The sequence below is a fragment of the Staurois parvus genome, unplaced genomic scaffold (genome assembly GCF_062004578.1).
Source record: "Staurois parvus isolate SC_StPar_1 unplaced genomic scaffold, SC_StPar_1.0 ptg000882l, whole genome shotgun sequence".
In the NCBI taxonomy this organism is placed as follows: domain Eukaryota; kingdom Metazoa; phylum Chordata; class Amphibia; order Anura; family Ranidae; genus Staurois; species Staurois parvus.
Window position 1 is genome coordinate 2,078,941 of NW_028318678.1, and position 144,179 is coordinate 2,223,119.

At 44.6% G+C, this 144,179-nt stretch overlaps 1 protein-coding gene across 4 annotated transcripts; it reads left to right on the forward strand.

Moving 5' to 3' along the window:
• The first annotated feature begins 32,282 nt into the window (after window positions 1-32,282).
• On the forward strand, window positions 32,283-95,724 carry C1QTNF8 (C1q and TNF related 8). 4 transcript variants are annotated; one of them, XM_089656033.1, is made up of 4 exons: window positions 32,283-32,372; window positions 45,210-45,270; window positions 91,727-91,966; window positions 95,003-95,724. In XM_089656033.1, the coding sequence occupies exons 3-4, from the start codon at window positions 91,747-91,749 to the stop codon at window positions 95,548-95,550; spliced, it is 768 nt and encodes a 255-aa protein (XP_089512159.1). In that variant the 5' UTR covers window positions 32,283-32,372; window positions 45,210-45,270; window positions 91,727-91,746; the 3' UTR covers window positions 95,551-95,724. The 4 variants fall into 4 exon arrangements, with proteins under 4 accessions (XP_089512159.1, XP_089512160.1, XP_089512158.1 ...); XM_089656034.1 differs by lacking the exon at window positions 32,283-32,372 and adding an exon at window positions 44,848-45,050; XM_089656032.1 differs by lacking the exons at window positions 32,283-32,372; window positions 45,210-45,270 and adding an exon at window positions 45,775-45,894.
• Window positions 95,725-144,179: the final 48,455 nt, after the last annotated feature.

Sequence of the window (144,179 nt, forward strand, 5' to 3'; positions counted from 1 at the left end):
CTTAAACCAATGTTTTTCTCACGAAGGACAATCTCCGCCACTTCCCCTTCTTCCCCCAGTCTTCTGAGAATAACATATTCAATGTGTAGATGAATTATTTTTCACTGTAAGTGCCTTGTGGTGCATGAATGCTGACACGACTCGTACAATGCTGTAATAACATGCACAATGGATGAAGCTGTACAAAGGAATCTCATTTTGGTTCCTGCTGAGATTACTATCAGGAAAGAGAAATGAGGCCACATTAAATTCTCTGTCATATGGAAAAGCAATACTGAACTGCCATACCTGCTGTGGATACGCTTGCATTTGAGCTGAGGTTTCAAATAATGTTATCCCCCCCCCCTCTGCTTTTCAGTGGGAAGAACAGCTATCAAAGTTGATCAAAGAGTTCCCCCTGTCTGTACACAGTGGATGGAGCTATTTTTTAGCTTGGACATTATGAAGGTAGGCATTTTTGTAGGTAGATCATAGACTGAATGCATCATATCAATCAATAGTTCATATTCAATCTCCAGACTATGACTTAAAGTATTTACATATTTATAACAAGCAAAGAAAAAGCCCCCACTGACCTCTGTAGCTGCAGGCACTGCAGAGTTATTCACCCTCAAAATCCTTCCAGAGACTCTAGTTTCAGCAAGTTTCTAACAGCTTACAGCACTTGCTGTTTGTTTGTGTTAGAAGGCTGGCAGGTTGTGAAGTTCATGATGCCAGATAAAATAAGGGGAGATGAACTGCAATTGAAAGTGTTACTAAACCCCAGACCCTGCACTCACTATATCTGATCTCCCTGGACCCTGCATTCACTATATCTGGTCTCCCAGGACCCTGCATTCACTATATCTGGTCTCCCCGGACCCTGCATTCACTATATCTGGTCTCCCCGGACCCTGCACTCACTATATCTGGTCTCCCAGGACCCTGCATTCACTATATCTGGTCTCCCAGGACCCTGCATTCACTATATCTGGTCTCCCCGGACCCTGCATTCACTATATCTGGTCTCCCCGGACCCTGCACTCACTATATCTGGTCTCCCAGGACCCTGCATTCACTATATCTGGTCTCCCCGGACCCTGCATTCACTATATCTGGTCTCCCCGAACCCTGCATTCACTATATCGGGCTCCCTGGACCCTGCATTCACTGTATCTGGTCTCCCCGGACCCTGCATTCACTATATCTGGTCTCCCACAGTACACAGAACAAGGAAATGCAATTATTTTAGTAAATATAAACTGCTAAATACCTTGTGTGACTTCTATCAGTGTCAAGCAGAGCACTGGTTAAACCTTGAAGGAGTTTTCTTTCTGCTCTGGGAAGATGCAGACCAAATTGTCCAAAATGTCTTGGTATGCTGATGCCTTAAAGTGTTACTAAACCCCGGACCCTGCATTCACTATATCTGGTCTTCCCTGACCCTGCATTCACTATATCTGGTCCCCTGGACCCTGCATTCACTATATCTGGTCTCCCCGAACCCTGCATTCACTATATCTGGTTTCTCCAGACCCTGCATTCACTATACCTGGTCCCCCTGACCCTGCACTCACTATATCCGCTCTCCCCGGACCCTGCATTCACTATATCCGCTCTCCCTGGACCCTGCATTCACTATACCTGGTTTGCCCAGACCCTGCATTCACTATATCCAGTCTCCCTGGACCCCGCATTCACTATATCTGGTCTCCCCGGACCCTGCATTCACTATATCTGGTCTCCCCGGGCCCTGCATTCACTATATCCGGTCTCCCCGGACCCTGCATTCACTATATCTGGTCTACCCTGACCCTGCATTCACTATATCTGGTCTACCCTGACCCTGCATTCACTATATCTGGTCTACCCTGACCCTGCATTCACTATATCTGGTCTCCCCGCACCCTGCATTCACTATATCCGCTCTCCCTGGACCCTGCATTCACTATACCTGGTTTCCCCAGACCCTGCATTCACTATATCCGGTCTCCCCGGACCCTGCATTCACTATATCTGGTCTCCCCGGACCCTGCATTCACTATATCCGCTCTCCCCGGACTCTGCATTCACTATAGCTGGTCTCCCCGGACCCTGCATTCACTATATCCGGTCTCCCCGGACCCTGCATTCCCTATATCTGGTCTCCCTGGACCCTGCATTCACTATATCCGGTCTCCCACAGTACACACAACATGGAAGTGCAATTATTTTAGTAAATATAAAGCTAAATCCCTTTTCTCATTAGCAGTATAGAGCAGTCTTGTGACTTCTATCAGTGTCCAGCAGAGCACTGGTTAAAGTTTGAAGGAGGAATTTTCTTTCTGCTCTGGGAAAATGCAGACCCCTGACCTCTATCTGGACAGTGCTGATTGGCCCTTTGCTGATCATATGCACTCTCCCAAGAAAAAAAACCTCTCTAGCAATACACACTAAATTGAGCATGTGCAGAGTGTCTCCACACGATATGTCTTATCAGGAGATAAGAGGGGGACACTGAAAGAAGGGGAAGATCAGAGAAGTCAGGATCAAACAGCATTTTTAAACAATGCAGAGGAGTAACCCTTTAGGTTCCACAGTGAGTATAACAAGCATGCTTTACTGCATCTACAGACTGATTGTACTGTTGTGGGTTTAATAACACTTTAAGAGTTCCCTTTACTGGAACTAGGGGGCCATGCCCAACCCCTAAAAAACAACCCCACACCATAATCTCCCCTCCACCAAACTTTGCACTTGACGCAAAACAGTCAGGCAAGTATTGTTCTCCTGGCAACCGCCAAACCCAGACACGTCCATCGGGTTGCCAGACAGAGAAGCGTGAAAAAAAAAAAGAAAACCTCTCTAGCAATACACACTAAAGTGAACATGTGCAGAATGACTACGGTTCAGTCTGTCTTATCAGGAGATAACACGTGGACATTTGAACAAGAGGAGGAGCAGAGAAGTCAGGATCAAACAGCTTTTTTTACACAATGCATGGATTAACAAGCATGCTTTTCTGCATATACAGACTGATTTTACTGTTGTGGGTTTAGTAACACTTTAAGGCAGTTATTAAACCCAAAAGCAAATATTTATTATATTTCTTAGATGTGATAACTGCATTCATTTTCTTTTTTTTTTTTTTAGCTTTCTTTCTACTATTTTCATCTGGTGATCTAGTCAGTAAGTCTGTTGTTTTTTCAAAAGCTCTCCAGCAAATGTATCCATTACATTGATGAGACAAACTATTTATTACTGCCAGGGTTGCTTACAAGCAGCTTTTATTTATTTACGTAAAACCTTTATACCAAAAAGGAAGATAAATTGGTGTAACTGCTTATACAGTTTTAGCTGGAGTTTGGGTTAAATTTGTTAGTGTATCTAAATCTATTAGTACATCTACTTCTCTTTCCCCAGACTGATAATACTGCTGTCCAAAGGTGCCCCCTGTGCTCTTTCATCCAGAATGGAGACACTCAAATACAGAAGGTGTTTTACTAGTCAGATCACCATAAACAACAGTAACGAATTTCAACGAATCTGAAATAAATTATAACAAATCGAATTATCCGAATTGGAAATTGAAAATGAATTTAAATTTGAATTAGAAAATGAATTCAAACTCCAAATGGAAACAGTTTGCAATAAATACAGTAAGGTATAAAAGTGAAACACGATGATGATTCCTACTTAGACTGCTAAATAGAATAGTATACAATAAAACAGAATCGAGTATATAGGAATATAGTAGAATAAAACAGAATATAATTTAAAAGAATTTAAAAAAATAGAAAAAGAGTAGAATAGAAAGTATAATAAAAGAATAGAATAAAACAGAATAGAAAATAAAAAATCAGATAAAATAGAATAGAAAAAAAAAATTACAATAGCATTGAATAAAATAGAATGAACATAGCGATCTTCTGAAATCTGAATTTCACAAATTGGAATTTCGAATGTGAATTTCAAATTGATTTTGAAAATAGCAAATATACTAAACGAATCCGAATATACGAAACAAATTAAAAAAATGAATCATTATAACATAATGAATATAACGAAGCAAACTTAATGAACGAATCTGAAATGAAAGAAAGAGAATGTTTGCGCCATGCTCATTTCTAAGGGGCAACATCAAAGAAAGGCTAACAAGCCAACAAAAAAAGTAAGGGTAAAAAAGGTGGCTCTGGGGAGCCTGAAGGACCTTAAAATGGAATCCAGCATCAAAAATAAACGAAAATATACGGTATCACCTTCGCTGATTATGTACAAAATCCCTTAACGCATATATTAACACTTTCACCCCAAAAGTGTAATAACCTGTGGATAGTAATATGCTGACTAAAAGGAATCAGATAGTGCAAATAATAATATAAATGAATCAAATAGTGCAAAAATATCCAAAAATACAAAATAAGTGAATAATGTCCTTCAAAAAATTATAGTCACTCAATAAAAAATTATAAATATAAAAAATAGTGAGCGCTCTCATAAATGTCAGCAGCTGGAACACTTTAGGCAACCATAATGCTTCAAACATAAACAATCAATCTCAAAACAACAGAGTGCAGCGCTTAAAAAGATGAAAAGTCAATAAGGTGATAATCTAGTATCCACAATGGTACACTGTAGAAATACGGATTCCCACGGCCACCACTCTGTCAAAATAACAGAAATGCGCACTCACCGGAAACGCATGGGTTATGCGCATGTGTGATCATGCATCACAGGCGATGGGTACATCAGAAACCAGGCAGCCAGGCATCTCCCTCACGGTGGGTCATCACAGACTCCTAAGACAGGTCCAGGGGGTCCCCTTAAGGTCAGCCAGGTGCTTCAGGAAAAAACCTCCTCTCAGGATGGCAAAGTGCTTTCTCTATGGGAGTGAAAGCTCCAGACAGGAGCCCCAGAAAACAGATGCCCAAGATAGTGTAGTATGTCCAAAAAATGAATGTTTATTTATACATCATGTGAAAAACAAATACAGCAGTACTGACCCCAGTGATGATGGCCGCCGGGCCTCCTCGTGGCTCCGGCGGTGGAATGACGTCACGCTCTGCACAGTTCCTCCTATTTTTTGAAATAAAAAATTATAGTCACTCAGTAAAATATTCAAAGGAAAATCTTTGTTTTGAAACCTTCCAAAATGACTCCTGAGCAGGGGCGGACTGACAAACTCAAAAAAGCCTATGAAAAAGGTACCAGGGGCATCTCATGGGGCCCCCTACTGACCCTGGGCCCTCAGGCAGTGCCCGAGTTTCCAAATGGTCAGTCCGCCCCTGCTTCTGTGGCCAATGGAAACCTCAAAAGAAAAGAAAATTCACATAGTGCATTATTCTTAACCATTTCAATACTGTGCAATTTTACACCTTCCTGCCCAGGCCATTTTTCACTTTTCAGCGCTCTCACACTTTGAATGACAATTGCGCGGTCATACAACATTGTACCCAAACTAAAATTTTATCATTTTCTTCACACAACTAGAGCTTTCTTTTGGTGGTATTTAATCACTGCTGGGGTTTTTATTTTTTGGTAAATTAACAAAAAAATCTGAAAAGTTTGAAAAAAACCCCACGTTTTTCTTTGTTTCTGTTATAAAAGTTTACAAATAAATAATTGTTCTTCATAAATTTAGGCCGAGATGTATTCTGCTACATGTCTTTGGTGAAAATAACCCAAATTAGGAGGTATTATTTAGTTTGTAGGAAAGTTATAGAGTTCACAAACTATGGTATAGATCTGAATATTGATCAATCCTGAAGTACTGACAGCCAATCTAATTTCTTGAGGTCCAAGAATGTCAGAATAGTACAGATATCCCCCAAATGACCCCTTTTTGCAGAGTAGACAGTCCGACGTACTTCATAAGAGGCATGGCGAGTTTTTTGAAGTTGTATTTTTTTTGTCATAATTTTTCGGAAAATGAAAAAATGAAAAAAATTATTTTCACAATTTTTTTTTTACATACTGTCACCAGTGCAGTACAGCGTCATCCTATAACTGGCATGGCGGTGAACAGGGACACTGACTGGTGACAGTATGAAAATATATATATATATATATATTTTATTTGTTTTAATTTTTTTATTATTTTTAATTTTTTATTACATTTTTTTTTTTAAAGATTTTTTTTCATATTTTTATATGACCAAAGTAGTACAATGTTACCATAGTAACATTGTACTACTTTGAGGAAGTGATCATTATTTTTTTTTTTTTACACAATTTGCTTATAGCAAAGAATTACTTTGCTATAAGCAAGCATTTACCTGAATGACATCGATTCATTCAGGGTTTTTTTTTTTTTTTGTGCTTAGCTGTGATTTGGCCACAGCTAATCACATGACATGTGCATGTGACCTGCTGTGACCATTCACAGCTAGACACTAGTATACAATGGATGGCATGAATGAAGCCATCCATTGTATACAACTGTCATGTGACCTGCTGTGATTGGTCACAGCAGGTCACATGGTACCGATACCGGCAACAGGGGCCGGTACTCAGATCTGTCATCGGCCGTGTCCGAGGTACACGGCCGGTGACAGATAGCGCCGCTGCGCGGCTCTGCAAGCGCGCGAACTGCGCACGTGCGGGAGGACGCCAAATGGCGTACACCCCGGAAAGCTTGAGCATTTTTGCGGCCGCCAAACGGCTATAGGCCGAGCGGCTAATGGTTAACAACTTGAATATTATACACTGAATAAACAAATGTGATTTAAACGCAAAAACCACATGTGATCACTGATAGTGCAAAAGTGAATGACTGTAAAACGTGACAGTGAAGCAATCTAGTGAAAAACCAATACAGCAACAAAAACTGTGAGAAAAACTGTGAGAAAAAAATCCAGCATCAGCTGAGGACTGAACATCCACCTGGTAAAACTTAAAGTATATGTATATATGTAAACCCTCACCTTGTCAATCAACTCATTCAGTTGCAGTGGTGGAGGTGTCTGGGCAGGTCTGACCATTGGAGGAGAGTAGGCTGAGTTCCCAGCACAGCTAAAGAACTGACTGTGCTGCTCTGTCATGCCTAATGTGGTCAGTTTTTAATAGGAAAGCAGAGGGACTGGCAGGACCGCCAGGGATTTCACACAAAGAAAGCAATACAAAGAGAATAGGATATTTTTTCATACAAGTACATGGTACAGCAGGCACAAATCAGGAATATGAAATGTTGGGTTTACAAATTCTTTAACAAATGCGTGAACAGAAGACCAAGTGGCATTCTTGCAAATCTGCGAAACAGATGCCTGATGCTGAAAAGCTTGTGAGGCACTATCTGATCTAGTGAAGTACGCTTTGACCAGGAAAGAGGCAACCTTGCCCTTGAGGTCATAAGCTTGAATGATGAGCTGTCAAATCCACCTACAGATAGTGAAAGGAGAAGTCGACTGTCTAAACCTTCAGGAATAACAATCAGAAAGTCTGACTGTGGAAAAGGAGCAGTAGCTGGGAGATAATCTCAAAACCAAATTCCAGACAATGGAGATAAATCTCCTTAGGATATTCAGGAGAAGGACAGAGAGATGATAGAACAAGGTGCTGGTTAGGGTGCAACTAAGAAACTACGGTGTCCTTTTATGACACAGAGAATAGTTGTGATTCAGAGGATCACAGCTATTCTCTGGTCTTTCACAGTTTATAACACTCAGGAGAACATGTTCAGCCCTTCACTGGAGATCTGTGTTCTCCTTCCAGATTCTCCAGCCCAGAGTTGGAGAATCGGAGGGACCGCAAACTAAGCAGAGATAATTTACCTCTGTTTAGTAAACTGATCTTTTACTGTAATCTCGCGAGATTATAGTAAAATCAGCCATTTTCCAGCGTTTGTAGACCGTTCTCCCTTCGTTTGGAGAACTGATCTAGATATGCTTCATAAACGGCATTCACAGGAGAACTGTGTTCTCCGAGAATGCCGGAGAACTGAGCAGCGATCTATTACTGCTGGTTCATAAACGGACACATATCTTGGGAATAAGGTGTCCTTTTATGAAACAGATCAGCGGTGATCCTGAGGATTGTTGCTGATCTCCGGTCATTAGTGGTTTAGGAAACAGAGATGATTGGTGGAGAACATGTTCTCGGCTGATCATCTCAGCACACAGATGGCCAGTGTATGAAGGAGCGATGTCAGCCCTTCACTGGAGATCTGTGTTCTCCCTCCAGATTCTCCAGCCCAGAGCTGGAGAATCGGAGGAACCGCAAACGAAGCAGAGATAATTTACCTCTGTTTAGTAAACGGTGTTTGACTGATCTCTTACTGTAATCTCGCAAGATAATAGTAAAAGCAGCCGTTTTCCAGTGTTTGTAGATCGTTCTCCCTTCATTCGGAGAACTGATCTACACCGCTTCATAAAAAGGCATTCACAGGAGAACTGTGTTCTCTGAGAATGCCGGAGAACTGAGCAGCGATCATTTACCACTGCATGATAAAAGGACACCTATAAGAGGCCCTGGGTATCAAAACAACGTTGTCCTTGTGTAGAAGAAGGAAGAAGAATTGTTAGGGTAGAAACCCATCTTGTAAAATAAAGGCGACAAGAAGGACAGCTTTGCGTATAAGGATAGACAGAGGAATATCCCTAATACGTTTAAAGAGTGGGCTTTAAAGAGCCAACAAAACCAGGTTGGAGTCACTAGAAAGTGGTACAGAAAGAACAACGTGGGAGACACCCTGTACAAAGACCTTCACTAAGGAGCTAAAGATGAGCAGCATCTGAAACAGAACAACCAAGCCTGAGATTTGAGCCTTGATAAAAGCCAAATACTGATCCAGACCAACTGGAGAAAAGACAGGATTTGTCCCAAGAGAGGACTACCTGGAATGGAACTTCTTTCCCTCCCACTATGATAAATATACAGGTTAATTCCAAGTGCAATGGTAGACTTCGTGAGTTTTGCAATGACTGAATTTAGTACCTGGGGTTCAACAGCCAAGCTGTTAAAGCCAGTGAATGAGAAGCAGGGTGGTAAGTTTTCCCTTGGGATAGAGGATCTAGATGGTCTAGGAGGGTCCACAGAGTGGCTTTTGAAAATCTGACAAGGTCTGAGTACCACGTCCTCACGGGCCAGTTTTGCGTGATATGAAAGACGACTTTGCTCTCCATCTTGATGAAGCATAGTAGGGGAGAAAGGAGCTTAGATCAGATTGAACTGAAATAAGTTATTATTATTATACAGGATTTATATAGCGCCAACAGTTTGCTCAGCGCTTTACAGTATAACGGGAGACAATACAGCAACAATACAGTTCAATACAAGAGGTTTAGGAGGGCCTCGGAGCTTACAATCTAAGACCAGAACATCCACTGGCTAGTGGATCCCTGGATCTGGAGACAATCCTGCTGAGATTACTTTTGAACCTAGAAGCCAGGAGGTCCATGTCCAGTGCCCTCCACCTGTGTCAGAGGTCTTGAAACACCTCAGGGTCAAAAGACTATTCTCCAGAGTCCAGACGTTGTTGTCAGAGGGATGTTGCATAGCAGAGCCATAGAAAGCAGTGTGCTTACAGTGAAACACACAGACAGCCCCCATAGTAAAACAGCACACAGATAATCCTTTGTACTTGAGTACAGTGTCAGTGCTTTTTATTAGCACTGATCGCTGTATTGGTGTCACTGGGGATGTCAGTGACACCAAGTCAGTTCCCCCCAGTGCAGGGGCGGACTGACAACTCATGGGGCCCCCGGGCAATAGGGGATCATGGGGCCCCTGTGTCCTCGCCCACACCCAAAAAAGCCTATGAAAAAGCCAATGAAAGGTACCAGGGACATCTCATGGGGCCCCCTACTGACCCCGGGCCCTTGGGCAGTGCCTGAGGGCTCCAATGGTCAGTCCGCCCCTGCCCCAGTGTCAGAATGCCTGCTGCAGTCCCGTAATAAGTCGCTAATCGCCGCCATTACTATTAAAAAAAATCCAGTATATATACCGCCATTTGTAGATGCTATAAATTCACGTAAACCATTTAATTTAAACATTTTGGGATCTTTTTTTTAGCAAAGACATGTCGCAGAATACATTTTGTCTTAAATTTATAACGCAGTTAGATTTTTTTACTGAACATGTTTAATAGCAAAAAGGCATAAATATTGTTTTTTTTCTCAAAATTGTTGTTTATAGCGCAAAAAATATAAAAACGCACAGGCGATCAAATACCACCGAAAGAAAGCTCTATTTGTGGGATGTAAATTTCATTTGGGTGCAGCGTTGCATGACTGCGCAATTGTCGGTTAAAGTAACGCAGCGTCGTGCCGCAAAAAATAGCCTGGCCAGGAAGGGGGGGGGGGGTAAATCCTCTGGAGGGTAAGGGGTTAAACTGGCGATTGTGTATCAGCGTCACGGCTCCTGTCGGCTGCACAAGGGTAACAAGATTTCACAGCTCAGTATGTGTTTTCTTACATGGCAGCCACTGATATTCATCTGCATAATCACCACTAAAGGTGAGAGGGGTGTTGCTGCCTCGGAAGGTGTCATATAAACATGTGATTATCCTATCGAGCTGCATTCAGATGTGAACACACGGCAGATTTTTTTTTTTAGAAATATACTCAGTTGCATTAGATCTTTACTAAACTTCGGATTTTAACTTTTTAATATGTCGGAAGATCTGCACACATCTACTTTGAATTCTGTGAGCAGGCACCGCTGTGTCTGAACTACAGAGGTGCTGAGAGGAGGAGCTTCAGGAGGCGGAGTCAGTACAGGAATCACTGTTGCTGGCAGCAAGGTACCATGGGATATGTAGTCCTTAGAAATGGAAAATAAACAGCAGAGGAGAAGCTGCAAAGCATGCTGGGAATACAGGAGGTTAGGGAAAGAGGTGACCAATAGACAGGCAGCGCTCACAACATGAAAGGAGATTTTTCACGTAAACTTATATTGGATTGTCAAATATAAATATTGTTATTACGAAGCTGTGCCCATAGATGTCCTATGTAAAGGTGCACCAGCATAAAAAAACTATTGTCCACACCAGGGGCGGACTGACAACTCATGGGGCCCCCGGGCAATAGGGGATCATGGGGCCCAAACTCAAAAAAACCGGTGAAAAAGGTACCAGGGGCATCTCATGGGGCCCCCTACTGACCCCGGGCCCTCAGGCAGTGCCCGAGTTTCCAAATGGTCAGTCTGCCCCTGGTCCACACATTCACAAGATGATGGTCTCCTGGGTTATTAAAAAAAATGCACATTACATGTCACCCATAATCCCTGAGGTTATAGGCATTACCTAGTTTCCTGTACCAGCATTAACCACTTGAGCTTCAGAAGATTTTACCCCCATCCCGACCAGGACATTTTTTGCTATACCGCACTGTGCTACTTTATTTGGTAATTGTGCAATTTTTTCACACAAATAGAGCTTTCTTTTGGTGGTATTTGACCACCTCTGGGGTTTTTATTTTTGTGATTTAAACAAAAAAAGACAGAAAAAATGCCATTTTTTGCTATACTGCACTGTGCTACTTTATTTGGTATTTGTGCAGTCATGCAACACTGAAAGAACATTTAAATAATTTTTTTCACATAAATAGAGCTTTCTTTTGGTGGTGTTTGACCAACACTGCGGATTTTATTTTGCGATATAAATGAAAAAAGACCGAAAAAAGGTAATTTTTGTTATACCGCACTGCACTACTTTATTTGGTAATTGTGCAGTCCTGCACAGGGACGGACTGACAACTCATGGGGATCCTGGGCAATAGGGGATCATGGGGCCCCTGTGTCCTTGCCCACACTCAGAAAAGCCTATAAAAAAGGTACCAGGGGCATTTCATGGGGCCCCCTACTGACCCCGGTCTCTCGGGCAGTGCCCGAGTGCTCGAATGGTCAGTCCGCCCCTGATCATGCAACACGGAAAGGAAATTTATATAATTTTTTTCACACAAATAGAGCTTTCTTTTGGTGGTATTTGACCAACACTGGGGTTTTTATTTTTGTGATATAAACAAAAAGATGACAAGAAAAGGAAATTTTTTGCTATACTGCACTGTGCTACTTTATTTGGTAATGGCACAGTCATGCAACACTTTAAGGACATTTATATAATTTTTTTCACACAGATGGTGGTATTTGACTACTTTTGCAGACGCCATTTTTTTGTTTTCTGTTATTTTGAAAGTGTAAATGATGGAAATAAAATCTAACTTTTGTTGACATATTATAAGAATGTCTAATCTGTAATTTGATGCCTTTTGGAGATTTTTCCATCTTTCCTTGGCTTCTTTATGCACATTAATACAAATTTTTACTTGGGGTGCCCAAACATTCGATCCCCACTGTATATATATATATATATATATATATATATATACACATGATTTTGCGCAGTTGTGCCACCCTGCCACAGTATTGCTGCTATAGGGCGGCGGGCAAGTGGTTAAGAATAGTTAGATTTAGCCTTTTCTTCCATTTTAACCACTTAATGACCACTGGCCCAAAATGCACTGCAGATGGGTGGCCGCTGTAGGAAAAACTACACAGTCATACGTCACTGTGATTGTACACAGCAAGAGCCTGTCAGCAAATCCCAGCCAATGATTCACGGTCAGGACCTGCTAATTGGCTGTGCCCAATCACAAGGTGCTTACAAGGTAAAACAGCACACAGTTAACCCTTTGATCGCCCCAGATGTTAACCCCTTCTTGCCCGCTGCCATTAATACAGTGTCAGTGCTTTTTATTAGCACTGATTACTGTATTGGTGGCACTGGGGATGTCTTTGACACCAAGTCAGTTTCCCCCCAGTGTCAGAGTGCCTGCCGCAGTCCCGCTATAAGTCGCTGATCGCCTCCATTACTAGTATAAAAAAAAATTCCAGTATCTATACCGCCATTTGCAAACACTCCAGTTAACTCTCCAGTGTTTGCAATTAGGAAGGACAAGCAGAGCCTATCTTCTCTCCACCCATCCAGCATCCTGTCACCTCACTCCCAGTGGCAGATGGGGTCCCGCTGTGCAGCTAGCACAGACCTCATGTGGGCACCTTAACTCTTCCTCTTCCATACCCACGGCCAGGCCAAGGACCTCTGCTGCGCTGATCTGCTTACATTGCTTTGGGAGATAGACTTCTTGGAGAGGGGTCCCCAGAAGCATCCCCCTATCTGCTACAGGACACCCCACCTGTCAAAGGCTGCTTGTACTGATTACTAGACTTCCATTACTCGTGGCAATGCCTGACCAATAACTCTTGCAGAGGCTGTCTTCATAACCCAGTGTACTTAAGTGACCCAAGCTACAGATGACTGTGTGATGTGCCGGTTACGTATTCCCCCTTTGAATAACTTTGGACGAGGCATAAAAACATTTCAGTGCTTAACTAGCAAAAATTCAGCATAGCAGTACAAGAGAGCAAACAGTTCTATCTAACTGAACCTAAAACTGTGGCTGCCCCAGCATACCTGCACAGACAGGAATCCATTCTTGGCAGTCCATGGTGGCAGAATCCAGATACTGGTGTCTTTAGCGGCTGCCTTGGCCAAGGTGGAGAACAGACAAACCCCGGAGGAGGACGAACGAGCCCGTCAAGAAACTCAGAGAGTGACAGCAAAAAGAGTTAACCCCTTCCCTCCCGCTGGGACAGCCATACTAGCTGACTTCCTCAGGCAACCTGCCTGCACATTGAAAACACATGCAAAACACATGGAAATGCAAATGTGGAAATGCATCAAAAATGCACAGTTTCTGGTGTGAACAGGTCCTAAATGTCTGATTCAAACATCAAATAGAAGAATGTGAAAATCAAAATCTTCATAAGGACAACACCAGCTATATGGGCACATGGTATTGATGTATGAACATCAGATTTCTGCCAGAAAATTCTTACATAAAAACACGAGGATGGGCTGTATAATAGATGGTTAGCACTTCCGCTAGGCAGTACGAGGGTCGTTTGTTCAAATCCCAAACACGGCACCACCTGCCTGGAGTTTTCATATTCTCCTTGTGCCTGTGTGGGTTTCCTCTGGGTACTCTGGTTTCCTCCCACACTCCAAAGACATGCTGGAAGGTTAATTGGCTCCTGTCTAAATTTGCCCTAATATGTTTATATATGAATGTGAGTTAGGGACCTTAGATTGTACACCCCTTGAGGGTTAGGGACCTTAGATTGTACGCCCCTTGAGGGTTAGGGACCTTAGATTGTACACCCCTTGAGGGTTAGGGACCTTAGATTGTACGCCCCTTGTGGGTTAGGGACCTTAGATTGTACACCCCTTGAGGGTTTGGGACCTTAGATTGTACGCCCCTTGAGGGTTAGGGACCTTAGATTGTACGCCCCTTGAGGGTTAGGGACCTTAGATTGTACACCTGTTGAGGGTTAGGGACCTTAGATTGTACGCCCCTTGGGGGTTAGGGACCTTAGATTGCACGCCCCTTGAGGGTTAGGGACCTTAGATTGTACACCCCTTGAGGGTTAGGGACCTTTAGATTGTAAGCCCCTTGAGGGTTAGGGACCTTAGATTGTACACCCCTTGAGGGTTAGGGACCTTAGATTGTACGCTCCTTGAGGGTTAGGGACCTTAGATTGTACACCCCTTGAGGGTTAGGGACCTTAGATTGTACGCCCCTTGAGAGTTAGGGACCATTAGATTGTACGCCCCTTGAGGGTTAGGGACCTTAGATTGTACGCCCCTTGAGGGTTAGGGACCTTAGATTGTACGCCCCTTGAGGGTTAGGGACCTTAGATTGTACGCCCCTTGAGGGTTAGGGGCCTCAGACTGTATGCCCCTTGAGGGTTAGGGACTGATGTGAATGTAATATATATATATATATGTAAAGTGCTGCATAAGTTGACGGCAATATATAAGTACCTGTAATAAATAAATGATAAACTTCCTCTAGCTTTTCGTAGGTTGTGTTGTATGCGCGTATATGCGCGTATTTTGCATGTTTATGCATGTGCGCCTGTAAAATACAGTGCAGCGATGTAGAATTTTGTTTTACATGCCTGTGTCTACAGGTTCATTAAAAACACCGGGCTGCATTCAGTTTAGTTAAAAAAAAAACACCTCAATGCCTAAAAAGATGGTGTTTTTAGGCATTCACGTGCAAGAGGCCTAGGGAATAAATCCAATTATTCAATATAGATGATGTGTCCAGTTCTCCGCTGTGCGCTCTTCCACCACTGTCTGTACTATTTGTACTCTTACTCTGAAGGGTACATTGGGAGCTTTTCTTAGAAAACCACTTCAGAGCCCGGTGCTCAGTCTTCCTACATAAATGGCATACATCAAGGTTCATTCGATGGTAATCCGATTGTATAACTGCTGAAAATAGCCCTCTAGGAACAATCGCTCAAAGAAAAAGTTTTGGCTTTAATGATACTTTAGTCCCCTGGCTCATTCTGGATTGTTGGGCAGTCGAAATCTGAAAGCCGATGTCCCATAACATCTGTCTGACAGCGCTCACTTTTCCATAACACACTTGTATGGCTGCATATAAAACCAGCCCTGGTGTCACACTCCGCTATCCTAATGTGATTCTTTCTGCGGAAATCCTTTATGATGGAATTACTGGCAGCTCGCTGCTGTGGCTGGTTTGTCAGGGAGCCAACTATAACAGAGAGACGAATGAGACACTGAAGTCAAATAGCAGGAATATAAACTGAGGACTGTGTGGAAAAATGTTGTACAGTGGACAGAGTGCACATAATATGAAATGTGTCTGGTATTAAAGGGTCACTACACCCCAAAATAACTGCAACCAGCAGCAGATACACTCTATACTAATCCTGTCTGAATACCATTTAATTTGCATCTGCTCTTTTGTTCAGTGTACATCATTCTTATGGGGTATTTATGAGGACCCCAAAACAAGTTGGCTCCATCCTTTATCCCAATTCCCAATATTGGAGTTAATAGATACTGGACCATTCATTCCTGGTGTGCCACTTTAATCTTAGAGCCACTTTAAAATAATACGAGGGACGTTCAAGTCAAACCGGAACTTTTAAAGCGGAGTTCCATCCAAAAGGGGAAGTTCCACTTTAAAGATTGGTCCCCCACTTCCCATTAAGGATTGGCTCCTTTGGGAAGTTCCACCCAAAAAGGGAAGTTACGCTTTAAAAATTGGTCCCCAGCTCCCCAATAAGGATTGGCACTTTTGGGGAGTTCCACCCAAAAGGGGAAGTTCCACTTTAAAGATTGGTCCCCCGCTCCCCATTAAGGATTGGCACCTTTGGGAAGTTACACCCAAAAGGGGAAGCTCCGCTTTAAAAATTGGTCCCCAGCTCCCCATTAAGGATTGGCTCTTTTGGGGAGTTCCACCCAAAAGGGGAAGTTCCAATTTAAAGGTTGGTCCCCCGCTCTCCATTAAGGATTGGCACCTTTGGGGAGCTGGAAAATTGACAGGTGCTCGCTCCCACTTCCGCTGTGATCGCCTAGGCGATCGGGAGCGGAAGTTGTCCTCCTACCCTCCCTCCCCAAAATCTTGTGGGACATGTGACAGGTCCCAGAAGACGACAGGGCCATTCAGAAAGTGCAGCGCTACTTGCGCATGCGCAGTGGGCACCCGTCTGTAAAGCCGGAAGCTGCCACAGCCGGGTGCCCACACTGAAGATGCCGGTGCCTAGAATACAGGACGGCCGGTGAAACGGGCTGCGGGGAGGACACCGCGGGATCGTAGGACAGGCGAGTGGCTGTTTTTTTAAAAGTCAGCAGCTATAGTTTCTGTAGCTGCTGACTTTTATTTTTTTACAGAGTGAGTGGAACTCCGCTTTAATTTTAAGGGTATAAAAAGGGATGCTAGCGTGGCAGTACTACACGTGGTAGTGAGTGGCAAGTGTGTCCTATTACTGATAGGTGGCGCAGATGTGGTGGGCCAGTCCAGACCGTTAATCAAAATGGCAGACAACAGTGTTAGTGCGTGCATGGAACAGCGTGTGCTGATGAAGTTTCTTGTGAATGAAGGTGTAAAATATATCTACAGATGACTTCAAGCACAGTACAGTGATGAGACGCTCAGTCACAATAAGACATTTGAATGGTGTAAACATTTCAAAAATGTCCGTCAGTGACAATCCCGGCCATGGTGGTTCCCAGCCCACAGCAGTCATTCCTGGGAACATTCAGCGTGTGGAACACCTGGTCCTGGATAATCGGTGCATAATCTGTAGTGAAACTGCACAACAGACAAATCCTTCTGTGGGAATGGTGAATGAATGATGACGAAGTGAAGCAGGCTGTCTTCGGATGGTTCAGGCGTACTAACAAATCTTTCTATGCCAAAGCTTTCCAGGCATTAGTTAAATGCTGGGATAAGTGTATAAATGTAGAAGGGGAGTATGTCGGAAAATAAATGGAGTTTCCACTCCTTGAAATTTGTTCTTTTATTATATAAACTCAGAAGTCCCGGTTTGACTTGAATGCCCCTCATATGTCAGAGTAGAGTGCAGTAGAAAGTAGATTAGGATAGAGTAGAGATTTCACACTTGAGATTGAACTTCTTCAAATGTTTTGGAGCATTTCTTATCAGTCATTTTCAGGCTTGAGCATTTTTGTTTTAGCTAGTGAAAAGCTAACTACTAAGAGACGAGACAAGAAATTGCATAAAACCATGCAGGTTTTCAGTTGTTCAGGCACACCGAAGTTGTTTAAGCACTCCATAGGGTCAAAAACACGTGACTGCCCTGGAAAGCTCATGTACTTTTTTTGAATTTTGAGCTACAAGCTTCAAGTGGCATGATGCTTGGCGCTCAGGTGTAAAGTGGCACCAAGGGATATAATCAGAATCTTGATGTCAAGCGATGAAGTGCTTTGGGAAACTTTCTTTAAATCGCTCAGGTATGAATAGGGCCTAAAGGGTAGAGCAGAGTAGAGCAAAATGGAGTAGAGAAGAGTAAAGTTGATGTAGCACCACCTGACCCCAAAGGCTTGTGGGACCCCTAAGGACTTGATGGGCTCGCATTTCACCTCAGGGTGTAGTCAACAGCATGAGGAAAGAAAAAACAGAGGGCGCACAGGCCTAGTGCATTACCATAAAAAATGTTTAATAAAAAATAAAGTAGGTGTTGTACTCACAAATGACAATATAGTTAAGGCACATCATAAATAACAGCTGGGTCAACACTGCGCTGAGTAACAGTCCGCAATAGGGAGTGTAGACATCCAATAGGCTGACGCATTTCGGGGACTTGCCTCTTCCTCAACAGTCAACAGCAATAGTGGAGCAATGTATACAGATGGGTGCCAGTCACTTTTAGATGAAAAACAAAAGAAATTGATTGACTCTCACTCAAAACTCCAGGGAGAGTGGGTAGTTGTACAAGACACCCATGGATTACCAGACTCCAGAAAAGGGAAACAATAGTGCTTGCAGTCTTCAAATATGGAGAACCTTTAAGTTCATGACTGTAAGGCACTTGTGAGTTCAACTGCCAACAACCAGCAAATACGACAAAATACTTCAGTGAGGTCCAAGTTTCCAATCCAACCTTGTCCCTTAGGACATCTGGAGTTCCTGCATGACTCCTCAACCCCCAGGTTACACAAGATAGGTCTTAGTCCAGCCACATTGTCACTCTTTCAGGCAGCAGGCCTAAGAGGATTCAACAAACAAACATATCCCTCCTCTAGGCAGGAGGCCCAGGGAAGAAATTACTTCCCAAGGTCATTCCCTAAATATTTATACCCTCTCCAAGCATGCACTGCTGTCAATAAACCTCCAGTGGTTGGCCAGGGATAGATAAAACTTCAGCTCTGACTCCTAGCAGCTCTCATACTATTGCTAGAAGCACCAGGAACATCTATTGGCAGCAGACAGAAACTAATAATAAATGGAGTCGAGGAGAAACCTATAACAGCTGAACTACCACTTCCACTTAGCACCACTTCATAGAGTAGAGAGGCTAGAGTAGAGGGAAGAGTAAGGTAGAATAGAATAGAGCAGAGTAGAGTGTTGAAAATAGATTAAAGTAGAGCCAGTATGACTTTCCAGCTTCCTATATTCCTCCTGGTCTCTGGCAGTAGGTTCCCCTGACCTGTCCCCAGCTTCATCCACCTGATAGAATTTCACACTCACTGTTTCGGTCTTACAAATATGAAGAACGCAATAGAAGTCAGCACAGTTGGGGGACACAGAAGGGAGAGCTTCTGAAATCAGCCCAGCAGCATCCACCTGTATCTGAATAATCACCTGTGAGTGTACTGCCCCTTTTAATACCCTAAGGCCCTCTTCACCAAGAGCTTGTTTATTCTGGGTTAAGATCTTGAACAAAGTGGACTTTATATACTAGAGAGACAACACAATAAAGTATAGCCAAAGACCCTGTCACTTTTTTTTGCTCTTTGTCCCACTAGGTAGAGTTTTCTTCACTTTCTGTTCCAGAAACACAACAGGAAATGAAAGAAAATCTCTTTATAATTAGGAAAAATCAACAGGTCTCCTCTATTCCTGTTCCATTGTTAACTGTAAACTTTTGGATTTCCCATCAATTTCAGACTTAGTAAAAAAAAAAGGTTGGGGGAGAAATCTCCCTAGAGAGGCAATTAACTATACTACTGCCCATGTATTGAGTATTCGCCGGTAGTAAAATATTGAAACTCATTTTAAGATAAATTCACATGTAATTGACATGCCAAGGCAGAAGTTAAGATATAGCTAAAGGCAATACTTTTTTTTTTTAGTTTTGGACAGAGTTGAGATTTTCTTGTTAGGTTGAATTGGACTTTTAATTTTCCTGACTGACACTGTCACGGGGAATGAATGACACAATGCTGCAAGGTGGCAAGAAGAGAATGGGCTCTAAACATGGACCTGAACTCAAAAAGTAAAGATTTGCTGTGTTATAGAGACGATTTTCCTAGGCAGTACTCTGAAAATTCTCTGGAATGTCTCCTGAAAAACAGCATTCTACTCCCTGTTATATGAGGGTGTCTAGGCAGTCCTGTCCCTACATCCCATTCTACTCCCTGGTATGTGAGGGTGTCTAGGCTGTCCTGTCCCTACATCCTATTCTACTCTCCCTGGTATGTGAGGGTCTCTAAGCACTCCTGTCCCTACATCCCATTCTACTCCCTGGTATGTGAGGGTCTCTAAGCACTCCTGTCCCTACATCCCATTCTACTCCCTGGTATGTGAGGGTGTCTAGGCACTCCTGTCCCTACATCCCATTCTACTCCCTGGTATGTGAGGGTGTCTAGGCACTACTCCTATCCCTACATCCCATTCTACTCCCTGGTATGTGAGGGTGTCTAGGCACTCCTGTCCCTACATCCCATTCTACTCCCTGGTATGTGAGGGTGTCTAGGCACTACTCCTATCCCTACATCCCATTCTACTCCCTGGTATGTGAGGGTGTCTAGGCACTCCTGTCCCTACATCCCATTCTACTCCCTGGTATGTGAGGGTGTCTAGGCACTACTCCTATCCCTACATCCCATTCTACTCCCTGGTATGTGAGGGTGTCTAGGCACTCCTGTCCCTACATCCCATTCTACTCCCTGGTATGTGAGGGTGTCTAGGCACTCCTGTCCCTACATCCCACTCTACACCCTGGTATGTGAGGGTGTCTAGGCACTACTGTCCCTACATCCCATTTTACTCCTTGGTATGTGAGGGTGCCTAGGCACTCCTGTCCCTACATCCCATTTTACTCCTTGGTATGTGAGGGTGCCTAGACACTCCTGTCCCTACATCCCATTCTACTCCCTGGTATGTGAGGGTGTCTAGGCACTCCTGTCCCTACATCCCATTCTACTCCCTGGTATGTGAGGGTATCTAGGCTGTCCTGTCCCTACATTCTCATAATTGTATTGTAAAAATTACCAGTTACAGTGGATCCACTTCTGAAATGCAAATGAAAGTATCACTAGAACCAAAGGTGAAGGAACATTTTCAAATGAGGACACTTCTTGTGGTGACAACTGTCTAAGAGGGGAGTCTTGCACATGTTAAACTTGCGTATTTAGCTAATAACAACACAAAGAAAATCTGGAATTTAAGTTCATTAAGTTCATTCTGTTCACAGTCACCATGCTGTTCATCTAAAAGAACTTGGATATAAGAGGTTTCGCCTTTATATGGTTCACCGCAAAACTATGCTTTGGCTACTCAATACCAGAGCTCTGTTATAGAAGAATCCCTGGACTGCTTACCATGATACCATGTATAATTATTGTGCCTCAAATCATCCCCTTTTACTCTGTTCACCATGCTGTCAGTCTTTGTTTTTTTTTTTTATCATTGTGACCCATACTATGGAGCTGATGAGATGGAGCTTGTATTAATCCTCACCATATGGCAAGATTCTTGACGCATTCCTGAATTCTGTGTGCTGACAAATAGAATACAGATCTGCATTAGATCACAATAGTGAATGTGAACACAAGCAATCCCCCTAACAGGGCAAATTCTAGTACAAAATACACATGGCCAAATGGAGAATGTTCAATCGGATACCCAAAAGGTCTTGCCTAAATCACTGGCCATTGTTGAGGCCCTTTAAAGTAGAATTCCTGGATAGACTAACTAATCTGAAAATTGCTGTTTAAGGAAGATGTATATACACCTATTTTCAGGCCTCTAGTCTGGTCACCTGCTCCATGATTGTTGAAGATGGATGGGCCATAGGAGCCTATGGGCAGGGGCGGACTGACAACTCATGGGGCCCCCGGGCAATAGGGGATCATGGGGCCCCCGTGTCCTTACCCAAGCTCAAAAAAGCCTATGAAAAAAGTTCCAGGGGCAACTCATGGGGCCCCCTACTGACCCCGGGCCCTCGGGCAGTGCCCAGGTTTCCAAATGGTCAGTCCGCCCCTGCCTATGGGTGATGTTACCGCTCCCAGGCATTTCAGCCTTTTTGAGCAATCTCTCCTCTCTCATGCAGCCGGCCCTGGCTGACACGGGAGATTGCATGATAGGACCGGAGCAGCCCGAGAATAAGTAAGTATATACATTTTCCTACACAGGTTACTCAGCATAGGTGTTAGGAGAGGGGAGGGAACATTTTTAAGATTAGTTAGGGTCATCCTAAAATTCTACTGTTACTCTGTTGGTGGAGCGCTCACTTATTTGTAAGTCCACTGGTCATAAATTGAACTTAGCAGTCCCTTTAGGCAAGCTCCAATGGCGGCAGCAACACTTTAGCAAACAGCATCCAATAAACCCACATAGGCTTCTCACCATGCTAAAGCTCTTTTCAACCTGTACCAGTGGTGTATTTAGGTTTTGTGTTGCCCTAGGCAACACAAAAATTGGCGTCCCCCCAAGAACCAAGAACACCCCTGTCCTTCCCCCAAGCCTTCACCTACAGTGGTTGTTGAAGCCACCATCCCCCATGGTGAGAGAGAGAGAAAGACACTCACCTTCACAACTCCGGACATCCCCAGGAATGAGAGTCGGGCTGTGCATACATCGTCATGAAACCCACAGCATCTCTCGGAACCCACCAGTTCCCCATGCCGCGTGTGTCCCTTCTTCAGTCCCTTCTTCCAAGGAGCAGTGCTGCCCCCCGTGAAAAATGCCACCCTAGGCAAATGCCTTGTTTGCCTTGTGGTAAATACACCCCTGGCCTGCACACTCCTATTTGTAGCACAGACCCCTGGCAGGCCCTGCAGATTTTCCCCAGGTTCTCTTCCAGGTTCTCTTCCCAATTGATTGCAAAGCAGCCTGGCACACAGCTGCTCCCTCAGTCTCACAATAACCAGGCAGTGAGTGCCTTTTTTAGGGTTTAATTCTCGCTGAACTTGGCTGGGGTGCAAGGTAAACTTTGGGATACTGCAAACTGAGTACGCAAAGTAGCAGAGGACACTCTCTGGCTTAAGTAGACTCTTCAGGATAACTCCCTTCTGGACCAGCAATAGGCAAAACACACAACTCAGAGGACTCCAAACACAGGAGCAGTCCTAAGTCAGCAACTCTGGAGAACACGCTCTGATGGTTAAGCAGCAACAGTCACTAGGATCTCTCACTCTCGCCTATACTTATAATGTCCCTGTATACTTGAATGCCTCCGTCTAATACCAGCCAGACACTTCTCCTGTGAGACTCCAGTCCAGATCCTCAGTGAACCCCCTCTGAAATTGCTCCAGCTCCACTCAGAAAACAGGCCCCCCCGCTCTCCCTGAACCAGGACCTTGATGAACTACTGCAGACTTCAGGTAATCTGCCCGGAAGGGCAGCAACCCTTTCAGCTGGGTCTTCTCCTCCAGGACAAGAACCCTGCTGTTCCAGGCCCCAAACTATTTATGCACCTCTCAGCCACCTACTGGGCATTTCTATCCCAGGGTTTTGGCTGAGATCACATGAATATTCGGGCACAGGGTCTGCCTCTTCCAGCCCACTACATTCTGGAATCCACTAGAAGGCAGGGGAAAGTAGTTGAGCCAGCAAGACTTAAAACAGCCAAAATAATCACACTGCTCCACTGATTACAGAAGCACTAATAAAACAAAATTTACTTAAACCAGTCTAGCAATCTATTCTAGGATGGTGCTACATATAGGGAGGATGGATGCAGATGAAGAGTAGGTTGCAACTTCTGGGTGAGGTAAGGCAAAAGGCCGCAGAGCCTCCCACTCAAGTCTGCACCTCTTTGGAAACCTCTTCTTGTGGCTCTGTCCTGTATTGCTTTGCCACTGTAGATCTCTGCAACCAGTCTCTGGATGGACCACAGCACAGCTCTTGGTTCACAGATCTGCAGCATCCACGTGGTCTCTGCAGCTTGATCCTCTGTGCTGCAACAGTTCAGCACATGGCACTTGACTCTTGGCTCACCCAGACCAGGCACAATACACAATAGCTTGTTTGCAGCCTTCTCTCTCTCTCTGTCTCCTGTGGGGGCCTCCAGTCCCTCTGCCCATCACAGAGCACAAAGCAGAAGCAGCCCGCAGAAGCCCAAGCTTCTGCTTGGAATTAATTGTTTACCTGCCATGAAAAGAAGAAGAGTTAGTATAGAGCAATGGTCTCTAAACTGCAGCCTGCAGGCCGAATGTTGCCCATTGCTTATCTATAGCCAGTTCTTGGGGCACCATTTCATCCATTGACATCAATGATGGGGCACCATTCAATCCACTTACACCGGTGACAGGGCACCATTCCATCCACTGACACCAATGGTGGAGCACCGTTTCTCCCACTGACAGCAATGATGAGCACTATTCACCCCACTGACACCAATGAAGAGTACCATTCCTCCCACTGACACCAATGATGGGGCACTATTCTTCCCACTGATGCCAATGATGGGGCATTGATTACTCCTACTGACACCAGGACATTTTTTACTCCAATTGATCACAGTCTGGCCCCCACCCCACCCCACAGTCCAAAGTCTGGCCCCTGGCTCTCCACCATTCCATCCACACCAAAGATGGAGCACCATTCCATCCACTGACACCAATGATGGAGCACTATTTCATCCACTGACACCAATGATGGAGCACTATTTCATCCACTGATACCAATGATAGAGCACCATTCCTTCCACTGACACCAATAATGGGCACTATCCCCCCCAATGATACAATGGGTCACTATTCCTCCCATTAAAACCAATGATGGGGCATTGTTTATTACTCCCACTGGCCAAAGTCCAGCCCCTCTAATGTCTGAAGGATGGAAAACTGGCTCTTTGTTTAGAAGGTTTGGAGACCCCTTCTATAGAGAAAGAGTTACTCTACCAACAAGTGAAATTTAACAACCTATATAAGTTAATAAACAAATGATGCATTACTTATATATTACACTTTATTCCTCTACCCCTAGACCTAACAAGCATTTTCTGTTCAGCTTTAACATATAAATATATAGTATAATGCCAGCATATTCACTATATTATATGTTTGACGTCAATTCTTTGGATGTCTTCAGTCTCCTCTGTGGTCCATACTGAGTGTGTTTAAGCAGACGTTTCCAAGAAAAGACTGCTCATTGTTTTCCTCTCCCCGGTTGTCACGTTTGAACCTCCTTAGAACTTGTGGCAGACAAGACCCGAGCCCAGGAACTGGGAGTCGGAGATTTACCTGTTTGATGTACATAATGCATTGTTTTTTTATTCTCTCTTTGTGTTTTTTTTATTTCACAGCAGAATCACACTCGACATCTTGTCTTCTTCTACAGATGTGAATTACATTGTGGCTTCCACTTTTATCAGTGCGGTCTTTGTGAACCGAGTGCTCTTCCTCGTCTGTTTATGCATCGCTGTGTGTTCTTGCCTGTCTTGTGGTGAAGACTATTGTTCCCGATGAATAGGATAGTGTGCTTTTCTGGAAAAAAAATATGTAAAAGATATATAATGTAGATGTTAAACTCAGTTGTTAAAATCTCCTATGAGCTTTAACACATTATTGTCATTTCAAAAGTTGTTTTCAATTTTAAAATCAGCAGCTCTCATAACAAGCATACCTAACAAACCTGCCATTGAGGTCCCTTTTCAGGAACTTCTTGTTATAGGGTGACAACGCTCTGTCCCTGTTGTTTAATTGTGTTCCCACGTTGTCAACCTGTCACATGCTCAGCCAGGGGCGGACTGACAACTCATGGGGCCCCGGGGCAATAGGGGATCATGGGGCCCCTGTGTCCTTGCCCACACTTAAAAAAGCCTATGAAAAAGGTACCAGGGACATCTCATGGGGCCCCCTACTGACCCTGGGCCCTCGGGCAGTGCCCGAGTTTCCAAATGGTCAGTCCGCCCCTGTGCTCACCTAATGGACACTACAAGTGTTCACAATGTGAGTTTGCATGCTCTCCCTATTTTTTCATAGGTTCCCTGTTTGTATTTTGTATCCTCCCACGCTTTAAACACCTGCTGATAGTTCGTTGGCTTATGTCTAAACTGGTCCTATTATGTGTGTGTATGCATCTGAGATAAGGATGTGCAGCATGGTGTGGGCAGTAGATGCTGTAAACTTGAAACTTGTATTGAGTAGAATGCCAATGTTACAAACACCCTAGCAGGAGAGGGCCACGAGGGAAATAACCTACAGTTCAATTCAGTAAAAGATGTAGCTAAGGAGAGATGCCGACAGAGTCTGTTTCAGAGGATGAAGTGCAGCTTGGCCGGTCCAGTCCCAGGAGGGGAGTCTCCTTTCCATGACAGCGAATTCTTAGCCTGTCCCTTCTCATCTGGAACCTTTCCCTACCGCTAATTACTTTCCCTAACAAGCAGAGTCTCTCCCCCTACACTAGCCACTCGCAAAATGTGCACAAAAACCTAGGGGCAGGGGCTTAAATAGACCCTGCTGACCCAAGATGGCTGCCAAGAGTAACATGGCCACAGCATAGCCATCCGGAATGCTGCTCCATTGTCCCGGGAAACCATGGTGTTGTGACAGACCCAACTGAGACAGGGTCTTTTGGAGGAGACTGCAGGTTAACCACTTGCCTACTATCGGCCCTGGCGTGTGAAGGGGCTCTATTCTTTAGGAGGTGTGTGCCTGGGGGACCTTTTGGAATAGTTTTACTGTAGATTCAAGTCCATGTCCCCGCAAAACACACAGACTCTGAGAACTGGAGGATCCAGATACAAATTTGGGGTCTCTGTGCCCAAACTAGCATTGACTGCTTCAACCCCCTCCTAGACTCAGAGACTCTAAGAAGATGTTAATATAATCAGCTCAAAACAACCTGATGCTGAAGTCTCTTGCTGTAATCTGTTTATTCGGGTGTGACCTGTTTACCATTGTGTAGCACTACCCCCTTAGGAGTTGCTAGGAGATTTGGGTCCCCCTATACTTCTGCAAATCCAGGCATCACACATCTTCACAAGAGCTTGCATCCAGAGGCAGAAATCAGTCCTTGAGCTTTGGTTTGGTTGTTTTTGAGCTGGAATAGAGTTAGGGGTGTACAAGATGCCTAAGTGTATTGATACACTGAAAACAACTTCCTGGAACTGTTTACAAGCCTTCTCTGCAGTACAGTCTCTGTTAGAGAGCTAGCCAGAATCTCCTTAGTGTACCACCCCAAACCCTAGATGAACTTTTCCTCTTTACTCAAAAATCTTGAGGTATCCCTGAGCAGGGAATCCGGTTCCTGTCACTTTAAGAGTTGAACAGTCACTGGTAGGTGGCTAATCCAGTTTTCCACCAGAGTGCCCCTTCCCTTATCCACCCAGGGGGTGTAGGTGTACTCACTTAGATCCTCTCCTGTACTGCTTGTGGTTTGATGGCTGCTACCTGACCTATCAGCTGGGCCGCTCCTTCCTTTCCATACAGGTGGTCCTCTCTCAGGGGGCCGGTGAGCTCTGAGATTTCCTCCTTTCCAGCTCCAGGCCTGCAGGTAGGCTCCATCCCACTGGGCCTCCTCGCAACCTCCTTCCTTCAGCCTCACATCTTCCTCCATTTCACACAAACTCTCCTGCAGCTGAGCAGGCTATAACACTTTTAAGGTTGTCCAGCCCCTTGCCAATCTCCTGTTGGGGCATGGCTAGGACCCCTCAAGAGTGCAACCAGCCACTCCTCACATCCATCCACTTCCTCTAGAGCAGCGGTTCTCAACCTGGGGGTCGAACGACACTTTCCCAGGGGTCGCCTAAGACCATCGGAAAACACATATTTCCGATGGCCTTAGGAACCGAGACACCACTCCTTGATCCGTCTGCAGGTGTGGGCGGGATGACATGCCGTCCCTGTCATCTGGACACACCCCCGGGATCAATCCTTCCTCGTCGGTGATTGGCCGCCAGAACTGTAGCTCAAGAGAGGCACACAGGCGGCCAATCACCGGCAAGGAGGTGGAGCTTGGAAAGGAGGAGCCGAGCGGCACCGCGAAGCACGAGCGAGTGAAGAGGAGGAAAGCGGCCGGAGAAGGAAGCCATCTGACCGGTAAGTGTTTGTACCATGGGAGAGGGAGGGAGCGAGCGAGCCCAGGCTGGAGCAGGGGTCAGCAAGGTAAGTATCATTGGTGTCAGTGGGAGGAATAGTGCCCAATCATTGGTGTCACTATTACCAATGATGGGGCACTATTCCTCCCCCCACTGACACCAACGATGGGGCACTATTCCTCCCACTGACACCAACGATGGGGCACTATTCCTCCCACTGACACCAACGATGGGGCACTATTCCTCCCACTGACACCAACGATGGGGCACTATTCCTCCCACTGACACCAACGATGGGGCACTATACTTCCCTCTGATACCAACGATGGGGCACTATTCCTCCCACTGACACCAATGTTGGGGCACTACTGCTCCCCCTGATGCCAACGATGGGGCACTATTCCTCCCACTGACACCAATGATGGGGGCACTATTCCTCCCACTGATACCAATGATGGGGCACTATTCCTCCCACTGACACCAATGATGGGGCACTATTCCTCCCACTGACACCAATAATGGGGCCGTATTCCCCCCACTGACACCAATGATGGGGCAATATTCCTCCCACTGACACCAGTGATGGGGCACTATTCCTCCCACTGATACCAATGATGGGGCACCTTTCCTCCCACTGACACCAGTGATGGGACACTATTCCTCCCACTGACACCAGTGATGGGGCACTATTCCTTCCACTGACACCAATGATGGGGCACTATTCCCCCCACTGACACCAATGATGGGGCACTATTCCCCCCACTGACACCAATGATGGGGCACTATTCCCCCCACTGACACCAATGATGGGGCACTATTCCCCCCACTGACACCTACGATGGGGCACTATTCCTCCCATTGACACCAACGATGGGGCACTATTCCTCCCCCCACTGACACCAACGATGGGGCACTATTCCTCCCACTGACACCAATGATGGGGCACTATTCCTCCCACTGACACCAATGATGGGGCACTATTCCCCCCACTGACACCTATGATGGGGCACTATTCCTACCACTGGCACCAATGATGGGGCACTATTCCTACCACTGACACCAATGATGGGGGCACTATTCCTACCACTGATACCAATGATGGGGCACTATTCCTCCCATTGACATCAGTGATGGGACACTATTCCTCCCACTGACACCAATGACGTGGCACTATTCCTCCCACTGACACCAATGATGGGGCACTATTCCTCCCACTGACACCAATGATGGGGCACTATTCCCCCCACTGACACCTATGATGGGGCACTATTCCTACCACTGACACCAATGATGGGGCACTATTCCTACCACTGACACCAATGATGGGGCACTATTCCTACCACTGATACCAATGATGGGGCACTATTCCTCCCATTGACATCAGTGATGGGGCACTATTCCTCCCACTGACACCAATGATGAGGCACTATTCCTCCCACTGACACCAATGACGTGGCACTATTCCTCCCACTGACACCAATGACGTGGCACTATTCCTCCCACTGACACCAGTGACGTGGCACTACTCCTCCCACTGCAAAATTACAGTTATGAAGTAGCAACGAAAATAATTTTATGGTTGGGGGTCACCACAACATGAGGAACTGTATTAAGGGGTCGCGGCATTAGAAAGGTTGAGAACCACTGCTCTAGAGCCTTCCTCCAATAGCTCAAGGGCAGGGAGAAATTTCAGAGGGACTGGCCTGCAGGGCTTCTCCACTCCTCTGAGGGGTGTACAGAATGGCCATGGGCACTGATAAACTGAGAACAGGTTCCTGGAACTATTTACAAGCTTTCTCTGCAGTACCGTCTCTGTTGGAGAGCTAGCCAGCATCTCCTTAGTGTACCACCCCAGACGCTAGATGAACTTCTCCTCTTCACCCAAGATTTGACCATCTGGCTATTACACCCAGGCTGCTACTCAGTCTTCTTTACTGACAATTAAGACTCTAGCACCCCTAGATAAACTAGGAAGGTGTTACAATTGTGTATTTGTTCCAATGTTAATTAAGTCATCTATTGTTTCTGTCTGTTGGCTTTTCCTTCTGGAGGTTCCTACATGATGGGATTAGTCTGGTGTCAACTTTACCTCGATATCAAATCACTGTAGGATGTTTATCTCAGTGTGTAATGTTTGTTTTTATTGTTCATGTAGGAACTGCCCCTATTTCTGAAGTGTATAAAAATCTGTATTTCTGTTCAATAAACAGTTCCAGTTTGCACCTAAGCTAATGTTGTCTAGTTCTTGTTTGCAATGCCAAGCTATAATACCTTTTTTCCTGTGTTCCAGCAGCAAGGAAGCAGTTATCTGATGGAAGCACCCAGGCAGGGGGCCAGCCGGTCCATCACAGGTGCTTCACTTGGACATCCTCTCCAGACTGTGGTACCACTCAGATTAACCACATGCCGCCCAGCCACTATACATATACGGTGGCAGGGCGGCACTCACAAGCAAAACCACGTTTTAAAACGTGTGTTTTTTGTAAACAAATAGGGGGCGCACGCGAGGCGCGCTGACGCCCTATTTGTCCTGCGGATCACCGCCGCAGATGTCAGTCGCCGGGTCACAGCCGCTCCTTAGCGGCTATGTCCCGGCGATCGGCGGTAAACAGTGACAGACAGCACAGCTGCAGTAGCTGTGCTGTCTGTCACTTCGCTGTCAGCTCGAGGATGAGCTGATCAAGAAAGAATAGTTTCTCTCTCTCGATCAGCCTTGTCCCGCCCAGCACACACCCCCTCCCCCTAGTAAAATACTCCCCTCACTCCTATAACCCTTCCCTGCAAAATAAAGTTAACCCCTTCCTCCCCAGTGCCATTAGTACAGTGTCAGGTTTTTTTTTTTTTTGCACTGATCACTGTATTAGTGTTTTTGGGGATGTCAGTGACCCCAAGTCAGTACCCCCCAATGTCAGAATGTCCGCCGCAGTCCCGCAGTCCCGCAGTCCCGCCATAAGTCGCTGGTCACTGCCATAAGTCCCTGATCACTGCCATAATTAGTATAAAAAAATCCCTAAAAATCCCAGTATTTCCCGCCATTTGTAAACGCTATAACTTTCACGTAAACCAATTAATTTACACGTATTGGTTTTTTTTTTTAGCAAAGACATGTCGCAGAATGCATTTTGGCAGAAATTTATGACTAAATTTGATTTTTGCATTTTTTTTTTACTGGGCATGTTTTATAGCAAAAAGTCCAAAATATTGCTTTTTTTCCCTCAAAATTGTCAACCTTTTTTTTTTTATAAATAAAAATAAATAAATAAATAAAAACCGCACAGGCGATCAAATACCACCGAAAGAAAGCTCAATTTGTGGGGAAAAAAAGATGTAAATTTAATTTATGTACCGTATTGCATGACCGCGCAATTGTCCGTTAAACTAGCGCAGCGCTGTATAGCAGACAAATGGCGTAAATTGCAGTATCTATACCATAGTTTGTAGACGCTATAACTTCCACACAAAGCAATCAATATACACTTATCGGGATTTTTTTACCAAAAACATGGAGCAGAATACATTTTGGCCTAAATTTATAACCAACTTTGAGTTTACTATATATTTTTATAGCTGAAAATAAAAAATATTGTTTTTCTTCAAAATTTTTGGCCTTTTTTTGTTTATAGCATGAAAAATAAAAAGCGCACAGGTGATCAAATACCGAAAGAAAGCTCTATTTGTGTGAAAAAAAGGACAGAAATTTCGTTTAGGTGCAGCATTGCATAACTGCGCAATTATCAGTTGAATTAGTGCAGCGCCGAGTAGCAAAAAGAGGCCTGGTCATTAAGGGGGGTAAATCCTCAGGAGCTCAAGTGGTTAACCCTTTGAGGACCGTAAGATTACGGAACGCCAAAAGAATCAATTTTTTTGTTTTTAAAGTTCGTACACTTCAGTTGCTGTAACTAAGCCATTTCATGAAATAATTGGCAAAAAGCTAGATCCATTTGTTGATAAGAACTAATATTTTGACCCAAACCAAAAAAAAAAAGTATTTTAAGTTCTTAATCAGATGATACACGCAATTAAAAACATGGGACAAATACGTCCCTTGGTCCTCAAAGGGTTAAGCTCCATCTACAGTGGAGAAAACAGACTACAGCCGTCTACAAGGACCTTAGATTGCAAGCGCCTTAAGGACAAGAACTGACCTGCATGTACAATTTGTAAAGTGCTTGTTCAGCACTGTAGAAGTGGAAGTAGATGGTGACTTTGGATGATGTCTGAACAAAGATGGCTCCATCCTTCTATAGAGAAAAGCAGATGAAGGCTTTGTCAGAGGCAGTGATGTGATCTCTGTGAGAGGCAATAAATACCTGGAAATGTTACATAGTACTTAGTATGCACCCATCCTGGAAAATATCTAATGCTAGGGGCACTTTATATGGTGATTACGTATCTGCCGGAGTTCAGATTCAACACAAAGCCTTCTCTTGCTGAAACTTCCTTTTCCGAAGAAAATGACATCAGGCTCGGAATGTGATAGCGCTGGGCTATTTATATCACAGGGAACAACAAGGGGCCATCCGGGGTGTCCCAAGTAACCTCAGGAAGACGCCTCCTCTGCCTTCATCCGCTGTGGGATATGGGAAGTGCAGGACGGCTGCATGTAGGACGAGGCTGGGGACAGGCTGAGGACAGATTTCTCCACTCAGGTGAGGGTGACATCATGCACTGACGCAGGGAACGCACCACACCAACAGATAACAGGACAGTCCTATTCCTATGGACTGGAGAATCATGAGGATTCTAAAGGGACACCACTGATCAGCAAGTAAAAGTACTAAGGGGACAACAAGTCTAGAATCCTTCGCCTACCTCAAACCTACTCCCTTCCCCTAGGGCAGTGGTTCTCAACCTTCCTAATGCCGTGACCCTTTAATACAGTTCCTCATGTTGTGGTGACCCCCAACCATAAAATTATTTACCCAGTAATTATAATTCATGAGTGTCGTTTTACCTCCAATACTGCTGCTTTCAACACAGTAGCTGCTTTTAACAGAGTAGCTGCTTTCAACACAGCAGCTGCTTTCTACACAGTAGCTGCTTTTAACAGAGTAGCTGCTTTCAACACAGCAGCTGTTTTCTACACAGTAGCTGCTCTTTACACATCAGAAATATGTGTTTTCTGATGGTCTTAGGGGACCCCTGTGAAAGGGTCGTTCGACCCCCAAAGGGGTCGCGACCCACAGGTTGAGAACCACTGCCCTAGGGCTTATGTACCCCATAGCACATAATGGGTGCCACACTGCAATGCATGTTTTTTATGTAGTGCATTGTGTTTCTTAAACTTTTTTTTCTTTTCTTATTATTATTAGGCTCCATGTACACGGTGTGTTTGGAGAACTCTTCTGAACCCTGGAAATTGACAGCAGGAAAACGCAGTTTAAAAAACTGTCAGTTTTGCCGCGTTTGCATACCGTGTTTATGCGCTTTTAGCTGCGTTTATGAGTGTTTGCGTTCAGAAGCATTTTTTTAACCAATTCAATACCGAACAATTTTACACCTTCCTGCCCAGGCCCGTTTTCAGGTTTCAGCGTTCTCACACTTTGAATGACAATTGCGCGGTCATACAACACTGTACCCAAACTAAAATTTTACCATTTTCTTCACACAACTAGAGCTTTCTTTTGGTGGTATTTAATCACCGCTGGGGTGTTTATTTTTTGCTAAATTAACAAAAAAAGACCAAAAATTTTGAAAAAAACACATTTATCTTTGTTTCTGTTATAAAAGTTTGCAAATAAATAATTGTTATTCATAAATTTAGGCCGAGATGTATTCTGCTACATGTCTTTGGTGAAAATAACCCAAATTAGGATGTATTATTTAGTTTGTAGAAAAGTTATAGAGTTCACAAACTATGGTATAGATCTGAATATTGATCAATCCTGAAGTACTGAAAGCCAATCTAATTTCTCGAGGTCCAAGAATGTCAGAACAGTTCAGATATCCCCCAAATGACCCCTTTTTGCAAAGTAGACAGTCCGCCGTACTTCATAAGAGGCATGGCGAGTATTTTAAAGTTGTATTTTTTTTGTCATAATTTTTCGGAAAATTAAAAAATTTAAAAAATTAGTTTCACTATTTTTTTTTTTACATACTGTCACCAGTGCAGTACAGCGTCATCATATAACTGGCATGGCGGTGATCAGGGACACTGACTGGTGACAGTATGAAAAAAAAATATATATATATTTCTTTTTATTTTTTTTTATTATTTTGTATTAGTTTTTTTTTCTGTTTTTTAAGATTTTTTTTTCATATTTCACTATGTCCAAAGTAGTACAATGTTACCATAGTAACATTGTACTACTTTGGGGAAGTGATCAGCATTTTTTTTTTTTACACAATTTGCTTATAGCAAAGAATTACTTTGCTATAAGCAAGCATTTACCTGAATGACATCGATTCATTCAGGGTTTTTTTTTTTTGTGCTTAGCTGTGATTTGGCCACAGCTAATCACATGACATGTGCATGTGATCGCTGTGACCATTCACAGCTAGACACTAGTATACAATGGATGGCATAAATAAAGCCATCCATTGTATACAACTGTCATGTGACCTGCTGTGATTGGTCACAGCAGGTCACATGGTACCGGCAACGGGGCCGATACTCAGATCTGTCATCGGCCGTGTCCGAGGTACACGGCCGGTGACAGATCGCGCCACTGCGCGGCTCTGCAGGAGCGCAATCTGTGCATGTGTGGGAAGACACCATATGGCATCCACCCGGAACGCTGATGACATTTGCCAGCCGCCATTCGGCCATAGGGTGGGCGGCAAATGGTTAAAGACAAGCTCAGGAGAACCTCCCAAATGCCCAGAATGCACTAAAAAATGGTAAATGAAGTGTTCTTGCATAGCAAGACCACTTACTGTTATCTCACATATATAGTCTTATCATTATAGCCAAATTTACCACCCTAACTCCTCCCACAGTTTTTACACTATATAGACAGTAATACACGGAAACGTGCGGATTGTTCCCGATTGGTGTGCTATTACTTTGTGGAACGTTTCACCGAATGGTTCACGAAATATCGGCGTTTTTGTGGTGAAATTGGTCCCATAGGAATGAATGGAGGAATGTTCAAAACTAGTTACTCTGCCCAGTCCAACCTTTTCACAGTTACTCCAGCCACTCCAACCACACAATAGTTACTCCACCCACTCCACCCAGTTACTCCGCCCACTCCAGTTGTAGACTACTGGTGGAGGCAAGAACACTTCACACAATTTCCCCAGAAATTGTAGCTTTTCTAGTTATTAACTACTGTATTTCAGTCTGTTTGAGAGAAATAGAGAGAGCAGAAGCAGACAGAGCAGTATTTGTTGAGATTAGCTGTCTTTTTTTTTTTTTGTGGTGTTTGGATGTTCCGGCTCATTTCTGTGCAGAAATTATCGCGGCAGTGTATAACATATTATCTTTCATGCGAAACTTCAAAGTACGGTGTACCGGGTCCATTTGTTTAACGGGAAAACGCTTTGCATGCATTTTTCATGATGAAAAAAGGCTCTGGACTGCATCTGAAAATGAAAGAGTTAAAAAATATTTGCAAACGCTTATAAACGAGGTTAACCGCATTTACACGCGTTTACAAGGGTTTGGCATTTGAAACGCTAATAAAATCTACTCCTGAACGCAAGTTTGGTGCGTTCAAAAAAACGACTGTAAACTCCACTGCCTGTAAATGATGATGTGTATATGGACATATAGGAAAACATTAGGGAGAGTTCAGGGGCTGCTGCAAAAAACGAAGAAAAGCTCCTAAACGTCAGTTTATCAGCTATTGTGTACAATGAGCCTTAACCCCTTGACGCCGACGGCACACAAATATGCTGCCTCACAGAACTGGGCTTTTTTCCGTGGGGCCGCATATTTGCGTACCTGTCTTTGTGCTGGGCGCGCGCCCAGCACAGAGACCGCAGTGTCACTGAGAGCCCTGGGTCCCATTCTAATGATCAGGCCCCAGGACTCCCGATTCCAGGTTACGTGATCACTGTGATAGCCTCTGATTGGCTATCACAGTGATCAGTCACTGATTTCTCTCTCTCTATGAATGGAGAAGAGAGATACATTGTATCTCTCTAACTCCTGACATGTTTGTAAAAAAAAGAAAAAAAGAAAAATAAATATAAAAAAAAAAAAGAAAAATACCTAGATCAAGGTTTGATCTAGTTCAGGTTCAGTTCTAGTACCAGGGTTAGTTGTTGGGTCAAGATCAGGGTCAAAGGTCAAGGTCAAAGGTCAGGATTTAAAAAAATGGTATCAGTGTCAGTTAGCGTTAATGTCAGAGTCAGTGTGTTTTAGGAAAAAAAAAAAAAAAGACAAAAACAAAATGCGCAATATTGTTTCTGGGCTGTACTTCGGGTACAAGCAACATATAACATACACATATATGGTATCGCTGCGATCGTCAAGAGCTGGAGAATTTATTTTGGGTTGTTCTATGGAGGTAGGTTATGGTCGTAACAAGAAACACAGCTAAATAAAAAAAAACGATTTTTTTTTACTATTTTGGGCCAGTTTTCCTTTGATAATAAAAAAAAATTAGGAGCTATCCATTACCATTTACCACCAAATGAAAGCCCAATTTGTCCTGAAAAAAACGCGGTATAATCCACCTGGATGTACAAAGTGGTTGTGATGATATGGACGGTTTTACTAACACATGTCAACGTTGCAAAATTGTGCTTATGCATTTAGATTTGTTTTACCCTTAGGCATGAAGGGGTTAATCTTATTATTTCTATTACTGCATTCTATTTAATTGCTCTGCATCGCTTTGCAAATTATATAGCATGTCAGAATCGCGGAGGGAAAATGCTGCATGTCCAAGTTTTTCAGTGCACACGAAGAATATCCATAGATTATTCATTTTTTTGTTTATCACACATGAGAGGTGGATGGTGGAATCCTCCTCGCTGTGTGAGTGTATTCTGACTACATGGACTCCTCCGCTATCATCAGAATACAATGATCAGCACTGCAGCTGCCTGGGAAAAATATCTCCAACGTTACTGTTTGACAGAAGTTGATCATTAGATTGACTTCTGTTGAGGGGGGAATGGTCATAGATGGATCAAAATTTGACTGGTCCCTGCTGAACTGGAGGAATTCCTATCCATCTATGGGCAGCTTAACAGAACTTGCAGGACATAAGCCAAATTGCCTTGTTCTTGCGTTGGGATGGTGTTGAGCAACAAAGCCTAACATTAGTGGTGTGAATGGACCCTCAGTGTTCTCTTCTATTGCTTTTTTACCTCTCTACCAGGGGCAGATTGACCATTTGGAAACTCGGGCACTGCCCGAGGGCCCGGGGTCAGTAGGGGGCCCCATGAGATGTCCCTGGTACCTTTTTCATAGGCTTTTTTGAGTTTGGGCAAGGACACAGGGGCCCCATGATCACCTATTGCCCGGGGGCCCCATGAGTTGTCAGTCCGCCCCTGCTCTCTACTATCAAGGATGAAGAAATGGGAAGGAGAAACCCTTTAATTATAAAGTATTAGGCCTCAATCACATTGGCAAAAAGGTCTGTAGTCCCTAATGGACTGCATGTTTATGCAGGTGTAGCTGCCTGTGCGCGGGTCCGACTTGCCCGGTGCACATGGGGCCTTTTGGTCTCTTACTCTTCTCCTCCTTCCGTAGTCTCTGGTGTACACGCTCACTAATGCCTGGGACTAGGTGGGGTTGTGTTCATGCGATACCAACATTATGGCGGTACCTCAACTTAGAAGCAAGTTGTATGCCCTGGTGTCTCTGGATCATAACCTGAAGGTGTCATACAGGTGCCTCCTGGTCCCATGATACATACACCTGCATAAGATGCAACATTTTGAAGGGGACACCACAGAGCAGTATCCAGGTCCACCAGTCCAGCTTGACACCTATCTCCCAGTGACAGAACAGGTCCCACCAAGGACCAGCACGGGCCCCATCCTTATACATAATTAACTGTTTTCTCTTTTGTACCATACTTCTAGGTCCTTAGGGTCTCCACCAAATTGGTCCGGTCCCAGTTGCAGGGGCACCGACCACTCGGGAGATTGGCTATGAATCTCTTCACTCACTATACATGAGACCTTAAGAGTGGAGGCAAACATTGGAGAGGAAGATGAAACAGGAAGGTATTTCTAAGTGCAATATTCCAAGGCCAATTTTTAATAAAAGCGGTTAAAAACACTTACAGTGTAGCAAGTAGCAGTACAAACAGGCTCATAAGTAATCCGTCAATTGCAGGGCATTTCCTCAAAGCAATGGAGCCACTGTGCCGGCCAGCAGCTGCAGGGGGAGCTTGAAAAGAGGTGTCAAAGATGACCGCTGCTCTATCCGGACTTCTGGAACGCACGCTGTCTTCAAGACCCAATCAGAATCGGTCTTGAAGAAGGAGCTCTGCACATGCTCCGAAACGCATCACCGCTCCATGCTCAAGTCACGTCCCGTCCATGGACAGCAGTCTGGTTAGAGCGGTGGCCATCCGTTGCATGGAGTCAACCAACTTCTGGCACCTGTGAACAGGTATTCCAGCCCAGGATGATTGGACTACATTCCACAGTTCTTCTCTATTTCTTGGTTTTGCATCAGAAACTGCATTTTTGATGTCACCCCACGAGTTTTCTATTGGATTAAGATCTGGGGATTGGGCTGGCCACTCCATAACGTCAATCTTGTTGGTCTGGAACCAAGATGTTACACGTTTACTGGTGTGTTTGTGGTCGTTGTCTTGTTGGAACACCCATTTCAAGGGCATTTCCTCTTCAGCATAAGGCAGCATGACCTCTTCAAGTATTCTGATGTATTCAAACTGATCCATGATCCCTGGTATGCGATAAATAGGCCCAACACCGTAGTATGAGAAACATCCCCATATCATGATGCTTGCACCACCATGCTTCACTGTCTTCACAGTGTACTGTGGCTTGAATTCAGTGTTTGGGGGTCGTCTGACAAACTGTCTCCGGCCACTAGATCCAAAAAGAACAATCTTACTTTCATCAGTCCACAAAATGTTGCGCCATTTCTCTTTAGGCCAGTCAATGTGCTCTTTGGCAAATTGTAACCTCTTCAGCACGTCTTTTTTCCAACAGTGGGACTTTGAGGGGACTTCTTGCAGATAGCTTGGCTTCACATAGGGGTCTTCTAATTGTAACAGTCCTCACAGGGAACTTTACACCTTCTTTCATCTTCCTGGAGCTGATTGTTGGCTGAGTCCGCGCCATTTTGGCTATTCTATCCATTCGAATGGTAGTTTTTCACTTTCTTCCACCTCTTTCAGGTTTTGGTTGCCATTTTAAAGCATTTGCGATCATTTTAGCTGAGCAGCCTATCATTTTCTGCACTTCTTTATATGTTTTCCTCTCTATAAATCAACTTTTTAATCAAGGTACACTGTTCTTCTGAACAATGTCTGGAACGACCCATTTTCCTCAGAATTTCAGAGAGAAATGCACTGTAACCAGCATGTACAACATTTGCTGCCTTCCTTCCTTAAATAAGGGCAATAATTGCCACCTGTTTTTCAAAGAATGAATGACCTCACTAATAGAACTCCCCACTGCTATTATTTTGAACATGCCCCTTTCAATGAGTGATTCAATTACACAGAATCAGCAGCATGCATGTCATGACTGTTGGGTCTGTTGGATTTCTATTACTCTACTACACCTGCTAGGAAATTATTTGCCATGTAGAAATATCATTTCTACCAAAAACAGTGATTGATCCGGTTAGTGATGTCTGACTGCTATTATTTTGAACACAACTGTGTATGTATATATATATATATATATATATATATATATATATATATATATATATTCTCTCTCTCTGGTTTTAAAAAGTAGTTGCATGCACTATTTTTTTGTGCATTGCAGTGCAATTTGCGGTCCATTCAGATGAGTGGGCTGCTAAACTGCACTGCAAGGGATCACACAGGAATCAAACAGTACTGCGTTCCTGTGCATTTCTGTTGTGAACTGGCCCTGAGTCCACCTATAACAAAGTTTTATTTTTTTTCCACTTCTTGTAACAGGCCAAGCTAGCCAACAAAATAGCAGTTGCAGGGGATGGAGCAAGCCATATAAGGTTACATTCACATAGGCTTTTGGCTATGGTGAGAATGGCAGTGGCAGGAATCTACTGATTCCTGGTGCTGTTTTTGACAGGTGTTTATTCATAACTTTTTTTTTGGGGGGGGGTGAGGGGGGCCATGTCAGGTTGGCTGTATGGGGCCTTGTGGTTTCTGACAGCAGCTGTGACTGCGAACAGCCACGAGTAGCTCTGCCCACTGTAAAACTGTCATTAAAGTGTACAGACTCAGCTTCCACAGCTAGCCACTAACACCTGTCCACAACAGCACCAGGAATCAGTAGATACCTGTCACTACCATTCACCTTCATGGCTTAATGCCACATCCTAACAATGCCCTGGGAGGCTTCAGGTCAGTCTTCAAGAGGTGCATCAATGGCCTACACCTATAGTAAGGGCGTTATTCAACTTTTGTCAAAACTGCACAGATTGTTTTCATCTGCAGGCATCCCCTGTTGCATAGTCATTTTTTGGTAAAGGTGAACTAACCATTTGCCAGCCCAAGATGTCCAGCAAAAATAACAGAGGGCTGCGACAAACAATTTAACACTGAAAGGGGTGCTTACAATGGTCAGCTTTTGTGTTTGCATTTGTGATTGGCCATTACAGTGATCACAAGGTACAGAACCACTCTGATTGGATCACAGGTAGTCTGTGTGCCTATTGTGTAGTAGCAATTTTGGAAAACCAGAGAACTTCAGACACGGACTTGAGGAAAACAAATGATTTATTAAAAACAGCGCTGTTTTGACCCAGCAGACGGCTCTCATCTGCTAAGGGAGTTATAGAAAACTTCCAAGCGTATATACCAACAAATACATCACAATGCATACATTCCTCTCTCACTTTCTATATTGTCAACAGGCTTTCTAAACTCTGCAAAATAACCTTGGACAGCAGATGCAGATAAGGGTCCCAGCTACGAGCTGGTACATAATAGTCACAGGAAATAAGGGAGGGGGAGTGAGCTGAAAACTTTGCTTTACAAGCAGAGGTTGCTAGAAATGTTACAGTTTTAAAGGGGAACTCTACAATATCTGGGTGCTACCACAATTGTGTGTGGGATCCTGTGATCCTCTGACACTCTTTATAAACCTAGACCAGTGTTTCTCAACTGGGGTGCCGCAAAGAGGTCCCAGGGGTGCGGCGGCAAAAAGACAAAAATCTGGCTGTGTGTTAACTCCAGTATACAGAGAGAGAGAGAGCACAGCCTGCAACTTCACCCACTTCTCTCCTCCTCTCTGCCACTATCTATACTCCTGTTCTCAATACAGAATGCAGTCCGAGTCACCCGCCAGTTTCCTACCAACTGATGACCTCCTCGGTTGCTCAGGACAGGCCGGGCGGCTTGCACAACTTTCTGTATTGCCCACAGGAGTATAGATAGCAGCAGAGAGGAGGAGAGAGCAGGGCGGAGGTGTTGCGGGCTGTACATTCTCTCTTTCTGTATACTGTAGTGAGAAACATTGCCTGGAGCCATCTAATATGCAGTCTGACTCAGAGCAGGAACAAGGTAAAGCCAAATGAGTGGAGACATCAAACACTCATCCAGAAGAGCTATGCAAAGCAGCAAAATAAAGCAGCTAGCAAATACGCAAAGCCTGCAAAGATCACACTGTATAGGATGTGATTACGGCCCCCTGGTACCTCCCCAGACTGCTGGAGGGGGGAGAGAACACAGCTCACATCTTCCCCCTGCTCTCTCCGCTTTTGTGTTAGAATGGGACTTTTGGAGAGGGGAGGTGGGACATATTTTGTGCTGAGGGGGGGACTGGTGCTAGCAGAGGGGATTGCGGGGGTTGTGCTAGGAAAGGGGATTTAGAGGGGGGATTGTGCTAAGAGAAGGATTGGGGGAGGGGGGTTGTACTAGGAGAGGGGATTTGGGGGAGGGGGGAATGGGCTAGGACAGGGGATGGGGGGGTTTGTTCTAGAAGAGGGGATTTGGGGGGAATTGAGCTCGAAAAAGGGATGGGGGGAATTTTTGCTATAAGATAGGTTTGGGGGGGGGGGTTGGTGATAGGAGATGGGATTTGGGGGGAGGGGCATTTGTGCTAGAAGAGGGGATTGGGGGGGGGGATTTGTGCTAGGTGAGGGGATTGGGGGGGTAGTCATCCTAGGTGAGGGGATTGGGGGGTAGTTGTGCTAGTAGAGGAGATTTGGGGGGGGGGATTTGTGCTAGGTGAGGGGATTGGAGGGTTAGTTGTGCAAAGAGAGGAGATTTGGGGGAAGATTTGTGCTAGTTGAGGGGATTGGGGGGTTAGTTGTGCTAGGTGACCGGATTGGGGGGTAGTTGTGCTAGGAAAGGGGATTGGGGGGGGGGATTTGTGCTAGGAGAGGGGATTTGGGGGGGGATTTGTGCTAGGTGAGGGGATTGGCGAGGTACTTGTGCTAGGAGAGGGGATTTGGGGGGGGGGAATTTGTGCTAGGTGAAGGGATTGGGGGGGTAGTCATCCTAGGTGAGGGGATTGGGGGGTAGTTGTGCTAGGAGAGAAGATTGGGGGGGGATTTGTGCTAGGTGAGGGGATTGGAGGGTTAGTTGTGCAAGGAGAGGAGATTTGGGGGAAGATTTGTGCTAGGTGAGGGGATTGGGGGGTTAGTTGTGCTAGGTAAGTGGATTAGGGGGGTAGTTGTGCTAGGAGAGGGGATTGGGGGGGCATTTGTGCTAGGAGAGGGGATTGGGGGGGGGGGATTTGTGCTAGGTGAGGGGATTGGCGGGGTACTTGTGCTAGGAGAGGGGATTTGGGGGGGGGGGGGTATTTGTGCTAGGTGAGGAGATTGGCAGGTACTTGTGCTAGGAGAGGGGATTGGGGGGGTATTTGTGCTATGTGAGGGGATTTGGGGGGTAATTGTTCTAAGTGAGGGGATTAGCGGGTAATTGTGCTAGGAGAGGGATTTGGGGGGGTGTATTTGTGCTAGGTGAGGGGATTTGGAGGGTGGTTGTTCTAGATGAGGGGATTGGCGGGGTGATTGTTCTAGGTGAGGGGATTAGCGGGGTAATTGTGCTAGGAGAGGGGATTTGGGGGGGATTTGTGCTAGGTGAGGGTATTTGGGGGGTAGCTGTTCTAGGTGAGGGGATTGGGGTGGTAGTTGTGCTAGGAGAGGGGATTTGGGGGGGATTTGTGCTAGGTGAGGGGATTGGGGGGGTAGTTGTGCTAGGTGATGGGATGGGGGGGGGTAGTTGTGCTATGAGAGGGGATTTGAGGGGGGGGGATTTGTGCTAGGTGAGGGGATTGGGGGGGTAGTCGTGCTAGGAGAGGGGGTGGGGGGGGATTTGTGCTAGGTGAGGGGATTGGGGGGGTAGTCATGCTAGGAGAGGGGATGGGGGGGATTTGTGCTAGGAGAGGGGATTTGGGTGGATTTGTGCTAACAGGGGGGATAAGGGGGGCAGGGATTTATAAACTCTGCCTTACAAACTACATTTTAGGGCTTGTTCACAAAAGGTGCAGTAACGCATGCATCATCACATGTTTTCCCACACCACACAAAAATGTCCTGCCTTTTGAAGTCTTAATGGCACCTCCATGTATCTACAAAATGTGTACAAATCGTTTTGGTGCAGAGTGACTTTAAGTCACCAGTCACACCGCTGCCATTTAAAATCACTTGATTTGTGTGCGATTTCAGCACGATTTCAGGTGCGATTTCTGAAGACTTTACTGGGACTTTGCAGCGATTTGTTGCTATTTGCGTTATATTCTATGTATGTGAAGTCCCAATAACGGCATAAAATGTAAGGCAGATACTTTGGAAATCACACTGCAGCAAATCGCACATGTTAAGACATTGCCATTGACATTCATTAGATTCGATTTCAGGTGCGATTTCAATTCTCAAAATATGCACCGTTATGACCGGGCAATAAAAATCATGCCAGCAACTTTTTTTGCCTGTTTCATGCAAATAGGGCCTGACCGTGTTGACAGCGGTGCTTACAATGGGCAGGTTTTGTGTTTGCATTTGTCCTCTTTGTGATTGGCCAGAATGCAAGTATACAATCCAAACGCACACGTTCCTGCGTTCAAAATGGCTGTGTGTATACGTAGGTGCTGCAGCGACCGTTGGCTGGAACCAAACAGAATCAGGGGAGAATGTCACCAGCAGGGGCAGACTGACAACTCATGGGGCCCCCGGGCAATAGGGGATCATGGGGCCCCTGTGTCCTTGCCCAAACTCAAAAAAGCCTATGAAAAAGGTACCAGGGGCATCTCGTGGGGCCCCCTACTGACCCCGGGCCCTCGGGCTGTGCCCGAGTTTCCAAATGGTCAGTCTGCCCCTGATTGGAATCCATGTTAACTTCTGTCCATGCGTTTTTGATGCAGATTAAAAATGCACTGAACTGCATGTACACATTTAGAAGTTGAGTTTATGACCACTTTAAAGTAAATCATTTCCAAATGGTCAGTCCGCCCCTGCCCCCTACTGACCCCAGGGCCCTTGGGCAGTGCCCGAGTTTCCAAATGGTCAGTCCGCCCCTGCCCCCTACTGACCCCAGGGCCCTTGGGCAGTGCCCGAGTTTCCAAATGGTCAGTCCGCCCCTGCCCCCTACTGACCCCGGGGCCCTCGGGCAGTGCCCGAGTTTCCAAATGGTCAGCCCGCCCCTGGTCACCAGCACACCGAGGATCACCAATATGGGTCCAAAAGTTTTAATGAGCGATCACATAGTTACAGCAAGGCAACATTTCGGAGTCCCCTTCATCAGGCATGTGTGATTGGCCATCACTGTGATCACAAGGCACAGAGCCCCTCTGATTGGTTTACAGGTAGCCTGTGTGTGTGTGGGCACCTGTGATCCCCCGGCACTCAGGTTGAGAATGACTGCTATGCAGTATGTGTGATAAATGATAAAAGGTATCTACATATATATACCCCCCCCAGAAAATGAGGTCATTGTAAATTGTCGCAGTTTTGCCAGCGGGCGATGAACAAGATGGCGCATGCAGTAACAAGTGTGTCTGCGGCAACAGACTCGTGTTTTCCTTTCCGCCATACATTGGAGTGAATGTTTGTTCCAGTGTTTGCCTGCAGGTCTGTGATCACCGCAGAGCAAAGAATAGGATACCCGGCCAGCTTGAAAAGTCACAAGCAGGAGCCAAATGTAACACTCCAACCTTCCAGGAGGACTCGGCAGCCTCTGATTTACTGAAAAAAGCCTCAGGAGAGGACACAGAGCAGCAGCGGTGAGCCCCGGAGACCAGCCAGGGGTGGGGGGGACTTTCTCTAAGAAAAACAGCCCGCAGAGGTGAGTCCACAGTGTCTGGGGAAAAGCTGACTATCCTGCCTGGCTGGCTGAGGAAATTGGACAGTCGGCTCTCAAACTGTCTTTTTTTTTTTTTTTTTCTTTCTTTCTTCTAACCACCAGCAAGGGTGGAGTCTCTAAATATGACAATATCTTTTGTAGGAAAAGGACAAAGAGCAGACCGGCGTTCTGGGAATGCGAAAAAGTTGATGTTTTCAGAGTGGTGAGTACTTTTTTGGTTTATTAAGCACATGAGCGTGCACACGAGTTCCCGTATAACCGGCATTTGTGCTTTTGCAGAGTTTTTGCTTTCTCTCGCTCTTTCTTTTTTTTTGATGTTACTGTGTGCAGCAAGTCGTGGCCAGCTGTGCCTGATTACGTGTTCAGATTTTTATTGCTGAGCTGAATTATGTCATGCTGAGCATGCTTCTTCCTGCAGATCCAACCTTCAAGGTATTAGTTTACTTCTGATGCCTTTTTTATACATTAATCTAGACCCTTAAGCAGAACACATATTAAGCAATTTTCTTTCCTACAACCACGGCTTGAAGGAAAGGAAATTGCTTGACACCGAATGTGCTGATGGGGGACTCCCTCCCGTTGCTCTATTGTATTTTGACTCCAGGAGCTTTCTCTGCCGCCATCAGAATACAATGATCACTGCTGCTAGCAGGGGCGTATTTATCACAAGGCAAACAAGGCATTTGTCTAGGGCGGTATTTTTTTAGGGGGCAGCACTGCCCCCTGGAAGAATGCAGCATGGGGATAAGGTGGGATCTGAGAGGGGCTGCTTGATGGTGTATGCAGAGCCCAACTGTTATTCCTGGGGATGTCCAGAGCTGTAAAGGTGAGTGTCTTCCTCTCTGTCACCGGGGAGGGGGTGGGTGTTAGTGAAATTCTCTCTCAGGTGGGGGGGATGATGGGGCAGGGGTGTTGTTGGTCACTGTCAGGCTCTCTCTGCGGGGGTACTGGTGTTGGTCGGTGTCAAGCTCTCTACGCCAGGGAGGAGGGGTTCTGGTGTTGGTTGGTGTCAGGCTCTCCGCAGGGGGTTCTGGTGTTGGTCGGTGTCAAGCTTTCTCCACAGGGGTGAGGGGTTCTGGTGTTTGTTGGTGTCAGACTCTCTCCGCAGGTGGTTCTGGTGTTGGTCGGTGTCAGGCTCTCTATGCTGGGGAGGAGGGGTTCTGGTGTTGGTTGGTGTCAGGCTCTCTACACTGGGGAGGAGGGGTTCTGGTGTTGGTTGGTGTCAGGCTCTCTACACGGGAGGAGGGGTTCTGGTGTTGGTTGGTGTCAGGCTCTCTACGCCGGGAAGGAGGGGTTCTGGTGTTAGGCTCTCTCTGCGGGGGGGTTCTGGTGTTGCTCGGTGTCAAGCTTTCTCCGCAGGGGTGAGGGGTTCTGGTGTTTGTTGGTGTCAGACTCTCTCCGCAGGTGGTTCTGGTGTTGGTCGGTGTCAGGCTCTCTACACTGGGGAGGAAGGGTTCTGGTGTTGGTTGGTGTCAGGCTCTCTACGCCGGGGAGGAGGGGTTCTGGTATCGGTTGGTGTCAGGCTCTCTCCGCAGGGGGGAAGGGTTCTGGTGTTGGTTGGTGTCAGGCTCTCTATGCTGGGGAGGAGGGTTTCTGGTGTTGGTTGGTGTCAGGCTCTCTATGCCGGGGAGGAGGGGTTCTGGTGTTGGTTGGTTTCAGGCTCTCTACACCGGGGAGGAGGGGTTCTGCTGTTGGTTGGTGTCAGGCTCTCTACGCCGGGGAGGAGGGGTTCTGCTGTTAGTTGGTGTCAGGCTCTCTCCGCAGGTGGTTCTGGTGTTGGTTGGTGTCAGGCTCTCTCCGCAGGGGGAAGGGTTCTGGTGTTGGTTGGTTTCAGGCTCTCTACGCTGGGGAGGAGGGGTTCTGGTGTTGGTTGGTGTCAGGCTCTCTACGCTGGGGAGGAGGGGTTCTGGTGTTGGTTGGTGTCAGGCTCTCTACGCCAGGAAGGAGGGGTTCTGGTGTTAGTTGATGTCAGGCTGTCCCCGGGGGGGGGTTCTGGTGTTGGTTGGTGTCAGGCTCTCTCCGCAGGGGGGTTCTGGTGTTGGTTGGTGTCAGGCTCTCTACGCTGGGGAGGAGGGGTTCTGGTGTTAGTTGATGTCAGGCTGTCCCCGGGGGGGGGTTCTGGTGTTGGTTGGTGTCAGGCTCTCTCCGCAGGGGGGTTCTGGTGTTGGTTGGTGTCAGGCTCTCTACGCCAGGAAGGAGGGGTTCTGGTGTTAGTTGGTGTCACGCTGTCTGCACGGGGGGTTCTGGTGTTAGTTGGTGTTAGGCTCTCTCCACAGGGGGGAGGGGTTCTGGTGTTGGTTGGTGTCAGGCTCTCTCCGCAGGGGGGTTCTTGTGTTGGTTGGTGTCAGGATCTCTACGCTGGGGAGGAGGGGGCGCCCGATTTGTGTGTTGCCTAGGGCAGCACAAAACCTAGATACACCACTGGCTGCCAGCTATACCCGCTGGCAGTGACCAAACAGAAAAGCCTGACAGGCTGGTTGCTCTGAAGCCAATCAAAGGACTGACTTCAGCACAACCAGCCTACTCATAGATGGATCGAAATGTGCCCAGTTCTGCAGGAATAGGCCGAATTTCGGTCCATCCATGACCGGTTTTAGCAGTGGTTTGCTTTTCAGAGGCCTGTTTTAACCCTCAAAATGCTGCACCACCACACCAAGGCAGGACGCGGCCCCATTCATTTCAATGGATCACATTCAGCAATGGTACCGCATTCAAAAGCAACAGGCTGTAAAATTTTTGCTGCAGCTGTGGGATATGTACTGTGATGAGTGGCTGCACGCCCTTGTTCAGGTGAGTGGTAAAATCATGGGTCAGCTGCCTTATACCACCCCCTGGACGAACCCTTACTGAATAACAATGACTTTGCCTATTATTTATTACAGGTATTTACTGTATATAGCTCTGACAATTTATGCAGTATTTTATATATTGTTTATGCACATCAGCCCTTGCCCTCAACAAGACTACAATCTAAGGCCCCTATCTCACATACTAGCAGGGCTGCTGTTAGAAACCACGGGGCCCCATACAACCAACCTGACAGGGCCTCCTCAAAGAAAAACAACACCGTTTACTATGCTTCACTTATAAATGAACACATTGAATGATTGGGTACCGAGCATTCATTGTGTTCATTCAGGAAGGAGGTGGTAAATGTGACATATTTACTGAACCCTTCCCCCACTCTCCATCCTGAAGGATCCTATAGAGCAACTGCAGTTGCCGGAGGAAAGGAGAGGAGGGAAGCTAGCAGCACTGCAGGGTGGGGTCACACTTGGGAACCTGGGCAGCAGAGGGAAATGTATGGTGCACAGAGAGGATGATGGGTGTGTTGGGGGGTGGTAATTACTGGAACCGATCCCTTGTATGGCTCTCTCTGCAGCAGCTGAAAGCCAGCAGGAGGAGGAGGAGGAGGAGAAGAAGCCGGCTTTCATCTACTGCAGAGAGAGACATACAGGGTATTGGTTCCAGTAACTGCCCCCCCGCCATGCCGATCACCCTCTCTGCCCACATCTGATTCACCCAGCTGCCTGGGCCCCCCTGCTGCCCTGGGCCCCGTACAGGAGGACAGGTGGTACCCCCTTATCCACGGCTTTGCATACTAGGGCCAATTTATGCTGGACCTAGGCTTTGAAATTCAGCCTGTTCAGCAGGGACTGAACAAATTTCAATCCATGTGTAGTGCACCCGCTAAGGAGCCACTGGGGAATTTGGTCCTATTTCCCCCTTAGAGCACACAGAGCCAGGGCAAAGCATTTTCTGCACTCTTCCAATGGCTCTTAAGAATAGTTTGTGTTTCTTTTTGGGCTGTTATTGGGAAAAATGAACTTGGATAGGGATAGACCATTTATAGGCTCTGTCACCACCTTCTTGGCACACCTCCCCAGGGATAGGCTGGAGTCCCATAAATATTCAAGATGCCCACTCTGTACTTCCTCCTCTTATGCTTCTAGAATCCTCTAGGAGACGGTGAAGTAACAGAACCTGTAAAACACTGAGCAGCCTCAAATAATCAACCCCTTGCTCCTCTGATTACAGAAGGGCCAAACAAAAGAGCAGCCTACTCTACACTAGGAAGGTGCTACAAGTGTATGACAATTCCCACTCAGCAAACGTCAATTTAACCCCTCGCCTACCAGGCACTTATACCCCCTTCTTTACCAGGCCAATTTTCAGCTTTCAGCACTGTTGCACTTTGATTGACAATTGCGCGGTCATGCAAGATTGTACCCATATGAAATTTTTATCATTTTTTTCTCACATATAGAGCTTTCTTTTGTGGGAATTTAATCGCTGCTGGGTGCTTTACTTTTTGCGCTATAAACAAAAAAATTGCCAAAAAATTTGAAAAAAAAAAGTTTCTTTGTTTCTATTATAAAATTTTTCAAACAGGTAATTTTTCTCTTTCAGTGATGTGCGTTGATGAGGCAGCACTGATGGGCACTGATAGGCACTTATAGGCAGCACTGAAGGGCACTGATAGGCAGCACTAACGAGGTGGCACGGATAGGCGACACTGATGATGGTTACTGATAGACAGCACTGATAGGTGGCATCACTGCTGGGCACTGACTGGCGGCACTGCTGGGCACTGACTGGCAGCACTGCTGGGCACTGACTGGCACAACCGCTGGGCACTGACTGGTGCCACTGACTGGCAGCACTGCTGGGCTGCACTGATGGGCACTGGTGGGCACAGGTGGGTGGCACTAGTGGGCACAGGTGGGTGGGCACAGGTGGGTGGCACTGCTGGGCACAGGTAGGTGGCACTTCTGGGCACACTTGTGTGACACTGGTGGGTGGCACAGGTGGGTGCACTGCTGGGCACAGGTTGATGCACTGCTGGGCACAGATGGGCGGAGCTAGTGGGCGCACAGGTGGGCGCAGTTAGTGGGCGCACTGCTGGGCACAGGTGGGCGCACAGGTGGGCGCAGTTAGTGGGCGCGCTGCTGGGCACAGGTGGGCGGAACTTGTGGGTGGCACTGCTGGGCACCGATCATCAGGGCACTGATCATCAGTGCCCTGATGATGAGTGCCGATCCACGCTCTAACAACTGCCGGTTCTCGGCAGTACTTTCCTCACGATCTGACAGCGTGAGGAAAGTGCAGCCGAGAACCGGCAATTGCATTTCCCGGTGATCAGCGTGTCATTGGACATGGCTGATCACGTGGTAAAAGGCCGCTGTGATTGGCCTTTTACCACATCACGCGATCAGCTGTGTCCGTAGGACACAGCGATCACGGAGATCGCCGGGTTCACGCCCCCGGGGGGCGTAGGAGAGCGCGTTCTGGTAGGACGTCATATGACGCCCACCCAGAACTGGCCGGCCGCAGTGCAGCCGTCATTCGGCTATCTGCGGTCGGCAAGTAGTTAATGGCCAATTTTTGTTAAACAGGAATGTTGGAAATTTGTCATTTGATCAGCAGATGCAGCCAATAGGCTGCAGTGCTGATCAGTGTATTCTGACAGCAGGGGAGATCTTTGCAGCACTGTAGAAGTGATACCTTTCACCAATCAGCTGATTGCAGCCATGATCTTGGTATAACCTCTGGCTGATATTTTTATACGTATAGAAGGCAGAAAGTGGCTACTCTATCCAAAACTGAAAAGAAAACTGTTGGCAGTAGAGACACTTTAAATGGAAACTTTAAAATAGATTTATGCATTACGTAATGATAATTCTAGAATTCCAGCTTACGTTGGCTATACAAGCCCCGGAGAGATGTATGTATGGATTCTTCCTCTTTCATGTAAGAGTATAAAGCAGGGTGAGACACGGGTGATATGACTCAACTGCCAACTACAGATTTTCAACAGTGGAAAGCTAATCCTGTATATGAAGCCATTGACCCTCCGGCTTAGTCTCCAGCCTGCAGCTCCTGGCAATCAGACATTTCTTGGGTGACCAGTTACATAGCAACATAGAAAAGTGACAGTAGAAAAAAGAAAGACCAAGTGGGCTACCAAGTCTGTCCCATTTAAAATTATTATTTTTTTATTATTTAAATTGTTTGACTATTTTGTCTGAATATACAGGGGTTGGACAAAAATATGGAAACGCTACATAATTTGCAGGTGTGAAAGTGACTACATGTTTCGCGTTGAAAGTGATGTAACATGTGAGACACCTGGCTAATAGGGGAGAAGCCTCACTTTTGTCATTCACTGCCTGCTCTGCTACTATTATGGAGTCATGTCAGAGCTTACTGAGCTTCAAAGAGGGCAAATTGTTGGTGCCGCTTAGCTGGTGCCTCTGTGACCAGGGGCGGACTGACAACTTATGGGGTCCCTGGGCAATAGGAGATCATTGGGCCCCTGTGTCCTTGCCCACACCCAAAAATGCCTATGAAAAGTCAATGAAAGGTACCAGGGGCATCTCATGGGGCCCCTTACTGACCCCGGGCCTTCAGGCAGTGCCCGAGTGCACGAATGGTCAGTGTGCCCCTGTCTGTGACTGAAGTTGCTAATTTTTTGCTGTTTAGCAAGGTACAGTATCAAAGGTTATGACGGCACATACAGTTTCCGGGAAAACATCTTCTGATAAGCAGCGCGGTTGACTTGGTCAACTAACCGAAAGAGAAGAAAGGATATTAGGCAGGATCGTGTCCCGGAAGAGGAAAACAACTGCTGCAAACGTGGCTGCAGAGCTCAATCCCAGTCATCCAAAGCCCATGTTCACAAAAACTGTGCAATTGGAACTCCAAAAGCAAAACATTCACAGGTGAGCTGCAACTGCCAAACCACTAGTGACCGATATTAATGCTCAGAAGAGGAGAAAGTGGTGCAACACCCATAAATCGTGGACTATTAATCAATGGAAGACTGTGATATGATCTGATAATTTGAGCTTCACACTTTTTCCGTCCACGGATGTGTTTATGTGTGGCAAACACAGTCCCAAGCTTACGACAGGACTGTTTTATGGCGATGGTGAAGCATGGTGGCGGTTCAATCATGGTTTGTGCAGCCATATCTTTGTATTCTGCCAGCCCCATCATCACCTTAAAAGGTAGAAGAGACCAGGGGCGGACTGATCGTTTGGAAACTCGGTCAGTAGGGGGCCCCATGAGTTGCCCCTGGTACCTTTTTCATAGGCTTTTTTGAGTTTGGGCAAGGACACAGGGGCCCCATGATCTCCTATTGCCCGGGGGCCCCATGAGTTGTCAGTCCGCCCCTGGTAGAGACTATGTACAAATTTTGGCAAACCATGTGCACCCCATGGTACAGACATTGTTTCCCAAAAACAGCACCATTTACCAAGACGATAATGCTCCAATTCATACAACTGCTGTTGTCAAATTGCGGTTTGACGTGCATTCTGACGAAGTCTCGCACCTTCCATGGGTCTCTCAGTTGCTGGACCTCAATATCATAGATCCACTATGGTCATTTTAGGAGAACAAGGTTTAGGTTCTTTTTCCGCCTCTGGCATCTCTGCGTGAATTTGAAGGATTTTTGCATGAAGAGTGGTATCAGATACCATTATCCACCATCCAAGACTTATATTTGTCAATTCCCCTGAAAATTAAGGCCATCTTGGATGCCAAAGGTGGTTCAACACCATGTCGGATAACAATTTTGTCCTTTTACCTGGTGTTTTTATCATTTTGTCCATTGATCTATGTTTTTTCCAAGCATGTTTGAATCCAATTACTGCTGGAACTCTATGAGGGTCCATTCACACCAGATGCAATGGGAATGCATTGGGCGACTATTTCAGCACAGTCCCACCACAAGATAAGGCAAAATGCCTTGTCTCCTATGTGCCCAGTTCACACCACTGCGTTGCTGTGATGTGTACAGAAAAAAAGTATGGCAGACCATACTTTTTTTCTAGCACATCAAAGTGCAAGGCTGGGATGCCCAGGCAACGCATCAGCACTGCAGTTATCCAGCCGGATCACACTGCATTGTAACCCCTTACTATGTTTCCTTGTAAGCTGTAAAGCAACTATGTCCAACTAGTATTTTAACTACTTTAAAATGAATCTGTGCCCAGACTATATATATTAAAGCTGAACTCCTGGTGTGATCTGTATTGCCTACTTACTTTCATCCAGCCTGGTACAATGTAAGTATGCACATCTCACACCTGATAGATTGCTGAGAACTATGGAAATGACTGTGGTAGCCAGTGCCTCTACACTGATAACCAAGTTTATCTGAGTCCTGCACAGGTTCTATACAAGCAGCTGCCCCACTCCACACTGACAACTGAGGGTCGCTCACTCAGCACAGCTGCATTTTTTTAATTATTATAAGGCATTCTCTGATTGGATGAGATTTTTACATCACCGGCTCTTCTTTCCACACTGTTCAATCAGGACAGCAGTCCACACGTGACCACGCTTTCCCTGCCTGTGGGACAACTGCAGCATTGTGAGAGACCACAGTCCCCACATGTCCAGTCTTATTTTACCCATGGGAACACTCCGGCATTCTTAGGAGCAATGGACCCCAAATTACCACTCTCCCTTGCCTTCAGGACAGCTCCAGCATTCTCAGTGACAGCAATCCCCCCTTGACCACTCTTCCTCTGCCTTTGGGCCCCTCCAGCATTGTGAGAGAGCACAGTCTCCACATGGCCACTCTTCCTCTGCCTGCGGGACAGGTCCAGCATTATGAGACGCCTTGGTCTCCACATGACCACTCTTCCTCTACCTGCGGGACAGGTCCAGCATTGTGAGACGCCTTGGTCTCCACATGACCACTCTTCCTCTGCCTGCGGGACAGGTCCAGCATTGTTGGACGCCTTGGTCTCCACATGACCACTCTTCCTCTGCCTGCGGGACAGGTCCAGCATTGTGAGACGCCTTGGTCTCCACATGACCACTCTTCCTCTGCCTGCGGGACAGGTCCAGCATTGTGAGAGGCCTTGGTCTCCAAATGACCACTCTTCCTCTGCCTGCGGGACAGGGCCAGCATTTTGAGACGCCTTGGTCTCCACATGACCACTCTTCCTCTGCCTGTGGGACAGGTCCAGCATTGTGAGAGGCCTTGGTCTCCACATGACCTCTCTTCCTCTGCCTGCAGGACAGGGCCAGCATTTTGAGACGCCTTGGTCTCCACATGACCACTCTTCCTCTGCCTGTGGGACAGGTCCAGCATTGTGAGAGGCCTTGGCACTTTTCCTCTGACTGCAGAACAGGTCCAGCATTGTGAGAGACCATGATCTTCACATGACCACACTTCCTCAACCTGTGGGACAGCTCAAGCATTGTGGAGACTACAGTCTCCATATGACCACTCTTCTTAAGCCTGAACAATGTGAGAGACCGTGGTCCCCAAATGAAACACACTTCCTCTATTTGCAGGGTGGCTGCAGCATTGGAGTGACAGCGGGCCCCACTTGACTACTCTGCCTGCAGGGCAGCTCCAGGATTGTAAGTGACAGCTGTCCCCATGTGACTACTCTCTCTCTTACTGCAGGACAACTGCAGCATTGTGAATGACCACAGTCTCCAAATGTTTACTCTTCCTCTACCTGTAAGAGACAGCATTGTGAGAAACAACAGTCCTCAAATGACCACTCTTCCTTGCCTGCGGGGCAGCTCTAGCATTGTTAGTGGCAGCAGTCCCATTTGACCACTCTTCCTCCACCTGCAGGACAGCTGCAACATATTAAGTGGCTACGATCCCCAAATGACCACTTTTCCTATTGAACAGCTTGAGCAGTCCTCATGTGACCATTTTTCATCTGCCTGCCAATGGGATCCTTGTAGCCATGGGGATAAAAAAAGCAAACATCCTGCTATGACATATTGAGCATATGTCATGTAGTGATCTCTGCCCCACTAACAGACATTGAGGTGCGCAGGCAAGGAAAAAGTCACATGACCGATGCATAATAACTTTTAAATAAAGGTATTAGGGATGACTAAAATACTAATATCTATGGCTAGCTATTCTTAATTTGTTATCAAATGCTTATATTCAGAAAGTGGGTTTATTGGGTTTACAGTTGCAAGAAAAAGTATGTGAACCCCTTGGGAGTTTTGCATGAATTGGGCATAAAATGTGCTCTGAACGTCATCTAAGTCACAACAATAGAAGAACACAGTCTGCTGAACATAATACTAAACAAACATTAGATGTTGCCATGGTTTAATTGCACATAACATGTAAACATTCACAGTGCAGGGAGGAAAAAGTATGTGAGGCCCTAGCTTAATGACTTCTCCCAGAGCTAATTGAAGCCAGGAGTGAGCCAACCTTGACTCCAATCAGTGTGATGATATTGGATGTGTTGCTGACAGCTGTCCTGCCCTTAAAAAACACACACCTGTTTTGGGTTTACTGGTTTCAAGAAGCACTGTCTGATGTGAACCATGCCTCACAGAAAAGAGCTCTCAGAAGACCTACGATCAAGAATTGTTGACTTGCATAAAGCTGGAAAGGGTTACAAAAGTATCTCCAAAAGCCTTGATGTTCATGTGTCCACGGTAAGACAGACGATCTACAAATGGAGAAAGTTTAGCACTGTTGCTACTCTCCCTAGGCCTGGTTGTCCTGTAAAAGTGACTGCAAGAGCACAGCGCAGAATGCTGCATGAGGTAAAGAAGAATCCCAGAGTGTCAGCTAAAGACCTACAGAAATCTCTGGCACATGCTAACATTTTTGTTGACACATCTACAATAAGGAAAACATTAAACAAGAATGGAGTACATGGGAGGACACCACGGAGGAAGCCATTGCTGTCTAAAAAGAATATTGCAGCACGTTTGAAGTTTGCAAAAGAGCACCTGGATGTTCCACAGCACTACTGGCAAAATATACTGTGGACAGATGAAACCAAGATTGAGCTGTTTGGGAAGAACACACAACACTATGTGTGGAGAAAAAAAGGCACAGCACACCAACATCAAAACCTCATCCCCACTGTGAAACATGGCGGAGGGAGCATCATGGTTTGGGGCTGCTTTGCTGCCTCAGGGCCTGGACGGATAGTTGTCATTGATACGAAAATGAATTCCAGAGTTTATCAAGACATTTTGCAGGAAAACGTACGACCATCTGTCCCCCAACTGAAGCTCCGCAGAGGATGGGTGATGCAACAGGACAATGACCCAAAGCATACAAGTAATTCAACAAAACAATGGCAGCAACAGCACAGAATACGCCTTCTGGAGTGGCCCAGTCAGAGTCCTGACCTCAACCCGATTGAAATGCTGTGGCATGACCTTAAGAGAGCGATTCACACCAGACATCCCAAGAATATTGCTACACTGAAACAGTTTTGTGAAGAGGAGTGGTGCAAAATTACTCCAGATCGTTGTGCAGGTCTGATCTGCAACTACAGGAAACGTTTGGTTGAGGTTATTGCTGCCAAAGGAGGGTCAACCAGTTATTAAGTCCAAAGATTCACATACTTTTTCCTCCCTGCACTGTGAATGTTTACATGTTATGTGCAATTAAACCATGGCAACATCTAATGTTTGTGTAGTATTATGTTCAGCAGACTGTGTTCTTCTATTGTTGTGACTTAGATGACGTTCAGAGCACATTTTATGCCCAATTCATGCAAAACTCCACGTAATCCCAAGGGGTTCACATACTTTTTCTTGCAACTGTACATTCACTTTAACATTTCTGTATAAACTAGGGCAGCGTTTTTCAACCACTGTGCCGCGGCACACTAGTGTGCCATGAGATATTGTCTGGTGTGCCGTGGGAAAAATTGCCTCGGCTCACAAATAGACGGGCAAACTACGGCCCGCGGGCCGTATACGGCCCGGCGGACCTTTTAATCCGGCCCACGGAGCGTGATACTGTCAGGATGATCTGTCCCCCTCGACGTATCTGCGCATGTGCCGGAGATTGCCGATCGGCTGCTAATGCCTGAAACTGGCACATGCGCAGATACGTCGAGGGGGACAGATCCTCATAGGAGACCTACACCGGAACGGCGAGAGGAACGCGCGGCGCAAAGGTAAGTGAATTGACACGGGGGGCTTGGGGACTTAATATGGGGGATGAATTAATATGGGGAATGAATTACTATAGGGGGGATGAATTACTATATGGGGGATGTATTACTATGGGGGATGAATTACTATATGGGGGATGAATTACTATATGGGGGGTGAATTACTATATGGGGGGTGAATTACTATGGGGGATGAATTACTATATGGGGGATGAATTACTATGGGGGATGAATTGCTATAGGGGGGATGAATTACTATGGGGGATGAATTACTATGGGGGATGAATTACTATATGGGGGATGAATTACTATGGGGGATGAATTACTATGGGGGATGAATTACTATATGGGGGATGAATTACTATATGGGGGATGAATTACTATATGGGGGCTGAATTACTATATGGGGGATGAATTACTATGGGGGATGAATTACTATGGGGGATGAATTACTATGGTGGATGAATTACTATATGGGGGATTAATTACTATGCTTACTATGGGGGAATATTACTATACTTACTATGGATGACACATACACATCATTCATCTACTCTTGGTCCGGCCCCCGGGTCCAATTATAAAATACTTTATTATTTCATAATAAAGTAATTATAAAATAATTTCTTTGTGTTTGATTCCTATTCAAGAGAATTACTTTATATATAGTCAATATAGGCACAGAGGTAAATTTTTTTAACATTTTCTAATGGTGGTGTGCCTCGTGATTTTTTTCATGAAAAAAGTGTGCCTTTGCACAAAAAAGGTTGAAAAACACTGAACTAGGGCATGTACAATTAACTCCCAACACTTGCCATGTCCCAACATTAAAGCAAAGTGGGATCGTGGGACAGCTGAGTGGCTGTTTTTTTAAAAGTCAGCAGCTACAGTTTTTGTAGCTGCTGACTTTTATTTTTTTACAGAGTGAGCGGAACTCCGCTTTAAGAGCCCCTCTCACTAGGGCTCAGTCATTAAAACAAGCCATCAATGACCTTTCTAGCTGCATGTACTGTGAAGTGCTTCAACCTCAAAGATCACATCAAAGACTATTGAAGTCAGTTCCATTTGGTCAGCTAAATACATTTAAAATACCTGTATATGGGAAGTTTGTGTACCTGCCAAAATATTTGCATATCTGTCAAGCTAGTCCAGTGATTTACACAGTCCAGCCAGACATCACAGCCAGGTTGGTGGCCTGACTCTCTACTCCAGCTGAACAATACAGCTTGGTCACCGTCCGACCATTATAATTTATAATTCTGGGAAGCACAGAGTTTTAAGATTATACTCGTGATGCCAAGACAATTCAACTTAAACAACTTCTGTTATCTTCTGTTTCCACTTGCCATTGAGTTTGCAATACACAAGGTATGAAGGCATTCATTCCTTTTGTCGAAATGTATTCTCTTACTGATTTTATACTCAATTTCTACCCAGTGGCCACTCCCTGCAACCAGCCTGTGATTGGATGAGCACACTGGTGAGCTCATCCTTGTACTCTCTTCTTTCCTCCACATGTTCATGGTGAGTACATGTGCATGCAGCACACCCGATTGGTTACCAGTGTTGGCCCTCCCTCTTTCCAGACAAGTTGCTATGTAGGGGATTTTAGAAATCTGATTCATTTTCTGAGACAAACAAGTAATAACACACAGGTTATTGTTATTTTAATGAATATATAACTACACTTAATTATGTTTTTGTTGAAGGACATTGGAGTTTTGATGAGGGTTCAGAAGCAGCCAATAAGTGATTAAAAATATGGAGAATCTTATTAAATAGTAAAAGATTAGAAAAGCTACGTAATTTCGATTTGGTGAAAAGATGCTTCAGAGGTGGTTTCATTAACATTTAAATATATCCACGGTATCTAAGGCCAGTATAAAGACTTTGAAAATTAATATATTATCCCAAAGACTGTACAGACAGTTGCATGGAAAAAAGAACATTTTCCTTCACAAGAGTAGAGGGGTTTTTAAGGACGAGGACAAGACTGGAATTGGAAAATGGACTGGATGACATTCTTGCAATTAACAAAAATCCAAAATTATAATTTCTAAAGGTTTAGATAGAAATATTTTAATGGTAGGGGAGAGCAGGATAGATTAGGATGCAAAGAGAATAGTCCCACTGGTAATACTCCTGGAGGTCATGTACTGGGCACTGAGAGTATAGGGAGCTCTTTAGTTGCTGATTTTCCCCTGGGATCTGGGGAAAAAGACCTGTTGTAATACCCCAGGGCCATCGCAAATGTAAAGTTCAGAAAACTGAAAGTGTAGGGAACCCTTTAGTTGTCAGCCCTCTCTTGGTTTCTGGGGAATAGCGCCATGTCTGTGGGTAGTGCCCAGCGGGGTCAGTTATAAAAGGTTAAGATAGTTTTGTTACCAGTTGTTGGCTGCTGGGTTGTGTTGCGCTCACCCCCTTAAAGGCCACTAAATTTGATGGGTCCCTCTAAACTCTGCATGGCCAGGCAACGCGCAATTTCTACAGCTTCACATACAGTATCAATAAAACAGTCCTTGAGCTTGTTTTTGTTGTTTTTATTTGGGATTAACAACTTATATGGGATTTAGGGGTATATGGGATGTCCAAGGAACTTCAAAACTTGAGGACAACTTCTCAGCAACCACTGCACACTGTACAAAAATGCGGACCTAAAAGTAGAAACTCTCTCTTTAAGGAGCACTGATATCCCTTTGGTGTACCTCTTCAGACCCCAGATAAATCCTTTCTCTTTCTTCTGGCTGTCTTGAGGGTATCCCTGGGCAAGGGATTCAAAGATCTGCAAATAGGTAGTCCTGGACGAGAACTAGTTAGATATTGCACCTGACCGTCCTCTCCATTCTCTGGCCCAGGGGGTGTAGAAGTACTCACACTGTCCTGTCCTGTAGTTAGATGGGTTGCAGCTGCTTTCAGGCCTTATACTGGGCTGCCTCCTTCCCTACTGACACGATGTGCTCCCTAGGAGACTTGTGGCACAGTGGAGATCCTTCCATCTAGCATAACCCTGTAGGTAGGCCCCCCTCCCTGGGGCCCCCTTCAAGGCTCCACACTCCAGCACCTTCTCTCAGTCCATCTTCCACTGGACTCCCTCACTACTCAGGCTCTGTCCCATTTAAGGGTTGCTCTTAGCCACCATGTTGTTCCCTTAAACATGCAAATCTGGGCCTCCTCCTCTCCTCCACTCTCCTTCCAGAAAGTTACTCCAGTTTTTAGAAGGATGGCAGGGCTCTGGAAGCCCTGACCTGTACAGCCTCCCAGCCTATACTGAGGTGACCTCTCTACCTCAATACCAGGCTGACTCATCCCAGGCTTCTAGCAAGCCTCTGACTCACAGCATAAAAAACAAATCCTATCTAGCTAAATCTAGACGGCGCACCATCTGATCGATGGAAAGTCCCCTGTGAGGGGACTCTATTCTCTGGAGTAAGAGCTCCTGGGCTTTCCCCTTAGGGAAGAAAGCAAATGGACTTTTTTCCTAAAGACAATATAGACTGTAGCATTCCTCAGCCGGAGGAATGCAGGGACTAGGTTTCAACCCAGGTCTCGGTTCTGCTCTCCATTTACTACTCTCATTCAGACGCTATTGCAGTTGGAGACTTTCCTAATCTTACTCAAGCTATGTGCCACCATATGTGCTATGGTCCTTTGTATTCTTTTTTAGTTTTCTAGTAAAGAGGGAAGAACTGTTATACGCTGGGCATGGAAACAGCGGGGCAGGCACCATATTGGGCAGGAACAGGCAAGAGATGGAACTCTACTCCAGCCATGCCAATCTGGGTTACTCCCATGGTCCCTTAAGGAGTGTAGTCTGTTTGTGTGATAGGGACTATGGTAGGGACTCGGGGGGGAGGGGTGCTACGCTTCCAAGGACTATTAGTTACCATGTGTTGGGTCTGTGAAACTGAAGAAAGGGTTAAAGCTACTGCCTGTGCACCCTCCTACACTCCAATGTATGAATAAATACAGAGCTGCTTCTAAAGCTTACATTATTTTGCAGTTGAGCAGTTTAGAAAATATGTTGTGTACCCTCAGGATTAAAGTTTTGCCAGCTTTAATATTTATTTACTACACCAATGGCTAAACATTTAAAAGCTGTATATTATTTTTCATTAATATGCCAGTTAATCCCCTGCCTTATAAAATAAAGCAAAGGGCTAAGCAAGATGACAATGCACTATCCCCTTACTCTATAGTTAAAAAATAATGGAAATATTCAAGAAAAATATTGACGATCCTAAGCACATTGCCAAAGATCCTAAAAAGTTATTGCACCACCGCCCCTTCCAGCCATTCTTATGTTTAAAAAAAACATTTATTGGCACCACTGTATATTATTATAGTGCGGCAGTAGCGGGATACAAATAAACTATAATTATTTTTTTTCAGACAGACTTTATAATAGATAAATAAAGATTCAGGCAGCTTTAAAGCCATCCAAAGAGTTCTATGAGGCAGGAAAAAAGGCTGCCTCCCAAACACCCCCAGATGTTTGCCAGGTTCACCTATTTCCTTTTGGGAGCCCATGACTTTTGAAACCGGCATCAAGACCAGCATTTCTGGGTTAAAAGCTGTCAAATCCCAACCAGTGAAGTTGGGAAAAGAGAAAATTGGGCACTCTGCTTCCCTGATTTGTTTATGCACAACAGACAAAAAGGCATTAGGGGTCTAATAGACCCCTGATGTCTCCATATAGAAAATCTGTCACTGCCTATTTACTATCAATGGGGGCTTGTCAGCACCCTTCTGATAGTAGTAAAGGAAAAGTGTATGCACAGAAAAAACTTTTATTTTGGATGAAGTAGGAAAGCCTTAAAACCCCTGCCAGAATTTTTTTTGCTACTTGCCTACCATCATGAAAAATTTCCTTCCCATCTAATACAGTTGCCCTCAGGGGCATGTGAAAAAATATATAATATGGACACATTTAACAAAATGTAGAACTTTTGGAGGAACTTAGGGTTGACTTATGAGGACAGTGCTACCTCTCAGGATACATAGACTCCAGAATGCAAACAATACCCAACAAGACACTGATTGTATTACTCATTTTTGTTTTTTATTGTTTAATTACCCCATAGATAATGTCTATGCATGTAAGGAAATCTCTGCTGTACATGTTTATTTTCTTCTGTAATATTACTTTGCTTTCAATAAACAGAGTTGCAAGCTTTCTGGACCTTCTTCATGCCCCATTCCTAAATTGTATCATGCCTGAGGAAGGGACATAAGGAAGGTCCTAAAAGTTTGTATCTTTAGTAACTTAAGTTAGCTCAGGGGCGGACTGACCATTTGGAAACTCCGGCACTTCCCGAGGGCTCGGGGTTAGTAGGGGGCCCCATGAGATGCCCCTGGTACCTTTTTCATAGGCTTTTTTGAGTTTGGGCAAGGACACAGGGACCCCATGATCCCCTATTGCCCGGGAGCCCCATGAGTTGCCAGTCCGCCCCTGGTTGCCCTCTCCCCGGAAATGATGTCCCCATTAGAATATTTTCCATGCACAACTTGTTCTGATGATGTATCTAACATTTTGGGTTTCTCCTCACCTCTTTTCTTTTTTGGTGACAATGGTCACAGAGGGCTGAACCTCCTTAATGGGACAAAACAATAAAACCTTAACAGAGGGTATGAGTTGCCAGTCCGCCCCTGGTTGCCCTCTCCCCGGAAAGGATGTCCCTATTAGAATATGTTCCACGCACAACTTGTTCTGATGATGTATCTAACATTTTGGGTTTCTCTTCACCTCTTTTCTTTCTTGGTGACAATGGTCACAGAGGGCTGAACCTCCGTAATGGGACAAAACAATAAAACCTTAACAGAGGGTATGACCCTCCCTGGCTCTATCCAAAACTAAAAAAAAGGTTTGCCTAGAGATACAGTACACTTTAAGTGAAAAAAAAGGTATTAAATATATAATAAAAAGTATGAAATAGCAAAAAAGTTTTAAAGGACCTCCTGACCTTGCACACGTATGCGTACCAAAGTAAATTCCGACGGCTTATATTTTCCTGCCAAGTGAGATGGGACTATGATCTTGCTTCGTTACTTCTGCCACTGGCATCCGATGCTTTGAGATGCGTCAGATAGCATTTCCCACACTGTGGATCCACCCGCCATCTGCTGTGTCAATACAGGTCACATCTGTAAATGTTGGATACCAGCAGAGACCATAATTCTGCAAAAGGGTAGAGATTGGCGTTGCCTCCTAACAGACAAGTTGTAGTAATCTTCTTTTTATATTGTTCAGAAGTTTGTGTGCCCTAGTGACAGGTCACTTTAAATTATTACAGGGGTTGGAAGATGGAGCTGCCTTTGACTGGCATATGGGACAGGGGCTACCTCTGGTAATAAAAACCTTGACAAGCTAAATCCTCCCAGATCTGCTCACTCACCTCTTGTGAAATCTATCGACCTCTTTCGATTTTTTTGTCAAAATGCCAGAACATTCAGCAGGTATCTAGGCAATGGGAACATTTTGTTTGTATATGTCTGATATAGCCGGTAAATGTTCCCCGAACACAAAAAGTATATTTGTATGGAAACTAGGATATAAGTAATTTTTGAGGTTATAGAATAGCAAAATATTGTTTTTTCCTCCAAAGTATCAGTCCATTGAAAACTGATTTTTCATTATTTGGTGGGTGCTGGAGAGTTAAAGAACTTTAGTGTTTCCTTTATCTGTGTGCCAAGCTCCTGGGTCACCTGTTGTGCCTATTGTGAAGGGTTCCCACCATTCCTGTTGCATGTATTATGTATTTTATATTATAGAGAATGTAACAGGAGGAGCTGGAACACACAAAGGTAGGACACCTAACCAGGGGCGGACTGACCATTTGGAAACTCGGGCACTGCCCGAGGGCTTGGGGTCAGTAGGGGGCCCCATAAGATGCCCCTGGTACCTTTTTCATAGGCTTTTTTGAGTTTGGGCAAGGACACAGGGGCCCCATGATCCCCTATTGCCCGGGGGCCCCATGAGTTGTCAGTCCGCCCCTGCACCTAACTCTCCCAGATGAACAGGGTTAGAGTCGGGAATCATGACAGGGAGATCTCAAAGTTGGAGTATCAAAGATGTTCCTTCTTAGCCAGGGCCTGACTAAGCATACCATGCTCCACCTATATAAAAGTACTAATTTTACAAGAACTTACGCTTTGAATGGAAATTCTAGCCAAACAGCTATTTAAACACATACAAAGGATTTTTTCTAAATGGTCAGCAGTGTATAAAGTCATTTTGTATAGTTTTGACCTCCTGTACTCCATGGCAGCAAAGCCTTCCCTCATTGCACCAATCACTAATGAACATGAGTATCAAATAATAATAGTAAAATAAGTGAGCGCTAGAGCAATTACAAGCAGCCAAAGCACCAAAAAACCTCCAAAATAATCAAAGACGGAAAAGGTGCTGCGCTAAAACAACAAATATTAGAGTTCCAATATATATGCAAACATGAATTGCACTAAATCACATATAGAAAAAAGTGACAAAAGTGCAAATGCGCAAACCTAAAAGGTGATAATGGTGAGCACTGAATAGTGCTGGATATCAATACACATACACAGTCCTAAAAAGCAGTTCATAAAGTGCTTAAAAGTGATGATCCATCTCAAAGGATCTCAAGTAAGTGCTCTTTAGGTCATCCAGGTGATGTGTTAGGAATACGCACTCACCAGATGTGCAACCGTTATGCGCATATATGTACTGTATATCTCAAGATGTCTGCCAGAGATCTCCTTCAGGACAGGATCAGCCAGGTCTGGTTACAAACCGATATGTATCTCCTTCCCCTGGGCAGTTTACAGCACCTTAGGCCTTACTCCAGAATGGGCTCTGTAGTTATCTGATAAATGTGCACCGTGTGGAAGATAGTAGCATGTTTTGCAGACCGTGACGTCACCGTCTGAGTGCAGTGCGCATGTTGCCGGTGACGTCACGGTTTGAAAAACATGCTACTATCTCCTAAACAGTGCACATTTATCAGATAACTACAGAGCCCATTCCGGAGTAAGGCCTAAGGTGCTGCAAACTGCCCAGGGGAAGGGGATACATATCGGTTTGTGACAGACCAGGCTGATCTTGTCCTGAAGGAGATCTCCGGCAGACATCTTGAGATATAAATATATGCGCATAACGGTTGCGCATCTGGTGAGTGCGTATTCCTAACATATTCACGGCACATCACCTGGTTGACCTAAAGAGCACTTACTTGAGATCCTTTCAGATGGATCATCACTTTTAAGCGCTTTATGAACTGCTTTTTAGGACTGTGTATGTGTATTGATATCCAGCACTATTCAGTGCTCACCATTATCACCTTTTAGGTTTGCGCATTTGCACTTTTGTCACTTTTTTCTATATGTGATTTAGTGCAATTCATGTATGCATATATATTGGAACTCCAATATTTGTTGTTTTAGCGCCGCACCTTTTCTGTCTTTGACTAATGAACATGACCTCACCAGTGGTGCCGTGTGTGCCTCTCTCAATCCTCCCATCAACCTACAGAGGCAACATTTGCACTGGAAGCCCAACTTCAGCATTCAGATGTCTGGAATGGTAAACAATGTTAGCACTAGGGGTGAGTAAAATTTAGAGTTTTCGCTTCTCCAAATGTTCTGAACATTGGGGACATTACCATTTTGGGGAAATGCATTGATGTTAGTGAGAAAAAGGAAATTAAATGGTATCCAAAACCAAAATGTCTTTTGGTTTTCATAGAGTGGTGAGTAGATCTCCTGTTGGGTTTCTATTACTGTCTGTGTTACCGTGAGGGAGGGTCAGCCTCTTTATATGTCCTGGTGACTATTGAAAGTGAAGGAAGAATCCCCAATTTGAGATGTCAACTGATATTCCTGTGACAACCAAGAGGGGATTTGACTCCATTTTCCAGCAATTTTCTTTTGCTTCCTGTTGTGTCTAAAGGACAGCAAGTCAGGGTAAATCTCCTCATTGGGACATTTTTAAGAATGTAATGGGATTTAACTAGCTCATCGATTAAAGAAGTCTCCTTAAACTATCTTGGACCTGTTTTTTTGTGGCAGAAAGTGTCCTGATTAGTTGGGATAATGACTTTAGGTATGAGGGAAAAAAGGAGTCCTGACCTATTATGTGATTGTCATGGCATCACTGACATAGAGTTTACATGGCTTTGTTACAGGGGCGGACTGACAACTCATGGGGCCCCCGGGCAATAGGGGACCATGGGGCCCCTGTGTCCTTGCCCAAACTCAAAAAAGCCATGACTCCACCGCAGTGGAGTCATGATCATCAGAGAAAGGAAAAAGCACCGCTTAACGACTCAGCGCATGAACATGTGGATGAGTGCGGCCTCAGCCAGTGCCGCTCCAGCCAGGACAACAGGGACACAAACGAGAGAAAAAAAACTGGTAGAGGTTCTACAATCTCATGTTTAAAGGAGAAGTATGGGAATAAAACAAAAATAAAAAAAATTCATACTCACCTCCTCCTCCACCTCCTCCTGCTGCAGCTGTCCCATATCAGCTCTAAGGTTGAGAAGGGAGCATTCACATGACCACTGTCAATCACCGCTCTCTACTCTGCCCCCCAGGGGCAGACTGACAACTCATGGGGCCCCCGGGCAATAGCCAGCAGGGATCCTCCCCTACTTTATGCACTTCGCAAATGCGCCAACAGCAGTGAGACAGTGCTATTTACAGGACTAGCATTGCCCTCACTAAAGATGGCCACAGAGGTCAGCCAGGGAAGGCGTGTCCAATTGGACCACTGCTCCGCTGAAGACACCTACGGAGGCTTCAGATCAGGGGCGGACTGACAACTCATGGGGCCCCCGGGCAATAGGGGATCATGGGGCCCCTGTGTCCTTGCCCAGACTCAAAAACGCCTATGAAAAAGGTACCAGGGGCATCTCATGGGGCCCCCTACTGACCCCGGGGGCAATAGGGGATCATGGGGCCCCTGTGTCCTTGCCCAAACTTAAAAACGCCTATGAAAAAGGTACCAGGGGCATCTCATGGGGCCCCCTACTGACCCCGGGCCCTCGGGCAGTGCCCGAGTTTCCAAATGGTCAGTCCGCCCTTGCTTTGTTATAAAACAAAGTCATGTTACTTCTTCTTTTCTTTTTAATTTTAAGCAAATATCACCTAAACAGGCTATGTGGTGAAATTTGAAGCTTTCTATTCAGAATGCGAACCAAAATGATCTAATTTGGAGTGACTGTTTGTCTTCTGGACCCCTGTCTCTCTTTCCTCCTCAATGGTCCTTCTTTTTTTGATCTGATACATAGACCTCTATAAAAAAAAAACATACTGATTTACTATCAAAAGTGTTAGAATGCACAAAACCTTTTTTTTCAATCCAACCTCGAAATGACTGAATTTATGATATCAGTATAAAAGAAATGTAGTGGGGGAAAAAAAATAACTTTTGAGTACCACTAATAATTTTGTAACATTTTCCTTGTCGGTGTAAATGGGGACATGGCAGGATTGCTTTCTTTGGCACAAAACATTTTTGATGCTAGATATATCTCTTTCCCATGTCGGAAAGTTGGGAACTATGAGTGAGAGAACTAGAAAGTGAATGAAAGCGCGTTTTTATGTTTTTGCCTGGCTGTGTTTCAATTTGAAGTTTTAAACCCGCTTGCCTTTTTTCAAATAGATTCTAAAATGAAAGGACAATTTAATGTTTTACACGGCACTGGTTGTCGTGCTGTGTTCGTGTTACATTTGCTTCAGTTTATTTGGAAAGTGTCAGCATGTTCGCAGTGGTTGTAAAGACATCAAACAGAGACTTATAGAGAGGTATTCAATCACATCTAGATGTCCCAAGGGCTCCTGTCTTAACCATTGCTGGGCTTTTTCTGCTCCAGGGATAAAAATCAACGGTACCTTTCCTGTCTGAGTCATAACCTTGGACCCCATGCCATTCTCAGCCTTTCATCCTTTGGAGCTCATTGCTCATCACTCATCATCTTTTGTAGCCTCCATACTGTTTCACCAAGCCCTTGTTCTGTTCAGGCTTTGAACTCTTGGGCAGGTGCTGCAACCTTTGCTCTTTTCATAACTAACAATGTAGAAAAGGAGGATGCGGAGCTTAGAGTAAAAAAAAGATTGCTATTGTCTCAAAAAATAGATACCCCTAATTATCACAAACTAATTGATAATCCAGAACAAATAAGGCCTTGTGTACCTCCCCTTGGAAAAGAGGTGGTTGTACAATGGCTTGCAGGTGTTCAGGAAGCAATACCACCATGTCCTCAATGCCTTTTTTTCTTTTCTTTCAATCCAAAGGAGTTTTTGCATTGCAATACTGCTCCACAACCACGTGCCAGATTGTTGGCAAGCTGTTATGGCATGGTCCTATTGACTTCAATAACTGTGTTTGACGAGTGGCATGCCAAGCTAAACTTGCCTCACAGCAAAGCGCTGCAATGTGAACAGGGGCGGACTGACAACTCATGGGGCCCTCGGGCAATAGGAGTGTGTGACCCATCTGCCCTTTACCTTGACACTCTACATATGAGGTGGACTCTTTACCATATGAACTGTGAAACTGTAGTAGAATCTACTACATTGGCCATTGATTGATGAAGAAAGTTCGGCATTTAAGTGATATTTTTTATTAGCTAACCCAGTGGCGGACTGACAACTCATGGGGCCCCCGGGCAATAGGGGATCATGGGGCCCCTGTGTCCTTGCCCAAACTCAAAAAAGCCTATGAAAAAGGTACCAGGGGCATCTCATGGGGCCCCCTACTGACCCCAGGCCCTCGGGCAGTGCCGGAGTTTCCGAATGGTCAGTCCGCCCCTGAATGTGAATGGACCTGAGAGGCTGCAATATGATTTTGTAAGTGGGCAGTCTAAGATAGGTGATAAAATCGTGGACCTGTTTTTATCACCCCTTTGCCATGTGAACTAAGCCTAAAAGCCCACTGATGCTTACCAGAAAAAGGTAAGGTAACCAGGAAAATTGATATCATAAACAATGTATCTTCAACGCTTGCTGCAGCCTTTCTCAACCTCTTCAACACAAAGGAACCGTTGAAATAACTTTCTGATCTGAGAGAACCCCTGCTAATAATTAATATATCTACAACTCATGATACATTAGTGTGGTGGTCCATGGGAAGAATGTTCCATGCTCTTGTGGTCTTTGAGAAAAATGACCCCCTTACAGATAGCTAAAAAGATCAATGGTATCATTGGGAACTTATCTGAGGGGCAGAAATTGCTAATTGCTGGTCAAGGAACTCCTAGCAACTTCTAAAGGAACACTAGTTGAGATACTCTGGCTTAGTGGAAGTGTTCATTATGTGAATCCACAACCTTCATTGTACTTCCTTAGAGAGAATCCTCCATTTGATGGTCCAGCTGAAGCCTTCTCAGCAATAAATCTTCAGTTGGACCATCAACCACAAAACCAAAGACGTATAATGAGCATCAGTGATTAATCTAATAGGTGTTCCCACTCTGACATGTAATACTAATCATCATTGCTCTGGATCAGCTTCCAGATGAACAATGGTGGACTATGTCTATGCAATAAGTGCCAGCACCGCTTGGATCAGTTTCCTGATAGTGGCCTTGGTGGACCTTGTCTGTGTGAAAGGTGTTGTAGTCTCTATCAGGAGCACAAATGGGTTGACAGCACAGGAGCACAAGTGGAATACAATTGTCATAATAGAAACATGGACCCTTATTTAAGAAAAAGTCATGTTGACAATAATTATATTTTCAATCCACTGAGATCAGCTGGTGCTTTGGTCAAAAAAGGCGTTAAATCTCTTGCTTACCAACAATTAAATGTCCCTTATAGGCAGGTCATTTTAAAGGATAAGTTCACCTTTTAGAAAAAAAATAATAAAGGCACATTTAGATTGTAAGCTCGAAAGAGCAGGGCCCTTGACCCCCTCGTGTTTTGTTTTGTTACTGTATTGTCTCATGTACTGTCCCCCACTATAATGTACAGCGCTGAGAAAACCTTTTAGCGCAATATAAATACTGTATAATAATAATATTAATTTTTTTGCAGGTAAAAAAATGTGCATTTATTATTTTTGTCTGCAGGAGCCTGGAAAGCATTGCACCAGCAATCAGTAGATCGCTGATGCCATGTAGGTCTCCTCCAGATCTGTCAGTATATCCGCTTGCTTGTACAGAATGAACGAACAAACAGATATACTGATAGGAAGAATGAATGAACTACAAGCTGACAGCCCCTAAGGCTGTCAGGACTTGTAGTCTCTCATTCGCAGATGACTATGAATGAGTGACGCGGGCGTGTAGGTAGAGTCCCGCACAGTCGCATTCTTTTAAAAGGAGGAGGAGAGGGGGGAGAAGATCCCCTGCTAGCTGTCAAAGCAGGGATGGGGGGGGGGGAGCTGGGGCTGGTCCGTGAATATGGGTGTAACATGTTATGAAAGGTGAACTTATCCTTTATAATAGATTTTAATGACTTTTTTTGTGCTTCTTCTTTGAAGTCTGAAAAAAGTGACCTACTAGTGGTCTCTTAGGATTGTTTTTAGAAATGCTGCAATGTCCACTGTCCATGCTCACTATGCAGACATAAATACAGGAAGAGAGGAGTGTGTTGGGTAACTTTGACTTGTTTGCAGACTGTCTCTACATTTAGGTAAGAAAAAGAGCAGACCTCATTATCGATAAGGTGTGAAAACAATTAGTAAGAAATTGGCACCATTTATTGGTTTTAGCATGATGCTAACAAATTGTATTTCTTGTGTGTGACCCCTCTGCCCTTTACCTTGACACTCTACATATGAGGTGGACTCTTTACAGTAAGAACTGTGAAACTGTAGTAGAATCTACTACATTGGCCATTGATTGAAGAAGAAAGTTCGGTATTTAAGTGATATTTTTTATTAGCTAACCCAGGGGCGGACTGACATCTCATGGGGCCCCCGGGCAATAGGGGATCATGGGACCCCTGTGTTCTTGCCCAAACTCAAAAAAGCCTATGAAAAAGGTACCAGGGGCATCTCATGGGGCCCCCTACTGACCCCGGGCCCTCGGGCAGTGCCCGAGTTTCCAAATGGTCAGTCTGAGCTAACCTAAGTTACTAAAGATACAAACTTTCAGGACCTTCCTTATGTCCCTTCCTCAGGCATGATACAATTTAGGAATGAGGCATGAAGAAGGTCCAGAAAGCTTGCAACTCTGTTTATTGAAAGCAAAGTAATATTACCGAAGAAAATACACGTACAGGAGAGATTTCCTTACATGCATAGACATTATCTATGTGGTAATTAAACAATAAAAAACAAAAATGAGTAATACAATCAGTGTCTTGTTGGTTATTGTTTGCCTTCTGGAGTCTATGTATCCTGAGAGCAGGGACGGACTGATAACTCATGGGGCCCCCGGGCAATAGGGGATCATGGGGCCCCTGTGTCCTTGCCCAAACTCACAAAAGCCTATGAAATAGGTACCAGGGGCATATCATGGGGCCCCCTACTGACCCCGGGCCCTCGAGCAGCTCCCGAGTTTCCAAATGATCAGTCTGTCCCTGCCTGAGAGGTAGCACTGTCCTCATAGGTCAACCCTAAGTTCCTCCAAAAGTTTTACATGTTGTTAAATGTGTCCATATTATATATTTTTTCATATGGAATTATTTGATCAATCATAAGAAACCATTGATGTAGAGTAGGGGAAGATACTGTATGTAGTTGGGATGCAACTCATCTAGATACCAAACAGGCAAATGGAATGGGCATTGTAATCAGGGACGACAGTAACTCTATCACCCAGGAAGTTGCAGGGTATAATCAGATGGGCAAAGTCCACTTTGGGTTGATGACAGCGCAGACATTTTGTATGGGACAACACTTTTTTATGTAGATGGATTGGTTTTAGATACAGTGAAGGAAATAAGTATTTGCTCCCCTGCTGATTTTGAATGTTTGCCCACTCACAAAGAAATGATCAGTCTAAAAATTGAATGGTAGGTGTATTGTAACACTGAGAGACAGAATAGCAACAAAAAATGCAAAAGAAATGCATGTCTAACAAATGATGCACTGATTTGCATGTTCATGAGGGAAATAAGTATTTGATCCCCTATCATTCAGCAGGATTTCTGGCTACCAGGTATTTTACATACAGGTATCAAGCTGAGTTTAGAAGCTCCTGTCCACAGGAGCAATCAAACAATCAGATTCCAAATTCTCCACCATGGCAAAGACCAAAGAGCTGTCCAAGGATGTCAGGGACAAGATTGTAGACCTACACAAGGCTGGACTGGGCTACCAGACTATCGCCAAGCAGCTTGGTGAGAAGGTGACAACAGTTGGTGCAATCATTCGCAAATGGAAGAAACACAAAACAACTGTCAGTCTCCCTAGGTCTGGTGCACCATGCAAGATCTCACCTCGTGGAGTGTCAATGATCATGAGAACAGTGAGGAATCATCCCAGAACTACACGTGAGGATCTTGTCAATGATCTCCAGGCAGCTGGGACCACCAAGAAAACAATTGGTAACACACTACGCCGACAAGGATTGAAATCCTGCAGTGCCCGCAAGGTCCCTCTGCTCAAGAAAGTACATGTCCAGGCCCGTCTGAAGTTTGCCACTGAACATCTGAATAATGCAGAGGAGGACTGGTTGAAAATGTTGTGGTCAGATGAGAGCAAAATCGAGCTCTTTGACATCATCTCAACTCGCCAAGTTTGGAGGAGAAGGAATGCTGCCTATGACCCCAAGAACACCATCCCAACTGTCAAACATGGTGGTGGAAACATTCTGCTTTGGGGTGTTTTTCTGCTAAGGGGACAGGACAACTGCACCGCATCAAAGGAACGATAGACGGAGTAATGTACCGTCAAATCTTGGGTGAGAACCTTCTTCCCTCAGCCAGGGAATTGAAAATGGGTTGTGGATGGGTGTTCCAGCATGACAATGATCCAAAACACACAGCCAAGGCAACAAAGGAGTGGCTCAAGAAGAAGCACATTAAGGTCCTGGAGTGGCCTAGCCAGTTTCCAGACCTTAATCTGACTGAAAATCTGTGGAGGGAGCTGAATGTTCGAGTTTCCAAACGTCCGCCACCAAACCTTAATGACTTGGAGAGGATCTGCCAAGAGGAGTGGGCCAAAATCCCTCCTGAGATGTGTGCAAACCTGGGGGCCAACTCCAGGAAACGTCTGACCTCTGTGATTGCCAACAAGGGATTTGCCACCAAGTACTAAGTCATGTGTTGTGAAGGGAATCAAATACTTATTTCCCTCATGAACATGCAAATCAGTCATCATTTGTTAGACATGCATTTCTTTTGAATTTTTTGTTGCTGTTCTGTCTCTCAGTGTTACAATACACCGAACATTCGATTTTTAGACTGATCATTTCGTTGTGAGTGGGCAAACATTCAAAATCAGCCGGGGATCAAATATTTATTTCCTTCACTGTACGTTTGGTGGATAATATACATTTGAAAAATCTTGCTATTACCAGCCGAAGATACCAACAAATGGAATTTCTAAATATCGACCCAATCTTCAGATGTCAGGGATAACATTAATATTAGCCACTTATCTCTGATTGCCAAAGAAAACTTGCATTTTTAATAATCTAAAAGGTTAAAAAAACCTCCAAACTTTCTGCACAACTCTGAAAATGTGGAAGTCTTTCACAGGAGCTGGTTTGGCTCACTTGACCTCAGTGGAGTCATGATCATCAGAGAAAAAGAACCGCTTACCGACTCAGCGCATGAACATGTGGATGAGTGCGGCCTCAGCCAGTGCTGCTCCAGCCAGGACAACAGGGACACAAACGAGAAAAAAAGCTGGTAGAGGTTCTACAATCTCATGTTTAAAGGAGAAGTATGGGAATAAAACAAAAATAAAAAAAATTCATACTCACCTCCATGCTGCAGCTGTCCCATATCAGCTCTAAGGTTGAGAAGTGAGCATTCACATGACCACTGTCAATCACCACTCTCTACTCTGCCCCCCAGGGGCGGACTGACTACTCATGGGGCCCCCGGGCAATAGGGGATCATGGGGCCCCTGTGTCCTTGCCCAAACTCAAAAAAGCCTATGAAAAAGGTACCAGGGGCATCTCATGGGGCCCCCAACTGACCCCGGGCCCTCGGACAGTGCCCGAGTTTCCAAATGGTCAGTCCACCCCTGCTGCCCCCCAAGAGTTCACTGGAGCGCCGGCCTAGAGAGGGAGCGAGCGCCGTTGACTTTGACTCTCAGCTGCATGCTGAGAGCTGGAGCCAGTTGTCAGTCAGGCAGCTGGGTGAATCCCGACAATATGGTCGGTATCCTTCCAAAACCTGGAGCTGCTCTATGACATCAGCTGACAGCCGGTAATAGCTTGCTATAAGCTGACTCTGGGTCACAGGAGGGTAAAAGTAAGTGCACCTCTTAACTTCAATTTTTTTTTTACTTCTGTTTGTGTTGCTGTTGGATACTTCTCACTTTCTGTATGGTAAAAATCTGTCACCAGAAGAAAAAATGAAGGCAGCACAGTGGCTAAATGCTTAGCACTTCCACCTGGCAGTACTAGGGTCGTTGGTTCAAATCCCGGCACCACCTGCCTGGAGTTTTCATGTTCTCCCTGTGCCTGCGTGGGTTTCCTCCGGGTACTCCAGTTTCCTCCCACACTTCAAAGACATGCTGGTAGGTTAATTGGCTCCTGTCTAAATTGGCCCTCATATATGAATGTGAGTTAGGGACTTTAGATTGTACACCCCTTGAGGGCAGGGGTGGACTGACAACTCATGGGGCCCCTGGGCAATAGGGGATCATGGGGCCCCTGTGTCCTTGCCCACACCCAAAAAAGCCAATGAAAGGTACCAGGGGCATCTCATGGGGCCCCCTACCTCAGGCAGTGCTCGAATGGTCAGTCTGCCCCTGCTTGAGGGTTAGGGACTGATGTGAATGTACAATATATATGTAAAGTGCTGCGTAAATTGATGGCGATATATAAGTACCTGAAAAAAATAAAAATAAATGAGGGGATGTCATTCTAACTGATCCCATTATAGCAATAAAACCTGAGAGGGGTTTTAATTCTGCCCCACTCTATTTATAGCTAAAAAAAATGGTTGTAGATAAATTTTGGGATGTGTTTATAACGAAAAAAAAAATTGTATAGCAATTTGCCCAACAAAATTACACGTACATTCATTCTGTTCAAATTTGACATAAAAATCAAATGTTATTTGGCTGTTTGCTGTGCTTACCAAACATTTTTCATTGATTTAAAATGGAGACTACAGCATTTGGCCATTAGATGGCGCTAAGTATGATACATGGTGCCATCTAGGGGCCAAATGCAGTATTTTCCATTATAAATCAATGAACAACATTAGTCCAGCACAGGAAATAACCTAATAATATTAGTTTTTTGCCCCATTCACACAAACAAATGTCCATGTACTTTCACTGGGTGATATGCTGTGTATTTATTTTTATAAATACACCCCTTTGAGTAGATGCTGTTTGCTGAAGTCCAATGAGCAGAAAGATCAATCCTCACGCGTTGCTTCTGGTTACCGCGCTTCGTGCTCTTTTTTTTATATGCTTGCAAGTGTATATCAGTAAGGTGAAACTCCGCTTTGTTTGATTTAGAGTTCTGTTGGATGGTGTCCCAGCAGGGCGTTCAATGTCTCGAATTTGGCATAGTTACAGATAATAGATGTGCAATCTTGGAAAATCTGGATGTATCTCCGGGGCATGTTTAGTGCAGATAATGCCAACAATAACATAAAGGGAATGAAACATTCATAAACAAGAAACCTTTGGCTGCGTTGCTCATTCTATTCTACAGCAGACTGTGAACCTAGAATGACAGTTTTAGTAGCTCCATTGCACTGTTTAAAATGGTAGCAAATAATTGTTGAACAGATGTGACAAATGGCAACCTACAACACAAGGTACAAGGGTAATGTATTCAGCAGATGGAACGCATTGCTCCATATGTGGAAGATACGTAAGTAGCACTTAGTAGCAAATATTGTTGCATGATCTCAGCCTACTCTGACATCATGCGGACAGCCTACTGCAAACAGGAGGAAGAATTTCTGCTGTCTTTTCTACCCAAGTGGTCAGACTGCAATATTGTATCTTTTAGCAAGTTACAGAGCAGGGGCTGATCTGTGTCAAACATTTGTGAACACAGCTAAGGGCTTTAAAGGTACCTGGGTTTTATATGATTGTGTCATCTAGACTGATAACCTGCATCTCACCCATCTACTCTAGACTGATAACCTGCATCCCACCCATCTACTCTAGACTGATAACCTGCATCTCACCCATCTACTCTAGACTGATAACCTGCATCTCATCCATCTACTCTAGACTGATAACCTGCATCTCACCCATCTACTCTAGACTGATAACCTGCATCCCACCCATCTACTCTAGACTGATAACCTGCATCCCACCCATCTACTCTAGACTGATAACCTGCATCCCACCCATCTACTCTAGACTGATAACCTGCATCTCACCCATCTACTCTAGACTGATGACCTGCTTCCAACCCATCTACTCTAGACTGATAACCTGCATCCCACCCATCTACTCTAGACTGATAACCTGCATCCCACCCATCTACTCTAGACTGATAACCTGCATCTCACCCATCTACTCTAGACTGATAACCTGCATCCAACCCATCTACTCTAGACTGATAACCTGCATCCAACCCATCTACTCTAGACTGATAACCTGCATCTCACCCATCTACTCTAGACTGATGACCTGCATCCAACCCATCTACTCTAGACTGATAACCTGCATCCAACCCATCTACTCTAGACTGATGACCTGCATCCCACCCATCTACTCTAGACTGATGACCTGCATCCCACCCATCTACTCTAGACTGATGACCTGCATCCCACCCATCTACTCTAGACTGATGACCTGCATTCCCTCCCCCAACTAAATCTAATTACCACCATCTCTCCTGCCACCCTAGACTAATGGCCCACCTCCACCCTCTCCCTCCTCAGCCTGAAGACCCTCATGCACCCCAGACTGATCCCCTACATCTCCCCTTTTATCTCGAGCCTATGACCCACATCCCCCCCTCCCACCTCAGATTGATGACCCACATCCCCTCCTCCCACCTCAGATTGATGACCCCCATCCCCCCCTCCCACCTCAGATTGATGACCCACATCCCCTCCTCCCACCTCAGATTGATGACCCCCATCCCCCCCTCCCACCTCAGATTGATGACCCACATCCCCTCCTCCCACCTCAGATTGATGACCCACATCCCCTCCTCCCACCTCAGATTGATGACCCCCATCCCCTCCTCCCACCTCAGATTGAGGACCCACATCCCCTCCTCCCACCTCAGATTGATGACCCACATCCCCTCCTCCCACCTCAGATTGATGACCCCCATCCCCTCCTCCCACCTCAGATTGATGACCCCCATCCCCTCCTCCCACCTCAGATTGATGACCACCATCCCCTCCTCCCACCTCAGATTGATGACCCACATCCCCTCCTCCCACCTCAGATTGATGACCCACATCCCCTCCTCCCACCTCAGATTGATGACCCACATCCCCTCCTCCCACCTCAGATTGATGACCCACATCCCCCCCCCCCCCCCCCCCGGTTTAACGCAGGTTGCTAGGCGTTTGCTGAGCGTTAAAAACACCCCACAAACGCCTATAATGCAGTTTGAATGGTGTTACCGCTCCACAAATGCCCCGCAACTGCGTCGCAACCGCACCGCAAATGCCAGCTGGTCGCACCATAGACTAGAATAGGAGGCTTCAACGCCTCCTGACTCGACCAGAGGCGTCCGTTTGCCGCGACACAAACACTCCCGTTAGAACAGCACCATGTGCTGCAATGTGCAAAATTGGCAGAGGCGTTTGGGAAGCGGTAAAAAACGCTTCCCAAATGCCTCTCTGCCACCTGCACACAACGCTAATGTGAACGTAGCCTAAGGGGCAATGAATAAGCGCAGCATTTAGGGTGAAACGCGTTTACCTTCCAGTCCCCCTGCACTGTATTCCCACTGTCTGTATTGGTTTTATCTTGGTTCAATACAGTGGATTGGTTGGAGTGCCGCCGATTGGACGCCCTTCATTCTCATATTAGTATTACACTTTTTCTACCATTCTGAGTGTTTCAAAATGTTGATGTTCCTCCAAACGTTTGCTACAATGGAGGGTATCAACATTCCTACCGAGCCGCATTCCATTCCACTGCACTCCCAGCTGTAATTGAGTACGATTTGTCTAGTTGTTCTCAAGGTCAGAGACACGGGAAGTTCTGGAAAATATCAGGAAAATTCTCCAGGCCATTGTCACCTGTTATGGAGGGATGAAGCAATAAGTACGGTCAGCCTTCCTGGATTACTGGGGTATTTAACCACTTCCAGTCCGGACACTTTCACCCCCTTCCTGCCCAGGCCAATTTTCAGCTTTCAGTGCTATCACACTTTGAATGACAATTGCGCGGTCATGCAACACTGTACCCATATGAATTTTTTAGCAATTTTTTTTGAGACAGATAAAACTTTATTTTGGTGGAATTTATTCACCACTGGGATTTTATTTTTTGCTATATAAATGAAAAAGTCCAACACTTTTAAAAAAAAGTGTTTTTCTTATAAAATTTTGCAAATAAATAATCTTTCTTCATAAATCTTGACCAAAATTTATTCAGTTATCTTTTTATTACAAAAAAAATAACCCAAATTAGTTTATAACCAAAAATTATAATTAAATTTTTTTTTTTATAATATTATTTATGTTTTTTTTAACATACTGTCACCCTAGCAGTACAGTGTCACCATAGTGACACTGTACCAGGGTCGGACTGACAACTCATGGGGCCCCCAGGCAATAGGGGATCATGGGGCCCCTGTGTCCTTGCCCACACTCAAAAAAGCCTATAAAAAAGGTACCAGGGGCATTTCATGGGGCCCCTACTGACCCCGGGCCCTCAGGCAGTGCCCGGGTGCTTGAATGGTCAGTCCGCCCCTGCACTGATGAAGATTTTTTTTTTTTTTTACACTGATTGCCTTTACACCCATAAAGGCTGTAAAAACAATAATTTCTCCTTCTCTCAGCCATTGAGAAATACTGTGAGAGCTGTGATTGGTCACAGCTTGTCACATGGTACAAGGCTGTTATGAATGGCCCTGTACCATGTGACCTCTGTGATCATTCACAAATTTCACTAGTGGTAAGCAATGTTGTCAGCAAGTGACATCTTGCTTACTACTATTCATGTGATCAGGACCTCACACAGAGGTCCCGTACAGTGATCAGTGTTCGGACCCAGGGAGAACGCACAGGCTGTAAATGCGGACGCCGTTTATGAAGGGCAACCCGCTCCTGTACTGCTCCTTTCCGTCCGTTTATGTACATGGGCTGGACGGGAAGTGGTTTAAGAGGAACTCTGACAAGCAATGCTTCCATCCACCGAAAACATTCATTTTGGTTCACAATGATGATCTGGTAAAGGGCTCAGAACCAACAATCCAATTTTATCTACTTTCCATGTAAAGTGGTTGCAGCCAAATTGCCTTTCTGTAAATGATGGATCTGCTCATCTGTCCTCGCCAGGGGCGGACTGATCATTTGGAAACTCAGGCACTGCCCGAGGGCCCGGGGTCAGTAGGGGGCCTAATGAGATGCCCCTGGTACCTTTTCCATAGGCTTTTTTGAGTTTGGGCAAGGACACAGGGGCCCCATGATCCCCTATTGCCCGGGGGCCCCATGAGTTGTCAGTCCGCCCCTGGTCTTCGCCATGACATCATGATAATCAACAGCAAAGCGTACATATAGCAAAGCTCTGACAGATTTCATTCCTGTATGGGAGCCCCTCTAGTGTAGAGCTAAGCAGATGTGACATCCAAAGGAGGAGTGGCCATACCCAGGGACAAAAATCCAAACTTCTTCATATTTACATCAATCATTATGTTTGACCACAGACTTAACCACTTCCAGTCCGGACACTTTCACCCCCTTCCTGTCTAGGCCAATTTTCAGCTTTCAGCGCTATCACACTTTGAATGACAATTGCGCGGTCATGCAACACTGTACCCATATGAATTTTTTACCATTTTTTTGAGACAGATAAAACTTTATTTTGGTGAGATTTTTATTTTTTTGCTATATAAATGAAAAAAACCCAACATTTTTTAAAAAAGTGTTTTTCTTATAAAATTTTGCAAATAAATAATCTTTCTTCATAAATCCTGGCCAAAATGTATTCAGTTATCTTTTTAGTAAAAAAAATAATAACCCAAATTAGTTTATAATCAAAAATTATAATTTTTCTAAATTTTTTTTAACTTTTTTTTTATATTATTATTTATGTTTTTTTTTAACATACTATACTATACATAGTGACACTGTACTACTTGTGGGGGGTGATGAAGATTTTTTTTTTTTACACTGATTACTTTTATACCCATAAAGGCTGTAAAAGCAATAATTTCTCCTTCTCTCTGACTGCATTCTTGCAGCCATTGGGAAATTCAGTGAGAGCAGGGGCGGACTGACAACTCCTAGGGCCCCCGGGCAATAGGGGATCATGGGGCCCCTGTGTCCTTGCCCAAACTCAAAAAAGCCTATGAAAAAGGTACCAGGGGCATCTCATGGGGCCCCCTACTGACCCCGGGCCCTTGGGCAGTGCCCGAGTTTCCAAATGGTCAGTCCGCCCCTGAGTGAGAGCTGTGATTGGTGACAGCTTGTCACATGGTACAAGGCTGTTGTGAATAGCCTTGTACCATGTGACCTCTGTGATCATTCACATATTTCACTAGTAGTAAGCAATGCTGTCAAAGGTCACATCTTGCTTACTACTTTTCATGTGATCACTGATTAGCCAATCAGTGATCACAAGATCGGGACCTCCGGACACAGCGGGCACCGGATCACAGTGTCGCGCTCTCCCGGGGAGCGAGCACAGGCTAAAATGGTGGGCGCTGTTTATGAATGGCAACCCGTCCCTGCACTGCTCCCATCCAGCCGTTTATATACATGGGCCAGATGGGAAGTGGTTAAAGCAGAGTTCCACCCAAAAGTGGAAGCTCTGCTTGTTTGCCCCCCCTCCACTGCCATATTTGGCATCTTTTGAGGGGGGTGGGGGTCAGGGGTGGGTACCTGGTTTTACCAGGTACCCACTCCTACATCCAGCTCAGTTTGCCGAAAGTTCGGCCCCCCTTCTTCCTCCCGTAGTCTCCTGGGAACCTTCACAGGTCCCAGAAGACTTCCAGACCAATCAGGATGCGCAGTGCAACTCACGAATGCGCAGTGGGCACCCGGCTGTGAAGCTGTCACATCCTGGTGCCCACAGTTATGATGGAGGTGCCAAGGAGAGAAGCAGAGAAGGGATAGCGCGGTGAGAACATCGCTGGACCCTGGGACAGGTAAGAGTGTGTTTATTAAAAGCCAGCAGATACAGTTTTTTCTTGTATCTGCTGACTTTTATTAAACACAAAAACGTCTGGAACTCCGCTTTAAGGAACTAAATCCGGTGCTAGATTTGTGCTTTTATCTCCCTAGATAAGGAAATGTGAATGGATGGCAAACACATGTAAGCGCCAGGCAAAGACATCCTAAATGCATTTCCAAATTCCATGCACACAAGCCCTTGATCACGCTCCATCTGGTTTTATTGTTGTAAATGGAAATGCATTAACGATGTGTCTGACATGAGTCTGAGATGTGTACCACACAATGACCTTGTAACAATCAAAGAATCTTTTTTTTTTAATAACAAGTGTTGAGCAAACCCATCACAGATGTATTATAAAGGCGTCAAAAATGTATTACATCCATACCGCGATCATCGCAAACCCTTCATACACCTATTAGACACATCAGTAATGCATCCTGACCAGAATACATTATTCCTATTGGTTTGAGCCTTAGGCCAGAGCTGAATTATGGGCGACTTATTCCACTTAATGTCATCCATATGTGCTTCGATTTTTTTTTCCATCCGATCGATGTGTGATTCAAGCAAAACGATTAAATCCGCAAACAATCAAATAGCCATAGCTTTCTTTCCAAACAATTTAGGCTCAGCTTCACTCAGATTCAATATAATTGAGTTGATAGGCCACGGCGGAATAATATTGATCGTTTTGCATCAATCCGCAGAATGGAGATAATTTGTTCATCAATATGTTTGTGTTTTGGTCGATCAGATTATAGATTACATGGTGGAAACAGACGTCATACTTAATAATGTACGGTCATATCCAGGGGCGGACTGACCATTTGGAAACTCGGGCACTGCCCGAGGGCCGGGGTCAGTAGGGGGCCCCATGAGATGCCCCTGGTACCTTTTTCATAGGCTTTTTTGAGTTTGGGCAAGGACACAGGAGCCCCATGATCCCCTATTGCCCGGGGGCCCGGAGTCAGTAGGGGACCCAATGAGATGCCCTTGGTACCTTTTTCATAGACTTTTTTGAGATTGGGCAAGGACACAGGGGCCCCACAATCCCCTATTGCCCGGGGGCCCCATGAGTTGTCAGTCTGCCCCTGGTCATATCTTAACTATCAATCGAAATCATAGGGAGGAAATTATTCAGTCTCAGTCTTCAGTCGCAAAAATCCAAATTTGAAATCATGTGACTTCCAGTGAAGGTGCACATTTTCAAAGTTGGATGTCAGTCCAACTTCGGGTGTGACTTGCAAGACATCTGCGACTTGTAGGACACAGATGTCTATGCAAGTCGCACCTGAACTTGAAAAAAGTAGTTCATGCACTACTTTCAAAATTGGTGCGACTCCAATATGACCGCTTCAATTGCGGACAATAGGCTGCAATTTTTCATGCAATTTGAAACTATCAAATCACATGACAAGTCACACCGGTATGACCGGGCACTTAGGGAGCTTAACCACTTCCCGACCGGCCGTTGCATATAAACGGCCGGACGGTGACACTGCAGGGTCGGGTGGCCGTTTATGAACCCTGGGAGCATGCAGCACCGCGATCCGGTGCCCGCTGTGTCCTCCGGACACAGTGAAACACCGATCGTCAGACGGGACCTCTGTACGAAGTCCCGATCATGTGATCACTGATTGGCCAATCAGTGATCACATGCAAAGTAGTAAGCAAGATGTCACTTGTGACATCATTGCTTACTACGTGTGAAATCTGTGAATGATCACAGAGGTCACATGTACAAGGCTATTCACAAAAGCCTTGTACCATGTGACAAGCTGTGACCAATCACAGCTCACTCAGTACTTCTCAATGCGTGCAAGAATGCAGACAGAGAGAAAGAGAAATGATTGCTTTTACATCCTACATGGGTGTAAAAGCAATCAGTGTAAAAAAAAAAAAAAAAAAATCTTCATCACCCCCCACAAGTAGTACAGTGTCACCATGGTGACACTGTACTGCTAGGGTGACAGTATGTAAAAAAAAAAAAAAAAAAATAAAAATAATAATATAAAAAAATAAAATAAGAATGTAAAAAAAATGTTTAAGAATTATAATTTTTGGTTATAAACTAATTTGGATTTTTTTTTTTTACTAAAAAGATAACGGAATAAATTTTGGCTAAGATTTATGATGAAATATTATTTATTTGCAAAAGTTTATTAAAAAAAACCACTTTTTTTCAAAATTTTTGGACATTTCATTTACATAGCAAAAAAAATAAAAATCCCAGTGGTGAATAAATACAACCAAAATAAAGCTTTATCTGTCTCAAAAAAATGGTAAAAAATTCATTTGGGTACAGTGTTTCATGACCGCACAATTGTCATTCAAAGTGTGATAGCGCTAAAAGCTGAAAATTGGCCTGGTCAGGAAGGGGGTAAAAGTGTCCGGTCTGGAAGTGGTTCAATGAAGTTGGAGGAGAAGTGGTTTAATCTTAAACTGCATAGGGGGTTCTTTACTGTCAGAGCAGTAATGATGTGGAAATCCATTACACAGTTAGTGGTGTCAGCAAGAAGTGTTGATTTAAAAAAAAACCTCTTCTCTTAGATGGGCATCTTAGCGAATGCAAAATACAGAGATATAGGAAATGGTTTTGACCAGGGGTGGACTGACAACTCATGGGGCCCCCGGGCAATAGGGGTTCATGGGGCCCCTGTGTCTTTGCCCAAACTCAAAAAAGCCTATGAAAAAGGTACCAGGGGCACCTCATGGAGCCCCCTACTGACCCCGGGCCCTCGAGCAGTGCCCGAGTTTCCAAATGGTTAGTCCGCCCCTGGTTTTGACATAAGCACACACACACATTGAACTAGATGGACTGGTGTCTTTATTCAACCTTACCAACTATGTAAAATCCACTTTCCTGTATGTAGCATATCAATAAAATGGGTTGATGACTATGGAACGGAAGAGAATGACCAGCAAAAAAAAGATCATTTATTGAAACTTGTATGGCCACAATAAGCATAGGCCAACAATGGTGCACCCCATTGGATTCCATCCTTCCTGAAATCCAACTACCATGGCCTCCACTGTTTTTTTTTACCCATTGGATTCCATCCTTCCCCGAGATCCAACTACCATGGCCTCCACTGTTTTTTTTTTACTTCCCAAACTACAAGTCCTTACTTTCCTTGTTGCGCAGGTGCATTCCAAGCTCTATAGGAATCTAAGGGGGTCATCTACCTTCATCTCCTGGCCAGCTTGGCTGCTCTTGGGTACTCCACCCTTGCCTCCAGCCCTATCCAGGGTCTCCATGTTCTGGTTACATCTGAGCTGGTGTGGGGTGTTTGCCACCCATGCCCCAACTGCATTACGGCTCCTCCCAATCTGGCTAATATCTGGGACCAGGGGCGGACTAACCATTTGGAAACTTGGGCACTGTCCGAGGGCCCAGGGTCAGTAGGGGGCCCCATGAGATGCCCCTGGTACCTTTTTCATAGGCTTTTTTGAGTTTGGGTAAGGACGCAGGGGCCCCATGATCCCATATTGCCCGGGGGGCCCCATAAGTTGTCAGTCCGCCCCTGTCTGGGACCTTATTCTGTCATGACACCACTGCAGGAGGGCTCTAACTAAAAAAGGGCCTAACACCTAATGACACTGTCTGCTGCACCCAGACACTACTTTAGCACAGAGCCATCTAGTGGCAGACTAGCTTACTGCACCTGACTACAAGTTACTAAAGGTCTACTTCAAAGGCAAAACATCCACGTCAGTTTGAATGTATTTTAGTTAACTTTAAATCACAGACACTTTCTTCAATTCAAAATCTGCCAGCAACAAAACTCTTAGCCTAGGTTTACACTTGTCCGTTTCCATTTTGCATGCATTTTTTATTATCAATGATCAATTATTTTCCTGCATTTTATGTGTTTTTATGCTTCATGCTTTTTTGTTTTTGGCAATGCCAAGCAATATCTATGTACAGTGGGGATCGAAAGTTTGGGCACCCCAGCTAAAAATTTGTATTAATGTGATATCCAAATCTATGGATAGACCTTAAAAGAGCAGTGCGTGACAGACAGCCCAGAAATCTCAAAGAACTGGAAGACTTTTGTAAGGAAGAATGGGCAAAGATACCTCAAACAAGAATTGAAAGACTCTTGGCTGGCTACAAAAAGCGTTTACAAGCTGTGATACTTGCCAAAGGGGGCAGTACAAGATATTAACTCTGCAGGGTGCCCAAACTTTTGCAGACGCCATTTTTTGGTTTTCTGTTATTTTGAAAGTGTAAATGATGGAAATAAAATCTAACTTTTGTTGACATATTATAAGAATGTCTAATCTGTAATTTGATGCCTTTTGGAGATTTTTCCATCTTTCCTTGGCTTCTTTATGCACATTAATACAAATTTTTAGCTGGGGTGCCCAAACTTTCGATCCCCACTGTATGTCTAGGGCAGGAATCCAGCTGTTACAGCAAAAAATGCACCTAAAATGGATGCAATGCTTTTTTGGCACAATTCTTTTAAGGTCTATGGGGTCAAATTCGCACCAAGTGGCACCAAAGAAGAACATGCAGCATTTTCAAAAATGGACAAATAAAAATCGCATAGATGTGAACAGGCACCATGGGAAAATATAGGATTCCTCCTGTGTGACGTTTGATGGATAAGAAATTGCGCAGCTGCAAAACAGGGATTAGAGCAGGACTCCTTCTACAAATATACCATAATGCCCATCAGCTCTTCATACACTCTGCAGGTGGGGTAACAAAGCAATAGCAATAGGGAGCAGTCTGTCTCCTCTTCATCTATTTAACTCATGTACATCCAGCTTGTGAGTACCACGCAGAGAAACAACCAAAGTCTTTCTTCCAAACTCCTTCTCGGAACAACTCAAGAAGAACTTCTCTTGTGAAGTTAACTTTTGAACAGGAGGTGCCCACCTGCTGGAGAAACCTATGGATCAGTCCTCCCGATCTGTGATGTTTCTGCTGCCTCCGAGCGGAATACGCCAAGAATGGATAATGTTGTTTTTTAAAGTCTTCACTGATAACAGATGGGATCTAAGAGGACCATGTCCTCTAGCTACAGAGCTTGGATGGTGTTTGAACGTACTCAGGCTGCTCTTGTTAGCTGGATTCACAGTTGCTTCAGGCAAATACCAGTTCTGATGGAAGAAAAAATGTTATTTGCTGTGTTCTGAAATGTAAGGGCATTTTTAACTGTAATAGAGGGACTTTGAAAAGTTAATTATGGTGAAACAGCTTCAATTAGAGAGGAGCATCTTTCCATCAGAGGTCGGAGGAGATGTGCTTTCTTGTTATCTGAAACAGTGGTAGCAGCAGAAATATGCTCTGATATTACCAACAGTCTGTTGTTTTGAATTGGTTGTGTTTTGAGCACACAAAATAGTTATGATTTGGTCCTTCTGCTGATGTTGCAGTTTACAGGAGTGGGGGAGAGCAATAAAGATAGTTGCTTCAAGGTTCTCTCATCTTGGGAGAGATTGATAGCTTTTAGGACAAGTTCTTTAAAGAGGACTTGAACTATGGAGGCTGTGCTCAAAAAAGGCAAGCAGACGACAAAGGACTAGTCACCATTATTGCCTGTGTTCTCCCTTCAGTTGATCTTCATTGAGGCAGGGCTTTGCTTCCTGATGTCACAGGCAAAGCTGCCCCCTAATGGAGTAATGACCATAAAGAAGTAAGAGAGGAGGAAGAATCACAGATCTACAGAATAGATGAAGCAGAAGTAGGAAGATGCTTGCGCTGCTCAAGTATAACTTCCTCTCAAGCAAGGAGAACAGTGAGCAGCACAGTAGGAAGATCACCAAATATCATTCCAAATCATCTAAAATGGGAAAGCCTGGAAAAAAAACTGAAACATTTGGGGGCAAATTTTTTTTTTTCCATTTTTTTCAAAGCTGTTTTTTGTTATTTTCTAAAAATGGAAAACAAAAGAGTGTGGAATGTTTTTTTACAATGATAAATAATATATCTATCACATGGTATTCAATCTATATAACATGAAAACCTTAATGAAAGATTACTGAGACTTTTTGCAGCCCTTAAAGTATTGTAAGTTCTCTCAGCTGAAGACAAGTAAATCCTGGAATACAATTCAAGTAACACTGTACTTCTCAATACAGTTCTTAAACAAGAGAAATATGCATTCCTGCCATATGAGGGCATTGCAGGGAAAAGGCTTCAGTTTTGTTTGCTTGTGGACTCCATCTTATACCTCCTACAGTTGGGTGATTGATGGGATACAGTAGATGATAGTTTCTGTCTTACTTTCAGGCCTTAATTGATAGGTGAGAGGGTAAATTTGTCTGACAAATTCGTTTATCTTTATAACCTCTAAATGATTCATATTAATGTTCTCCATCATCCCAGCAAAATGTTTCCCTATAGTCTGGTCAGTAAAATGTTTTTTCTTTTTCTCCTTTCAGTAAATGGTGAAACCGGTATGTAGAGTTTATGGACATATTGCCACAGTGCAATTTCTGCTGAGAACAGAAAGCAAGTTTATTTTATTTACTGAATAAGCTGCACTTTTATTTCAAGCATAATACTTTTATATACACTGCATTTCATGTTCTTGGTCTAACAAAATGACTTTCAATTTGTAAAACTACTTCACATTTAATTTTTTTTCAAAATTCTCTGAAAATTGCTATATTTTCTGAAACAAATTGGGAAAAATTAGCTTTTTTTCTCATGACTTCAAAATTTCCAGACATTTTACATCTCTACCTGAGACTAACAGTCAGAGGCCTCAGTGCTTTTTATGATTTCACACTGCAGACATACAGCCAGGGGCGGACTGACCATTTGGAAACTGCCCGAGGGCCCGGGGTCAGTAGGGGGCCCCATGAGATGCCCCAGTACCTTTTTCATAGGCTTTTTTGAGTTTAGGCAAGGACACAGGGGCCCCATGATCCCCTATTGCCTGGGGGCCCCATGAGTTGCCAGTCCACCCCTGCATACAGCTATGAGGCTGTAGACACTGTAGTGCCTAGGCACAGGAGGTGCACTGCTAGTTTTCAGTAACAATTCAAGACAAAAGGTCCTGCTGAGGCATAATGAATATTTTGGGATGTTCTCTATAACATAACAAATCTTCACTTTTTAATTTTAGGTCAACGTTAGAGAGACCCTGCCACTAGACCATTAATTTCAACAAAAATAAAAATGAATTGTGTATTATTGTATTTATGAATGCTAATTACCTGTAAAAGCCTCCCTTGTGTAGACATCTAAAAGCCCTGAGACTGCTATTGGGCACTGCCAGCTTAGAGGTGACACCAGCAGACCCAGTGAAATTCAGAGCTGTCACTCAAGTAACATACTACAAAATTTGCCTTTGCTTCTTCCCTGGCAGCTACATAAAAAGTTATATAGGAAGGTGAAGGTTAGGTCAGAGGAGCTGGGTCAGCCTAGAGAGCAATTAGACTGCTCCCAGCAGAGGAGAGGGTTATGATGTGAAATGACAGAGTGGGTTGTGGTAGGAAAGTGACTCTCCTAGAGTAACAAGTTCAAAGGCGCATTCTAAGTGAGCAAAAAACATTTATAGAAGGAAAAAATAGCAACTCATTATGGAAAACAAAGTAAGTGATTAAAATAATTGATTTTTTTTGTGCTTTTAACTGCAATTTATTAAGTTGGATAGGGTTTCTTAACCCATCCAGTCGATAACCCCCCATGGGACTTACTCCACTTTGTGAAAGTTGAAGAACCACGATTCCCCCAAATCTCTCACAGCCTTCACGCCCCTCTACAGAACTTCCCCAACAAAGAAGGGTGTTTTATCCTTAATATACAGCTCAATTGTGGGCCACAACAATTGATAATGCTCCCCTTTACTGCAATTGATGGGAAAGGGACTTGAACGATACCCTCCAATCTGCAGACATCTGAGTGGCCCTCTGGCAGGCAATCTTTAAGAGCTCTCGATACATACTAGTTCTGGAGAACTGATAAAAAGTACTCTCCCACTGGTATTTCACACCAGCACAAATAGATAAATGTATCCCAAACTACTTGTCCCTGTGTTTCAGAGACTGTAGAGCAGAGGGGGATATGCTCCACATTTGGTGGACATGTTTGACTGTTCGTTGCTTACAGATATACAGTATGCTATGATTAATTCAATGACGCAGGTTAATCTCTGCAAAAACCCATGGGAAGCTCTTCTCTGCAGACCAATAAAGGATGTCACGTGACGCAGTCATAGCTTAATAACGTATTTTTTTTATTCGTAAAAAACAATTGCAATTTCATGGAAATGGCATCCATGACTAGTGCACAAGAGATAGGCCATTCAAGACCCCCTACACCACCATCTCACTCTCTCACATACCCCTTTAACATATCATTAAAGAAAAACATAACACCGATTGGAGTAAAATGGCCAACACGGCCTTTTATTAACACTTCAACTTCAATACACAAAACATTCCTTAAAACAGAAACATACAGGAGAAGTTGTTGGTCTTCAAAGGCAACAAACCAGAACCGATATCCTCCTGCGGAACCTATATTACAACTAGGCCTCCAGCCGCAATGCTCCGGCTCAGAGACAAAACATACCATCCGCAGTGCAGAACCTCCTCCTTCCAGTTAAACCTCGGATAACTGGAATGCCCCCGGGCACACCATACCACCGATGGGTTCCAAACCATTATCTTTAGCTTCAAAATAAGTGCCACCTCCAAAGACCAACAACCACCCCCGGAACCAGAACAAAAACCCCGGGGAGTGATAAAACCCCCAAACAACCCCAAGGGAGGGCGGGAGGGAAGCTTGCTCTCTGCTGTCTCCTCCTGCACTGAACTGAAGACCCTCCCCATCCACACCCAAAGGTGTCGAAGACTCCAGCCTACACCCCCCAGTTACCAATCAGGTAACTTGCCCATATCCTAACTCCCACCTTTTCCTTTTTTAATCCTTTCCTGTCTATTCTAACCCCCTCTTGACGTAGTCATGTCTGCGCTGCGCTATTTTCTTTTTCTCCCTTTCGCTACGGGCATCTCTTTAAGTTTGAGAACATGAGATCAAAGGTTTGACAAAAGAGTGATTGTGGGCTCTGAAACATGTGACCAACTATCACACTTTGACGTCAATACGTCCCGATGTCACTTCCGATTACGGTCCTAGCGCTGGTGTCAGGGATGCGGGTGTGACCAGAAGTGTGTGGACTGACACAGGGAAACGTAGGCTTCAGATATGGTAAATAATATAATTTATTAAGACTAACAATACAAACACAGTGCAAAACTAAACATAACACAGTGCAAACAAACTGAACCAAACCTCCATCAGATAACAAACATACGATACAAGAGTAGTCAGGCAGGCCGGGTCGGTAACAAACAGGCAAACGGAGTACCAGGAGCAGGCGGGAGAGTGGTCAGGACTAGCCGAGGTCAGTACAGGCAGAGTTCAGGCAGCGTCAGGACAGCAGAAACAGGATCAGGAAACCAGGGCCAAGCAAACAGTACAACAAGGCACAGACTGCAGGTCTGGCCATCCCTTAAATACACCACCTGCAATCAGCCCCAGGTGATGGCTAATTGCCGAAGTGAGCCTCTGGTTGTTGAGAGCACCCGCTGGCCAGCCCTGGTATTGCAGCCCACAAGGCAGGTGAGTCCCACCACTATTGGCAAGTCCATTCCTGACAGCTGGCTTGTGATCCAGTGTGGCTATATTTGCTGCTGGAGGAAGACACAGCCTGTCATACGGACTTAATCTGCTTTATTCCACCTATCCTGCAGAGCTGTTTTAAGGATACACCTCATATATCCATCCATCCATCCATCCATTTATTGTTTTCATTCCTGGAGGATGAAGGAATTGATACCATTGAATGGCTCCAACGCTCGCCTGACCTAAATCCAATATTATTGATAACTAGACCCCTAAAAATACAAAAACAGAAAAAAGCATAAATTTGCTGTGGTTGCACTCAATGTTTAAAGTCTTTGTGTAGTGTAGAAGATGTCAGGAGGATAATTCAGCGCCGTGTCAGTAGGATGGGCTTCCAGAGAATAGTATAGGTAATGTAATTGTCAACAGCTGGCTTATTGAAGTGAAATACAGTACATCTGCTAATGAGGTCATAGTTCTCCAGAGAAATATGTAGGATTCTTGTGTTATACGGCCACAGTTATTTGATCGTTTATTGAGAACACGGAACATGGAGAATTTCCACAGGAAGCTGGTACAGCACATTATTCCCAAGCGTAGTGTTGTCCTATGGTTTTAGAAAACTTCTCATGCACATAAAATAGTGACGTGGCCCTATCGATCCCTCATCTGGTACAGCCCAGGACAGTAATTTGTTGCTACTCCCTTCTTGTTGCATTATTAGTCAAAGTATTTCTATGTTTTCTTTTTTTTAAAGGAAAGCAAAGAGGAACTGTAATGCATCTCCCAGCACTCATCGTCTTTATCTCCGTCATGTCAGTTGATGCAGCTGCACCGAGAACTTTCCTATGGCAAGAAGTAGGAAACCCATCATGTATTCGCTGTTGTGGAGGCGCAGAAGAGCAAGCGGATGCTCCTAAGAAAACCAGGATTAAGGAGTATGTGATGCACCCTATGCCGAGGGTCCAGCCACGTATTGAGATGAGCATCCTAAAGGGTGAGTCTTCAGAGGGTCTTCTTCCACTTAGTGTCAGCCCCAGTTTAACAAAAAATGCAACTACAACAGACAAAATGTGACCTTAGGGGTCTGCAGTCCCCTTGTTCTGACCATTGGGCATTGAAATGCAGTTTTAGTAAACGGGTTGCATGTCAAGTGTTAAATTTTGAAAATCTTTTAATCACCTCTTGTCAGGTGGAACAGGTAGAGCCAAGCACAGTACAGAGTCACAAGCCAGGAACGTAGTCATTTGGAGATTAGGGAAGTGCAAGCATGGCCAAGGAACATGCCAGGGTTTAGGGAAGGCAACAGGTAAAAGCAGAATCCAAAGGGATTAAGAAGCACACTTTCTCTAACCCTAACACCAATCCCTGTAATACTAATGATATAATCATTTTATTAATCCTAATCATTACCCTAACACTAAACCCTCACTTTAATCCTTCCTGGAACCCTTACACTGACTATTTCTGTAACTTTCACACTTATCCCCAGAGTAACCCTTGCACAAATCCTTCCTTTAACCATAACTCTAACCCTCCCTGTAACACTAATCTTCCTTGTGACGAGATCACCAATCCTTCTATATACCCTAACACTAACCTTACCTGTAACCCTAACACAAGCCCTTCCTGTAATCCTAACACTAACCTTACCTGTAACACCAACCTTCCTTGTGACCAGAACACCAACCCTTCTATATAACCCTTCCTGTAACCCTAACATTAATATTCTCTGTGACACTAATCCTCTCTGTAACCCTTCCTTATACAGTAACGCTAACCTTCCCTGTAACCCTAAAACTAATTTTCTCTGTATCCCTGATACCAACCCTCCCTGTAATCCTAGCACTAACCCTACCTGTAACCTGAACACTAACCCTTCCTTATGACATAATACTAACCTTCCCAATAACTCTAAAGCCAACCCTCCCTGTAATCCTAACACTAACCCTCCCTGTAATCCTAACACTAACCCTCCCTGTAATCCTAACACTAACCATCCCTGTAATCCTAACATTAACCTTCCCTGTATCCCTGATACCAACCCTCCCTGTAATCCTAACACTAACCCTCCCTGTATCCCTGATACCAACCCTCCCTGTAATCCTAACACTAACCTTCCATGTATCCCTGATACCAACCATCCCTGTAATCCTAACACTAACCCTCCCTGTAATCCTAACACTAACCCTCCCTGTATCCCTAATACCAACCCTCCCTGTAATCCTAACACAAACCTTCCCTGTAATCCTAACACAAACCTTCCCTGTAATCCTAACACCAACCTTCCCTGTAATCCTAACACTAACCCTCCCTGTAATCCTAACACTAACCCTCCCTGTAATCCTAACACTAACCCTCCCTGTATCCCTGATACCAACCCTCCCTGTAATCCTAACACTATCCCTCCCTGTAATCCTAACACTATCCCTCCCTGTAATACTAACACTATCCCTCCCTTTAATACTAACACTAACCTTCCCTGTAATCCTAACACTATCCCTCCCTGTAATCCTAACACTAACCTTCCCTGTAATCCTAACACTATCCCTCCCTGTAATCCTAACACTAGCCCTATCTGTAATTCTAACACTATCCCTCCCTGTAATCCTAACACTGACCCTCCCTGTAATCCTAACACTAGCCCTCTCTGTAATTCTAGCACTAACCTTCCCTGTATCCCTGATACAAACCTCCTTGTAATCCTAACACTAACCTTCCCTGTATCCCTATCACTATCCCTCCCTGTAATCCTAACACTATCCCTCCCTGTAATCCTAACACTAGCCCTCCCTGTAATCCTAACACTAATCTTCCCTGTATCCCTATCACTATCCCTCCCTGTAATCCTAACACTATCCCTCCCTGTAATCCTAACACTGACCCTCCCTGTAATCCTAACACTAGCCCTCCCTGTAATCCTAACACTATCCCTCCCTGTAATCCTAACACTAACCTTCCCTGTATCCCTATCACTATCCCTCCCTGTAATCCTAACACTAACCTTCCCTGTAACAATAACCATCCCTGTAACCCAAACAGTAACCCTTCTATCATAACACCAAAATACCCTATAACACTAACCCCCCTTGTAACCCTAACATTACGTCTTCTTGTAAATTGACCACTAACCCTCCCAGTAATCTTAAAAATAATCCAGCTTTAAATTAATGTAACCCCTCATTTGCATACTCACCTCTTCTGCATTTGGATCCTCTGCACAAAAAAAAAACTAACCTTTTTTGCCCTGGAAAAAGGTTTAGGTCCTTCATTTTTAGGTTAGGTGTAGAGGAAGGGACAGGGGCGGACTGACCATTTGGAAACTCGGGCACTGCCCGAGGGCCCAGGGTCAGTAGGGGGCCCCATGAGATGCCCCTGCTACCTTTTTCATTGGCTTTTTTGAGTTTGGGCATGGACACATGATCCCCTATTGCCCGGGGGCCCGGGAGTTGTCAGTCCGCCCCTGGGAAGGGATGAAATTAGTGTTAAAGCACATCTCCAGCCAAAAACAGTGAAGTGAAGGTAATTCTATACACTTTCTGACTTTTTGAAAAGTATTACTAAGAACAGGAAATGAAGGGAACACCCCTACCCAAAAGGGGCAAAGTCTCACTTTAAGAGCTGGGTGAAAACATAACTCAAGAATACGTTTTAGGAGTTCATTAGGGAAAGGGTTAAGTTTTAGGAACCACTGACTTCATAAGTCAGGGGATCTGGAGAGAAATTCTACATTCCAAAAAAATACCAGTTTCGGAGCACCAAGAACTAACCATTATAGACATGTGTTTGTTAGTTTTTTTCCATTGTGTCTGAGTTGTTTTGTGCCTTTGCCCAATTCTGGTAGAATCATTTCATTATCTATATAGGTCATGGACCATTACCTCGGGGTAACACCATGCCAACATTTATAAAGAAGGTGAAATAATTTTGCCTGGAATTAGGCTTTAAGAAACTTTTAGACAAACGTATGTTGTAAATGTTTGCCCAAATAAATTGTTTCTCACTGTGATGTACTGTACCATCACCTTGGCAGGTGAGAAGGGTAATGTAGGAGACAAAGGTCCTCCAGGAGTCTCAGGAAAAGAAGGCGAACGAGGACCACACGGGGTTCTAGGAATAAAAGGTCAGAAGGGTCAAGTAGGTCCACCAGGAAACTCCTGCAAGGTCCAGTATTCTGCTTTCTCTGTTGCCCGTCGTAAATCGCTGCACAGCACTGACTACTTCCAAACAGTCATCTTCGACACAGAGTTTGTAAATCTTTACAAACACTTCAACATGTTCTCAGGGACTTTCGTCTGCTACATTCCTGGAATTTACTTCTTCAACCTAAATGTCCACACCTGGAACCTGAAAGAGACCTATCTACACATCATGAAGAATGACCAGGAGACGGCCATTTTATATGCACAGCCAAGTGACCGCAGTATCATGCAAAGTCAAAGCCTTATGCTTGAGCTGAAGGAGAAGGATGAGGTTTGGGTGAGGATGTTCAAACGAGAGCGGGAGAACGCATTGTACAACGATGAAACTGATGTCTATATTATCTTTAATGGTTATCTGATCAGATCAGCGGACGAGTGACGTGTTAAAACTCGGACATTTCGGACTTGAAAACGGCACAAAACAAAAAGACTGTTTCGCTAATGTTTATTGCTGCAATTGTATTATCTCCTGAATAGTTTCAAGGCTAAAGTGATCCTATTTGATATAGGATACTGTGTATATAAATAAATATTCTCAATAAGAATCTGCAAATTTTCCAGATCTCCATTACTATGCTTCACAGCCAAAAAGAAAATACTGTATTTGTGTGCAATGTAGTGGGTCAAATTCCTCTTGTATTGAACTGTATTGTCTCCCGTTATTATTATTATTATACAGTATTTATAAAGCGCCAATGGTTCGCTCAGCGCTGTACATTACAAAGGGGGACAGAACATGTGACAGAACAATACCAATACAATGCAAAACATGAGGGAATTGAGGGCCCTGCTCTTTCAACTTTACAATCTAGGAGGGAGGGGATGGTGGCACAGGAGGAGATAGCTGTGGGGGATGGGGTGGTAGGAAGAGTGGAGGAGGTCGGCAGGTTAGCAGGGGGTGGGGTAGGCTTCCCTGAAGAGATGAGTTTTCAGGGTGCGCCTAAAGGAGAGGAGAGTAGGTGATAATCTGATGGGTTGGGGCAGGGAGTTCCAGAGGATGGGTGACACCCTGGAGAAGTCCTGGAGGCGGGCATGGGAGGAGGAGACCAGGGAACTGGAGAGAAGGAAAATACATTATATTGTAAAGTGATGAGCAAACTATTGGCGCTTTATAAATCCTGTATAATAATAATAATAATAATAGTGGGTGCTAAGGTTGTTAAATGTATCGCAAGTACTGTATTAATATATAAAATAACCAATCATTCACCTAGCAGGTCCCTTTTCTAATTTTGATGAAGACATCTCTAAGAAAAACTTTTTTTAGTAGTTTTATTGCTTTCTATGGCCCTGCTGGAGATATTCACCTGTTTTGCCTATCCTGGGGAGTATTGTCCTTAGCATGTGATGCAAATTCAGAATTTTATGGAACGGGCGTTGAAGGAAAAGTTTCTTTTGAGCACACTTTTCGCACTCATTTCCATTTTTGTCTCCTGCACATAAATTAATAAGAAATCGCCTGATAGGGGTGCTCCATTTCTTTTTGAGGGGGTTTTTTTTGAGGGTCAATTAACTTGGATAGAGAACATGGGATACCCTGAACCTGTTTGTAAAAGTGTACAACATGAGGACTGTTCCACTTCTGGTTTCACTGCACAAATGATTGGTTGCACAGGCACAAAAGAAATATCCTACTAGATCTCTAGGGTGACTGTGACCTGTACTCCTTCCAGAGTTTCAAAGCTATATACTACCACAACTCTTCAGCACTGGGGTCATGTATTCGCTTAGCCACTGGCTCATCGGTCGCTTCCTACCAATATTTACCAGGCTCTTCACACCACCACAGGACAGCTTTCTTCTACAATGTCCTCCTGGCTCTCTCTCCTGTAAGCTTCTCCTGACTAAACCTGATCCTTGGACCTGGACTTGCAAACTGGCCCCCCAGCTAAGCCTAGCTGGAACCTTGGTGTCTTTTGAATAGCTTCCTCCCAGATTTCTGCCCCAGGGGGCAGAGCCCCTGCACAGGGGTCTGCTCCTGCAGAACTGAACCCAGGATTGCCGGACACACCTCCCCAGAGATTGGCTGGAGTTCCATAAATTTTCAGGCTGCAGACTTTGTCCTTCCTCCCACTATGTTCTACAATCCTCTAGAACAGGGGTGGGCAACTGTGGCCCTCCAGCTGTTATTATTATTATTTCAGGTACTTATATAGCGCCGTCAATTTACGCAGCACTTTACATATATATTGTATATTCACATCAGTCCCTAACCCTCAAGGGGCGTACAATCTAAGGTCCCTAACCCTCAAGGGGCGTACAATCTAAGGTCCCTAACCCTCAAGGGGCGGACAATCTAAGGTCCCTAACCCTCAAGGGGCGGACAATCTAAGGTCCCTAACCCTCAAGGGGCGGACAATCTAAGGTCCCTAACCCTCAAGGGGCGGACAATCTAAGGTCCCTAACCCTCAAGGGGCGGACAATCTAAGGTCCCTAACCCTCAAGGGGCGGACAATCTAAGGTCCCTAACTCACATTCATACATACACATACTAGGGCCAATTTAGACAGGAGCCAATTTACCTACTACCAATATGTCTTTGGAGTGTGGGTGGAAACCGGAGTACCTGGAGGAAACCCACGCAGGCACAGGGAGAACATGCAAACTCCAGGCAGGTGGTGCCATGGTTGGGATAACTACAAGTCCCATCATGCCTCTGCCTTTGGGAGTCATGCTTTTAACTGTCAGTTTTGCAATGCCTCATGGGACTTGTAGTTCTACAACAGCTGGAGGGCCACAGTTGCCCAACCCTGCTCTAGAAGACAGGGGGAGGTAACAGAGCAGCAGCCTGTAAAACACTGAGCAGCCCTAAGCAATCCACATGTGCTCCTCTAATTCCAGCAGACCTAGGTAAACGTACCTAACAGTCTACTCAAATCTAGGAGGGCACGACAAAATATTTTCTTTTTAAGAATAATTATATCTGGCCTCCAAGCAAAGAGCTCATAACACACTTATACCTGCCAATTGATTTGTATTTCTATCAATGCAGTCCTGAAATTTGGACAGCCCTGTCGAACAGCCCATTCAAGATTGTTGGCAATTACTGCAAGTAAACATAACACCTAGGTCAACAGCTGGTAACTGCACAGTGAAGGAGCAACAGAAGCAAGATGAGGTCACCTCTCTGCTCTTTCCTCGTGTCAGAGGGTTCCTTGTCAGCAGACACACTTGACTTACCTTACAGGCAATTACAGCAGGCTGATACCAACATAAAGCATAAAGCCAGGTACCTATGCTATCTGTGATACTGCAGTTTTTTTTTATTAAAGTAACAGAATATCAAAAATAAATAAATAAATACATTTTATATATATATATATATATATATATATATATATATATATATATATATATATATATATATATATATATATATATATATACATACATATATGCAGTGGTGTGAAAACGTATTTGCCTCCTTTCTTATTTTATTTTGCATATTTCAGATCATCAAATTTTAATATTACACATAGATAACCCAAGCAAATACAAAATGCAATTTTTAATTGACTATTTAATTTATTAAGGGAAAAAAGCTATCCAAACCTGCCTGGCCCTATGTGAAAAAATATCTCTCCTCCCCCACCCCTTCTTGCTATTCATGAATGATCTATGATTAACTACAGTTTTTTGGAAAGCTGAGTTAAATGTCACTTGCTGCACCCAGGCCTGATTACTGCCAGACCTGTTGCATCAAGAAATCACTTAAAATAGAAGCTGTCTGACTAAGTGAAGCACGATAAAAGATTGCAAACAGCAACAAATCATGCCATGATCTGAAGAAATTCAAGAACAGATGAGAAACAAAGTAATTGGCATGTATCAGTCTGGAAAGGGTTTACAAAGCCATTTCTAAGGCTTTGGGACTCCAGTCAACCACGGTGAGAGCCATTATCTGCAAATGGAGAAAATTTGCAACAATACCAAAATTACTTCAAGAGCACAAAAACGACTCATCTAGGAGGTTATATAAAATCCAGAACAAGAACCGCACTTGCCTCCGTTAAGGTCGGTGTTCATGATTCAACAATAAGAAACAGACTGGTCAAAAATGGCATCCATGGGAGCAGGGGCGGACTGACAACTCATGGGGCCTCTGGGCAATAAGAGATCATGGGGCCCCTGTGTCCTTGCCCAAACTCAAAAAAGCCTATGAAAAAGGTATCGGGGCATTTCATGGGGCCCCCTACTGACCCGGGCCCCCCGGGCAATAGGGGATCATGGGGCCCCTGTGTCCTTGCCCAAACTCAAAAAAGCCTATGAAAAAGGTATCGGGGCATTTCATGGGGCCCCCTACTGACCCCGGGCCCCCTCGGGCAATAGGGGATCATGGGGCCCCTGTGTCCTTGCCCAAACTCAAAAAAGCCTATGAAAAAGGTACCAGGGGCATGTCATGGGGTCCCCCACTGACCCCGGGCTCTCGGGCGGCACCTGAGTTTCCAAATGGTCAGTCCGCCCCTGCATGGGAGAGTTCCAAGGCGAAAGCCACTGCTGACCAAAAAGAACACAAAGGCTCATCTTACATTTGCCAAAAAAATCTTGATTATCCCCAAGACTTTTAGGCAAATATTTTGTGGACTGATGAGACAAAAGTTGAACTTTTTGGAAGGTGTGCGTCCCGTTACATCTGGCATAAAACTAACACCTGATTTCGTAAAAAAAAAAAAAAAAGATCATACCAACAGCCAAACATGGTGGTGGTAGTGAGTGTGATGGTCTGGGGCTGCTTTGCAGCTTCAGGACCTGGATGACTTATCATAATTGATGGAACCATGAATTCTGCTCTCTATCAAAAAAATGTTCAGCCATCAATTCGTGACCTCAAGCTCAAGTGCACTTGGGTTAAGCAGCAGGGGGTTTAGGGGGCAATTACTTTTTCACATAGGGCCAGGCATGTTTGGACAGCTTTTTTCCCTTAATAAATGAAATCATTGTTTAAAAACTATTTTTTGTATTTACTTGGGTTATCATTGTGTAATACTATATTTATATAGTACATATGCTAAAATGTCAGTTTTTATATCTTCTTGGAAGTTAGCTTTTTAACAAATTAGGAAAAAATAAATAAATGCAAAATTGTATGCTTTTATATCTCCTTGAAGTTCAGCTTTTTAATACATTTGAAAAAAAATTATATATATATATATACATACACACACACATACATATATATATATATATATATATATATATATATATATATATTATATATGCAATCATTTATGTTTTGATATCTCTTTGGAGGTCAGCTTTACAAAAATAAAATTAAAAACATATATTTTTATATATCCCTCAAGGTCAGCTGAACTAAATGGTATACTTATGCTTGACTTGAGTTTCTGTGTAAGTTGTTCCAATAGCCAAACATAGTGGTGGTAGTGAGTGTGATGGTCTGGGGCTGCTTTGCAGCTTCAGGACCTGGATGACTTGTCATAATTGATGGAACCATGAATTCTGCTCTCAACCAGGAAAATGTTCGGCCATCAATTCGTAACCTTAAGCTCAAGTGCACTTGGGTTAAGCAGCAGGGGTTTAGGGGGCAATTACTTTTTCACATAGGGCCAGGCAGGTTTGGACAGCTTTTTTCCCTTAAAAAATGTAATCATCGTTTAAAAACTGCATTTTATATTTACTTGGGTTATCATTGTGTAATATTATATTTATATAGTACATATGCAAAAATGTCAGTTTTTATATCTTCTTGGAGGTTAGCTTTTTAATAAATTAGAAACAAATAAATAAATGCAAAATCGTATGTTTTATATCTCCGTGAAGTTCGGCTTTTTAATACAATTGAAAAAATTATATATATATATATATATATATATAAAAATAAAATTAAAAATATATATATTTTTATATATCCCTCAAGGTCAGCTGAACTAAGTGGTATACTTATGCTTGATTTTAATTTCTCTGCAAATTGGTTCAAAAAACAGAATTTCTGTGAAACAGACATGAGCACCAGGCCGCATTTAACAACTTGTTTTCTAGCAAAATGCTTTTATACCCATTGGAGGTATTCAGTACGGAGAGAGAAAGTACAGCATCTATCCTCTTTGTGAGAGGAACAACTTAGGTACCTTTCAGCCTAATGTATTTCTCCTTGCTGGAGAGTTCCTGACAATTCTTTACATCCTCTTAATGGATTTACAGCAGGAGAGATCTGGGAAGGGGGTAGCCGGACAGACCAGTTCCAGCTGTTTCTAATGCAGCCTATGGCCAAGTGGTTTTCTCACTATGCATTAGCTTGGCTTCTGCCCGATACGTTTAGTGACCCATGAGGACTAATAGCTGTACTCCGGCTTATGGTTCAACTGTCTTGATGTGAAACAAACAAACTCCTTGAAGATTAGTTAACTGATTGTGCAAAAGCCATTTTTATTAGTGTTTTAGTGCTTATTAGCATGGGGAAAAGTGACCCCACTTGAAAGATTCCCCCCCCCCCCCCGCTTCCTGTCTATGTGATACCTGTAAAAGAAAAATGTGAGGGGAAGGAGCTAGGTTGTCACCAACATCCCTCAAGCTGAATGCACTCGGGTTTGAGGTCATAGAACGTTCACCAAACAGTTATTTATTTCAGATACTTATATAGCGCCGTCAATTTACACAGCACTTTACATATATATTGTACATTCACATCAGTCCCTAACCCTCAAGGGGCATACAATCTAAGGTCCCTAACCCTCAAGGGGTGTACAATCTAAGGTCCCTAACCCTCAAGGGGCGTACAATCTAAGGTCCCTAACCCTCAAGGGGCGTACAATCTAAGGTCCCTAACCCTCAAGGGGCGTACAATCTAAGGTCCCTAACCCTCAAGGGGCGTACAATCTAAGGTCCCTAACCCTCAAGGGGCGTACAATCTAAGGTCCCTAACTCACATTCATACATACACATATTAGGGCCAATTTAGACAGGAGCCAATTCACCTACCAGCATGTCTTTGGAGTGTGGGAGGAAACTAGAGGAAACCCACATAGGCACAACATGTAAAATCCAGGCAGGTGGTGCCGTGGCTGCGATTTGAAACAACGACCCTAGTACTGCCAGGGGGAAGTGCTAACCATTTAGCCACTGTGCTGCCCCAGTTAAAAAGTAAGTTTGGAAATTGTGAACATTTTGCAAACTTTGCCTATTTTTAAGTCTAATAGAGAATGGATTGTTAACAAAGGTCACAGGGAGCTGGGCTTTCATAAGAGGAATATGAAGGAATGCAATTTAAAAAAAAAAAAATACGACGAGGAGCAGCACTTATAAAGGCTTAAAAGGTTAGTTCAGCGGGGGGAAGTCAGATCTTAGCACTTATTAGTTTCGTTATTTAGTTTTATTATTATATAGTGCTACACTTTATTGCATTTTGTTTAGTCACCGATATCTTGGTTTCAGGTTTAAGTATCAGCAGCTTAGGGTTAGGGAGATCCTTATGAGCGCAGGAGGACCCAATATCATTAATAGATACCATACACTGCCTGTTCTGGAACACTTACTGAAAGAAAGAAAGAAAGAGAGAGAGAGAGAGAGAGGGGGGGGGGGAGAAAGAGAGAGAGAGAAAGAAAGAAAGAAAGAAAGAAAGAAAGAAAGAAAGAAAGAAAGAAAGAAAGAAAGAAAGAAGGGAGGGAGAGAAAACACAAGGTGGAGCAGACACAGGAGGAGGGGCAGAACCAGACTTCTCTCTCCTCTCCCCTCTGTGGTTGGGGCGGGGGGGCTGTCAGGACTGGGGACAGTCAAACCTGACCTGACAAAACATGACGGCAGGACTGCAGGAGATGTGGGGGCCAGCCACGGGGGAGTATACTGGAGCACAGGGCAGCAGGAGATGGATAAGAGGGGCGGCGAGGTGGCACATAGAGGAACCGTACTGTACATTTCTCGCCTGCCATCGCTGAATGCCAGGAGGAGGGAGAGGAGGAGAAGCGGGCATTCAGTGGCGGCGAGTGAGAAATGCATGGTGCAGTTCCTCTATTCTCCTATCCAGGTGGCCCTGGCCCACCGGGCAAATGCCCAGTGTGCCCTATGGCCAGTCTGTGCCTGGGCCAATGTGACTATGTATATACCATACCTGCAGGATTCATCTAGAAGCTGGAAATCATAGTAGTAGAGATGGCTACTAACATATTGAGTATTGTCACCTGCTGAATAGGAACCCTCTACAGATAGTTTAAATAAGAATTCCAGATATGGATATTTTTACATACTGAAGGTACATTGGTCCGGCTTGGACCAATGTAACCATGCAAATACCATTTCTGTGGGAACCTTCTAGAAGCTGGAAACCAGTGTAGTAGACACCACTGCTCAAGTGATCTCCATTAGCTACTGGGCCTTGTGCTGAGCTGGTATGGAATTTGCATGGTTACGTTGGTCCAAGCTGGACCAATGTACCTATGTAAAAATATTCATACCTGGAATTCTTTAAACTGTCCATAGAGGGTGCTTAATCAGCAGGTGACAATACTGGCTGGCTGACCAAGATCTATAAGAGGCATGTTATTGTAAAAAGCGGTGCTTGAAAAAGAACTCTGCCTGCATCTACCTTCACCTTGCCTTCCAGTCCTGGGATCTACTGCCTAGACTCCTCCAAATTCCCAGAACATCTGGGTATGTGACCATCTGGGTACAATTCCTTTGCTTCCCACAATGCAGTGCTCAGTGCATGAGCTGCCAATCATAAGACCCAACCTAGAGTTTGGCATGGGAGCACGGCGGGGCTCTTTTAAGCAGCAGCAGGATTTTTTTCCCTAAGGATCACTTTCAATACAACCCTGATTCTTGTGTTTGGCAATGCATTATCTGCTTGCTGTTCATTTCTAGTGATGTGCCAAACTACCCCTGTTTGGTTCGCAGTCGAACATTCAACCACAAACTTTGAACAGGTACAATTCACTAAGCAATATCTTACTGCAGTATGAGTTTGCGGTAAGATACCGCTCAGCTTCTAAAATACCGCATGAGTAAACGGCATAGGCCCCCCCCATCCATACCAAGCCCTTCAGGTTTGGTATGGATTTTGAGGGGTACCCCCACACTAATTTTTTTTTGTAAATGGCATGAAGTTCCCCCCCAAAATCCATGCCTGAAGATCAGGAAATGGGGGGGATGAGTGAGCGCCCCCAATCCTGAACCAAATCAGGCCACATGCCCTCAACATGGGGGTGCTTTTGGGCAGGGGGGTATCCCCCCATAACACCTTGTCCCCATGTTGATGGGGACAAGGGCCCCTTCCCTACAACCATAGCCGGTGGTTGTGGGGGTCTGCGGGTGGGGTACTTAGCAGAATTTGTAAGCCCCTTTAACAAGGGGGCTCTCAGATCCCAGCCCCCCTATGTGAATGAGTATGTGGGAACATGGTACCACTACTCCTTCACATAAAAAAGGGTAGTGTAAAAAATGACAGTAGACAGTCTTTGACACGTCCTTTATTAAAAAAAGAAATAAAAAATGTCCCCGAAGTAGATCCAACGTCAACCACGATGCCCACCACCACCGCCGCTCTTGACGCTGACTCCCGCCATATGACAGCTGCGCCAGGATGACACTCTTAAATACTGTGATGATGTTACAAGAGGGTGGGGTGACCCCCTCCCCCTTGTGACGTCATCATGTGCTGGAATTGACCAAAGCATTGCACCTGACCTGTGGTCAGGTGCATTGCTTTGGCCAATCACAATACACAAACGCCCTTACTGTGTGTGTGTTTGCTGAACACACAAACGACCGATGTCTGAGTCGAACTTATGTTCACCTCGAACATCAAGCCCAACCCTATTCATTTCTTCGACATACCAGATTTTCAGTTTAAGAAATGGCTCATTTCTTCCAGCATGTTTTTCTGCCACGTGTCCCGACCCTTCTAACAATGTTAACAGATTACCGGATGGCTTTGTGTAGGTTCACCACCAGTCAGCTTCAGTCCTTGGAATAAATACATTCTAAAATGGCAATCTGGCCCAAGGTCAGTCACTTTGTACAGAATGCAAAAGAGAGGAATAAAAACAATTTGTACAATAACAGCCTGAACAGCAGTTTATCTTGTACTTTGCAGTCATGTTACGGCGTACACATACCAGGGAGAGAAAACACTGGAAGAAGGTCTATAGGGCTCCCAAAGCAATGTCACACTTTACTCGTTATTTAGTGAGAAGCTGAGAAGGACGGGAAGGTACAATGGGTGTAGATGACGGTGTTTGCTCTGTAATAGTACAAGGGTTCACCGCTTAGAGTGGATGTAAACCCTGATTGACAGTTAAGCTGGCCATACACGTACAGATTTTTGTTCAAGAATTTTCATTTTAAGAATATTCATTTGATTTTATAATCGTTAGTGGGGCCAAATCGATGCTTGTTTTCGACCGCAGTGATGGGAAAATTCAAAGGGGCAGGAGGGAAAACTTATGTCACTCAAATGAATTTTTGGCCAGTATATGTGGTTATCGTTCAGAAATTACATTAATTTTAACCTCCCTGGCGGTATTCCCGAGTGTAGCTCGGGGTAAAGTTTCAGCACCACAAGTGGTAACCCCGAGCTACACTCGGGAATACACTGCAGCATTGCTCCGGGATCTCTTCTTCACTTACCTTGTCCTGCGCTCCCACGATGTCCCCCCTGCAGTGTCCCCAGGAATGTCCTCCGGCCGATGCCAGCATCTGTCTTCCGGGTTCCGTTCCCTGCGACGTCGGGACGTACGAGGACAGAACTGGCGGGAAATTTTAAAATGTTAAAAGTGACATTCACTGAATTCACTAAAATCACATAGTATAACATTCCTGTATCAAACCATTTCACATACATTTTGTCCCGAGTGCTTTGTCCGGCGCCCTGCCTGCATTTTTACTGTTCTTTCTGCCTGGAAACTGAGAAACGTCCATGGCGTCCAAAAAGCGTCCCTTTAGGTCAAAAGCGGTTTTAGACCGGCTAGAGAACAGCGATAGTAAATCAGAACCACTTGCAGAATTGAGTGATAATGATTCGTGGGGGAAATTTGTCATCAGACACTGAAAACGATTCTGCGACTTTGCTCAGTGATGTGCGAACTTTGCACTCTATTTCAAATTTCAGTGTTTTTGGTTTGATTATATTATTGAATTACATTTATTATTATATTATTATTTATGATTATTTATTAAATTATAATTTATGATTTCGTGTTTCAAATTTTAACATACCCGGGATGTTTACTAGACTCTTGTTCGGACAGATTTCAGTGAGTTATTCCTAAGAATTACATAATCAGACCGCTAGGGAGGTTAACCTCAATTTTCGAACTACATCCATCGATTCACCAAAAGTTCAAAGAATTTTCGTAGGACTCTTCGTATGAATATTCTCATCCGAAAATCTACATGTGTATGGCCAGCTTAAGGGAGAGATTTACAAAAAAAAGGGATGTATTGGTGAATTAGCTGGAGCTGTGTATGGTAGCCAATCAGCTTCTAACTTCAGCTTGTTCAGTTAAGCTTTGGTAATAAAAGCTGGAAGCTGATTGGTGTCTATGCAGAGTTGTACCCGTTTTTACATTCTCCAGTTTTAGTAAATAAACCCCTTAGTTTGCTAAAGCAGTGTTTATCACAAACAATGTTTTTTCAAAATAAATTCTTGTTTTAACTTTTTTAATCCTTTGTTATATTTTACTTCTACTGATCCCCTGCAGCTGCTTTGGACCCACTTCCTGTCTTACTCCAGGGATGGCTGCATGGCATTAATCAGCATGGGTTTTCTGATGGTGACAACAGTGGACCATGTCTATAATGACCATGTGTGTTGAAATGGCCACTTGTAGACTCCATTGGTAGGCTGTGCGATGGGGTGATGATGTGGAAGCACAATTAGCCTGGGAGACAAGGACAAAGTCCCCTTATAAAAGGGAATACATGAACAAGAACCTTCATAGCAGGATCACCGAATATTATTCTAAAGCTGAACTCCAAGAATGGTATTTTTTGCTTATGTGCAATGGGCCAGCTTGGCTTGAAGTACATATCCATAAAAAAAAATGAATAATGCTGGAATCTGGAGCAGCTGTGCGTGGCAACCATCCAAATTCTATCTTCAGATGGCTTAATATATTGTGATTGAAGAAATGAAGGAGCCAGGTGGAAAATTGGTGGCCAAGCAGTGACTACATCCTATCAGATACAACCATTCTTTGAGTATTCAAATAGTCTCTGGAATCTATTAGATTTCTCTTGTTCAGCCGTTCAGCCTCAATGGGAAAAATCTACAGTACGTCTATATGTCTGGACTTCAAGATGAGCTCCGGTATTGTTAAAAAAAAAAATACAAATACCGCAGCTGCTGACTTTTGATAAAGAGACACCTACCAGCCAGTGCTGCCTTCACCCAGGTTGGTACTTTGCCAGTCTTGTGGTAAGGCGGCTGTGACCTCCTGCGGCTTCACTGCTGACTCCCCACTTCCCATGTGTGAGCATTGCTGTGCTTTCTGAATGGTCCCGCAGCCTTATGGGACCTTCAACATGTCCCAGGAGGTTGCAGGTGGTGGTGGTGGTGGGGGGGGGTTAAGAGAGCAGAAGTGAAAGTGGGTACCTATAACAACTAAGTACCCATTTCCACAAAAAAAAAGTTTACAATGAAGAGAGATGGGGGGAGGAGGAGAATAAGCAGAACGTCCATTTTCGGGTGAGGTTTCTACCGAGTTATTTAAACAGGAGGATATTATCAACAAAGTAGATTAGTAGAGACTGGAATACGTTAAAAGGAATAGAGAGCTCCACCTGCTGGTTGTTTAAAAAATAAGAAATATTAATATGCAATATTTCTTATTTTTAAAAGTTATATTTCATTCCTGACCATGATAAAGACCATACATACAAAACCATTATACATGTCCTGTCATGGGGGATATTTCACCTTTGCATGGTTCTTTTAAACATCCCAAAAATTCTGAAACTCTTCTTTAGGCATGCTTCTCCAGAGACTTATTGCTTCAGTGTTCCTCATTATATCCGTCTAGGGTCATTCTCAGGGTCAAAGATTAAAAAAAAAAAAAACGATATAATGATTTGGCTTGGGTGTATGGAAACTTGGAAGCGATACAAGCAGTTGGCTTTCCTCCTCTATTAACCCTGTATTGAAGGCCTTTTGTTAGATTATGACAAGCGTACAATACAGACGGCTGCTCTGGATATGTTCCCTCGATGCGCTTTATGAGAAGGCTATAGTGAGTCGCTGTTCTACATTACTCAGGGTAGAGTTGTGCCAGCTCAAACTTTGTACTTAAATTACGTGTCTGGGTAAAATAAAAATAACATTCAGTAAATCATTGCAATATATCCATATGTCCCTACATTTTGTTTATTTAAAAATGCTGACAGAAAAATACTTGTTGGTCTGCCAGGATCCATCGAGCATCTAAGTTCTTGTAGTGAGATGTAGCTTGGGTCTGGCTCTGGGTTTGGTCTGAACCCATGTTCAACTGAACCTAGAAGTCAGCTGTCAGTGCTGAGCCAATCAGCTTTGGGCAGGGGATTCCCCACCCTGAGGTGGCATGTACCTTAAAGCGGAGCTCCACCCAAAAGGGGAAGTTCCGCTTTAAGGACTGCTCCCCATTAAGGATTGGCACCTTTGGGGGGCAGGGGGGAGAGGGTACCCAAATTTGACAGGTACTTGCTCCCACTTCCGGTCCGATCGCCAACAGAAGGTGTGCTCCCTACCCTCCCTCCCTGTAGCCTTTTGGGACACATGACAGTTTCCAGAAGACTACAGGACCATTCATGAAGTGCAGTGCTACTCGCGCATGAGCAGTGGGTACCTGGCTGTAAAGCCTCAAGCTGTCACAGCCGGGTGCCTACACTAAAGATGCCGACCTCCTGGAATACAGGACGGCCGGTGAAACGGGCTGCGGGGGACACACCCCGGGACCGAGGGACAGGTAAGTGACCGTATTTTAAAAGTCAGCAGCTACAGTTTTTGTAGCTGTTGACTTTTATTTTTTGACATAGTGAGTGGAACTCCGCTTCAAGGGGCTGGGATACTCTTGACTTCATTGACCTAATATGGCCATGTGGCCTTGTTGGGTCAATGATGGCAACAGGATTTGCACCCATACGTGTACAAGCAGCTGTGGGGAGGGGAATGTCAGCTGATTGGCCCAGGAATGACAGCTGCCCTTCAGGTTCACGTTTGGACCAAACCCGACCTCATCACCAGTGAGCTGACAATCTTGCTTCTGTTGCTCTGAAATCCCAAGCAGTACTAGTAGTCTGAGCTTCCCCCTGCTAGACTGCAGAACCACCCCTTGCCCCCCATCCCAATGTTAAAGTGTATTCTTCCATTTATTTTTTCTTTGGATAGAGTGTAGAAGGATTAAAGTTCCTATCGGGTTTTTATTAGTAATTTTTGGGAGATTTCCCTTCACTTCCTATGCTAGAGATACAACAGGAAGTGAGATGAAAATTCTTCCAATTGATAGGAAATTCACTCTTAGACAGTTGTCACTGGAACAGGTGTCCACATGGAAAGATTTCCCCTCTATCCCAGTTCTAGTGACAACTGTATAACCTATTTTTACGGTAGGAGCCAATAGTGGAGGTGACTAGCTAAATTTCTGCTGTTTCTGGCTGCTACCAGTTGATGTCACTGGCACTTTTGGCAGTAAATGGGGGAGCTGCGGCAATGCTGAGTTATGAATATTTATGTCTCCCCTGGCCAACCCTTTGAGGTTTACTACCAGGGGGGCATGCTGGGAGGATATAAATATTTGAGGAGTGTTTGGAGAGTTCTCTTCTTGGGCTGTGGCCCAGTGAGGTGTGTAGTAGTTTGTGCTGGTTAGGTTGTGTAAGAAGTGCCCAGTACATATAGGAACAAGAAGACAATTTCATGCTTATGCTCATGCTCATAATTGTGAGCAAAGGCTCACGGCAAGACAGGCATTGGCACACACGAACATATTAGTGTGCCTTCAAAACGGAATGTGCACATGTGTGCGTGTTCCATTCTCAAAACACTGACTATGTGTGGCTCTAAACGGACAGCTAAACCCTTGTCAGAATCTCCAGCAAACAGCAGCCCACTGCTTGTGTCGTCTACCAAAGAATCCAACTTTATTTTATAGGTGAAACTGAAACACAATACAATAACAGCATATCAGTATACATAGAATAACTAGTGTAACATAAATGACAGATGACACAGAAGAAAGGCACTTACAGGTGATGATGTCTCAGGCCCCTTGGGAGAGAAGCAAGCACACTGCATCCACAGTTAATAGAAGTCTAAAATGGCTGATGAGCTTCCTAAACCAAGAGTCATTTCCTGTCTGAGAGCTTACATATCCAGAGGAGACCTGCCATACATGTTTGCCACTAGATGACAGTGGTACACTACATGTCCCATATAAGTAACTTTAATTCAATTAGCCTGTGAAGGCAACACACTCCCTGCCTGATATAATATATTATATCACTACCCATGCATATCTACTGTACAGGGAAAACACATAAGAAAATACATTCCGGCCTAGATTGGTAACATAAACTAAAACATGAGTCCACAACATATCAGGGTCTTTTGGCTATGGTACTTCAAGCTTATGGCCCACATGAAGAAATAGTTTAGTCCATAAACCCATCTTCGGATTGGAGTAGCCGCCCAAGGCCAAACTATCTCCAACCCCAATTGTAATCCACAGGATGGAATTTAACTAAATGGCGAATGTTTCGCCTGAACGCTATCAGTGAGGAGCTCTCTGCTATGTATTGTGCCAGCTACACAACCGAAATGCTATTCAAAGGAGAACAATGACATCTAAAACTGGTCTAGTATACACTTTAGCAGTCCCTTGTTTTGTCACTTTGACTTCAACCTTTCTGACATTACCATCTTTACTTGGCAATGTATTTGTGACAATTCCCACAGGCCAGTTGTTTCTGCTTTCTTGACTATCTTTCAATAAAACAACATTTCCATCTTTGACGTTGGGACTGGTCTCAGTCCATTTCTTGCGACTTTGTAAGGTACACAGGTATTCTCTCCTCCATCTCTTCCAAAACATATCAGCCAGGCATTGGACTTGTTTCCATTGCTTTACATGAAGTTCTGTTGTACTAAAGTCCCCATAAGGGGCCGATAAAGAGTCTACCTTTTGGGTCAAGAGCATGGCAGGCGTAAGAACTGTAGGATTATCAGGATCTGTAGATAGTGGTACCAAAGGTCTTGCATTAATGATAGCCATAACTTCTGCCATGAAAGTACTCAAAGTCTCATGAGTCAAACGAGTAGGTTTAGCTTGGAGTAACATTGCATCTAAAATGCGCCTAGCTACACCTATTAATCTCTCCCAAGCACCTCCCATGTGAGATGAGTGTGGAGTGTTAAAGATCCATGTGCATCCTTTGTCTTGAAGATAGTCTAGAAGTTCTGTATCATTTGAGCATATATGCAGCTCTTTGCATGCTCCTACAAAGTTAGTACCTCTATTAGAGCGAATCAACTTAGCTGGACCACGAACAGAAAAGAATCTTCTTAGAGCGTTAATGAAACTGGATGCTGACATGGACTCAACCAATTCTATATGCACTGCTCTTGTAGAAAGACATGTGAAAAGAACAGCCCAGCGTTTGCTGTCAGCACTGCCTCCTCTAGTTCGTCGTGTTACAACTGCCCAGGGGCCAAACACATCAACACCCACACTAGTGAAGGGAGGTTCAGGATTGACTCTATCTTTTGGCAACTCTGCCATCTTTTGGCTTTCCAATCTCCCTCTGAGCTTACGGCACACGACACATTTGTGAATGATTGCAGACACTAAACGTTTTCCACCAAGAATCCAGAAACCTGCAGCTCTGATTGCACCTTCTGTTATGTGGCGCCCTTGGTGAACTATCTGGTTGTGATAATATCTTACGATCAATGTAGCAATGTGGTGATCATGAGGAATGATGACAGGATGCTTCTCATCTGGCAGTGTGGCAAAGGATAAACGGCCACCTACTCTTAATAGTCCATCTTGATCTACAAAGGGACTCAGTTTTGTAAGACGGCTTTGTTTTGGAAGTGTGCTTTGTTGTTCAATACAGTCATATTCTTGTCTGAAACATGCGTGTTGTACAGAAGAAATTATAACTGTTTTGGCCTGTGAAAGTTCTTCTAAACTGACTCTTTCATGGAAAACTCCCCAGCTTCCGGGTTGATCATCATTAGTTTTCTTTTGGAAGCTTTTGGCAACATGAATTAATTTTGCTATAACCCTGCTTAGTCTCTTCCAGTTGGAAAATCTTTCGAAACAATGCGGCCGTAGTCTGGTGTCAAAGGCTTTAGTACTGAAATTTACTACTTCTGACCTAATTTCAGGATCAGCTTCAGGATCCACTAAAGGATAAACATTGTTGTCATCAGGATTATCTACAGCTGTCTGATACAGAAAAGGTGTACCGAAAAACCATATAGAGTTCTGAAGGCAAGCTATCTGTGTAGGCCTGGTAGCATAATCTGCAGGATTTTGTTCTGAGGGTACGTAGAACCACTGCTCTGGACAGGTTGTTTGTCTGATCCTATTCACCCGATTGGAGACATACAAGAAGAATCTCTTTGTAGTGTTGCAGATATAGCCTAAAACTGTTTTACTGTCTGTAAAGAATTTCACAGCATCTAGGCTCAGGTCTATATCGTCTCTCACTAGCTCATACAGTTCAACCGCTAGTACAGCTGCACATAACTCTAGGCGTGGAATTGTATGTGCCGGCCTAGGGCTCAGTTTGGATTTTCCCATTACGAATCCAACATGACAGACATTTCTTGCATCACTTACCTTCAAGTAAGCGACTGCACCTATTGCTATAACGGAGGCATCTGAAAAGATGTATAGTTCTCTCTTGCAGGCCTGTGACAATGAAACAGGAACATAACATCTGGATATTTGAAGACATTGTAAAGCTTGTAAAGACTCTGTCCATTGTACCCACTCATGGAGTCTCTCTTGTGGAAGTAAGGCATCCCACTCACTTTCTCCACTTGACAGTTCACGAACTAAGGCCTTACCTTTTATGTTGACTGGTGCTACAAACCCGAGAGGATCATAAAGACTGTTCACAGTGGATAGGATCCCTCTTCTTGTGAATGGCTTTTCTGCTAAAGAAACCTGAAACACAAAGCAGTCTTTATCTAGATCCCAGCTTAGGCCTAAACTCTTCTGTAAAGGAAGGGTGTCTGTTCCCAGGCACAGGTCTTTGAGATCTTTAGCTCTATCTTCTGCGGTGAAAGCTTCCATGACTTGTTTACTGTTAGAGGCAATCTTATGTAGTCGCAGATTAGACTCCGCCAGCATCTGTTTTGCTTTGTTGAGAATGTCGACTGCTCCTTCAGGTGTGTTAGCTGAAGCAAGTCCATCGTCTACATAGAAATGTCTCATCACAAAGTGTTTGGCATCTTGACCATAACATTCTGCACCTTTCTGGGCAGCTTTGCGCATGCAGTATATGGCAACAGCAGGAGACGGGCTGTTACCAAAAACATGTACTCTCATTCTGTACTCTGTCACCTCTTTAGCTATGTCATTATCCTTGTACCACAGGAAACGCAGGTAGTCACGATGGTCCTCTCTCACTAGGAAACAATAAAACATCTGTTGCACATCACCTGTGAAAGCAATAGGCTCTTTCCTGAAGCGTAAGAGGACACCCAGAAGTGTGTTATTTAGATCTGGGCCACTCAGTAGTACATCATTCAATGAAACACCTCCATGTTGAGCACTGGAATCGAACACAACTCTTATTTGGTCTGGCTTGTGTGGATGGTAAACGCCAAACATTGGCAGATACCAGTGTTCTTTACCTTCATCCAGTGACGGTGCTACTTCAGCATGATTATTATCAAGCATCCTTTTGATGAATTCTGTAAAGTCTTTTTTCACTTCAGGCTTTCTTTGCAAGGTTTTACATAGTGTGTTCAGGCGCTTCAAGGCCTGCTCTCTGTTACTGGGTAAGTAACACCTTGGTGTGGGAAAGGGTAAGGGAGCTACCCAATTGTTGTTTTCATCTTGGAAAGTCTCTTTATCCATGATATGGAGAAAAGCTCGATCATCTATAGACATTGCTTGTTTGTCGTCATCTTTTGTTCTCTGGAATACTGAGTTCCCTAAAGTGTCAGACTCCATGCCACTACTAATGTCTCTATTGTAACTTGAAGGAAAGTCACAGTATGGTTTTGGGATGTTAAGGGTTTCTTTCACAACAAAGCTGTTTTGGCATGGACTTAGAAGGGATGTGCGTCCATTCAGTAGCACAGATGTCTTTGACGTATTGACACTGTCAGGCCGATGTACTGCTCCTAGACAAACTTCTCCTACTATGACCCACCCTAGGTCAAGTCTTTGGGCATAGGGGGCATTAAAGGGCCCATTAATTTGTTGACGTACCTTATGTACTTGTAGAATGTCTCTCCCAAGAAGTAGAAGAATAGAGGCATCTGTCTGGATAGCTGGAATAAGGTGAGATATTGAATTGAGATGAGGATGATGATGGGCTACTTTTGGTGAAGGGATCTCTGTTTTATCATCCGGTATCATATCACACTCTATCAAAATGGGAAGTGAGAGATGGACTCTCTTGTCAAGAGACTCAATCGTAAAGTCAGTAGCTCTTCTTCCTGAAGTTTCTATCATTCCTGCACATGTCTTTAGGGTGTATGGGATAACACTTGATGTAATGTTGAAGGCATCGAAAAAGTCTGACCTTGCCAGTGATCTGTTACTCTGTTCATCCAGAACTACATACATCTTAACTGCCTTCTCCTTTTTCCCTGTGGGGTACACTGTTGCTAGGCAGATCTTGGCACATGAGCGTGGACTTGTACTGTCGCCACAGATTTCAGTGCATTTGGACATTACTGGGGTAGCTGAATTATCCTTTTGCTCCCTGCCCTCATCTTTCTGCTCTTCAGCGACCTCTAGTGGTTGATGCAATGTATCAGGGTGTAAAGCTGTGATGTGTCTGTTACTGCCACATTCTGAGCAATCCGCTTGTATTTTGCAGTCTTTTGCTAGATGCTTAGTGGATCCACAACACTTGAAGCAGATGCTGTTTTGTCTAAGAAAGGCTATCCTTTCCTTGAAGGGTTTACTTTTGAACCCTTTGCACTTGTTTAGAGGATGGGGCTTTTTATGAAGTGGGCAAAGTCTGTCAGGACCTTCAAAGGTGTTTACCTTGTAGCTGCTTGGACAGCCTGGGTCCTCAGAGGGAACCGTTGTCTTGTGGGCGATCACTGAAGTCCTATTGTAGGATCGAAGTGGCTTTTCTGCCTTTGGCAGTTGACTGCTGGTGATGAAGGAAAAGCTGGGATCACACCGGATCCTTGCTTGCTGCTGTACAAATCTAGAAAACACAAAGAAAGGGGGGAAGGGGACATCATATTCTTCTTTGTATTTGGCTCCAACACTCACCCATTTTTCTTGCAGGTTGTGAGGTAGTTTCTCCACTATTGGCTTAGTACCGCTGGCGGTATCTAAATGTGCAAGTCCTCTTAAATAGCCTTCTTCTTTGGCACACTGGACTTCCCAAAGAATATCACCCAGCTCTTGCAGTTTCAAGTTGTCTTTGCTGTTTAGCTTGGGAAAAGACTCAAGTCTTTTCATTAGAGCACCTTCAATTGCCTCTGGTGATCCATATCTTTCCTCTAGCCTTTGCCAGGCCATATCAAGTCCTGCTGGAGGGTTAAATATATGTACCCTGCGCATCCTTCTTGCATGTTCTGCTGACTCCGTCCCAAGCCATTTTATCATCAGGTCCAGCATCTCGGCTGCTGATAAGCCTAAGTCTTTGACTGCATACAGAAAAGAAGACTTCCATGCCCAGTAATTCTCAGGGCAGTCATCAAACTTGAGAAAGCCCGAATTAACCATTTCTTTTCGGATAAGATATTTAGTGACATCTTGTGTACTCTGGTGTTTGGATTGCTGTGGTAAGGATTCATTTTTAATCGCTCTGGTACTGCTGGCCTCATCGGTTTGTTTTCGTACGCTCAGGGGTTCTGCTGGTCTTGGTTTAGATTCAGCTGATTCTGGATTGGTTTGTTTTTGTACACTCAGGGATTCTGCTGGTCTTGGTTTAGATTCAGCTGACTCTGGATTGGGGAACCGTTTTGTTGCATTGCTGCTTGAATGTTCTTGGACATACTTCCTTGTGCGTTCTACTGAGGAGAGGGGTTTCTCAGGCACATATGGGCCTTCGTGGATAGACCCACTTCCAGACCGTTCCATAAGCTGCGGCCTCTGCTGCAGCGGCGGCGGGTGCACACTGCCGCTGAAGAATATGCAACTTTGCTTCTTGTTCTAATTTTTCTTTTATAATGGTGGCCTCTTTCTCAGCGAATTCTAGCTGAACACGAGCTGCCTCTGCTTTGGCGCGAGCTCTGGCTAAAAGGGGCACTTGCTGATGAAATCTGACTGGACCTTGCTGATCTAGACGAGTGTGAGCGTGCATCATCTTGCTGGACACTTGGCATGCTCTCCCTGCCTTGATGTGTCCCGGGTGACTGATCTTCAGCCTTATACTGTCTTCCTGATCTTAGACTCATTCTGTTTGTGCGGTGACTCCTATCTCCAGGCTTGTTGCGCTTCACCTTTTCACTGTTCCATTCTCAAAACACTGACTATGTGTGGCTCTAAACGGACAGCTAAACCCTTGTCAGAATCTCCAGCAAACAGCAGCCCACTGCTTGTGTCGTCTACCAAAGAATCCAACTTTATTTTATAGGTGAAACTGAAACACAATACAATAACAGCATATCAGTATACATAGAATAACTAGTGTAACATAAATGACAGATGACACAGAAGAAAGGCACTTACAGGTGATGATGTCTCAAGCCCCTTGGGAGAGAAGCAAGCACACTGCATCCACAGTTAATAGAAGTCTAAAATGGCTGACGAGCTTCCTAAACCAAGAGTCACTTCCTGTCTGAGAGCTTACATATCCAGAGGAGAACTGCCATACATGTTTGCCACTAGATGACAGTGGTACACTACATGTCCCATATAAGTAACTTTAATTCAATTAGCCTGTGAAGGCAACACAGTTCGCACGTGTCCAGCACTGGCATTGGCGACAGACAGACTATGACATGAACAGATTGCTGAGTGGTCTTTAGCTAGTTCTTGCTTTACCCATCCCTTGACCTTCTATATTTGCCTTCCCGTGCACAACCTGCCTCTGGATTTCTGCCTGTTGTGACCTTGGCTTGTATTCTGACTCTGCTCCTGTCTTAGATTCCTGTACCTTGCTGCCTGACTGTGTACTTATCCTGGCTTGTATCCTTACTCTGCCTCTGTCTGTTGTTCTTGTACCAGCTGTTGATGGCCTTTTGGCTGGTGTCCTGGTTACTCTCCTATCTGCTGATCAAGTGCCACCATATTCCGTTCCTGGTTACTGTCTGGTAATCCCTGGTCTACTGCAAACACCACTCTGTGTCCTCACACTCGTGTTATCACTACCAGAGGTGTTGGACAAGAGGTACAAGAGAAGCCCCCTTTCCAGCTCGATCTCCATCGAAGCCTGTTTGGGTCTAGCACATCATCCTGAAACTGTCCTGCTTGGTGGAGGAGGGTACAGCACCCAAGGTGGTGAGGCAGGGGAAGAAGTCCTGCTGGAGAAGGAATGAGTCTGACCCTCAGAGGATTCTGTTACTCCCTTGGTGGGAATGCATAGAGGTACCCATTGCCTGACAGTTTAACTCAAAGACAGTGCTGCCGGTGTTTGCATGATGGTTTTTATTTTACAATATGCCGTGGTCCATGTTTTCTTTATGCATTGTGATAGCAGTCAGAGTCTGGAAAATATGTTCCTGGAGATATCTGAAGCTCTAACCTTCTCTCCAGCATAGAAAAAAATTATCTTCTGAACCCCAGGAGGCAATCGGATATTCCATGGATCAACAATCTCGGATGTTATTACCTATAAATGTTAATATCTAGTTATAAATTGTACATTTAGAAATGCATTAATTATGCAAGAGGGAGGGCCTGTCTTATTATCATAATCTCCACCAGTTCAGTCCCATGGGACACCTTCATCACCTTCACATCAGCTAAAATTTCAGATTAGCTTTGAAATGTGAATGCCTACACTGCCTGGTGAGGTGAGAAAGAGGGGTGGAGTGCATTAAGTGTCACAGCCAGGGGCGGACTGACAACTCATGGGGCCCCCGGGCAATAAGGGATCACCCATACCCAAAAAAGCCTATGAAAAAAGCCAATGAAAGGTACCAAGGGCGTCTCATGGGGCCCCCTACTGACCCCGGGCCCTCGGGCAGTGCCCAAGTGCTCGAATGGTCAGTCCGCCCCTGGTCACAGCTCCTATTTGCAGACTTTATGGGTGTTTTCAACACGTGTTTCAGGTTCTTGGGAGTAATAGGGGTTGTGCATAGCAAACACACAGAGTTCAGGCATGCTTCAGGAAATGCGGTTATGCAACAAAGCAGTAACTGTAAGCTGGAAAAATGGTACCCACCATACAAGGTCTCATACACATGGGCATAAAAATTTTACAGGTGTACAATATTTTTTGTTATAACTGTGAACAGAAAAAGAAAATCGTAAAGCAGAACATCGCCTGATCCTGTGACTGTCAGAAAGGCTTCAGTGTCCCCTCCCAAAACATGCCCTCTAACAAGTAAAATGTGAGGTGTGCTGTTTCTGTTCACAGTTAATCGGGTAAGAAGGGCCCTTCTGTAACTGTCACCTGCCAGTGTTTGGAATCACTGGATCAGATTGTTGTAGGGTCTTTGAGCCACACTTCTACAGTTTATATTTTGTTTATGCTTCTATGATTGGTTCTGTGATAGCCAGGGGCATATTTGCTGAATGGCAAACAAGTCATTGGCCTTGGGCAGCATTTTTCCGGGGGTGGCGCCATCCCCTGGAAAGAGGGACACGAGTGGCACCCGGCAGGAGACTGAGGATTGATCCACTGTTGCTGGGTGTGGATGAGGCTCTACTGATTCTGCATGATGCTGGTGTGTTCGCGCACTTAGAGCACAGCCCAAACTGGGTTCTCCAGGAGGTTCTCCACCTCAGGACCTGGCCAGCCCAACACTGATTGCTCTGAACCATCAATTGACAGCACTGCCCAATGGGAGAGAAGGAGGAGTGGAGCAGCATCAGCACCATTGGCAGATTATATAACAGGGAGAAGGAGAGGGATGGAGCCAGCATCACTACATTATACTGTATACAGACATACAGAGTGTCAGCTCTGGGGGTACAGAGAGGAAAGGGATGAAGCCAGCATCGCTACATTATACCATATACAGTCATACAGAGTGTCAGCTCTGGGGGTACAGAGAGGAAAGGGATGAAGCCGGCATCGCTACATTATACCATATACAGTCATATAGAGTGTCAGCTCTGGGGGTACAGAGAGGAGAGGGATGGAGCCGGCATCGCTACACTATACCGTATACAGACATATAGAGTGTCAGCTCTGGGGGTACAGAGAGGAGAGGGATGGAGCCGGCATCGCTACACTATACCGTATACAGACATATAGAGTGTCAGCTCTGGGGGTACAGAGAGGAGAGGGATGGAGCCGGCATCGCTACACTATACCGTATACAGACATATAGAGTGTCAGCTCTGGGGGTACAGAGAGGAGAGGGATGGAGCCGGCATCGCTACACTATACCGTATACAGACATATAGAGTGTCAGCTCTGGGGGTACAGAGAGGAGAGGGATGGAGCCGGCATCGCTACACTATACCGTATACAGACATATAGAGTGTCAGCTCTGGGGGTACAGAGAGGAGAGGGATGGAGCCGGCATCGCTACACTATACCGTATACAGACATATAGAGTGTCAGCTCTGGGGGTACAGAGAGGAGAGGGATGGAGCCGGCATCGCTACACTATACCGTATACAGACATATAGAGTGTCAGCTCTGGGGGTACAGAGAGGAGAGGGATGGAGCCGGCATCGCTACACTATACCGTATACAGACATATAGAATGTCAGCTCTGGGGGTACAGAGAGGAGAGGGATGGAGTCGGCATCCCTACACTACACCGTATACAGACATATAGAGTGTCAGCTCTGGGGGTACAGAGAGGAGAGGGATGGAGCCGGCATCGCTACATTATACCGTATACAGACATATAGAGTGTCAGCTCTGGGGGTACAGAGAGGAGAGGGATGGAGCCGGCATCGCTACACTATACCTTATGCAGACATATAGAACCCCACCAAAGCGTCATTTTGAGGGGAGTTTACCAGCATACTATATGTATAAACGTGCATGTATGACCGAATATGTTAATATTCTGCCCAGTAGAGTGCATTTAGCTCCATGACATACGTGTATAACCCCGTGTATATATGCAACATTAGAGGCGTTTTTGCTGCCAAGTTCTGCTCAAAAAAATTCCAGCATATTTAGAGAATAACTTCATACACCCATGCCCATGAGACCTAACATCCAGGTAATCGCCAACTATGATCATCAATTCTGATTGGTTGATTTGGCTAACTGCTCCATTCTTCAGCCTCAGGCAATCGCCTTCATCCACTAAAAAAAACCATCCCAGTCTATGTCTATCAACTTTCCTCTTTCTGAGACAGCATGAACGGACCTCACCTTTCCAATATAATATTGATGAAGTTTCCACTCCATTCTATGTTGACTAATTGAATCGATGAACACGTTGGGTCATCTGAATACAAGTCAATATCTGCCAGTCCTTCATGGAAGCAGAGATGTGGTGGAAGGGATTTGACTGTCTCTGTCCCTGTTCTCAATGCTCTGCACTGCTCGCTGACACGTCCATAATACATCTGAGCGTTCTTGGCAGGACTCTGCATTATTAACTGGAATATGATATGATTGGCGCCATGAACCTTGCCTCCGAAGCTTTATTAGGGGCTGAAATGAATACACAGGCTGCTGTGCTTGGAATACAATAAAACTACTGGTGCTGCACTCCCAATTAAAAATTATCTGGATAATGTGTCTATTTTGTTCAAAGCATAACAATAAAATGAATGTTAAAATATTAACCCCTTGCCCCCCTGGAGGATTTACCCCTCCCCTCCTGACCAGGTCATTTATTGCGTTACGGCGCTGCATTACTTTAACTGACAATTGTGCGGTCATGCCACGCTGCACCCAAATGAAATTTACGTCCTTTTATCCCCACAAATTGAGCTTTCTTTCAGTGGTATTTGATCGCCTGTGTATTTTTTATCTTTTGTGCTTTTAAAAAAAAAAAGACTGACAATTTTGAGAAAAAAACAATATTTTTGACTTTTTGCTATTAAAGATGTCAAGTAAGAAATTAAAACAATCAAATTTCATCATAAATGTATTCTGCTATGTGTCTTTCCTAGAAAAAATCCCAATACATGTAAATTAATTGGTTTACGTGAAAGTTATAGCGTTTGCAAATGGCGGTATATATACTGGAATTTTTTTTTAATTTTTTAATGTTGATCAGCAACTTATAGCGGGACTGCAGGGCTGCGGTGGACACTCTGACACTGGGGGAAACTGTCTTGGTGTCACTGACATCCCCCCTAAAAAAAAGCATTGACACTGTACTAATGGCACTGGGCAGGAAGGGGTTAACATGAGGGGCAATCAAAGGGTTAACTGTGTGCAGGGAGTGTTTTACTATGGGGCGGTGTCACTGTAAGCACACTACAATTTACGCAGTGCTTTACGTATATATTGTACATTCACATCAGTCCCTAACCCTCAAGGGGCATACAGTCTAAGGTCCTTAACTCACATCCATACATACGCATACTAAGGCAAATTGAGACAGGATCCAATTAACCTACCAGCATGTCTTTGGAGTGTGGGAGGAAACTGGAGTACCCAGAGGAAACCCACGCAGGCACAGGGAGAACATGCAAACTCCAGGCAGGAGGTGCCATGGTTGGGATCCGAACCAACCAACCAACCCAGTACTGCCAGGCTGAAGTGATAACCATTTAGCCACTGTGCTGTAAAAGCAGGTTCTTAGAGATCAGCAGTCCATGCTCAAATTTGCACACCCAAGTTAATGAGTCAGAGCTCAATTCCTCCCTTATTTGATGACTCTAGTTGTAGATTCAATTAGACAAAGCCAGCCTCAAAGCAGGCTGCTACTGCTGTCTCTTTAGTTAAGCCGTGATACTCTGTGATCCCTTTGTCATGTGTTCATAAAACAAAGATTGCATGAATATGGTAAAGAAAAAAGAAAAAAAAATGATATAAAAAAATATAAATAAAATTGTCCCCGAAGCATTAATGCTGAAGAACAGTCAGATATAAAAGATACAAATGAATGCATCTCCGTATTAATAGTATGTCTGTATATATTCGTATAGTTGTATCCAACTCCCAGCTCTCTGGGCATTATTTCTGATACACTGGAAAGCCCTTTTCCATAGAATTCTGTTGACAAAATATTAACAAGATAGGCCGCCAGGTCTTTTCTCGACCCTCTCAATTGGTTAGCTTGACATTGCAGAATGTGATAACACAGGAGCATAGCCACATAGCCAACTTGGTAATAATAGATACAACATTAACCTCCAATACGGCCTCTCGGTGGGTTGGGGCTGATGCCAAGAGGCTGCATATTTGATTGCCCAAATGTAAACAAACCTGTGCCGCCATGGGAGCCTCTGACACCTAACGGAAAGCAGCGATCGGGAGCTTTCCGCTCATGTGACCGCTGTTACAGCCAATCATGGAGTTCACATGATCATAAACCCCACCCCACCTCCCGCCATCAGAAACCCTTTAAAAGGTGCCGACATTAAGGGGTTAACGTTAAATTTTAATAAAGTACCTGAATTTGACTTGGTCTCAGCCTGTACAGCAGTGCTCAGACTTCAGAAGGGAAGAGCAGCACATTATTATTATTATTATTATACAGTATTTATAAAGTGCCAATAGTTCGCTCAGCGCTGTACATTACAAAGGGGGACAGAACATGTGACAGAACAATACCAATACAATGCAAAACATGAGGGGATCGAGGGCCCTGCTCTTTCGAGCTTACAATCTAGGAGGGAGGGGATGGTGGCACAGGAGGAGATAGCTGTGGGGGATGGAGTGGTAGGAAGAGTGGAGGAGGTCGGCAGGTTAGCAGGGGGTGGGGTAGGCTTCCCTGAAGAGATGGGTTTTCAGGGTGCACCTAAAGGAGAGGAGAGTAGGTGATAATCTGATGGGTTGGGGCAGGGAGTTCCAGAGGATGGGTGACACCCTGGAGAAGTCCTGGAGGCGGGCATGGGAGGAGGAGACCAGAGAACTAAAGAGAAGGAGGTCATGTGAGGAGCGGAGTGTGCGTGCTGGGCAGTACTTGGATATTAGGTCAGTGATGTAGTTCGGGGCAGTATGGTGGACAGCTTTGTACGTCAGCGTTAGGATTTTGAATTTGATCCGTTGCGCAATCGGAAGCCAGTGGAGGGATTGGCAGAGGGGGGTGGCGGAGACGGAGCGGTTGGAAAGGTGAATGAGTCTGGCAGCCGTATTCAGGATGGACTGAAGCGGGGATAGCCAGCGGCGAGGCAGGCCAGTGAGGTGGGAGTTGCAGTAGTCGAGTCGTGATATGATGAGGGAGTGGATGAGCTGTTTAGTGGTTTCTGGAGTTAGGAACGTGCGGATTTTGGCGATGTTGCGGAGGTGGAATCTGCACGAGCTTGTTAAAGATTGGACTCGGGGCTGGAAGGATAGGTTGGAGTCCAGAATGACACCAAGTACTCTGTCCTGCGGGGCGGGTTTGATGGTGGCATTGTTGGATGTGATGGAGAAGTCAGTGGGGGGTGGTGTCCGGGCTGGGGGGAAGAAAAGAAACTCGGTTTTGGAGAGGTTCAGTTTAAGGAAGTGGAGCGACATATGTCGCTCAGTAGGTGTGTGATTCGGGCGGAGACCAAGGGGGTGAGGTGGGGGATTGAGAGATAGATTTGTGTGTCGTCGGCATAGAGATGGTAGTTGAAGCCGTGAGAGTGTATGAGTTGGCCAAGGGAGGAGGTGTAGATGGAGAAGAGAAGGGGCCCGAGGACAGAGCCTTGAGTGACCCCAACAGAGAGGGGGAGTGAGGGGGAGGTGGTAGCATTATAGGTAACGCTGAAAGAGCGTTGTGACAGGTAGGATGAGAGCCAGGAGAGAGCAGAATCTCTGAGGCCGAGGGAGTGTACATGGAGGCACATGGAGCCAATCAGTTGTGTTGCTGCGTTCATGCTTACAAGGGACATGGTGATAGGAGGAGAGAGCAGAGTGACAGAGAGGTAAGCTCAGACAGGCTATGAAAGCCACAAGACTGTAGGTGTTACCTAACCTCAGCAGAAAAAAAGGTAATCTGCCCTGCCAGACAGAGCTGTGCTTTGTGGCAGAGCTGCATAAATCTCAGGACTGGATGGACAAAAACACAAACCCTTTGGCAGGTGAAGCATCTCCCTTATATGCATTTCATATGTGTATTTAGCTCTTTGCCTGGAGTTTCGAATTAAATTTTATAGTAACCTGGATTCAAAAGAGGGACAACTGACCTGTTTGATCTTCACATTTGGGGTCCTTTAATGAAAATTTAGGTTTGTTTACATGAGAGACAATAATACTGCTAGAAAACATTATTTATGGGATTCCCTCCTTAACTACCTCCCGTCGGACCCATGTATATAAATGGCCGGACGGTGGCAATGCAGGGGCGGGTGGTCGTTTATAAACGTCCTCTGGCTCCCCTGCCTGTGCGCGCTCCCTGGGAGTGCACAGCACCACGATACGGTGCCTGCTCTGTCCTGCGGACATAGCGGAAAACCGACTGCTGTACAGGGCCTCTGTGTGAGGTCCCAATCATGTGATCACTAAATGGCCAATCAGTGATCACATGAGTAGCAGTAAGCAAGATGTCACTTCTGACCTCATTGCTTACTACGTGTGAAATCGGTAAATGATTACAGATATCACATGGTACAGAGCTATTCACAACAGCCTTGTACCATGTGACAAACTGTGACCAATCATAGCTCTCACAGTATTTCTCAATGGCTGCAAGAATGCAGCCAGAGAGAAGGAGAAATGATTGCTTTTACAGCCTTTATGGGTGTAAAAGCAATCAGTGTAAAAAAAAAAAAATCTTCATCACCCTCCACAAGTAGTACAGTGCCACCATGGTGACATTGTACTGCTAGGGTGACAGTATGTTAAAATAAATAAATAAATAATAATATAAAAAAATAAAATAAAAATGTCAAAAACATTTTTTAAAAATTATAAATTTTGGTTATAAACTAATTTGGGTTATTTTTTTTTACTAAAAAGACAGATGAATACATTTTGGCCAAGATTTATGAAGAAAGATTATTTATTTGCAAAATTTTATAAGAAAAACACTTTTTTTTTCAAAATTGACTTTTAAATTTATATAGAAAAATAATAAAAATCCCAGCGGTGAATAAATACCACCAAAATAAAGTTTTATCTGTCTCAAAAAAATGCTAAAAAAAAGTCATACGGGGACAGTGTTGCATGACCGCGCAATTGTCATTCAGAGTGTGACAGCGCTGAAAGCTAAAAAATTGGCCTAGTCAGGAAGGGGGTGAAAGTGTCCGGACTGGAAGTGGTTAAATATTTGCCATCATTGACAAATAGTTCTAGCCAATGGTGACTCAAGCTGTAGATTTAAAGAGCAGCTATTCTGTTGAAGGGTTTAGCGATCCTCAGCCAATGTTACCAATGCAAGTATAAAGGAAATTGAGACCCCGTTTGGCCAGCCATTCAAAGCTTTCTCTCTTAAATGAATGAATGAAATCCCTCTTGCAGCAGATTTGCATTGGCATGTTCAAGCATTAAAGGGAATTGCTTGTAATTGATATAAAGATCGAGCCAAAAAAACATATGGCGTCTAACCAGCTGGATGGGAGCCTGATACATTCTTCATTCTGTTGACTTATGAGGGGTTTATGTATAATCTTCATCAGCAATTGTAAATAGACATTTTTCTAACTATATGTTAACCAAGTTACAAAGCTGGAAATATCAGAGCTTGGTTTGATAGCGGTGTGTTGTACATAGACATTGAAACAAGTGATCAAGTTGTAGAGATAGCTTTGTATTGTATTGGAGGAATGTTTGGTGTGTAAACATGTGCATGCCACAAGGAATGTTCTATTATGTGAGAGGGGGCAACCACTAAATTAACTACCTTATCTCAGACTTTATGGGGCCCACATAACGATCTAGACCAGGCCATTTAAATCTCTTTGTTGGTATGAGGGCCACTTCAAAGTACCCTCTCTTTAGATATGCAATGGTGATGGCTATCTGGGGAATGTAGTTTTACCAGGCTATGACCTAAGGTTCCCTCCAAACTCTCAATAATGGAGGGAATTTTGAGGAGAAAGCCTGAATCCAGACGCCTCGGTGCCATGACCTGGCATATGTAATTTTATCAATAAAAGGGGAGGCTCTGGGATGGGGCTGAGTTATGTAAGCGATATGGGATGGGGAAATTGTCCAATCCTGGATGAGATGCGTCAGATATGGAAGATGGATTGGATAGTTCTACCAATCGGGATGGCCCCATGCAAGTCTATGGGAGATAAGTGTATATCAGGGTAGGTTTTGGAGGAAGACAGGAGAGAAGATACACCGATCCTGGGGGCCCCCATGCTACACCATTGGTAAATCTCAGGACATTTCTCTGGCACTTATATGTATACATGATTGTTGTATGTGTTGTCTGTCTTGCTGTTTGTGGGTTTAGGGTATGAATAGTATATGCTTTAATTCATTGGGTGAATCATATACATTTTGTTTCTCTTTTTCTTATTGTTAAATAGATAGATTGTGGTATGTTAGTTTAGACCTCCCTACTATTCACCAATAAATTTTGGTTGTTGTGTTAAACCTTTCACTCTTGGTCAAAGAACTCTCATTAAGGTTAATCAAATCATATCAGAGAAATATTATATTTCATATTCCATAGATTTGGTCAACAATACACTTCAAGAAATGGCACAGATAACGAGATGGAACAGAAGGTTTGCACACAGTTATATAGGTATTTAGGAAGGAGAAAGAAAATTACCTATCAATATGAACTCTCACAAATAATATTGGGTTGGGGCCACAGAAAGGCACAAGAAAAACCCTGGAGACACTAAAGTCACTTTGTCAAACTGGGAAAATAGATTTTTGACCCTACAAAGTATTCAGATCCAGGGGCGGACTGACCATTTGGAAACTCGGGCACTGCCTGAGGGCCCGGGGTCAGTAGGGGGCCCCATGAGATGCCCCTGGTACCTTTTTCATAGGCTTTTTTGAGTTTGGGCAAGGACACAGGGGCCCCATGATCCCCTATTGCCCGGGGGCCCCATCAGTTGTCAGTCCGCCCCTGTTCAGATCACTTCTTTTTATGATATGGATGATCCTTAGTCAAAATTGTTTTAAGGGAAAAAAAAAACTTTAAAGAAAAAAGCACTAATTTTAATCGAAAATGCAAACTTGAAGGGAAAAAAACTTTAGGGAAAACCCCCGAACATTAACGAAAATCCCCAAACGCTAGGAAAAAAAATAAAGTTTAAGGGAAAAACCCTCAACTTTAGGGAAACCCCTCCCCCCCAAACTTTATGGTAAAAAAAAACAAACTATAAGGAAAAAGCACAAGTTTAATGAAAAAAATGCAAACTTGAAGAGAAAAAAAAGAGGAAAAACACCAAATTTAAGGAAAAAACCCAAACTATAAGGAAAAAGCACAAATTTAATAAAAAAAATGCAAACTTGAAGAGGAAAAAAAGAGGAAAAACACCAAACTTTAAGGAAAAAACCCAAACTATAAGGAAAAAGAACAAGTTTAATAAAAAAATGCAAACATGAAGAGAAAAAAAGAGGAAAAACACCAAACTTTAAGGAAAAAACCCAAACTATAAGGAAAAACCACAAGTTTAATGAAAAAAAAAATGCAAACTTGAACAGAAAAAAAGAGGAAAAACACCAAACTTTAAGGAAAAAACCCAAACTATAAGGAAAAAACACAAGTTTAATGAAAAAAATTAAACTTGAAGAGAAAAAAAGAGGAAAAACACCAAACTTTAAGGAAAAAACCAAAACTATGAGGAAAAAGCACAAGTTTAATAAAAAAAATGCAAGCTTGAAGAGAAAAAAAGAGGAAAAACACCAAACTTTAAGGAAAAAAACAAACTATAAGGAAAAACCACAAGTTTAATGAAAAAAAAAATGCAAACTTGAACAGGAAAAAAGAGGAAAAACACCAAACTTTAAGGAAAAAACCCAAACTATAAGGCAAAAACACAAGTTTAATGAAAAAAATGCAAGCTTGAAGAGAAAAAAAGAGGAAAAACACCAAACTTTAAGGAAAAAACCAAAACTATAAGAAAAAAGCACAAGTTTAATTAAAAAAAATGCAAACTTGAAGAGAAAAAAAAGAGGAAAAACACCAAACTTTAAGGAAAAAACCAAAACTATAAGGAAAAACCACAAGTTTAATGAAAAAAAAAAATGCAAACTTGAAGAGAAAAAAAGAGGAAAAACACCAAACTTTAAGGAAAAAACCAAAACTATAAGGAAAAAGCACAAGTTTAATAAAAAAAATGCAAGCTTGAAGAGAAAAAAAGAGGAAAAACACCAAACTTTAAGGAAAAAAACAAACTATAAGGAAAAACCACAAGTTTAATGAAAAAAAAATGCAAACTTGAACAGGAAAAAAGAGGAAAAACACCAAACTTTAAGGAAAAAACCCAAACTATAAGGCAAAAACACAAGTTTAATGAAAAAAATGCAAACTTGAAGAGAAAAAAAAGAGGAAAAACACCAAACTATAAGGAAAATCCACAAGTTTAATGAAAAAAACAATGCAAACTTGAAGAGAAAAAAAAAGAGGAAAAACACCAAACTTTAAGGAAAAAAAACAACTTTATGGAAAACCCCCAAACTTTAAGACCCCCCCCCCAAAAAAAAAAAACTTTAAGGGGAAAACCCAAACTTTAAGAAAAAAAATTTTTTTAGGAAAAAACCTAAAATTTTAAGAAAATGAAAACTTTAAGGAAAACCCCCAAAATCCATATTTGATTTTTTCTTTGCCACCTTATAACTGGAAACCCAAACTTGAAGGAAATAACCCAAACTTTAAGGAAGAAAGCCAAACTTTTAGGATATAGGCCAGATTTTAAGGAAATAATCCCAAATAATCCATTATAAATGTTTCCATGGCTACCACCATATAACAGAACGTACTTGCAGAGTGACCTTCATGGCAGGATCACTAGATATTATTTCAATGAAAGATGCAGATTTTAAAATGTTGCTAATTACTTTTTAAGCCACATTAACATAGCAAAGCTGATAGAAAAATTTAAGAATTGGGCTTACATCTAATATAAAGTTTAATGGTCATTTTAGGTTTAGTTTTTAAGGCTTTTATTTAGGCAAAAACCAATGTAAGGCTTTGTGGTGCTTGCAGTTCAGCAGTACTATTAAAGTGGCCGTATGCAACTAGAATTTGGTTCGAAAATGTTTGTTTTTCAAAATGTTTTTTACATTTTCGAATGGTTATTGTTTTTTTTTCTGCTCTTTATTTAACACAATGCTGCAGTACAGAGGCCTCACATAACAATAGGGTCAATAGAGACGAAACGAGGATACAGCATACAGTGGTATAGATCACAACTAGAGATGAGCGAATTATTCAAAAATTCGGTTTGGCTGATTCGCCGAATTCGCCGAATAAATTCGCTTCGAGCCAAATATATTCGCTGCGAATTTAACTTATAAAAAGGGTGTTTCTAGGCTTCAGAGAGCCTTTATATTAGTGCAGAACACTGTACCTTTAATTTAAATGCCCTTGGAGTCTGCTGGGGAAGAGAAATAATACTGTCAGTCAGTATGACATGCAGATGAGTGCCGTCGATCTTAGAATCACCGCACACTTCACTCATTTGGGCAGTCACGGGGCCAAAACCAGAGTGTGGAGCCACAGTGTGGCGGTGGAGGCAGCAGCAATGGGAGGCCATACAGCACCCTATGACAAAATGGAACCCACCAGCAGTGTGAGGAGACCTGAAAGTGGCACATGGCAGAGTGTGGCGATGGAGACAGCAGCAATGGGAGGCCGTACAGGGACCCATGACACACTCTGGACCTGGCAGCAGCATGAGGAGGCGGTACAGGGGCCCATGACAGATTACGGGCCTGGCAGCAGCATGAGGAGTCGGTACGGGGGCCCATGGCAGATTACGGGCCTGGCAGCAGCATGAGGAGGCGATACAGGGGCCCATGGCAGAGTGGCGGAGCGTAAGCAGCTAAAATTGAAGGCCATACAGAGGCCTATGTTAAAAAGTCCCCCCAGCAGCAGCGTGGGGAGACGACTATCAAGAGTCCAATGGCAGAGTGGCGGAGCAGAAGCAGCTTCAATTGAAGGCCATACACAGGCCTAGGTTTAAAAGTCCCTCACAGATAATTCCAATAACGAACTCTACTCCTCCGTGCAATCTACTTACGAGACCCTGGGCAGGTCTGGGTCCAATTTGTGGTAGAGACTGGTTTTGTTCAGCCATGCTTGAGCGAGTAATAACAGGTCTGTGCTGCCCTTTGGTGTCTGGCTTAATGCGCACAACACTGAACGTCCCAGAGTTTGTCAACGATTTGCCGTTAAGTGATGCAAACCCGCTGAACCACGTTCATGAGGAGCCGGTACAGGGGGCCATGAATCAGTATGGACCTGGCAGCAGCGTGAGCAGACGACAGAGGCACATGGCGCAGGGTGGCGGTGTAGGCAGCATTATTCTGAAGCCATACACAGGCCTAGGTTAAAAAGCGGAAGCCGTCAGCAGCGTGAGCAGACGACAGAGGCACATGGCGCAGGGTGGCGGTGGATGCAGCAGTATTCGGAAGCTAAACACAGGCCTCGGTTAAAAAGCGGAAGCCGTCAGCAGCGTGAGCAGACGACAGAGGCACATGGCGCAGGGTGGCGGTGGAGGCAGCAGCAATGGAAGGCCATACAGCACCCTATCACAAAATGGAACCCACCAACAGTGTAAGGAGACCTGAAAGTGGCACATGGCAGAGTCTGGCGATGAAGTCAGCAGCAATGGGAGGCCGTACAGGGACCCATGACACACTCTGGACCTTGCAGCAGCAAGAGGAGGCGGTACAGGGGCCCATGGCAGAGTGGCGAAGCGTAAGCAGCTTAAATTGAAGGCCATACAGAGGCCTATGTTAAAAAGTCCCCCCAGCAGCAGTGTGGGGAGACGACTATCAAGAGTCCAATGGCAGAGTGGCGGAGCGGAAGCAGCTTCAATTGAAGGCCATACACAGGCCTAGGTTAAAAAGTCCCCCCAGCAGCAGCGTGGGGAGACGACTATCAAGAGTCCAATGGCAGAGTGGCGGAGCGGAAGCAGCTTCAATTGAAGGCCATACACAGGCCTAGGTTAAAAAGTCCCCCCAGCAGCAGTGTGGGGAGACGACTATCAAGAGTCCAATGGCTGAGTGGCGATCCGGGAAGTCAGCGTTGTGATTGCAGATGCAATGCAGAGATTCTATGAGGTGATGCCGTGGGTGCGAAGAAGATCATATACCGTCGTACTTCCATCCATAAGACGGAACAACCTGCGAACCGGGAGCTTTATTGCCCTGACCCGCTGAGCAGCTTCTGGGATACCCAAGAGTTTGGCTTCTGTGGGGAATATGGTTGAAAACTGAAACTTAAAGGCATGTTGACGGAAGGGCACCAGTGTCAGTGCTCCGGAGGGAATATAGCTTCAAAGCTGACACTTAAAGGTATATCGACGGTCAGAGACCACAGGAAGTGGAGCTTGCTTCTTAAATCGACTGAATGTGGCAGACGTGAAACGTCTACGGGCCGTATATGAAACGGGTTGTTCCTCTTTCTGGAATAAGTGTTGGAAATGGCCACTCTTTTTGGTGTGGCGTTTTGTCTATTTAATTCCGATAACGGACTCTACTCCTCCGTGCAATCTAGTTACGAGACCCTGGGCAGGTCTGGGTCCAATTTGTGGTAGAGACTGGTTTTGTTCAGCCATGCTTGAGCGAGTAATAACAGGTCTGTGCTGCCCTTTGGTGTCTGGCTTAATGCGCACAACACTGAACGTCCCAGCATTTGTCAACGATTTGCCGTTAAGTGATGCAAACCCGCTGAACCACGTTCATGAGGAGCCGGTACAGGGGGCCATGAATCAGTATGGACCTGGCAGCAGTGTGAGGAGACCCGAAAGTGGCACATGGCGCAGGGTGGCGGTGGAGGCAGCAGTATTCGGAAGACATACACAGGACTAGTTTAAAAAGCGGAAGCCGTCAGCAGCGTGAGCAGACGACAGAGGCACATGGCGCAGGGTGGCGGTGGAGGCAGCAGTATTCGGAAGCCATACACAGGCCTCGGTTAAAAAGCGGAAGCCGTCAGCAGCGTGAGCAGACGACAGAGGCACATGGCGCAGGGTGGCGGTGGAGGCAGCAGTATTCGGAAGCCATACACAGGCCTAGGTTTAAAACTGGAACCCAGCAGCGTGAGCAGACAACAAAGACGCACATGGCAGAGGATGGATCTGGCAGCAGTATGAGAAGGCGGTACAGGGGCCCGTGGCACAGTGTGGTGATGGGGGCTACAGCAACTGGATGCCAGAAAGTGGCCGATAGGGCTATATACTGCATGGAATTATAAAGTTGTAAAGACAGCGGCCTATAAGGCTATACACACTATAACAATCATGACTTGATTGACCATTGGCCTATAAGGCTATACACAGCATGAATATCATGACTTATTCTGAGAGTGGTTTGGAAGGCTATATACAAAAAGTAATTCATGAGCTGTCCGGACAGCGGACAATAAGTACATATATACAAATCAATTCATCAGCTGTCCAGCCAGCGGCCTCAAAGGCGACACATATAGAAAGCAATTCATGAGCTGTTCAGACAGCGGCCTCTAAGGCGACAGATATACAAAGCAATTCCCGAGGTGTTCAGGGAGCGGCCTGAATGGCTAGGTTATTACTAAATATATTTTTGTGGCCAAACATCGGCCTATAAATAGATGTCTACACATTGACAAAAAATGATGTCGCCAGACAGCGGCCCCTAAGGCGACAGATATACAAAGCAATTCCCGAGGTGTTCAGTGAGCGGCTTGAACGGCTAGGTTATTACTAAATATATCTTTCTGGCCAAACATCGGCCTATAAATAGATGTCTACACAGTGACAAAAAAGTAGGTCGCCTTACAGCGGCGTATCCTACAAATTGACATTATAAGAAATGGTTTAGACCAAAAAAAAAAAAAAAAAACTTTGATGCGATGCTATACCTTAGTAGATTGTGGAAAGTCGACAAGTCAAGCGTAACTGTGTACATTACAGAAAATCTTAACAAGACAACCAAACATGTGGCCAAACCGTGACCGATACAACAAGTTAACAATGTAAGAAACAGGAGGGGGCCAAACCGTGGCCAATAAATAAACAGTCCACCTCATTGATGAGATGGACAACACGTGTCAAATAAATATTTAAAAAAATTGCTATTCCATCGGTCTGGAACTGGTCGACTATAAATAATTAAAAAGTTTAAATTCATGTGACAGTCGTCCAGCGACGTATAAATAATTTAAAAACACCAATTCATGAGGGGCCCGACCAGCAGAGTATAAGTCATTAAAAAGGTTCAATTCATGTGACGGTCGTCCAGCGAAGTATAAATAATTTAAAAACCCCAATTCATGAGGGGCCCGACCTGCAGAGTATAAGTCATTAAAAATGTGCAAAACATGAGTCGGCCGACCAGCAGCCTCTCAATAAAATATATATACAAATGTACGGATCAGGTGGAGGTCTTCCATTTGTCCCTAATAACATGTTTGGGGCATGATTCATGGCGGATTTAGTCAGTTGTGTCAGGAACTGGTGGTTTGAAATCCAGACTAATCCACGCCTGATTCATTTTCACAAACGTGAGTCTCTCCACACTTTGGGTGGACAGTCGTGTCCTCCGCAGAGTTACAATACCTCCTGCCGCACTAAACACGCGCTCCGATGCCACGCTACTGGCCGGGCATGACAGCCTTTCAAGGGCAAATTCAGCTAGTTGGGGCCAAAGGTCAAGTTTCGTTGCCCAGTAGTCAAGGGGATTGTCTACCTCGGTTGGCAGGGTGCTGTCCAAGTAGGCCCAAGCCTGTTGTTTGAGGTCCTGCTCCAGGTCCACCTGATGCTGCTGCTGCTGCGGCTGGTTAGTAGTTTCCTCACTGCGCTGGTGAAGAAAGCTACTCATCATCGACTGCAGACTGAGGCAGCCGCTGCTGGTGGAGCTGCCACTGCTCCTACCACCCCACCTCTCCCCTGCTGCCATGGCAGCGGAACGCGAGCGCACAGGGCCCACAGTGTCTGAGGATGGATGTTGGCGCAGAAAGGCAGAGACCAACTGACTACATAGGTGGTTTTTATAGTACTTTATTTTGGCCTCCCTCTCAGCAGGTGTGAAAAAGGCCACCATTTTTGAACGGTAGCGAGGGTCCAACAAGGTGGACAGCCAAAAGTCATCCCTCTGTCTGATGGTTATTATTCGGCTGTCGCTACGCAAGCAACCGAGCATGCTATGGGCCATTTGTGCCAAGGAATGCGAGGGACTCCCTGCCTCCATCTCCACAGCATACTGCCACGGTGCGTCTGGGTCCTCTGTCTCCTCCTCCTCCTCTACCAGATGCTCCTGCTCCTCCACTCCTGTCCGCTGAGTGGAAAAACCACCCATTTCACTCAATAATTCCTGAGCACCAATGTCCTCCTCTACCTCCTCCTCTTCTTCCTGTCCTGCCCCCACAGGGGTCATGTGGCGTTGAGATCTGTGCGCCACGTCTACCGCACCCTGACCAGCCATTGTTAACAGCATTTGTTCCAGGACGTGCAACAGAGGAATGACGTCGTTCATCCCATAGTCCTGCCGACTCACGAATAGCGTGGCCTCCTCAAAGGGCCTGAGCAAGCGGCAGGTGTCACGCATGAGCTGCCAATGGCTGACATCTAAGTTACACAGAGGAGTACCTTTATCCGCTTGCAACATCAGGAAATTGGTGATGGCCTTTTGCTGTTCGTAAAGGCGGTCTAACATATGTAGGGTTGAATTCCACCTTGTTGCAACGTCGCAGATCAGGCGATGCTGTGGAATTCCGTTCTGCCGCTGCAGCTCAAGGAGGGTGTGCTTTGCGGTGTAGGAATGGCTGAAATGCATGCAAAGTTTACGTGACATTTTAAGGATGTCTTGCAGTGGGATGGTGGATTTTAGGAACCGCTTGACAACCAGATTGAACACGTGAGCCATGTATGGCGCATGGCACAACCTTCCTTGACGCAGAGCAGACACCATGTTCTTTCCGTTGTCGGTCAACATGGTTCCGATTTTCAGTTTGCGCGGAGACAGCCATCTGTCGATTTCTCTGCTCATTACACTGAGAAGTTCCTCCCCTGTGTGACTACGTTCGCCAAGGCATACCAGGTGCAGCACAGCGTGACACCGTTGCGCCCTGCACATGTGATATGCCGGTCGGGTAATGGGACTTGGCACGGGGGTGGCGGCTATGGACACGGCGGAAGCAGAGGTGGTAGAGGCAGACATCTTTGCTGGACCAAGGACGTGCAAACGTGGAGGCAAAAGCGGCGTGACCTGTCCAGGTTGCTGGTGCGGCTGTGCCGGCACCACGTTCACCCAGTGGGCCGTAAATGACATGTACTGTCCCTGACCGTAGTTACAGCTCCACACGTCTGCGCTGCCGTGCACTTTGGCAGAGACCGACATGCTCAAAGACTGGCCCACCATCTCTTCTACATGTGAATGCAGGGCTGGCACTGCCTTTTTGTCGAAGAAATGCCGGCTTGGCACTCTCCACCGCGGCTCGGCACAAGCCATCATTTCTCGGAAAGGTGCTGAGTCCACCACTTGGAAAGGGAGGGACTGCAGCACCATCACCAATCAGCTTCTGCACCGTCGGGTGCGTGCTCGCAAACTGTTGTCTCTTGGAAACGGATTCCAAGAAAGACTGCTGACGGAATCCGTGAAGAGGAGTAGCAGGAGAAGGAGCATCTGAACGAGCGGAAGATGGCAACGAGCGACAACTCCCCTCAGCAGAGGTGTTGGAGCCTTGACTGGCTGATAGAGGGCGATTGACGTCGGGTGACGGAGCAAGTAACGGAGCGGGTGATGGAGCGGGGGCTGGGGCAGGCAGAACCGCCGTATCTTTATCACGGTTTTCCCAGGCCACCGAATGGCGACGCTGCATATGCTGACGCAACGCTGTAGTCCCAACATTGGCCCCCTGGCCACGCTTGACTTTCTGGCCACATAGTCGACATACGGCTACGTTTACTTCCTCGGGCGGCTTGACGAAAAATTGCCACACCGCCGAGTAGGAAACTTTGCCCCCGCTACTCCTCACTGGCTGACTGCTACTTCCTCCGTGCACACCGGCACCACTACTGGCCGTGGTGGTAGGCTGCAGTGGAGCTGGTGCTCTACTCCGTGGCCGTTTGCCTCCACTGACACTGCTGCGACCCTGCTGCCTCCTGGGCAACCCACCGACTGTTTTGCTCGCTGGCAAGCTGGCACCCTCTTCTCCTGATGATGCGGAAGCAATAGCCTGATGACGACGAGGCTGCCAAGTGCGATCAACCTCATCATCATCAATTAGGGTCTCCGCGTCACTACTAGCCCCCTCAGCTGCGTGTGGGTCAGGAGACAGACCTGTCTCTAGACCGGCTACCGAGCCACTCTCCTCGCCAGTACTTCTTCGCCTGGCTGCTGAAGAGGCGGATGTCTCCCCCCGTTCCTGACCGCCCTCTGTTAGCTCTTCCTCACTGTACAGTGGGGCTGAGCCCACAGCATGCGATACTTCGCTTGGTGAGGGAACACCAAAGGACAGGGGCAGGTCGAGGACACGTGATTTCAGTGGGCTTGCTCCCGGGCCATGCCAACTAACGGTTGTGTCTGACGTACCCACCGACCGTTGGCTGTAGGTGTCAGAGGTGACCTGGGAAGAGGAAGACGACCGAGTCAACCAATCGATGACGGCAGGGTTGTCGGTGGAGACACGACCGCTGGATGACACCGGGAGCACTGGCCTCTAGCTGCGACTAGTGCTGCCTCGACCCCTTCCTCTGCTGCCACGTCTGCTCGCTCCTGAAACATTGCCTCCTCTGCCACTCCTCTGCGTGTTGTCTGACATACTCTTTAATTCAATAAGCACCCCAAAAATAAAACCGGATTTAACTCTTTGAACGTACAATAGTGGTTGTGAAGCAGAAAGTCAGTTTATTTAGCACAATCGGTCAATTGCAGCTTGCCGTTGGCTGGAAACTGTACGTTTATGTCACTGGAATGCACTAATCACCCAAAAAATATTACCGCCACCCAGCATGTAAATGGATCTAACTCTTTGAACGTACAATAGTGGTTGTGAAGCAGAAAGTCAGTTTATTGTACACAATCGGTCAATTGCAGCTTGCCGTTGGCTGGAAACTGTATGTTTATGTCACTGGAATGCACTAATCACCCAAAAAATATTACCGCCAGCCGGCGTGTAAATGGATTTAACTCTTTGAACGTACAATAGTGGCTGTGAAGCAGAAAGTCAGTTTATTGTACACAATCGGTCAATTGCAGCTTGCCGTTGGCTGTAAACTGTACGTTTATGTCACTGGAATGCACTAATCACCCAAAAAATATTACCGCCACCCGGCGTGTAAATGGATTTAACTCTTTGAACGTACAATAGTGGTTGTGAAGCAGAAAGTCAGTTTATTTAGCACAATCGGTCAATTGCAGCTTGCCATTGGCTGGAAACTGTACGTTTATGTCACTGGAATGCACTAATCACCCAAAAAATATTACCGCCACCCGGCGTGTAAATGGATCTAACTCTTTGAACGTACAATAGTGGTTGTGAAGCAGAAAGTCAGTTTATTTAGCACAATCGGTCAATTGCAGCTTGCCGTTGGCTGGAAACTGTGCGTTTATGTCACTGGAATGCACTAATCACCCAAAAAATATTACCGCCACCCGGCGTGTATATGGATTTAACTCTTTGAACGTACAATAGTGGTTGTGAAGCAGAAAGTCAGTTTATTTAGCACAATCGGTCAATTGCAGCTTGCCGTTGGCTGGAAACTGTACGTTTATGTCACTGGAATGCACTAATCACCCAAAAAATATTACCGCCACCCGGCGTGTAAATGGATCTAACTCTTTGAACGTACAATAGTGGTTGTGAAGCAGAAAGTCAGTTTATTGTACACAATCGGTCAATTGCAGCTTGCCGTTGGCTGGAAACTGTACGTTTCTGTCACTGGAATGCACTAATCACCCAAAAAATATTACCGCCAGCTGGCGTGTAAATGGATTTAACTCTTTGAACGTACAATAGTGGTTGTGAAGCAGAAAGTCAGTTTATTTAGCACAATCGGTCAATTGCAGCTTGCCGTTGGCTGGAAACTGTACGTTTGTCACTGGAATGCACTAATCACCCAAAAAATATTACCGCCACCCGGCGTGTAAATGGATTTAACTCTTTGAACGTACAATAGTGGTTGTGAAGCAGAAAGTCAGTTTATTTAGCACAATCGGTCAATTGCAGCTTGCCGTTGGCTGGAAACTGTACGTTTATGTCACTGGAATGCACTAATCACCCAAAAAATATTACCGCCACCCGGCGTGTAAATGGATCTAACTCTTTGAACGTACAATAGTGGTTGTGAAGCAGAAAGTCAGTTTATTTAGCACAATCGGTCAATTGCAGCTTGCCGTTGGCTGGAAACTGTACGTTTATGTCACTGAAATGCACTAATCACCCAAAAAATATTACCGCCAGCCGGCGTGTAAATGGATCTAACTCTTTGAACGTACAATAGTGGTTGTGAAGCAGAAAGTCAGTTTATTTAGCACAATCGGTCAATTGCAGCTTGCCGTTGGCTGGAAACTGTACGTTTATGTCACTGGAATGCACTAATCACCCAAAAAATATTACCGCCACCCGGCGTGTAAATGGATCTAACTCTTTGAACGTACAATAGTGGTTGTGAAGCAGAAAGTCAGTTTATTGTACACAATCGGTCAATTGCAGCTTGCCGTTGGCTGGAAACTGTACGTTTATGTCACTGGAATGCACTAATCACCCAAAAAATATTACCGCCAGCTGGCGTGTAAATGGATTTAACTCTTTGAACGTACAATAGTGGTTGTGAAGCAGAAAGTCAGTTTATTTAGCACAATCGGTCAATTGCAGCTTGCCGTTGGCTGGAAACTGTGCGTTTATGTCACTGGAATGCACTAATCACCCAAAAAATATTACCGCCAGCCGGCGTGTAAATGGATTTAACTCTTTGAACATACAATAGTGGTTGTGAAGCAGAAAGTCAGTTTATTTAGCACAATCGGTCAATTGCAGCTTGCCGTTGGCTGGAAACTGTACGTTTATGTCACTGGAATGCACTAATCACCCAAAAAATATTACCGCCACCCGGCGTGTAAATGGATCTAACTCTTTGAACGTACATTAGTGGTTGTGAAGCAGAAAGTCAGTTTATTTAGCACAATCGGTCAATTGCAGCTTGCCGTTGGCTGGAAACTGTACGTTTATGTCACTGGAATGCACTAATCACCCAAAAAATATTACCGCCACCCGGCGTGTAAATGGATCTAACTCTTTGAACGTACAATAGTGGTTGTGAAGCAGAAAGTCAGTTTATTGTACACAATCGGTCAATTGCAGCTTGCCGTTGGCTGGAAACTGTACGTTTCTGTCACTGGAATGCACTAATCACCCAAAAAATATTACCGCCAGCCGGCGTGTAAATGGATTTAACTCTTTGAACGTACAATAGTGGTTGTGAAGCAGAAAGTCAGTTTATTTAGCACAATCGGTCAATTGCAGCTTGCCGTTGGCTGGAAACTGTACGTTTATGTCACTGGAATGCACTAATCACCCAAAAAATATTACCGCCACCCGGCGTGTAAATGGATCTAACTCTTTGAACGTACAATAGTGGTTGTGAAGCAGAAAGTCAGTTTATTTAGCACAATCGGTCAATTGCAGCTTGCCGTTGGCTGGAAACTGTACGTTTGTGTCACTGGAATGCACTAATCACCCAAAAAATATTTCCGCCAGCCGGCGTGTAAATGGATTTAACTCTTTGAACGTACAATAGTGGTTGTGAAGCAGAAAGTTAGTTTATTTTGCACAATCGGCAAACTGCAGCACCAACTGTGCACGACAGCCACCAAAAAGAAAAAGGGTGTATGTCACTTTAAATTTTCGATTCTTTGATAGCTGTGGCCCTAAGTAACGATTCTGTGTCCCTGAGTAACGATTCTGTGTCCCTGAGTAACGATTCTGTGTCCCTGAGTAACGATTCTGTGTCCCTGAGTAACGATTCTGTGGCCCTAAAGTCTCTGTGGCCCTAACTCTGTCCCTTAATACACACAGGTCTGTCTCTCTTGAATGACCGGAGGCTAATGGAGAATTCTAAGATGGCCGCGATTTATAGCTCCACCATTACACAGTGCTGGCTGGCTGCTGATTGGCTAATGCGATCACATGTCATGAATGCATTATGGGTCAGCGCGCCTTGTCTGCGCGCCTTCCCAGAGATCCCCGCCCCACCTTCTCTGTCCATTTTCTCCGTCGCCACACATGTCGCCGCCATTTTTTGGAAAATTCGATTCGTGCATCCGAAGTTTGCTAATCTTCGGATTCGTCGCGAATAGAATTTTTCCAAATCTTCGGAACGAATTCCACTTCGTCATGTTCGATTCGCTCATCTCTAATCACAACATAGTCCATACAAAATAAACAGTAGAACAATCCAAAAGCGTGAGCTAACTCTAATTAATGGTCCAAGGTTTCAAATGCAAGAGAACCAACCGTACATGAGCTGGTACTGTGGCGTCCATGGTGTCAATAGAGCGTCTGTAGGTCTTTCCAGAGATGGTATAGTGGTGAAGCAAAAAGAAAGCAAGGTTCCAGGGGAGCTTGTAATCAGTAAATTATGTGTGGAACCTGGGCCCAGAAATCATGGAGCATGCGGCATGACCAGAAAACATGGAGCAAGGTTCCTCTCCCTATCTTCAGTACATTTCCAAGCATTTGGGGGGAACATCTTGTAGACCCGGATAGGTGTATAGTGCCATTGCATCAACAGTTTGAAACCAGGTTCTAGATACCTAGAACATACTATTGGGTTTGAAATAATGTTTAGTGATTGAGAAAATTCAGAAGAGTAGGATGGAATGTTTTTCTTATATTTCTAACAGTGCACATAGTTTTTGTTCAAGAAATTACATTCATACTGAAATTGAATGTTGAAAGAAAACAAAATCTTTGAAGTTTTTGTTGGCATTATCACATGAAAGAATTTTTTTCAGCAAACCATGACAAGGCCAATCCCAATAGCTAGGTGGACATTGGGGATGAGCAGAGGGATTTTGGCCAAGCTGTTTTTGCAAAATTATTGATTTTTACCCTCAGTGTGCTAAAGCCAAAACTCTCAATTTTGCTTCGATAAATTGCTTAGTTAAAATTTGCTTCAGAAAAAAAGGAAAATAACTTGTTCTTTTTTTATTTCACTAGTGTTCTTTGCTTTTTTTTGTATTTGTATTTCTTGTACCATTGCTTACTTTTTTATTATTAGTTGTTTGTATTAAATAATAATGTAAATCAATTAAGGCTAATGCGGGGACATTTGTTGACACAAGAACAAATCCAGGATGGTTAAAAAGAGATTCCCCAACCATCAGTAGCCATTTTAAAGCCCATTAAACCAGTAAAGCAACCTCAGCTTCTGTGATGGACAGCCTGGCACCCCGACTGGTGCCTCCACCAAATGGTGTCTCCTGCCCTTCAAACCCTTCCAGCAGACCAATAGTTAATAGCAGCCCTTTACCCCAAGCATCATACGCAGACAAGATGTTGCGGTACAACCAAAGGAATATCCCTCTTGGGGATATTAGCATAGATAATATAAAACATACAAGTAAAAACATGACAATGCAACCTTTAAACATTAATCTCATTAAAGCTAGGCACCTAGACAAGTCTTACCAGTTTGGCTAGTAGTCACAAGAATTCGCCACCCTGCCTACCTTGTCTTTGTGCTGGAAATCATGTCCACAATAAGTCTTGATTAGCCAGGGCATGCCCATCAGGATTCCAAGAAACAGTTTCACAGCCCCAGACACATAAAGTACATTACACCACTTGTTTCTAAATGTCCCACCCAGGGGCGGACTGAAATTTGGAAACTCGGGCACTGCCCGAGGGCCCGGGGTCAGTAGGGGGCCCCATGAAATGCCGCTGATACCTTTTTCATAGGCTTTTTTGAGTTTGGACAAGGACACAGGGGCCCCATGATCCCCTATTGCCTGGGGGCCCCATGAGTTGTCAGTCCACCCCTGGTCCCACCCCAGATCCAGCTCAGATCTAGGTTACCAAGTAGCACATCTTCAGCAGAAATAGTATAAAAAGTTATTAGTATAAAACTGGTAGTAGTAGGGGCACAATGGGAAAATGATGCATTATGCAGCTCCCAAGGACTGGATGGGGCAAGATAAGAAATATGCCCAAGAAGAGTTCCATATTCCCGGCTGGTAAAGGTGCGTCTGCACGATCCATCCAACACAATGTTCCCGCAGATGCACCACTGTTCTGGGGACTTCCTGGACACATAACCCTGGTAGATACTTCCAGCCAGTCAAAGGGTTTCAGGACCTGTCTCTCCTCCATGCTCTGACTTGGGGAAGCAGACAAAATCCCCTGCCGCCTCCATGGGCCATATTCAGTATGTAAAAGGCTAGCCCATAGTCCTCTCCAAAAGCCCCTGTCCTGATTGGGTCTGTCACAGCTTCAACTTACTCACTAAAGGTTTTGCCCAAAAAAAGCACAATTTTGATGGTCTTGTTTTTCTTTGGAATTTGGGGAGAATTAAATATTTGAATTATTGCCATCAATACTGGACATCCTCTATCCTGCCAATGTCCCTTTCACCAGTGGAAGTTGGGTCACATACATTTTCTAACCACCAATTTCATCTTTCAATACTCTCCCAGCAGTATATTCCTGCAACATGTATGAGAAAAATGAGAGAAAGCTGCAAAATATAACAAACGCTAAAATTGCAGTTATAAAATTCTACATTATCATTTGTTCAGGACTCAGCAATTCCTGTGGGGGCTGCACTTTTATCAAATTGCTCCTCTACCTTTCTACTTTGCATGTCCTCCTTATACAAACCTGTGTGTTAGAAGCATTTGAACTGAGTGAAGGTACTATGATTAATACCCCCGATTATGCAGTGCCGCAACCAGTCACAGCTAATTGCGTCTTCCGGCTGCCATTTTTTTCTAAGCCCATTAACTTGAGTTGTTTGACATTTATAGTTAGGCTAAGGGCTACTCTGCAGTCATGTATAGGAGATTTCCGTTCCACAATGAGTAAAAAAATCATTATTTAACAATCATTTTGTAAATTGTTGTTATTGCCATTAATAGCCAATCATTTTTTTTTTCCTGTTGTTCCCAAAGAGCTGTAATGGGAATGTGAGTGGCGGAATGCCTACTATGGCCAGGAAATTGCCTACTTGTAAATAAACCTGTAATTTTCCCATGCAAGCCAGGGCAAGAGATTCAATTTAGTGGCCACTTACCCCCTTTGGAATATACTAACCTTTTCTGTGCACTATTTCCATGTGGAGCATGTGACTCACTCCTTTCGCTTCCTATCTCATTCTCCCACGGGGTCTGGGAGAGGATCTTTTAGCCATGTGTGAGTTTCAACCAGAATGACTTGGAATTCACACAAGACTCCTTTTATTCACCCCCCCATGGGCAAATGGAGCAGTGGAGGAGCAAAGAGAAAGTGAGTATGTGCAGCTGGGGGGCAAATGTAATGTATGTGCAGTTGGAGAGGTGATGGTACCTATGCAGCTGGAGGGAGCAAGGGTAAAGAGAGTATATTCAACTGAAAGAAGCAAAGGTACTTGGAGTGTGTACAGCTGGGGGAGCAAGGGTAAA

Excerpts from the sequence above, each read along its gene's own strand:
- C1QTNF8 (XM_089656032.1), top strand. The coding sequence starts at position 45,849 with ATGCAGAGCCCAACTGTTATTCCTGGGGATGTCCAGAGCTGTAAAG. Across the intron at positions 45,895-91,726 it reads GGATGTCCAGAGCTGTAAAG|GAAAGCAAAGAGGAACTGTA; the intron begins GTGAGTGTCTTC and ends TTTTTTTTAAAG. Across the intron at positions 91,967-95,002 it reads TGAGATGAGCATCCTAAAGG|GTGAGAAGGGTAATGTAGGA; the intron begins GTGAGTCTTCAG and ends TCACCTTGGCAG.